The sequence below is a fragment of the Sus scrofa genome, chromosome 15, assembly GCF_054392235.1.
Source record: "Sus scrofa isolate SSC_HxYL_T2T_F1_AM1 chromosome 15, Sscrofa_HxYL_maternal_Yorkshire_Landrace_v2.0, whole genome shotgun sequence".
Classification (NCBI taxonomy): domain Eukaryota; kingdom Metazoa; phylum Chordata; class Mammalia; order Artiodactyla; family Suidae; genus Sus; species Sus scrofa.
The window spans coordinates 66,231,458-66,353,353 of NC_139397.1; the positions used below are offsets into that span (position 1 = coordinate 66,231,458).

A 121,896-nucleotide genomic window follows, 5' to 3' on the forward strand; every position below is an offset into this window, starting at 1 on the left:
TTAGTATTTGGCTACCTTCACCTAATATATTATAAATTGCATCGCTGATGTATAACTGTGTAACTACACAGATACAAAGAAGTCAATGTGAAAAAGTGAAAATAGTTGATGTGCAGAGATGGGGGGGCTATGGATCACATTTTTCTTTTTTTTTTTAATTTCATATTAGTTGTTTTATTCTTGTTGCCATAACAAAAGAACCCAAGAGAAAAAGTAGTAGATTCCCTTGGTAAACCTTTATCAGCCAGTTCCTCTGCTGACTACCTACCACAATCCCTGCCTCCACCAACTTCCAAGATGCTCAGAGGCCCTGTACCGTTAAGCCCTGGGGGCCTGGAGGGTAGCATTTGCTTCTAGCAATGACAGAAGCTTGCACAGAACTGGAGGATGCTCCAAGGCCCCTTCAGGGTAAAGAGCTGCCGCCTTCTGTAGATTTGTGAGTCAGAGCTCCAGAGGACACTGAGGGCGCGGGAAGGGCCAGCAAATTGTGTCTGGCCTTGGGCTCTGATTCAAAGGCTGTGGCTGCCAAGACCCTAACCCCTCCCTTCTGAAAGAAAAGGTACTGACCCCAGATGCTTGCAGCCCTCCCTTTTGACTGGCTCAGATGCTGGCTGAACTAGTGCAAGGACATTCTTGGAGCCGAGTACCCCCATCAACCTCTCCAGACAGGAGCAGGCAGTAAACTATTACAGCTGCTAAGCTCATAACTAGATCAAGGAGAGAAACTAGGAGTGGCAGGTTGATTTCATGCCGTCGCCATCTCCCTGGTCTATCAACCTATAGAACCAATGAGCACTAGTGCCCCAACATACATTAGAAGGCACAGCCTATAAACAGGAGGGACAGAATCTCAATTTCGCTCTGCAGACCAGAGGTCACTCTCCTAGACACAGAACTTTTAACCCTGCAGCAACATGGGCTGAGCCTTTGATTCTTCCAGCATCAGGACTCCTGTTCCCACGGTGGAGGCGCTGCCAGTAGGCGTGCAGGTGGAGTACACACAAGGGTGCCCGGCTAAGCCAGAAAGCGGGGTGATCTCCAGCACCAGGCCCATGGACAGTGGCCTGGGGGGAAGGAGCACCTTTCTCACAAACCCATGATCTGCTTCCAAGCCACATTCCTAAAGGCCATGCCTGCCCTGGGGGACATTTTCCACACAAAGTACCCAAAGCAACAGCAGCGGCCCCACCCACACCATCCAGTGTATGTCTGTGTCCAGTACCCAAATAGCACAGAAATTGGCCTTAAAGTTGGGCATCTGCTGTCCAGGTACAGAAGCCTAGCATTTTCTTTTTCTTTTATTTTTTCTTTTTTTTTTTTTTTTTTGTCGTCGTTGTTTTGCTTTTTAGGGCCGCACCTGCGGAATAAGGAAGTTCCCACGCCAGGAGTTGATTCAGAGCTACAGATCCCAGGCCTACACCACATCCACAGCAATGTAGGATCCGAGCCGCATCTGCAACCTACACCACAGCTCACAGAAATGCCAGATACTTAACCCACGGAGCGAGGCCAGGAATCGAACCCATGTCCTCATGGATAATTGTGGAGTTTGTTACCATTGAGCCACAATGGGAACTCCATCATCTAATGCAATTTTATCTTTTAAAAAGAAAATAAAACTTGACCCAGCAATTCTATTCCTGGGTACGTATCTCAAAAAAAAAAAAAAAAAAAAAAAAACGCTAATTCAAAAAGATACACGTATCCCAATGATCATAGATAGCAGCACTATTTACATTTGCCAAGATGTGAAAGTAACCTAAGTTCTATCAACAGATAATGGGTAAAGAAGATGTATATACATATTCACACACTCCTCAGAGTCAAAAAGGAGGGGGCACCACCTCATAATGAGTGGCGTCGGTTTTCCCACAAGCCCTGTCACTGGAATCCATCTTGGCAAAAAGATCCACATCCTAGTGGGGGGACCTTAGGTTCAATCAGATATGAGAAATAAAACAAAATGAGCCAAAGGAAAATAAAGACCCAGAAGAACTGGGTCTTTGGCACACTCCCCGCCAGCAGGGGCAACCTCGCTGCTCTCTGAGTGTGCAGTTTTGCTTTTAATTGCTTCCCTGTGTGCTCTCCCACATGTGCTGTGCTTACAATAATTAACCTTGTGCCTGTTTTTATAGTTTTTGCCTCCTTGAAACATTCTTGTTTTCAACAAGGGCAAGAATCAGGGCAACTGCTTTTAGCCTCTAGCCCGTGGTCGTCTAGCGGCTAGGACTCTTGGTTTTCACCTTGGCCGCCCAGGTTCAAATCCTGAGCAGGAAATCAAGATCTCGCTTCAAGCCATCACTCACTGCTGTCTCCTCGAGATTGATGGCATTTATAAGTGGAATCTAAAAAATACAACACACTAGTGAATATAAAAAAAAAAAAAAAAAGAAGTAAGGAGTTCCCGTTGCGGCCCAGTGGATTAAGAACCTGACCATCTCCATGAGGATCCAGGTTCAATCCCTGGCCTCACTCATTGGGTTAAGTATCCGGTGTTACCACAAACTTCCGTGTAAGTCACAGATGCAGCTCAGACCTGGTGTTGCTGTGGCTGTGGTGTAGACTGGCAGGTGCAGCTCCAACTCAACCCCGAGCCCAGGAAATTCCATATGCTGCAGGTGAGGCCATAAAAAATAAATAAATAATTTAAAAAAAAAAAACCCAGCAGACTCACAGATATAAAGAACAAACTAGTGGTTACCAGTGGGGAGAGTGAAGGAGGGAGGGGCAACATTGGGGTGGGAGAGTGGAAGTACAAGCTATTGGGTGTAAGATAGGCTCATGGATGTATTGCACAACACAGGGAATTTAAACCAGTATTTTATAGTAAATGGAAATGGAAAGTAACCTTTAAAATTGTATATAAAAAAATAGAAAAGAAGCAACTGAGGCTAGAAATATTAAGTGACTTACCCCAAAATCAGACAAGAGTTTGTGCAAAACTAGGAATAGAGTGCAGCCCTTGCCATCTGTCCCTTCCCAGAACTCACCTTATTCCATTCGTCTGCCAAAGAGAGACCAAGCATCTCCATAGAGAAATTCTCTCGGATGTTGTCAAGAAAGGCAACGCCCAACAGACTGTGATGATGAAGGTATTGTGCTTTCACACATGACTGTTAATGTACAGCCCTCAGGGGCCCATGCTCGAGAACAGAGTAAGAAAAGAGCCATAGGGAGTTCCCGTCGTGGCGCAGTGGTTAACGAATCTGACTAGGAACCATGAGGTTGCGGGTTCGATCCCTGGCCTTGCTCAGTGGGTTAACGATCCGGCGTTGCCGTGAGCTGTGATGTAGGTTGCAGACGCGGCTCGGATCCTGCGTTGCTGTGCCTCTGGCATAGGCTGGTAGCTACAGCTCCGATTAGACCCCTAGCCTGGGAACCTCCATATGCCGCGGGAGCAGCCCAAGAAATGCCAAAAAAAAAAAAAAAAAAAAAGAAAAGAAAAGAGCCATAGGAAATGGACTTCAGAGTCCACTGGCTGGGTTCAACTCCCTCCTCTGCCACTTCCTAGCTTTGTGACCTTGACTTAGTGCTTCAGTTTCCTGATCTGTAGAGTGGGAACAGGAATGGTCTGACCCCAGAGTGTTTAGGTTAAGATTAAATGAGATAAGGAAGAAGTGTTTAACACAGTACTGACACGTAACTTAAAACAGATCCTTCTGGGGAGTTCCCGTTGTGGCTCAGTGGTAACGAACCTCTTGGACTAGTATCCATGAGGACGAGGGTCCACTCCCTGGCCTTGATCAGAGGGTTAAGGACCCAGCATTGCCAATGAGCTGTGGTGTAGGTCACAGACACAGCTCAGATCCCGAGTTGCTGTGGCTGTGGTGTAGGCCACCAGGTGCAACTCTGATTTGACCCATAGCCTAAGAACTTCCATAGGCCTCAGGTTTGGTCCTAAAAAGAAAAACAAAAAAAGAGGTCCTTCTGCCTAATACTAATAACCTCCAAATCCCAATATGTATAACAACATATCTATTTGATTATACACATACCAAGCCCAGGTGGGTTATGCTCATGTGAGAGCCTAAGATTTTGTCTGTTTTCATGACCACTGGCGTCACAGAATACATTCACACATGTTCCAAGAAGCAAATATGCACTGGGCACAGCCAGTAAATATAAAAATTGCTAAGTCAAGTTCATTTAAAAACCACATGGTAATTCCCTAGTAACTCTGGGTTAATTGCATATTAATTACCATCTTGTTATAGCATCAATGAGCCATACATTGACGTGAGAACCTGCAGCAGAGATCAAATACTAAAACAGACTTTCTCTGACTGCTGCAGGAAATAGTGCCTGATCACTCCACATCACCAAGGCTTCTCAGAAAAACCTCCTATGTTACCGCTTTTTTTTAAGAGCTCAGCAATTACCCAAAGTATCCTCCAACAAAAGTTTCTTCTTGTGTACGTATGCAAACAGTAACCAACAATGCCTACCACCTATAATCAACTATTCCCCCCAAATCCACTGGATCAAAGTCTTTTCTAATGACAAGCTCCAGCCTATCAACCTTTACTGGGGTGATGGTTTAAGTGACTCCAAGTGTGTTGCTCCATGTCTTCCTGGACCTTCAGAAGTTGACATGTCCACTTTTCCTGCACTGAGATATGAATCCAAAAAGCAAGTCATGTGAGCCCAGCTGAATTTCTTGGGAGAGGAATTATGTATAACAAGATGGTTGGCAAGGTTATATCACTCCATGAAAGCTGTAATTTCCCTGCAATTGATTTCCTAAAGATAACTCACTGTTTGCGTGCAGTGAAAGCTAATTTAACAAGAAAGATGAGTCTCTTCAGAACACCTTGATTGGCAATTGTGATAAATTCCTATAATTACTATTGACTCAGAGGAGGATTTTCATTTGTTAAGATGTTGCTGAAATGACAGCGTGGTGATGGTTTAAAAAGAAGAAATGGGACTATCACATGCTGTTCCTATCTTCGCCAAAGAAAAGGTTGGGGGATCAACATGGGTGCAGATTTCAGAGAGGCCATGGAGACCCCACTGAATCTGAGAGAGACCTCCACATCCCCCTGAACTGAAAATTCTCATGGTAACCATAGTTCTCAGGCCCAGAATCTGACTCGTTCTCCTAAGAAATAAATGAGATCGGGTCTGGATGAGTATTTTCATTGGGGAAGCAGCAAAATCTTAGTATTAATGTTAAACATTGAGTCATATTAAAATTTCAACATTAGGCAGTTGGTTAAATAAATTAGTGTAAATCTAAATGATATCCTGTTGTGCAGCCATTTTTATGATTTTAGAGAGCATTAAAGACATAGGAAAATGACTAGTGTGTTTTTAAATATGAAAATTGGGATGCAAAATTACATGTTCGATTTGAACTCAGCTATGTGAAAACTATACATGAACAAAAACAGGGAGGAAGTTTGTCCCAGAATGTTAACAGCAGTGGGTGACAGATCTCTAGGTTGTGGGATGAACAAAACAATAAGAAAAGAAAAAAAGAATTTCTACTTTTTAAAAAATCCACAGTTATAATAAGGGGTTATCTCTAGTATCTATTTGAGTGGGCTTACTTAAGAAAGTCAAACTATAGGTACATCTCTTTCTGAAGTAAAACTGTCAAGTTCCTGCTGTGGCCCAATGGGGTGGGTGGTATCTCTGCAGCACCAGGACGAAGGTTCAATCCCCGTACCAGCACAGTGGGTTAAAGGACCCAGCATTGCTGCAGTTGTGTTTCAGATCTTATCCCTAGCCTGGGAACTTCCAAATGCTGAGGGGTGACCAAAAAAAAAAAAAGAAAAGACAGGAAGAAAGAAAAAACTGTCCTTTGCTGTTTGGAAATATCACCCACAACTATCTTGACTGTCATTGTCAGTACCAACAAAACTCTCAGCCGTAAATTTGTTGTTTATTCTTCTACAAAAACATACATTAAAACTAAACAGGAATTACTCTTTGCCTTCTATCATTTCACAAGTTAAGATATAGTTAAGTATAGTTAAGATATACTTCCTATATAGTGTGCCATATAAATGTAATGCATTAAAAGTACTGATCATAATTTTATAATTATGATCACTAATATTCTTAAGTGCTCTTTTGCCATTAACTCATTCAATCTGTCCAATAATTCTAGAAGACACAAAGGGTTATTATCCTCATTCAAGATGAAAAAACTCTGGCTCAGAGAAATGGAGTCATTTGCATGAGGTCACAGAGCATAGTCATTATTTAAATCCAAATCTTGGGAGTTCCCATCGTAGCTCAGCGGTTAACGAACCCAACTGGCATCCATTAGGACGTGGGTTCAATCCCTGGCTTTGCTCAATGGGTTAAGGATCCGGCATTGCTAGTGAGCTGTGGTGTTGGTCGCAGATGTGGTTCAGATCCTGCATTGCTGTGGCTCCGGTGTAGGCCAGTGGCTACAGCTCAGATTGGACCCCTAGCCTGGGAACCTCCATTTGCCGCAGGTGTGGCCCTATAAAGACAAGAAGACAAAAAAAATCCAAATCTTGGAGTTCCCACTGTAATGCAGAGGGTTAATGATTTGGCTTGGCTCTGTGGAGACACTGGTTCAATCCCAGCCCCTGGCCGAGTACAGTGGGTTAAGGATCCAATGTTGTGGCAGCCACAGTGTAGGTCACAGCTCCAGCTCGGATTCAACCCCTGGCCCAGGAATTTCCATATGCCATGGCTACAGCCAAAAAAAGCCAAAATTTTTTTTAAAGAAAGAAAGAAATTCAAATCTTCTGTTTCAAAGTCTAGGATTCCTCCTGCTGTACTATGTTTATGATAAGATTTACAAACTAGGAATACTTAGTAAATTAACACATTGTGCCTCTATTGATACTTTTCATCTCCATTTAAAAACTGTTTACTAAATATCTGTACTACCCAAAGCAATCTATAGACTCAATGCAATCCCTATCAAAATCCAAATGAGAGAGTTCCCAGCATGGCTCAGTGGAAATTAACCTGAATAGTATCCATGAGGATGCCAGTTCAATCCCTGACCTCACTTAGTGGGTCAGGGATCCAGCATTGCCATGAGCTGTGGTGTAGGTTGCAGATACAGCTTGGATCCCACATTGCTGGGGCTGTGGTGTCAGCTGGCAGCTGTAGCTCTGATTCAGCCCCTAGCTTGGAAACTTCCATGTGCCACAGGTGCAGCCCTAAAAAGAAAAAAAACCCAAATGGAAATTTTTCAGAAATAGAACTATCTTAAAATTCATAAAGAATCTCAAGAAACCCTGAATAACCAAAAAAATCCTGGAAAACTAGGTAAAAGTAGAGGCCTCACACTTCCTGATTTCAAAACATATTACAAAGCTACAATAATTAAGACAGTGTGGTACCAGCTTAAAGACAGACAAACAGACCAATGGAATAGGACAGAGAGCCCAGGAATAAACCCTTCCATATATTGCCAATGATTTTTAAGACAGGTTCCAAGACTACACAATAGGAAAAGGACAACCAGGCCCTTCAACAAATGGTGTTCAGGAAACTAAATATCCACATGCAAATGAACAAAGTTGGAGCCTTATCATACACCATATACAAAAATTTTCAAAATGAGTTGAAGACTTAAATGCAATACCTAAAACTACAAAACTAGAAGAACTCTTTGGGGGGAAGCTTGAGACATTGGATTTGGCAACAATATCTTGGATATGACACCAAAAGCACAGTCAACAAAAGCTAAAAGAGACAAATGGTATTACATCAAACTTAAAAACATCTGCACATTGGGAATTTCCATTGGGGCTCAGCAAGTTAAGGACCCAACATAGTATCCATGAGGACACAGGTTTGATCCCTCGCCTCTATCAGTGGGTTAAGGATCTGGTGTTGCCTCAAGCTGCGGCATAGATGGTAGATGCAGTTCGGACCCTGTGTTGCTGTGGCTGTGGCATAGGCTCTGATTTGACCCCTAGCCTGGGAACTTCCATATGCCCATGAGTGTGGCTGTAAAAAGAAAAAAAATTCTGCACATCAAAGGAAACAATCAGCAGAATAAAAAGACAACCTAAGGAATAGAAGAAAATATTTGCAAATTATATATCTAATACAGTTAATATCCAGAAGGTATAAGGAATTTCTACAACTCACAACAACAACCAAAAAACCCAAGTAACCCAATTTTAAAATGGGCAAAGTATTTAAATAGACAGTTCTCCAAAGACGATGTATGAATGGCCATGTAAAAGACATTAAAGATCACTAATGATAAGAGAAACACAAGTCAAAACCAAAATGAGATATCACTTAAAACCCATAAGGGTAATCACTATCAAAAAAAAGAAAACAGAAAATAGGCATTCCTGTCGTGGCTTAGTGGGTTAAGGACTTGACACTGTTTCCATGAGGATAAAGGTGGTATCCCTGGCCTCACTCAGTGGGTTAAGGATCCAGTATTGCTGAAGTTCCTGTCATGGCTCAGTGGTAACAAAACCAACTAGGGGTCATTAGGACACACGTTCAATCCCTGGCCTCATTCAGTGGGTAAAGGATCTGTTATTGCCCTGAGCTGTGGTGTAGGTCACAGAGGCTGCTCAGATCCAGTGTTGCTGTGGCCGTAGTGTAGGCTGGCAGCTGCAGCTCCGATTTGACCCCTAGCCTGGGAACTTCCATATGCCATAGTTGCAGCTATGTTTAAAAAAATTTTTTTAATTAAAAAAAAAACAGAAAATGACAAGTGTTGGTGAAGATGTAGAAAAATTAGAAATCTTGTTGGTAGGAATGTAAAAAGGTGCAGCCATTATGGAAAACTATGGAATGCTCTCAAAAAATTAAAAGTAAAATGATGGCATGATCCATGTATCTCTGTTCTGAATACAAAAAAGAATTCAAGGCAGGAGCTTGGAGATACCTACACACCCATGTTTATCTCAGCATTATTCACAGTGGCCAAGAGGTGCAAGCAACCCAACTGTTGATCACCAGATGAATGGAGAAAGAAAATGGAATATTATGCAGCTTTAAAAAAAAAAAAAAAGAAGAAGATCCTGTCACATGCTTTAACATGGATAAACTTCAAGGACACTGTACTAAACAAGAAAACTATCGGCCAATATCATTGATGAATATAGATGCAAAAATTCTCAACAAAATCTTAGCCAACCGAATCCAACAACATATCAAAAAAATTATACACCGTGACCAGGTTGGGTTCATCCCAGGTTCACAAGGATGGTTCAACATACGCAAATCAATCAGCATCATACACCACATTAACAAAAAAAAGGTCAAAAATCATATGATCATCTCAATAGACGCAGAAAAAGCATTTGACAAAGTTCAACATCCATTCATGATCAAGACCCTCGCCAAAGTGGGTATAGAGGGAACATTCCTGAATATAATCAAAGCCATTTATGATAAACCCACAGCAAATATAATCCTCAATGGGGAAAAACTGAAAGCCTTCTCACTCAAATCTGGAACAAGACAGGGATGCCCACTCTCACCATTGCTCTTCAACATCGTTTTGGAAGTCTTAGCCACAGCAATTAGACAAACAAAAGAAATAAAAGGCATCCATATAGGAAGAGAAGAGATCAAACTGTCACTGTATGCAGATGATATGATACTATACCTAGAAAACCCTAAGGACTCAACCCCAAAACTCCTTGAACTGATTAATAAATTCAGCAAAGTGGCAGGATATAAGATTAACATTCAGAAGTCAGTTGCATTTCTGTATACCAGCAATGAAACATTAGAAAAGGAATACAAAAATACGATACCTTTTAAAATTGTACCTCACAAAATCAAATACCTCAGAATACACCTGACCAAAGAGGTAAAGGACCTATATGCCGAGAACTATAAAACTTTAATCAAAGAAATCAAAGAAGATGTAAAGAAATGGAAAGATATTCCATGTTCCTGGATTGGAAAAATCAATATTGTGAAAATGGCCATCCTACACAAAGCAATCTACAGATTCAATGCAATCCCTATCAAATTACCCATAACATTGTTCACAGAACTAGAACAAACAATCCAAACATTTATATGGAACCACAAAAGACCCAGAATCGCCAAAGCAATCCTGAGAAACAAAAACCAAGCAGGAGGCATAACTCTCCCAGACTTCAAGAAATATTACAAAGCCACAGTCATCAAAACAGTGTGGTACTGGTATCAAAACAGACAGACAGACCAATGGAACAGAATAGAGAATCCAGAAACAAACCCTGACACCTATGGTCAATTAATCTTTGACAAGGGAGGCAGGAACATCAAATGGGAAAAGGAAAGTCTATTCAGCAAGCATTGCTGGGAAACCTGGACAGCTGCATGCAAAGCAATGAAACTAGAACACACCCTCACACCATGCACAAAAATAAACTCCAAATGGCTGAAAGACTTAAATATACGGCAGGACACCATCAAACTCCTAGAAGAAAACATAGGCAAAACACTCTCTGACATCAACATCATGAATATTTTCTCAGGTCAGTCTCCCAAAGCAATAGAAATTAGAGCAAAAATAAACCCATGGGACCTCATCAAACTGAAAAGCTTTTGCACAGCAAAGGAAACCAAAAAGAAAACAAAAAGACAACTTACAGAATGGGAGAAAATAGTTTCAAATGATGCAACTGACAAGGGCTTAATCTCTAGAATATACAAGCAACTTATACAACTCAACAGCAAAAAAACCAATCAATCAATGGAAAAATGGGCAAAAGACCTGAATAGACATTTCTCCAAGGAAGATATACAGATGGCCAACAAACACATGAAAAAATGCTCAACATCGCTGATTATTAGAGAAATGCAAATCAAAACTACCATGAGATACCACCTCACACCAGTCAGAATGGCCATCATTAATAAATCCACAAATAACAAGTGCTGGAGGGGCTGTGGAGAAAAGGGAACCCTCCTGCACTGCTGGTGGGAATGTAAACTGGTACAGCCACTATGGAGAACAGTTTGGAGATACCTTAGAAATCTATACATAGAACTTCCATATGACCCTGCAATCCCACTCTTGGGCATCTATCCAGACAAAGCTCTACTTAAAAGAGACACATGCACCCGCATGTTCATTGCAGCCCTATTCACAATAGCCAGGACATGGAAACAATCCAAATGTCCATCGACAGATGATTGGATTCGGAAGAGGTGGTATATATACACAATGGAATACTACTCAGCCATAAAAAAGGATGACATAATGCCATTTGCAGCAACATGGATGGAACTAGAGAATCTCATACTGAGTGAAATGAGCCAGAAAGACAAAGACAAATACCATGATATCACTTATAACTGGAATCTTATATCCAGCACAAATGAACATCTCCTCAGAAAAGAAAATCATGGACTTGGAGAAGAGACTTGTGGTTGCCTGATGGGAGGGGGAGGGAGTGGGAGGGATCGGGAGCTTGGGCTTATCAGACACAACCTAGAATAGATGTACAAGGAGATCCTGCTGAATAGCATTGAGAACTATGTCTAGATACTCATGTCGCAACAGAAGAAAGGGTGGGGGAAAAAACTGTAACTGCAATGTATACATCTAAGGATGACCTGACCCCCTTGCTGTACAGTGGGAAAATAATAAAAAAAAAAAAAGATATATCTTTATATACAGAGAACACTAAAAAAAAAAAAAAAGAAAAAAAGAAATGAGCTCCTGCTGTATAGCACTGGGAACTATATCTAGTCACATATGATGGAGCATGATAATGTGAGAAAAAGGAATGTTTATGTGTATGTGTGACTGGGTCACTTTGCTGTACAGTAGAAAATTGAATAAAAATCAAAGAAAAATGGTTAAAATGGTAAATACAGTGTGGTATTTTTTACCATACACACAAAAAAAGTTTGCTTGCCATTAACATTCCTTATAAAGGGCTTTGGGCATTTCAGATGATTTTTTTTTTAAGAGTTCATTGTTAGAAACATTAAAAGAATATAAGCAAATGTGCTACTTTGCCTCCTGGTCCAACAAATATGATTTTAATGTGTTAAGAGCCTCCAATGAAAATTTAATTAAGTACAAATTGAATCCACTACATAATAACAAAATAGGATTTTTTGTTTATTTCTCTTGAACAAGTTTCTGTCTAAATTTTTAACTGCAGTAAAAACATAACACAAAATTTACCATCTTGACAATTTTTGAGTATGCAGTTAAGTATATTCACATTGGTGTATGACAGATCTCCAGAACTGTTCTCATCCTGCAAAACTAAAATTCTGTATCTATTAAACAACTCGTTTCTTCCTTTTCCCAGGCCCTGACAACACGACCATTCTACTTCCCAGTTCCATGAATTGAACTCTTCTAAATACCTCATATAAGTGGAATCATGTAATAGTTGCCTAAATGGCAAAATACAATTTTTAAAATATGTGAAATGTTGCTTGGCATCAGCTTTTATGGAATTCACACATTTAGCATTCTGAGGGATTACAAACCAAGAAAACATTCAGAAACCAAAAAATAAACAAGATATCATAGCCTGGAAATTTTCTAGAGGTTGCTTAGCCTCTCTGTGCTTCACTTTCCTTAGCTATAAAACAGAAATAATAATAGTACATTCCCCAGAGCATTGTGATGAGAATTAAATATATTAAAACATGCAAAGCATTTGGAATAGTGTCTGCCACAGAGTAAGCCCTCAATACCTACTAAATACCATTATTTTTACATGTATTCTATCAGTATTGGAATACACCATAATTAAGACACGATGAGTTTATAATCCAAGAATTTAAATGTGCCGCACAAAAGTCAGAAAATTGTAGAAGCTTGCCAGTTATTATTGTTTAATAAGGCATTACTCAAAATACAAAGAGAAGCAAGAAAATAAAATATGTTAAAGAGTAACTTCTCCAGCTGACAACGAAGAGTGTGGCTTTAGCAATACAAAGATTATTTTCAAACTGTAATCTCACCAAGATGTAGCTACTAATATTATTTTGTAAATATAATTAAAAGCAGATCTATTTTCACTGAGGGCAAGAATTTAACAAATTCTTATCTCTGGTTTTTGAAATAGCCACCCGGGAGCTTATAATACAGCTACCTTATTTGCCTGCTCTCGAGACATATTGGAAATGTACAATGATTGTAAAGCAATAAGAGTAGTCTTTCTCTTCTTAATGAAATTCTAAAAAGCTACAGTCTCTTGTAATGCAAACAAGCATTTCTGCCTTGGCAGATTCATCACAGGAACTCAGCCAACCATGGCCGAGCTGAGGTTGTGGCCAGCAATGCTGCCACCTGCTGTATGGAAGTGAAATCACTTTCCTTGGACGGAAAGAATAAAAATATCATCTGAAGCCCTGGCAAACTGGCGCTCCTTGGTGTGGGTAAATAGCTCTATGATCCCAACAGTTCAGCACATTATTGAAGTAAGTTACCCTTCTACCTCCCTAAACTCACCAGGCTGTATTGCTAACCTACCCCTTTACTTACATTGTATTACTAACTTCCCCCTTACACAGCAACTTGGCTTTCTCTTTTCTTTCATTTTGTTTACTCAAGATAGATTACTAATACTTAGCCATAGGAAAGAATGAAATAATGCCATTTGCAGCAATGTGGATGCAACTAGAGTTTATCATACTAAGTCAGAAAGAGAAGGACAAATACTGTATGATATCACTTATATGTGGAATCTAAAATATGGCACAAATGAACCTATCAAAACAGAAATGGACTCATAGACATAGAGAACAAGATTTGTGATTGCCAAGCAAGAGGAGGGAGGAAGTGGAATGGACCAGGAGTTTGGGGTTAGTAGATGCAAACTATTAGATTTAGAATGGATAAGCAGGAGTTCCCCTTGTGGCTTAGTGGGTTAAGGACACATCTTAGAGTCCATGAGGATGCAGGTTCAATCCCTGGACTTACTAAGTGGGTTAAGGATCTGTTATTGCCACAAACTGCAGTGGTAGGTCACAAATACAGCTCGGATCCGGATCCAGTATTGCAGTCGCTGTGGTGTAGGCCAGCAGCTACAGCTCCAATTTGACCCCTAGCCTGGGAACTTCCAAATGCCACAGGTGTAGCCATAAAAAGGAAAAAAAAAAAAAGAGGATAAGCAATGAGGTCCTACTAAATAGCGCAGGGAACTGAATCCAGTCTCTTGGGATAGACCATGATGGAAAATAATATAAGAAAGGGAATGTATATATATGTATGCTGGGATCACTTTGATGTTCAGCAGAAATTGGCACGACATTGTAAATCAACTATACTTTAATAAAAAATTAAAAATTTGTAAAAGAAAAAAAAGATGGTGAAACACTGTACTTAATGCTAAAATACTGTAGTGTCACAACTTACAATGAGCCCCATCATCTTGTGTCTCAAAAATAGCCTGTGCACAAGGAAGCAAGATAATAGCAAAACTTCTCTTCCTCTGAGAACATAAATATGCACCTACCACATATCTGCTCTCAAGTTTTATGTGTATATCCCTAAACATACTTAATGTAAGTCTATTTTTTTAATATATAGGCATAAAACAATATTTAGTTAACTTAGAACTTCAGGCCCTCAATTGCACCTGAAATGTACATACAGTTACAGTACCATTAAGCAAAATAGACAGAAATGGAGCAAGACGTCAGGAAACATATAACATAAGCCAAGTTGATGTTTAGCATTCTCTTCACCTTTTGAAGATGTATTTTCACTTTTTTCCTGCTTTCCATGCCCACAACCTTCTGATGAGCCTTCCCTGTCCAAGTTATTTTTTTGAGATACTCAACAAAGCATATTATAAAATCTGGGACCTCCCAGACTCCAACTTTTCCTGATTTCTCCTCAAGCAACACCCAGCATCACCCCAGCATAACTTCTGGTTCTCCACTCCTGAATGACCTGGTTAATTGTTTCTGGCAAATCACATAAACTGAAAGCCAAGTTACTGTGGCTAATTACTTGATAGATTAACCACCCTCAAATATTTGTATGTTGACAGAGGCCTCTGTCGGCCTATCACTTAATTAAAAGCATGAATAACTGGCAGGATTTTAGGCACCATGAATATTGACAGAGCCAGTAGGGGGGATATGCAGATAGTGAGATGAGGAAAAATTTTCAGCCACAGACTTTAAGTCATAGGATATACAGCAGCTAGCTGCTCTAGCTATGTCTAGGGATTTTTAATCATACACTTACCTCAGAGTTCCCTTTGTGGATCAGTGAGTTACAACCCCAACTAGTATCTATGAGGATTGGGGTTCGATTCCTGGCCTCACTCAGTGGGTTAAGGATCTGGCCTTGCTGAGAGCTGCATTGTAGTCACAGATGTGGCTCAGATCCAGCATTGCTGCGGCTGTGGTGTAGGTCGGCAGTTGTTGTTCCAATTTGACCCCTAGCCTGGGAACCTCCATACGCCGCAGGTGCAGCCTTTTAAAATAATTAATTAATTAATTAATTTTTAAAAACACCTCTTTGTGCTGTATACACATATACATACACACACCCACACTTCTACACTTGCAAAGACTCCCCCAAAGATTGGACATGCCATCCACCTGTAAACACAAACATCCTCAGTATCTGTAGACACCATTCACACAAGAGAAGAGCAGTACCTGACTGTGTTCACATGCACTTTCCACTGCAGACTTAAAAAAATATGCACAACTTAGAAGCTAAGAGAAGTTTTATTTGGGGTAATATGAGGACCATAGCCCAGGAGGCAGCATTTCGGAGAGCTCTGAGAAACCACTCCAAAGAAGTAGGGGGGAAGGTCAGAATATATGAGATTTTGGTGAAGGGGGAGGTACATGAAACCATGCACACATTTATAGAATTCACTGCTGGTCTCATGAAGGTCACTGCTAGTCACAAGAAGCAGACGCAGACGTCACCATGAAGGATTTTAGTGCTTTTCTAGATATGAGGAGATGCAAGAATTGGGCTTATAAAATCTCCTGAAAATATCTAACGATCTGAAGACCTGTTCTGCCAGTTTCCCCAGAGCACAGAGGGCCTCACTCCAGATCTCCACCCTGAGCTCTTTCGGGGGTGTTAAAGGTCAGCAGCTGTTTGACTCACAATTCAATCCATGTAGAGGCAGAAGGCAAGTGCCAATCTCCAGCTCATACCAACATAGCCACCCTCCACCTACTCGGTGGCCCAGGCAACAGAGTGGGCAACCTCTAGAGGAAACATACATCCTTCTTGGCTTGAAAGATCAGGCAAGCACCTTCATCATCTTGGGTGAATACCCTATTATTTTTTTCTATGAAGTTCCATGCTGAAAGCAGGAGATTATCCCTATATGTGAACATGGTCCTTTTAAGAGACTTTGTTGGGAGTTCCCCTGGTGGCACAGCAGGTTAAGAATCAGGTGTTATCACTGCTGTGGTGCGGGTTCCATCCCCGGCCCAGGAACTTCCTACGTCACAGGCATGGCCAAAAAAAAAAAACAAGCTTTTGTTGAAGCAACTCCTATAAAAAAAGAAATCCAAACTTAAACAGGAAAACTATGTAGAAAGACCCTTTACCGGATTTTCCTTACAGCTCCAGCAGAGGCTAATGAAATTGCATCTTATCAAATTCATACTGTGGTAATTTCAGAATTTGCTTTCCTAAACTCAGAGATGGATATTATTGGCATATTACCACAAAATACTTGGCCCTGGCAAGTAACTATTTGCTCACCAAATTGGAATAGATGAGATAGGATTCCTATAAGGTCAGTTATGCCGTTAAAATAAAACTGTGTGCTCTGAGCCTTCACCAAGGCGTCTCTACCAGAAGAAAGCACCACTCTGCATACAGAACTCTTTCCTTTCCGATGACAGCAGCAGGAAACAGCAAAATATAAAATCCAAGATGTGGATTCTGGACCCTAATCTGAAACACGATTTACTCGCTCTCTACATTCTCTTTGGTTTTGCTGCTGAGTTCAATATATATAAGACCAGGAGATTCTATTTCAATATGTATATGACATTTATTATACATCTGCGTTTCATGCGGGAAACACAAAGAAAAAGGAACAAAATGCTTGACTTCAAAACACTCAGCCTTGGTATGGTAACCTATTTCTCCAGACTCCATCTGGCTAGAATGTAAAATTCCAGGATCATACCTCACAGTCATGGTGAACAATGGGCTCATAGCACCCACCAGAGAAATCAGAGCCTGCTGATAACATTTCTCCTTCAGGGGTGCCCCATATTTTAAAATTCAGCCTTGACTAGAAAATGTAACTGAAGCCAAAGGCTACGAAACCTAATTAGCAGGATAATGAGAACCTTTGAAAAGAACTGGAAGATTGTTGAATGGGAGCTTTGAAAAGACAAAGGAGAAACTAGATATTCCATCATCTTAGACTTAAAGGAAAATTTAGTGAACGTTCATATCTACATATAAAATTTAAGGTTAATGTAGACTTATTCTTTGTTTTGTCAGCATAAAGTTGAGTTGCTGAGAATGTTTACTGAGAACAGCAAAGAACTTTCCCGAATATTGAAAGATTTAATAGTCCCAAGGGCTGCCGATTTCCAGTTCTGATACTGTAAATACCTGTTTTAGGAAACTGCATTTGTTAAAATATTTGCTACTACAAATTGTAAGATCACTAAGGGTGTAAACTATTTTTGTCACAAAAAACTTATTTTAACTGTCTACCTTGTGACAATTTACTCAGTTTCTATGACCTCACCTGTCTTGTTAATTCATTTGTGTGTAAATGAAACTACGTGGCTTATAACTCAGAAAAACCATCTTTTTTAAGGGTTTTTCCCCTTTTAAACAAAGCTTTTGTATCCTACACTTTTTTCTCTAAAACTTATTTTTTAATTATTAATATTTTTACATTTCTATTATTTTCTGTTTTCATTGTAGCCTATATCACTGCTTTGGTAATATTCCCTTTAGTCCTCAAACTTATGAAAAGATACCATTTCTCTCAAAAGACAAGTACTTGTTGAGCACTGAGACTATGTCAGCTTTAAAAAAATGCATAACATGAGAGTTGTGAGTTAAGTTTTATCAGGGGCAAAATAAGGACACTAGCCTGGAGGCAGCATTTCAGATAGCTCTGAGAAAGCTTTCTGAGATGGTGAGCGGGGAGCTAGGGTATACCAGGGTTTTGCAATACAGGGCTGTTAATAAAAGAAAACCAGATATCTCAAGTTAAGGAATTTGGTGCTTTTTTCTGTATGGGAAGGGGGAAGATATGGCCTCACTGAAATCATTCCTTTGCTATCCACCTCAGCAATCTGGGGCCAGTATCCTGTGTTTTTATATCCTGAGGGCTCACCGTTAGGAGTGGCTGCAGTCCGATGGCTGCTAGAAGGCAGGTGTTCTTTCTTTCCTTCTTGAGTTCCCTCAGGGCTTACGGGGCGGGGGGGGGGGGGGGGGGGGAGGGGGGGCTCCAATCGCTGATGATTGTGACACCCTTTGTTTACTGATAAGGCAGGCAGTATTTTATTTCTCAAATATATTGACTTAATATTTGTCATGATAAAAATAATTTTTTTAGATTCATGAGCCAAGGGTAAATTTAATCGTACTCTCCAGTTCATGGTACACTGCCATCATTATCTGTAAAAGCTTCCCTTTATAGTTTCTATTTATTTCTATTTCCCATCCCCCACATAGCAAACAAATCCCTGGTCCGGTGATTGTTCTATGAGGACACATGAACTGGGAGCCATCTTCATTCTCTTGCCACAGTGCTTGGTTCAGGCATCTCAAATTAATCCAGTCACAGTAAACTCCAGGATTTATGCAGGAACTACAGGAAAAATTCTCTCTTTCCCTCCCTCTCCCCTCCCCACTCTTGCTCTCACTCTCCCTCACTTAACCTTGGGTAGGTATTATCCTGCAGTTTCCAGAAACTACAGAACTAGTCTGAAGCTTGACAATATATCTGACTATAAAACCAGGAAATAGAGAACTAATTTCTGATGACATTACCTAAAGCCAGCTTTACCCTGAGAGTTTTCAGCTAGATGAGCTAAAAGACTTGGCTTCAGTCACTTTGAAATGGGTTTGTGTTATCTACATGCTAACCTACCACTTAGAGACCTGACTTAAAACCTTGCCAGCTGAGAAACAGTACATTGAGAAGTGGTTCTGAAACTGACAGCACTAACAACCTGAACCTAGCCAGAATGCAGATTGGGACTTGAACCCACATTTTAAATTAGCACTCACCCAATGTCTGGACTTAGAGGTTCAGGTTCTTTACGCCTCCACGCAGAAGGAATCAGCGAGAGACAAAGTTATGGGCAAGAAATAAATTTATTAGGATAGGACACTTGTGAGAGATGCAAACGGGGGAAGCACAGCTCAGCCCCAAAGACCCAGTGGGCTACAGTTTTATCGTGCAAGGTGAGTGGGGGTCGGAAAAGACCACCTCATCCTTTCTGGGAGTAGTAGCTCCTCCGAAGTATCCCGTAAGGTGTGTATTCAAATCAGCAGAAGGGCAGTCCTCAAACTCCTGCCCTTGGTCTGAACCTGAATGCAAGCCTCATCCCATCCCCCACTCAACAACCTGAGGCACTTCTCGCACTTCCACTAGTCAAGCAAGCCTGACTTGTTGTGATGGCTTTTTTGAGCAATTTATTAATTTATGGTGATCTCCCAGAGTCCCCTAGATTTCCCTCTAGACCTGCAATCCTTTATTGGGACCTCTATAACCCCCTGTGCCTACTCTATCCCTCTTAGTTCAGCAGAGAGGGAGGGACTCAGCTCTCCCTTGGGTGAATTCTAACCCACAACATAAGCACACCCCACCTTCACCTCATTACCCTTCAGTCTAGGGCCGGGTGCTCCCAGACTTGGACTTCGGAGTGTGGGACTGCAAGGCGCCTTCAAGGAGATTAAACTCAAACCTCTGGTCAAGACAAGAATGACCAGACCCTTATCATTGCTCCATCAATCTCATTGTAATACCCGCTCCCCCACCTGGAGCAACCTGGCCTTCTCCTCGCTGCCCCCTATTAGAAAAGGTATGTGGGAGGTCCAATCATGGCTCAGTGGTTAACGAATCTGACTAGGAACCATGAAGTTGCAGGTTCGATTCCTGGCCTCGCTCAGTGGGTTAAGGATCCAGCGTTGCCACGAGCTGTGTTGTAGGTCGCAGATGAGGCTCAGATCCCCCATTGCTGTGGCTGTAGCTTAAGCAGGTGGCTACAGCTCTGATTAGACCCCTAGCCTGGAAACCTCCATATGCTGCGGGTGTGGCCCTAGAAAAGAAAAAAAAAAGAGAGACAAAAAAAAAAAGAAAAGGTATGTGGCCCACTCCTCATCCTGCCCCTATAGAGGCCTTATATGCCCCCAACAAACCAGCAAGTATATCATAAGACCCCTATTTCCCCAACCAATTAGCATCTCAGCAGGTGGATCACAAGACCGCTCCTTTCTCCCTGGGCCATAAAAGCAGACATGAGCATGTGCTTGGAGATCAGCTCTCCCTGATCATTAGAAAATCACCCCATTGTGATAGCAGCATCTTTTATCTCAATAAACTCTTCTTTCTCTCCACCTGGCTATGCTAGAAAATTCTTTTCTGACCTGTGTGCACTGAACACATCATGGAAGATCGAACTACAACACCTTGAAGAAAGGGCGAACACTCACGTCAAAATTTTCCTTGAGCTCGGAGTTCCCCAGTGGTTCAGTGGGTTAAGGACCTGGCCTTGTCACTGCTGTGGCTCAGGTAGATGCTGTGGTGTGGATTCTGGCCCTGGCCCAGGAACTTCCACATGCCTCAGATGCAGAAAAAAAAAAAAAAATCCTTGGTTTTTAAACTTTTCTTCCTCTTCTTCATCTCCTCTCCCTTGTTGGAAAATAAAAAGTGAAAGAATCGCTGCCAAGAAGGACATTAAATAAAGTGAAATAGAAAAAAGGCCAAGAGAGGAAGATCAAAGGGAGAAATTTTGTGCACCTAGCAAAGACTCCATTAGGCTCACTACAAAGACGAGCTCAATTTCTTTCTTATTGACATTAACCAGTTTGATGTGAGTCCAACAGAAAAGCCAGGCAAAGCTGCCTGCTCTTCCTGGGGGGGTTCCAGGACCTCTGCAGCTGCTTGCAAATTGCTTAATTCCAAGAAAGATCATCTTTTTTGATTGGTCGTCATTCCTTGCTACGTCCCACCAATCAACTGCTGGCCAAGCAGATGGCTGCCAGCCGGTCCTGACCAGCCAGGTCAACAGCTGCTGCCTCATCCCAGAATTGATCCACCCTCCCATGCCATGAAAATCCTTTTTCCAGGAGCAGCTCTTTAACTAGAAGCCATAGGAGCCCAGTGGATATTTCCTGAATGCATAAATGTTAATGAATAAATTCTGCATAGCACTGTGGTAGGGGCTGGGCATGAAACAAAGAAATGTAACTCAAGGAATAAAATTGAAACAGCTTACACAGTCTAAAAACATAACAAATACAGTCAGTGGCAGGGTTGAGACTCAAATGCCCATTTTATATCCAGAATTCTTTATTCTATCAACATATCTGCCTGGGAAAAGGGGAAAGGGCAAGAAAAGAGGAGAAAGAGATGAAAGAGAGGTTGGAGATTTAGAATTACGCATGGTATTATTTGATGGATTTATTCCACATGAAGAGCATTAAACCAGACCACTGACGTTCTATTTTATCTTACTCCTTCCAACAATACAAAAGGTAGCCATTCCTAATTCTATTTTTACTGAAAAAAAGGATTCCAAAATTCAAAGACGTGAAACAACTTCCCTGAGGTTGTAAGATTTTGAGGGTGTCTTCTGACACTGAGGGTGTCAGAGCCAGAATTAAAACACAGTTCTGGACTTGCAGTTGTGGCTTAGCAGGTTAAGAACCCAACATAGTTGTCTGTTTATGATGCAGGTTTGGTCCCTGGCCCCACTCAGTGGGTTAAAGATCCAGCATAGCTGCAAACTTCCATGTAGGTCTCAGACACCGCTCGGATCCCTCATTGCTCTGGTGTAGGCCAGCAGCTGCAGCTCTGATTTGCCCTCTAGCCTGGGAACTTCCATATGCTGCAGGTATGACCATTAAAAAAAAAAAAAAGTTCCATTCAGTTTCAAGGTCCATATCCCTCCATTGTCAGGTAAGACTCTCTTCCCACTCAAGTGTACCATGGACCTATGTTATATCTGTTTTACGATAAAGCCCCTTTTCTACTCCATTTTTTTTTATTTTAGAAATGTTGATGTAAAGATGATTTAATTATGGAGAAACAGATATGTATTTAGAATTTGCTTTATTCTGAACATGGACTTAGTAATTCAACAAATATTTACTGAGAGCCAGGCACTCTGTTAGGTGCTAAAGATGCAGAGACGATTAAGACACTGTCCATTCCTTCAAAGAATTTGGAGACTGCTGGGGAAAATGGACAGAGAAATAGACAATTACAAACTAGTGTGCACACTGCCCTTTAGTTTAGAAGTCTATACAGGCTGCCGGAGCAGTTTAGAGGAAGGGAAATTAGTCTAAATTAGATGACAGAGAATGTCAGGATTTCTTGCAAGAAGTGGTGTATGAATGGAGAACTTTATCCAGGGTGACAATATGTTCCATTACCAGCCTCTTTTACAGCCTTAGCTGACCTTCCATATTTCCACCTTTCTGCTGCTTGGAATGCCGCATGACGGCAGGATCTCTGGCAGCTGTCTTCAACCATGAGAAACAGAAACCATGTTCTACAACATTGGGGCAGAAAAAGAGATGTAGTCCAGGTACATGATAGCTAAGTAGCCATCACACTAGCCTTGACTGGAATGGTTATGAATTTCTTTTGTGGGAGAACCCAACATCTTTTGAGGGGAGGGTATTATACTGGCAGCATATGGAAGTTCCCTGGCAAGGGATCAAATCCAAGCCACAGCTGCTGTGGAAACACCAGATCCTTAACCCACTGCACCACAGCGGGAACACCCCCTACATCTATTTTAATGCACTGTTATTTTGGGTTTTCTTTTATTCAATCCTAATCCTTTCTCATATAGGGTAGATGTTGATGCTATTCACAACTAGACACTCTAAGAGGGGACTTTGATCCAGTAAAGATGAGAGAAAAGATGACTTCAGTTTAAGACATGTTCTTCTTAAGGTGTCTGCAGGACCAAGTAGAGGATAAACATTCATTAAGTAACAACGATCACAGGGCTATAGATAAAGACTTTGAAGGGGATCAGGATATATTACCCCAATATATGCCACTTTGGCATAGGATTGTTTTGAGCTGAAAGCAATTGAGAATCAACAGATGTAAGAGAAATTCCCTGCTCTCCCTTTATCTGCCGAAAAGCAGGGCATAAATTTTCCCTGTGAAGTTGCCTGTTCTTCCGCACTAGGGAGAAGAGGGCAACTCATATTTTTGAGGTTGGCAGTGGAGATGAGTCTGCATAAACCTCTAAAATAATCCTTTTTGGAGTTCCTGTTGTGGCACAGTGAAAATGAATCCAACTAGAAACCATGAGGTTTCGGGTTTGATCCCTGGCCTCGCTCGGTGGGTTAAGGATCTGGTGTTGCCATGAGCTGTCATGTAGTTTGCAGATGAGGCTCAGATCTGGCGTTGCTGAGGCTGTGGTGTAGGCTGGCATCTGTAGCTCTGATTCCCTAGCCTGGGAACCTCCATATGCCTCTGTGCAGCCCTAAAAAGAAAAAAAAATTCCTATCGTGGCGCAGTGGAAATGAATCTAAGAACCATGAGGTTGCAGTTTCGATCCCTGGCCTCGATCAGTGGACTAAGGATCCGTCATTGCCATGAGCTGTGGTGTAGGTCACAGACGGCATGGATCCCATATTGCTGTGGCTGTTGCGTAGGCTGGTGGCTACAGCTCCAATTAGACCCCTAGCCTGGGAACCTCCATGTGCTGCGTCTGCGGCCCTAAAAACAAAAGACAAAGAGACAAAAAAAAAAAAAGATAAAATAATCCTCTTCCATTAGTTTCTCCCATAGATTTCCCAGCCACTTCCCACTGATTTATCATCCTCCAAAGCCCAAACCCCTTATCCTTTGTCGAAAATTATATGTAAGCCCTAGGTCTTACCACTTCCTTGTGTTTTACTTTTCTGTGAACTTCCAGGCAAAAAAAAAAAAAAAAATTAAAGCTTATGCAATGAAATGTTTATTTATTTATTTATTTATTTGGCCACATCCATAGCATGTGGAAGTTCCTGGGTCAGGGATCTAACCATATCACAGCTGTAACCAGAGCCACAGCAGTGAAAATGACAGGTCCTTAACCCACTGAGCCACCAGGGAACTCCTCTAGGTGGCATTTTTATATCTAGTAATAGCACATAAAAATATGTAACACAACCATTAACATGGTTAAGGATGAACTAAGCCCTAGTGGATCCAGTTAATAATATTTTTCTTGGGCTAATTAATGAATATATATTTGTTTGCTGTAAGACACAAGACAATCAGCATTTTTGTGACCAACATCAAGTTAATTAAACTTGTATTTAGCTAGAGTTCAGATTTAAATCCAGAGCATCTTATGTTTTCTGCTTCCAAGAAAATGATATTTTCACTGTGATAGTAATCAAAGTTTTTTAAAGGAAATATTGGTGTCACTGAAGTTTCACTTTTTAATAAAGGAATCAGTTGGAGATTTTTACATTTCTAATTCCTAACTGTGATAACTTCCCAGGCTAGGGGTCAAATCAGAGCTATAGCTGCTGGCCTACACCACAGCCAGAGAAATGCGGGATCCAAACCATGTCTGCAAACTATACCACAGCTCACGACAACGCCAGATCCCTGACCCACTGAGCAAGAACAGGAATTGAACCCGAATCCTCATGGATACTAGTTGGATTCGTTTCCACTACACCACAGTGGGAACTCCCTGGTCAGGTAATACTAATGGTATCATACAAAGATTTGGTTCAGTTTGGAGGAGTAAATATAGTGTATATGAATATCTATTCCTGCTCATGGTAGATCTTACTAACTGATCTTGGCTCTATTTCTCACTAATCCAGGAAAAACAGTGTATACAAGACTTTGTTCCCGTTATTCTCAGTAGAATAGAGTTCATTTATGAGATGAAGCTTATTGATTATTGAGACCCTCAAGGAACCACAAAGATGAAAAGGAAAATACTTATTGTGGAAATAAGAGGAAAAAGGTCAGCAAAAGTAATATCAATTTGATGGGAAATGTAGAAAGAGAGATGCTTTATGGATATAATTTCAGTTGGTAAACAGAGCTGGTAGTTTCAAACTATCTTGAATTAAATTCCACCGTTAGATATTCATTCTTTTGAAAGTAATTATTCTTATTCAATAGGAAATACCATCAAAAGGCAAAAACATAATACCATACATTAACAATTTTATCATATTTCATCTTTTACTGAGATATAAGTGACATCCAACATTATACTAGTTTCCAGGGTACAACATAATGCTTTGATCTTTGTATATATTGTGAAAAGGGTCACCACAATAAGTCTAGTTGCCATCCACCATCCTCATAGTTAGAGAATTATTTTTTCTCATGTCGAGAACTTTTAAGATCTACTCTCTTAGTAACTTTGAAATATGCACTGCAGTATTATTAACTATAGTTGGCATGCTGTACATTATATCCCCATGACTTATTCATTTTATAACTGGATATTTGTACATTTTTACCCCACTTAACCCATTTTGCCCACCCTCCACCTCTGCAATCACCAATGTGTTCTCTATGACTATGAGCGTGTTCATTTTGTTTTGATTTGTTTTGGTCTAGATTCCACAAATAGGTAAGATCATAGCATATGGTCTTTCTCTGTATGACTTAATTTAGCATAATGCCTTCAAGGTCCATCCATGTTATTGAAAATGTCAAGATTTCCTTCTTTTTAATGGCTGAATGGTATATATGTCACATATTCTTTATTCATTCATCTGTTGGTGAACATTTAGGTTGTTTCTGTATTTGGTTATTGTAAGTAATGCTGTGATGAACATGAGGGCATGTATGTCCTTTTGAGTTAATGTTTTTGTTTTCTCAGAATAAGTATCCAGAAGTGGAATTGCTAGATTATGTGGTAGTTCAATTTTTTACTTCTGAGGACTCTCTACACTGTTTTTCATAGCAGCTGTACTAATTTACATTTTCACCCTAGTTCATAAGGGTTCCCTTTTCTCCACATCCTTACCAATATTTGCTGTCTCTTATCTTTTTGGGAGTTTATTTATTTATTTATTGCTTTGTAGAACTGCACCCTCAGCATATGGAAGTTCCCAGGCTAGGGGTTGAATCAGAGCTATGGCTGCTGGCCTATGCCACAGCCACGGCAACACAGAATCCAAGCCTAATCTGTGACCTACACCACAGCTCATGGCAATGCTGGATCCTTAACCCACTGAATGAGGCCAGGGATAAAACCCACAACCTCATGGTTACTTGTCAGGTTCGTTTCCACTGAGCCACTATAGAAACTCCTCTAATGTTTTTGATAAAGCCATTCTAACAGGTATGAGGTGATATCTCATTGTGGATAGATGATATCTCAATTTTTTATGTTTTTGTTGTCAGCCCTTGATGGTTCCTTATCAGTGGCCTAGCCTCCCGTTAATAAAAATTATGTGAATTTTCTACAGTTACTCTCTCTTTTGTTAGTTTAATTCACCCCAGACCCTGGACCTAAGGGTGTAAAAGTTTTTCCTCCCTGACAACTTTGTCCATCCTTCTGTGGTAGAAGTCATGAAAAAGAGTGAAAGTAATCAGGGAAGGTTCATAAAATGAGAATTAAAAATACAACTCTGGGGAATTCAAATACTTCAGTGACAGCAAAGGAAGTCATTGAAGGAAAAAAAGGAATGACAGAGAGAGGACAGGAAAATGCGAAGAGCAGTGTATGGAATTCACAGGAGGTGAGAGTTGCTCTAAGTAGCATCAAATACTACAGAGGCATCAACTTAGCTAGGCCTGAGGAGCATCCGTAGGATGTAGCAACAAAACAGAATTGAAATCTTAGTCATAAATGTTTCAGTAGAGTGTTGAGGAGAAAGCTGAATATAACGTTCAGAATAGTGAATGGGGAGTTTCTGTTGTGGCAGAGGGTTAAGAACCTGACATAGTGTCCTTGAGGATGAGGGTTCCATCTCTGGTCTTGCCCAGTGGGTTAAGGCATGTAATAAGCTGGTTAGCCTTAGTTCTCCTACATCTGAAACAGGATATAATACTACCTTTACAAGATGATGGGAGAATATGATGAGGCCATATATGTAAAGAGATGTTTGTCAATCTCCTTAATTTCTGGATTCAGTTCCAGGACCTTTCACATTATGATTCGTGTGAGGAGCGCCCCCTGGGAACAACAACCCTGTGCCCTTCCCCTTAAATAATAACTTCAACCTTTATTAAGATTTTCTAGGAGTTCCCGTCGTGGCGCAGTGGTTAACGAATCTGACTAGGAACCATGAGGTTGCAGGTTCGGTCCCTGCCCTTGCTCAGTGGGTTAACGATCTGGTGTTGCCGTGAGCTGCGGTGTAGGTTGTAGATGTGGCTCGGATCCCGAGTTGCTGTGGCTCTGGCGTAGGCTGGTGGCTACGGCTCCGATTAGACCCCTAGCCTGGGAATCTCCATATGCCACGGGAGCATAGCCCAAGAAATAGCAAAAAGACAAAAAAAAAAAAAAAAAAAAAACAAAAAAAAGATTTTCTAAAATTATTTCACCCTTTTACTTAATATATGATACATAAGTGATTTTATGGAGAAAAGTATTTGTATCAATGTCTTGGAAGATTGCATTATAAAATTTATTTTAATATAATCTTAACAATATATACTCACTGATTCAATAAATATAGATTGAGGCCATGGAGTGTGCCAAGTACTGTGTTAATTCATAAAAACACATATTAGGAGTTCTTATTGTGGCTCAGCAGGAACATGACTAGTAGCCATGAGGATGTGGGTTCGATCTCTGGCCTCGCTCGGTGGGTTAAGGATCCAGTGCTGGGAGTTCCCATCGTGTATCAGCAGAAACAAATCTGACTAGTATCCAGTTTGATAACGATCTGTGGTGTCGTGAGCTGTTTCTATAGGTTGCAGTCTGGGCTCGGATCCCGCTTTGCTGTGGCTGTAGTGTAGGCCGACAGCTACAGCTCTGATTCTACCTCTAGCCTGGGAACCTCCGTGTACCTCAGCATCGGCCATAAAAAGACAAAAACAAAAGGATTCAGCATTGCTGCAAGGTGTGGCACAGGTCGCAGGTGCAGTTCATATCTGGCATTGCTGTGACTGTGACTGTGGCCAGCATCTGCAGCTCTGATTTGACCCTTAGCTTGGGAAAAGACATATCTTAACTGATTCTCATTTAGTGATATGCTTAATTTACCTTAAATTTTTTACATAGAAAAAGGGTTTTGTTGTCAAAAATTCTAAATTGACATCATATCACATTAAAGAGTGGATTTACATCAAAGTATATATTCAAATCAATCCTATGTTAAGCCATCAAATCCAGACAGACACTACTTGCACTACTCACACTTCTGAATTCATTTATTTTGCACTAAAATATGAAGGGGTCTAATGTTTGTATGTTTTATTTCCTTTTTTTTTATGGCCGCACCCGAGGCATATGAAATTTCCCTGGCCAGGGAACTGATTGATTGATTCTGAGCTGCAGCTGCCACAACACCAATTCTTTAACCTACTGTGAGGGGCTGGGGATCGGACCCATGTCTCTGCAGAGACCTGAGCTGCTCCAGTCAGATTCTTAACCCACTGCACCACAGCAGGAACTCCTGTATGTTTTAAATCTAGTTTGCAAGATAAAAAAAGGTGATATTTGAAAGTACAGTTGGTACCTCTAACAGCTGGGGGTTAGAGGCACCAACTCTACTCACAGTCGAAAATCGATTTATCTGTGCTTCCTCCATACTCAGGGTTCCTTCATATCCAAGGTTCTGAGTCCTCGGATTAAACAACTAAGGATCTCATGATACTGTGGCATATATATATATGAATTTTTTTTTCTTTTTCTTTTTAGGGCCACACACATGGTATGTGAAGTTTCTCAGGCTACGGGTCAAATCAGAGGTGTAACCACTGACCTATGCCACAGCCACAGCAATGCAGGATGTAAGCAGAGTCTGCAACCTACACCACAGCTTGTGGCAACGCTGGATCCTTAACCCCCTGAGTGAGGCCAGGGATTGAACCCGCATCCTCATGGATCCTAGTCAGGTTCGTTAACCACTGAGCCACAAAGGGAACTCCCTGCAGTATTGTCTATTGAAAAAGAAATCTATGTATAAGTGGATCCACACAGGTCAAACCCATGTTAGTCAAGGGTCAACTGTATTTCTCTGCAAATAACATATTTTGGGTATAAATAACGTTTAATGAAGAGGAAAACTGGTGTGTATCCCACCACTCCACTTTCTCTTTTTTTTTCCCATTTTCTCTTTTTAACCTATATTTTAGACCAGAGACATTGAACATTTGATCAACGGAAGATAAACTGATGATAAAGATCTACTTGAAGGGAATTTGCAGAAATATTCTGGGAGCTCCTAATGTGGTTTAGCAAATTAAGAATGCGACTAGTATCCATGAGGACAAGGGTTTGATCCCTGGCCCAACTCAGTGGGTTAAGGATCCAGGGTTACCGTGAGCTACAGTGTGGGTTGAAGACGTGGCTCAGAACTGGTATTGCTGTGGCTGTGGCATAGGCTGGCAGCCACAGCTCAGATTCAACCCCTACCTGGCCTGGCAACTTCCATGTGCTGCAGGTACATCCCTCAACTAAAGACATACATATATTCATACATATAAAAATCTGTGTTCCTTACACTTCCCTTTCTTCAACCAATGACACATTATAGAAACAGAGCCAACAATGATTGAGAGTAAAATAGCCACGGGCATTCAGTTGAGTCATGACCCACCTGCCAAGGGCAGGGGCACACAAGGCACTCATTGAAAACACACTCAGAAGACAGCATGTTGTTCCCCTTTGGAAGGGCAAAGAATGTTCACATACTATGATGTGTATTTGTTCATAGAAACTGAAATCCAGTACTGCTGCCTTCAGTGAGTTGGTGGCTAGAAAACACCTTTGCAGCCCAAGTATCTGGAGCACTCAGGGTAGTAGAGCTCACTGGTTCTGTCCAGCCCTTCCATAAATATTTTCAGCACATCCTGTCTTTTGTCCCAGGGACCCAAACATCAAAACAGTTGGGTATAGCTTCCAGGTTATACTAGTTGCCTATGCTGCTGTAGCCAAACCACAAACTTTAAAACTCAAAACAACATATTTATTTTCTCTCCACTCTGGAGGCTACAAAACTGAAATCCGTATCTCTGGACCCAAAGCAAGGGCCACACCCCCTCCGCAGACTCTAGGGGACATCTGCTCTGGCCTTGCCCAGTTTCTGGTGGCTCCAGGCTGTCCTCGACTTGTGGCCATGTCACCCCAATCTCTGCCCTCATGGTCACATTGACCACCTGGTCACATTTTACACTTATCCTGTGTGAAACCTCCCTTTGCCTCTCTCTTATGAAGATATATAAGGAGTTCCCTGGTGGCTCAGTGGGTTAAGGACCTGGGGTTGTCACTGCTGTGGTTCGGGTTTGATCCCTGGCCTGGGAGCTTTTGCATACCATGGGTGTGACCAAAAAAAGTACGTAAGGCTGTGTTTAGGGCCCACCCAGATAATCTAGAATAATCTACCTATCTCAAGATCCTCTTTCCATGGAAGGTAACATTCACAGATTTCATGGAATAAGGTGTGGCTATCTCTGGGGGGACCATTTTCAGCCTTCCACAGCAGCCCCCCCACACATAGGCTCTTCTTCATAACAGGCAGAAGGGGTTGCCAGAGGCTCCCCTGGCAGGTGGTATCTGCCTGGCCAGAAATTATGGAGGAACCCAAGAAGGGACATTGTCAATGAGAGCTTGAGATGCTGAAAGGAGCTTTTCTAAATGATCCACCATCAAGAACTCACTGGGATCAACTGTGCTGGAAGAAACACTGAATTAATTTTCTCTCCATGCTATACAAAAAAATGGCATCATTCGTGCCACATAGAGAGGCAATGAAACTAGCAAGAGCCAAGCTTGTGAAAACATTTCCAGTCTGACATTTCGTTAAATTCATAAACATATTATTTATAGTCTGGATTTGCAAATCATTTCAATTACAGCTTAGTGATGATCTGGACTTGGTAACGATTATTATGCTCTGGATGGACCATAGCACACTGTCTCCCAATTAGAAAACCAAACCCTAGGGGTTCCCGTCATGACTCAATGGTTAACGAACTCAACTAGCATCCATGAGGACTCGGGTTCAATCCCTGGCCTCACTCAGTGGGTTAAGGATCCGGCATTGCCATGAGCTGTGGTGTAGGTCACAGAATTGGCTCTGATCCAGCGTTGCTGTGGCTCTGGCGTAAGCCGACGGCTACAGCACTAACTGGCCCCTAACCTGGGAACCTCCATAGGTCGTGGGTGCGGCTCTAAAAAAAAACAAAAAAGAAAAAGAAAAGAAATGAAAACCAAACCCTAGCTGAGATGCAGCTGAAAAGGGACTGGCAGATGTAATCCGAATTCCAAATCCTGGAGTACATCACGAGGGAGAAGGTGCCCTCTGGGCATGACTCCTTCAAGTGGGAGCCGTTTAAACAGCCCATGGACCTTGACACAGGTTTGAGATGTCAGGCTACAGACAGAAAAGGACAGGGAAAACTGGTTCTATATTCCCAGATGCTCGGCTCAATTCAAGCACCTACTCGTGGGAAATGAAAAGAGGTGGAATAGTCCCCTGATGGCTAGGAGTTTATTGAGCTAACACTGGTGCATTGGATCAGAAGACGAAGGAAACAGGTGGCTCAGTGGGTTACAAATAGGACTAGTATCCATGAGGATGCAGGTTCAATCAGTGACTCAGTGGGTTAAGTATCCTACATTGTGTACAGGTCAAAGATGTGGCTAGCATCTGGTGTTGCTGTGGTTGTGGGAAGTTGCAGGTCCACTTTGACCCCTAGCCTGAGAACTTTCATACGCCACAGGTGTGGCCTTAAGAAGCAAAAAAAAAAAAAAAAAAAAAGATGAAGGAAAGAGGCAAAAAAAGAGGCAAATGGGATCACAGGATCACTCAGGTCCATCTTTACCCTCAGAAACCCTGCTACATCCCCATACTGTCTGAGCACAAAGCCATCCCTGAAGCCCTGGATCCATGCTGCCTAAGAGGAGGCATGCAGATCCAAGCCAATCAGGAAGTGGAAAGTGGAAAACACAGAGTCCTGGGCACGTGTGTTACCTGTGGTGCTTTCGGATGCTAGGATGACAACTTTGGAAGCAACTGCATCTACTAGGTTCCCCACAGCCAGCAAGAAGTTGGCAGAATCGGGGAGTATGTGTCCCTCGGATGCAGGGCTGTTCTGGTGGATGTCGCTGTGGCCAGACTCTTGCATCAGGCTGTTCGTTGAACTCTGATGAGGACTGGGACAGCACAAGGGCTTTGCTGCCCAGAAAGTGATCTACTCTGAGGACGTCAGGATCAGCCACAGGTTCTCTGAACTCTGACCCTTCCCCCAACCCACCCCCTGTGGTCACCTCCACTCCTATTTCCTGCATTTCTCCCCACACACGCCCCACCCCCTCCCCAGGCCTCCTGGGGCCTCCCCAGAAGTAGTGGTGGACTTCTGTTGCCTCTGAACCAGATCCAGAACTTCAGAGCAATTCAAACCTTGATCCCAGAGACAAACGACTATTGCAGTTCCATATACTCACGACTCCTTCTTTTCCCCAAATCTAACATCATGAACATAAAATTGAAAAAAAAAAATGAATAAACAGTCACCAGAAAGAAAAACACTGATTCCTGCCACCTTAGGGTACTTCACAGGCAGAAGGACAGCAACAAAGCAAATGTCATCATTGAAGGGAGGGAAAATGAAACCTTGTGTTTTCAGAATCTTTCCACCAGGTGGCGTGGTGATGAGACTCGAAGAAAACAAAAATCCAAGATTTTGCCTAAGCGACTGGTATCTCCTTCCAAGTATAAACAGGAACTTTACTTTCTAGGAATGTGAGACTAAGCCCAGAAAAAATGAATATGAAGTTAGGTCCAAAATTATGGAATTTTTTTTTTCCTGGCTAGACCTCTGCCTTCTATTTTTCTCTCTGGAACTGTCAGTGCTGAATGGAAAGCAAAGCTTCACCTGATCCTTCCTGATTAATAAATGGTTACACTTTTCATTGATAAGGCGCTTCTGTTCTTCATGACCTTAAATGTGGGTGGCAGGAACTACTGTCCACTCTTAAGAGGTAAAAGAGTAGTGCTACTTTTTTATTTACGGCTGAACCTGCAGCATATGGAAGTTCCCAGGCTAGGAGTGGAATCAGCTACAGCTGTCAGCCTACATACACCACAGCAACAGCCACAGCAACACAGGATCTGAGCCCTGTTTTCGACCTACACCACTGTTCATGGCAACACCAGATCCTTAACCCACTGAGTGAGACCAGGGATCAAACCCGAATCCTCATGAATGCTAGTCAGATTCCTTCCACTTCGACACAATGGGAACTCTGAGTACTGCTTTTCATGGGCCCAAAATAGTTATGCTTGAAAGTGAAAGGCTTGCCCAGAAACTTGACATATCTTGCTATGTAAATAGAGTGTTAAGATTGCCTTGCACTGAAAGTGGTTAAAAATTTACAGAACAAGAAGAGATGTTGGCATCACAAGTCGTAAATATCCCTCCTGGTTCTGACTCTTACAACTAGGAAACTTTGGTCAAGTCACAAGGTAGAAAAGCCTCAGTTTCAATATCCACAAAATGATGATACTAATAATTGTTTGGGGAACCAAGTGAGTAAATATATGTGAAATTCCAAGACACGAGATGCCCAACTTCACTAGTCATTCGGGAAACGTAAATCAAAATCACAGTAAGACTTTGATCGGCACCCATTGGAACGGCTATGATTTTTTTAAAAAAAGAAAAAGATAAAGAAAATAAACGTTGGTGAGGATGTAGGGAAATATGAATCTTTGTGCACTGTTGATGGGAATGTGGAATTGTGCAACTGTTGTGGAAAATACTCTGGCAGTTCCTCAAAAAGCTAAACATTGAATTATCGTGTGATTCAGCCATTCCACTCGGAGGCATACATACACTCAAGGGAATTGAAAGCAGGAATTCAAACACTCGTACACTGATGCTCACACCAGCTTTGTTCACAGCAGCCAAAAGTGGAGGCCACCCAAGTGTCCATTGACAGATGAATGGATAAACAAAATGTGTTCTCTCCAAACGATGGAAAAGTATTCAGCCATAAAAAGAAACAGAAGAGTTCCCATTGTGGCTCAGTAGGTTAAAAACCTGATACAGTGTCCGTGAGGATGCAGGCTCGATCCCTGGCCCCACTCAGTGAATAAAGGATCTGCAGTTGTCATGGCTATGACACGGGCCTGCAGCTGCAGCTTCGATTCACCCCTTAGCCTGGGAATTTCCATATGCTGCAGGTGAGGTGGTAAAAAGAAAAAAAACCTCACAGAATCCTTCACTAAAAAGAGCTCCCAACTGCAGAATACCACCCCCTTGAACGCACAAGATAAAATCAAGAACAAACTGCTATTGATAAATTTTCACAAAGTATCTTTTTTTTTTTTTTTTTAATGGCCATGCTCACTGCATCTAGAAGTTCCAGGCCAAAGACTGAATACTTTAACTCACTACACCAGGGAGTAGTGGCTCCTTCAATCTGAGCCACTGCAGTCAGATTCTTAACTCACTGTGCCACAGCGAGTTAAGAAACTCCCCTACTTTTTGAAATCCCAGACTACTACCCACAGCATCTCCTTTTGTGTTTAGCTGAAAATGGTATTTAAGGTGAGAGCCTGGGCCATTTGGGTAAGTTGCTCGGTTTTCCTGGGCCTCTTCTGTGGATCTGTGTTATTCAACTTTTGTGTGGTTTTTTCTCCTGTTTACTTGTCTTGTGTCCATTTAATTCTTAGACCAGCTGGAGGAGCCTAGAGGGTAGAGAGAAATTTCTTCCTCCCCAACAGGGTAAAGGAGAGAGTGTTAGAGCCCTCTGGAGGCTGTTGGGTGATCCAAGTAAGAAATGAGAGGGATCCACCCATTGATTGACAGCAAAGGCAGAGAGAGAGAGGTGATTGGAAAGATTAAAAAAGACACATGCACCCACATGTTCATTGCAGCTCTATTCACAATAGCCAAGACATGGAAAGAACCCAAATGTCCATCGACAGACAATTGGATTAGGAAGATGTGGTATATATACACAATGGAATACTACTCAGCCATAAAAAAGAACGAAATAATGCCATTTGCAACAACATGGATGGAAACAGAGACTCTCATACTGAGAGAAGTAAGTCAGAAAGAGAAAGACAAATACCACATGATATCACTTATATCTGGAATCTAACATACAGCATAAATGAAACTTTCCACAGAAAAGAAAATCATGGACTTGGAGAATAGACTTGTGGTTGCCCCAGGGAGAGGGGGAGGGAGTGGGATGGATTGGGAGCTTGGGGATAACCAATCCAATCTATTGCTTTTGGAATGGATTAAGAATGAGATCCTGCTGTATAGTGCTGAGAACTATGTCTAGTTACTTATGACAGAGCATGATAATGTGAGAAAAAAGTATGTATACATGTATGTGTAACGGGGTCCCCGTGCTGCACAGTGGGGAAAAAAAATTGTGTTGGGGAAATAATTAAAAAAAAGAAAGAAAGAAAGATTAATGATACAGAAGTGACATCACTGGGTGACCTTGGGTCAGGAGGGTGGGTGGGGAAGGAACAAAGGGAGGCTGAAGAGTTTACATTTCAGGATTAGGAACATGGAAAAATGGGAGCTGCTCCTAGTTAGATAGGAAATAGAGCAGAAGGAGCCGGGAGAAGAAAAGAAATTAGTTTGGTTTGGTGTATGTGGGGTTTGAGCACTTGTAAGAGATACACTAATTTGAAAAAGTCCCTCATTAGTTTGGGCTCACTGGGCAGAAGCTAATTTGGGTTAATAGAAAACTAAATTATAGATTTTATGTGAAAATTATGATTGTTTTCAATCTGTTTTGCTTTATTTTTCTATTATGATGACTTTTTAAATTTTGTTTTTATTTTTACTATCTCCTATTTGACCTGCCTTACATTGAATCTTCTTTTGTAAACATACAAGAATTTTAGAATTGTTCAGCTTGAAATGGTTATTTCCAAAATGCTTTAGGTACTAGAAAACTTCCTTTCCTGCATATTTTTTAAAGTTCCTTTTAAAAATATTTTTATTGGAGTTCCCGTCGTGGCGCAGTGGTTAACGAATCCGACTAGGAACCATGAGGTTGCGGGTTCGGTCCCTGCCCTTGCTCAGTGGGTTAACGATCCGGCGTTGCCGTGAGCTGTGGTGTAGGTTGCAGACGCGGCTCGGATCCCGCGTTGCTGTGGCTCTGGCGTAGGCCGGTGGCTACAGCTCCGATTCAACCCCTAGCCTGGGAACCTCCATATGCCGCGGGAGCGGCCCAAGAAATAGCAACAACAACAACAACAACAATAACAACAACAACAAAAGACAAAAAAATATATATATATATATATATTTTTTTATTAAAGTACAGTTGATTTACAACATTGTGCCAATTTCTAGAAATACAAGAAAATGTACAAGAAAATGTCCTGCATATTTTTTTAAAATGCTTCCTTCTAATTGGTTACACAATGGTGGCAGTCACACAGTAAAATACTGTCCAAATGTTTAAAATGGTTTTACTAAAAAATATTTCATAAATGGGGAAATAATCATGACAATAGTCCCAAATCAAGAACAGTTTACAAAATAGTATGTATGAAATGATTCTAATTTTCATAAAAATATCTGCGTAAGGCATTCCTTTGTGGCACAGCAGGTTAAGAATCCAGCATTGTCACTGCAGCTGCTGGGGTCACTGCTGTAGCAAAGATTTTATTCTATCCCTGACCAGGAACTTCCACATCTCATAGGCACAGCCCCCCCCCCCCCAAAATCTATGTATCTCATCACAGGGGAAAAAAGGTGGAAGGCAAAGCAGCAAACATCATTCAGTCTGTCTCTGAGTGTTGGATTTTGGAGTGATTTTTCTATTTTCTTATTGCGCCTTTATGCATTTGCCAAATTCAAAACAATGAATATTTCATACACTAGAGTTTAAAAATTAATATTGTTTCCCAAATGTTTTGTCTTATAAATTTATTCTCTACCTACAGTGGCAAATCTTAAAACTGAAAATAAATTCCCCTAATCAGCAGAAGTTATCTCTGGAGTGTGGGAATAAAAGCAATATATTTTCTTCATAGTTTTTTGCATTTTCCCCCCATAATGGAAAAGCTTATAATTAGAAACAAGTTTTTTGGAGGAAATAGATTTAGTTCCTTCCTCTGTCTCACAAGTTTGCTGTCAGGAAAGAACTTGATGTGGGTTGGTGTGAACTTGACACTTCTTCCCCAGAGATATTTGCATTCCCATTATGTTCCCTAATCAGGAGGAAATTTAGAGTTCCACAAAGTTCAGATGCCATGTGGCTTAGCCAACTGACCACCCCACCAGGTTTTCATAAATAATGCCATTTTGTCGTCAAAGGAGATCCGCTCTTCATGATTTTTCTCCATTTTAAACATTTGGACAGTATTTTACTGTGTGACTGCCATCATTGTGTCCCTCTCCTGCCAGGGACGAATATTTGTACGTGCCCATGGTTTCCTCTTTTTATCATATTTCCTTCCTCTCTTGGCTCGTCCAAGTGCAGTGGTGTTGAGATTCCTTGGCTGGGAAAGCCTGTCAGCAGCAGGAAGCTACTTATAAGAAAAACCAGAGCAGCCCCCAGTGGCTGGAGAGGTGAATTCCTCCTACGCCTCTTTTTCTTTCAACACCAAATCCCTGCTTTTTGCTTAAATCGCTCCCCCCCACCCCAGTTCATTTACCCTCTTCAACAAATCCCAGATTTTCTGAGATAATTCAATGACAAATATCCTGCCTCACAAAGCCCTAATGTACATGCCATGCTTCTGAGTCCTTTTTTCTTTTTCTTTTTTTTTTGGTCTTTTTAGGGCTATACCCAAGGCACATGGAGGTCAAAACAGAGCTGTAGCCGCCAGCCTACACCACAGCCATAGCAATGCCAGAACTGAGTCTCCTCTTCTACCTACACCGCAGCTCACGGCAAGGCCAGATCTTTAACCCATTGAGCCAGGCCAGGGCCCAAACCCATGTCCTCATGGATACTAGTTGGGTTCATTAACCGCCAAGCCACGATGGGAACGCCCCTTCTGAGTCTTGGTTCAAAATATGTGACTCCCCCCCATATAACAGAAAAATAAAACTCTAAAAAAAAGTGACCCTCAAAGTGCCCTTGTGGCCTAGCAAGTTAAGGATGTGGTGTTGACATTGCTGTAGCCAGGGCTTGATCTCCAGCCCGGGAACTTCCCATGCTGGGGGCATGGCCAAAAAAAAAATGTGAACGACCCATGAAAGACCTCCTTAAATGATCCCTTACCCTATTCTTGTTTCTTTGGACCCACTTAAATGAAAGAATACACACACACACACACACACACACACACACATGCACGCACGTACTCAAAACTTAAAGGAATGAATGAACCAAGAAGGTCTCTGTGGGGGAGGGGTTAGTAGATGCTTTACACAAGGTGGAATAATAATAATGGCTATTTGCTGAGTGCTTACTCTACAAACCAGTGCTGAGTAAGTGCTTTCCACACTTTATCTCATTCAGTCCTCACAACCAAACAAGTCTGTGACAGCTAAACAGTGTGGATGAGCAATTTGAGATTTTAAAACTTTAAATAATTTATCCACATCACTGGGGCAGAAAACTTTAAATAATTTATCCACCCCAGGTATCTGAGACCAAAGCCCTTGGTCTTCGTGGTAAATATGCTCCTGGCCCTTGTGGGGTGATGGTGGAAGAGTCTGGGAAAGGCTTCCTGAGCCCCATCTTTCAACTTAAAACTAACCCCCCTCAATTTGCATCACACACGGGGTGTGTGTGATGGAGGGGTGTGGTGGGTGTGTGTGTGTGTGTGTGTGGTGTGTATGGTTGTGTGTGTGCTATGGTATGTGTGTGGTTGTGTGATGTGTGTGCAGTGTGTGTGTGATGTGTGGGTGGTGTGGTATGTGTGTGATGTGGTGTGTGTACTGTGGGGGGATGTATGTGCGTGATGTGGTGTGTGTGTTGTGTGTGTGTGTGTGTGTGTGTGTGTGTGGTGTGGTGTGATGTGGTCCATTGTCTTCTTTAGCATAATTTTGCTATCCCAGGTGACTCCTGTCCAAAAAGATAAAAGTTGCAAGTAACTTTATAGTTCATCAGAGGATCCTACCCAAAGACCCAGCAACTCAAGAAAGCATCAATATATATAGTTTAAATTCCAAGACTCTTTAAATGCCTCATCTCAAAATCTTTACCTTGGAGCATGAGCTACCTGTTCCTCCTGCTTGACACTTGCAGTAAACACTATACTTTCCTTCATTTTAAAAAAAAAAATTGGAGTTCCCGTCGTGGCGCAGTGGTTAACGAATCCAACTAGGAACCATGAGGTTGCGGGTTTGATCCCTGCCCTTGCTCAGTGGGTTAACGATCCGGCGTTGCCATGAGCTGTGGTGTAGGTCGCAGACGCGGCTCTGATCCTGTGTTGCTGTGGCTCTGGCGTAGGCTGGCAGCTACAGCTCCAATTCGACCCCTAGCCTGGGAACCTCCATATGCCGCAGGAGCGGCCCAAGAAATGGCAAAAAAGACCAAAAAATAAATAAATAAATAAAAATAAAGGCATTAGTTAAAAAAAAAAAATTCACGTTGATGTTTCCACAAATCCTAAACTCATGTATCAGAATAATCCAGTCGAGGAGTTCCCATCAACCATGAACCCCAACTAGTATCCATGAGGACATAGGTTCCATCCCTGGCCCTCCTCAGCAGGTTAAAGATCCAGCATTGCCATGAGCTGTGGCGTGGGTCGGAGACACAGCTCAGATCTGGTGTTGCTGTGGCTGTGGCCAGCACTGTAGCCCCGATTTGACCCCTACCCTGGGAACTTCCATATCCTGGGTGGGGGCATAAAAGGCAAAAAAAAAAAAAAGATAATCCAATCAAATCCCTCTGTTAAAAAACCCACTTTAAACCACACCAAAATCTCAATCAATTAGGTCTTGCCGTTCCTTCTAGAAAATGCTATCTGTTGAGAAAGAATTCTCCCTTACTCTCATAAGCAATAAACTCAGTTTTGTGTTACCAAGAGGTTATTCAGCTACTATTTTGGAAGCCAGCATTCTACAAGGACAAAGAGAAAAACCATAAGCCAACAAGAAAAAAGGCAGATTACGATAAAGTGATGGCAAGAACACTGAAAAAAAAAGACTTCTCATCAGCAAAAGTAAATGCTGGAAGACAATGAAGTAATATTTTTGATGGGCTGAGAAACATAATTGGGAATCTAAATTTCTAAAGTTGGACAAAATATCTTTTACAAGTCGAAGCAAATTAGAAATTTTTGACATTTGAGCACTCAGAAACTTACTACTAATATAGTAACTTACAAAAAGAACTACTAAATAAGAAAAAATGAACCTAGAAGGGATGAACAGAATAAAGAAGCAAGAGTAGGCAAAAGAATTGTTCAAATATGCTGGTAAATCTAGATAAATATTGCATGTGAAAAAAAAACTAGAATATCAATCATTTTTTTTGTGTGTTTTCAAAAGCCAGCTGGCATTCTCAGTTAAAGATAGCATATTAAAAACAGGCTTTTAATTCTGCTTCTCCCTGAAGCCCTGCAAATATGACAGTTGAAAGATTTAAAAAAATAAATAAATAAACCCCACCAGAATGAAAAAACACAGGAATTATTTCAATAGCAACAAAGTATTGGATGCTGAAGAGCAGAAGGCAAGCCAGCTGAGGAATATTGGTGATCAATCTGATTTACACACCAGAGCAACGAAAAGGCCAAGGAACTGGCAGCTCTGGGTATCACTGAAAGTGTGAAGATGAATTAAAAACATAGACTGGGTAGGAAGTCTGTTTAAATTAAACTTCTGTCAGTGCAATTAGGCAACTGCTCCTTCCCTGAAGAAGCAAAGCTTATTCTCTGAAGAAGTAAAAAGGAAGGTCTCTTGATTGGGGGGTATCCAACATATTTGACTTTGGGGGTATCATACTAAGAACAGAGGATGTCCAGGAAACAGGGCTTCCAGAGGCAAAAGGAACTACCCGCATGAGAGTAAAAGAAGATCAAGGAGTTCCTACGGTGGGGCAATGGGGTAAGAATCTGACTGCAGTGGTTCAGGTCACTGCAGAGGTGCAGGTCTGATCCCTGGCCCAGTGTAGTGGGTTAAAGAAAGGATCCAATGTTGCCACAACTGCAGTTGTGGCTTGGATTCAATCCCCGGCCGGCGAATTTCAATATGCCATGAGTGTGTCCATAAATTTTTTTTTTAAATTTTTTGTTTAAAATAGGAGATTGATCCCAAGGTACTTTCCCTGCACTGGTGTGGAGAACAGCCTCTTCAGGTGGGGGTAAGCCAGAAGGCTCCTGAAAAGACTTGTGGGAAAAAAAGATACTGAGAAAATAACTGACATGTTTACTGACCTGAAACTGAGGCCACTGGGCAAAAGTGAGGGGCTTAATTCAGCCTTCACTGAGATATTCATTGAAAAGTAAGAAAACAAATTAAAAAATACTCTTTGGGAATGGACCAGGAGTTTGAGTTTAGGAGATGTATAGCACAGGGAACTATGTCCAATCTCCTGGGATAAACCATGATGGAAGATAATATAAGAAAAGGAATGTGTGTGTATATATTTGTGTGTGTGTGTGAGTCACTTTGCTATATAGCAGAAACTGGCACAGCATTGTAAATCAGCTATATTTTTAAAAATAAAAATATATAAATTATTAACTGAAGGGAAACAATGTCATACAAAAAAGTAATCATGTAAACGACTTGGGTCAACGTGACTAACAATGATATAGTTGTAATATCTTAAATACTGAATGCTTATATAAAAAAATTATGAGTTCCTGTTGTAACACAGTGAAAACAAATCTGACTAAGGTCCTTGAGGATCGATCCCTGGCCTCGATCAGCGGATTAAGTATCCGGCATTGCTGTGAGCTGTGGTGTAGGTCACAGACACGGCTCGGATCCCGTGTTGCTGTGGCTGTGGTGTAGACTGGCAACTGCATCTTGGATTCAACCCCTAGCATGGGAACTTTCATATGCTGCAGGTGCAGCCCTAAAAACCAAAAATAAATAAATAAATAAAAATTTTTTAAAATATGATATAGCTGTACATATAAGAAAAATACATAGAGAGGGAATGTTTATTTATGTTATAGAATAAAAGAGAAATAAACCCTCAAGGAGTTGGTGGTGGTGGCTCAGCAGAAAACGAATCTGACTAGCATCCATGAGGATGCAGGTTCGATCCCTGGCCTTGCTCAGTGAGTTAAGAATCCAGTGTTGCCTTGAGCTGTGGTGTAGCCAGCGGCTACAGCTCCAATTCAACCCCTACCCTGGGAACCTCCTTATGGCCCAGGGGATGCCCTAAAATGACAAAAAAAAAGAAAGAAAATAGAAATAAACCCTCAATACTCATAGTAAGAAATTAATAGATAATGCCTAAAGCTGAAAAATCAAGAAATAGCAATATAAACATATTGAGAGACAGAAAAACACTGGTATCTGAAATTGCTCAATATGTTTGCTCGGGATATGGATGGAAGACAATAAGCAGAGAGTTGCTATTTTTTTATAAGTATTGCAGAATGTACTAATTCTTTAAATTATGTGCATTGTGATGATCACTAAAACAAAGACTTTTTAAAGCTAGGTTCAAAGTAGTGGATAATAACAATAAAGAAGATGGGAGAGAAAGTATTTCTCAGAGAAATTAAAATAAAAATCCTTGTCTTATTCAGGGAGAGGGTAAAAGCACCAATTAAATGTAGAATTTATCTTTCAAATCAAAGGAGCTCAGTAACATAAATAAAGAACACTAGATAAATCCAACCAAAGAAAAGAAAGGGAAAAAAAAGAAAGAGAAAGCAGGAAGACAGAAAACACAAAATAAGACAGTGGAAATCATTTTTAAAATACTAGTAAACACCATAAATATAAAAAGAGTCACTGATTAAAATAGATTAATTTTTTAACCTCTCTATAGCTTATGAGTTACACTTAAAGTGGGAGAATTATATATAAATATATATTTATTCTAACAAAAATAGTTTTTTTAAGTCTTAGAGAAACTGCCAATTGACTAAAAAAAATTTTTAATAACAGTAAATTTTGTAAAACCCTGTGAACTTGTGTATCTAATAACACAGGCTGGTATTACGCCCTCCCTCCAAAAACTGACAGAATTAGAAGAAATTAACAAGCCCACAAACATATGGGGGGTTTTAATCCCTCCCACAAAAGCTCGAAAAACAAGATCAAAAATTAAGAATTTAGAATACTTAAAACCTTATATAGAAGGGAAATAAATATAGAAATTTGTATAACAAAACAGAGATTCAATATGCTCTCCAAGCATTTGTAGGACATTCATAAGGAAGTTTCAACCAATTTCAGAAAACTGACTTTTTTTTTTTTTTTCTTTTTCTTTTTGGCCATGCTTATGGCATGTGCAAGATCCTGGGCCAGGAATAGAACCTACGCCCCAAAGTGACAACATCAGATTCTTAACCCACTGTTCCACAAGGGAACTCCGAACTGACATTTTATATTTTTTTATCTTGTGGTTTAATTTTTTAATATTTATTTTGTATTACAGTTGATTTATAATGTTCTGCCAACTCCTGCTGTACAACAAAGTGACCCAGCTTTACATACATACAGATTCTTTTTCTCACATTACCCTCCATTGACATTTTAAATTAATTCATTCCGATTGTAGAAAATGTGGGAGATGTGGACAGTGTAAAGCACAAGATAAAATTTACCTGTAATTTCACTATTTGGCATATTTCTTTCCACTCTTTTTCAAAAATGTGTATTTATACATGCTTTTCTTTTTTCTTTTTCTTTTTTTTTTAATAATGATATTTACTATATATTACTTTTATATCCTATTTTGTTTGGAAGTAATGATCCTTGTTTATTTCCACTCTACAACCACTGGCCTGTCCAGAGTCTATTTTCATTACAGAATCAGGCTAATGGAAAGACTATCTGCTTCTGGTGATAAATGTGTGGTTCTAGGAAGAAATGAACATTGATAGTGGTAGGAAAGATCAGATAAATCAGGGAGAAAATGGCTCTGCAACGCTTTGGTGCAGAGGCAGAGAAGGAAGGTTTTAGAGTTGACCAGATTCTCACTCAACGGAAAGAACACACTAGCCCTCCTTCCCAATTCAGAGAGGGCAGGAGTCTGAGGGGAAAACCTGCCTATCTACCCCGGGCTGACGCCTGGGAGGAAAGAGTCACAAATCACAGGCAAAGACCCCGGGAAAACGAGACGCTAAATTAGGGGTGAAGGAAGAAACCAAAAGACCGAGTCCGGGCAGATGGAGATCTGGAAGAACAGGTCAGCATCCACACGGGACACCCTCACAGGAAAGAAGTGGAATCTTTCTCTGCCCCGCCCCCACCACCACACTACCATTGCTAAATAAAGTCACACCTGTCTGTCCTTTGCGGCCTGAACCTGTAGAAGAAAGCGCTGTTCAAACCTGCAGTCGAGGTCCGAGTGGACCAGCCCTGGATACAAGGGCGTGGCCATGTTAAGGGCGTGGCTGGGAGGAAGCCAGGTCCCTTCTGTCTGCATTTCTCTACCTAGGGGAAAAGGTTACAAAGCGCTGATGACACTCCAAGGGACTAAAGGCCACTTCTGCTAACTGCAGCACCCGCAGATCATGCCACCGAGGAGATACGTCCCCTGAGGGACGAGGTGGCGGCAGGGCGCTTGAGAATACGTTGCTCTTGATGCTGGCAAGAAAATCATGGAGTACTGCTACATGCCTGCAACACAGTAGGGCTTGATACATTTTATCCATTACTATGATTTTTCTTTTTTTAGGTTTACTACAGTGGTTTGAGGCCCACGCTTGTGGTTTTTAAACAGATCTAGGTTTAAATCCATGCCCAAAGTTCACTTATTAGCTACTTGGCTGCCTGCAGAATGGATTTACCACCATAAACCTATTTCCTCAACTGGAAAATGGAATTAATAACACCTACTTTGTGGGATTAAATTATCTAATATATGTAAAGCATTTAGCACAGCACCAGAGTCCACAATTAAAATTACCATTTAATTACCATTTAACATGGAGTTCCCAGGTGGCTCAGTGGGTTAAGGATCCAATGATGTCACTCCTGTGGCTCTGGTTACTGTTGTGATGTGGGTTCAACCCCTGGTCTGGGAACTTCTTCATGAGGGAATGCAGCCAAAAAAATTATCATTTAATGTATCTTTCTCATGTGTTTCTTTTTCCCCTCTCTACTCTTACTGAACTTCTCCCTCTCTCTCTCTCTCTCTCTATGTAATTATTTTTAGGGGAGGGGCATTTCTTTTCAAACCACTTGGAAATCTATTCCTGTTTCTCAGTAGCTTTAGTTTCCTATCTCTGGAAAGAAAGTTTTTATAGAGGAAGTGATATTTTGAAATATCACTTGAAATATAAAACTTTGGAATCAGTCCTGGGCTTGGACCCCTGCTCTGCCACTTACAAGCCATGGGTGAGTTAAGTAATACGGTCAAGTGTTAAGGCTCCTCATGTAGTCAATGAGGATAATAATAACTACCTAAAAGGGGGGTGGGATTCAATGAATTGATAAATATGAGGGAAGTGACAATAATAAATAATCCATACATGCTTCTTCTCTTTCCTTCCATCTATCACCTGTCCCACTTCCTCCATTACCTTCTCCTTGCTAACTCTTTCCTCCATTCTCCCTCTTCTTCTCCATCCTTAGTTTAGCCTGACCATCACATGGAAACATAAGCCTCCTAGTTACTAAGAAAAATATGAAGCCACTCAAGTTGTAGGTTGACTCCTGGAAATGGTTTTCATGAGGATGTTGATCCATGGACAATTTCTATGATTACCCATAAACATTTGTCCCTATTGTCCAAAGCATATTTTCCCAGCTTTTTGAGAAAGGTTCAATGCAGGGTTGAAACAGAAGTCTTGCTAAAAATTGAGATGAAGTTCGTTGTCTACAACATCTTCTCAATCTACCAACTCTAAAGACTCCATCCCTTCAAATGAGATTGGTATATGACAGATGCTCTTTGACAATTTCATTTGTGATCATTTCTTACCTGAGTTTTCCTGAACCAACAAATTACAATTTTCAAATTTCCCAGGTCAGTTCTTTGTTTTAAAGGATGAGGTTTTCATTTTGGCATGTCAACGGTCATACCAAGAAGGCACAAGGAAAATGGAGAGGAGTGGTGGAAAGGGTGGGTGGGTGGGGGACAGGATTGATCTTGGTGGCAGCCTGTGTTAGAACCTCCCCTATTGCACAGAACTGACCTGAGGATTGTGTCACTTTGGCCAGGATTTTCTTGGACTCGGGTTTCAAAGCCTCCTCTACCATCCCTCCTGGAATGTAGTCAGTCCTGCTTTCAGCTATGGAAGATACCATCTTCTCATCCTAAGTCAGGGTCAGCCTGACTTTACTTCCTGCCTTCCTCCTGTCAGGCAACCCTCCTGGATTCCAAATCTTCCTGGTTCTCAAAGCATCACCTGATAACATTCATTATTGCCCCATCCCACAATGAGCTAGGCACTGGGGACCACAATAGGTCCTTGCCTTCAAAGCGTTTGCAATAGTGGAGCTGACAAGGTGCTTACAGTAGAAAAGCAAGGGAAGATAAATATCACCCAAAATCAGCACATGAATTTTTTCAGGAGTCGGGAAAAGGGAAGTTCACTGAGTTAAGCTGGTGGAAATGACTCCTTGATGGAAATCTATTGAGAGTTACCTAGTAACTAGCAGTTACGGATCCAGCATTGTCACTGCTGTGGCACAGTTTTCATCCCTGGCCCGGGAATGTCCTCAAACCGTTGGCACAGCCAAAGAAAAAAGAAGGAAATCTATTGTGCTTTCTCATTGTGGGGGGAGCGTCTCTTCAGAAAGCCCTTAAAGACTTGAATGTCCCAGCCAGGGAACCAGGATGTGAAACTCGGTTCTGGCAATGCCTCGAGAATGCCCTGGGCAAATTACTTAGCTAGCTTCTCTATGCCTTAGGTTTCCTCCCTAAAATGGGTACAGTAACAATTTTACCTCTCTCCTAGACCAGTGGTGAGGCTATAAAGATATGTGAAACACGTGGTTTATAGTAAATACTAATCAGGGTTTTGAACTATAGATAGCTATTTGAGCCATGGTCTTCTGGAGAATGAGAACATACGTGTGGCACCATCCTCGTGTCTATGAAATTAATTAATGCTGCCTGGGGAGGAGCGAGTGTGCTTAAGACACCTTCTGGGACGACTTATATAATGTTAGCTTTAGGCAAAGCGCCTGTAATTGGCGCAGCCCCGAAAATACACATACACACGAGCATGCCTGCGAGGCGGGGCCGCGGGGGGTGCGGGCTGCGTGGCCCACGCCCCGTGTCCACTCCGGCCACCGGGCGTGGGACTGTGTCCCTGTGTGTCGCTGACACACCCGCACACTAATAAGAGCCCCTGCTTCGACGTGCGTGTCATGGCTTAAAAATAGATGCTAATCCGTCAACCGGCCTGGCAGTGGCAGCCGCCGCGGCGGCAGCGGCGGTGGGAAGTCATGGCCATGGGGCTGCCTGCACCTGCGATCTGCCTAGGGGACTGAGACCCGCGCCGCCTTCCGAGGTAGCGGGACCCGCAGTGAGTGGGAGAGGCGCGGGGATCGGGGCTGTGGGGGCGAGGGGCCGGAAAGGGGCCTGGGAGCGAGCCGGCTGAGCCCTCCCGGGCTCCCTCCCTCCGCCCTCCGCGGGCCAGGCTGTCTGGGGTGGCGAGGGCTTGGCGACAGCCATGAACCTGTTACAACCACCACAGCAGACGGAGGGAGGGGGGCCGCGGACCAGGGTCCTCCAAAAGCCGGTGGATGGGGTTGGAGAATGCTCAGGGGTGTATCGGGGACAGAATGGGGAGCAACAGAGTCCCTCGGAGCTTCTGCTGTGCCTTGTCTGCTTCCCGCTTCGGTTCCTTTTTACCATTCAGCATCACACAAGCAGCAGAACCTGTTTCCAGAAAAGGCTGTTTTGGAATCAAGTGGTGGGGTCTTTCGCCCTTGAGAGAAAAGGTAGATATGATGATGGTGGTGATGGTGATTATGGTGGTGGTGATGAATGGTGGTGGTGGGGGTGATGGTGATGGTAACCGTGATGGTGGTGGTGGTGGTGGTGGCAATTGCTATAGTGCCATATTCTGAGCTCCCTCTGGACCAGCCATTGAAAAAAAAAAAATTCTCTTTCCCTAAACATCCCCGACACAGCCTAAGATCCAGTCACCCCTCACCCATCCTGATCCCAAGACCCCTGCTTCTTATGACCTAAGAGAGCTGGGTCCCTTCTGGCCCTGGGGAGTGGGGAGAGCTGGGCCCTGGCTAGGGTGCTAGTGGGGAAGCTGGGAGTGGACAGGACCAAGATGGCCTCTCCCTGTTGCCTTTCCCTTGAGTCCCTGGGGCAGAAGATAGGAAAGGGAGTGGGAGGGGGATTCTTCAGGCCTTTTCAGGTGGCAGGATCACTGTGTAAGAGGAGGTGGAGGGAAGGGGAAGAGGGGAGGGGAGAGGGGAGGGGGACGAGAGAGGGGAGAAAAGGGGGGTTGGAAAGGGCTCCTGCCAACATTGCCTCTGCCTGGAGTTCCCAGGGCAAGTCTCAAAGGCTGGCCCTTCCCAGCTCTGCAGCTCAACGTGTGGTCTGACTTTCCAGCCCAGCTGTGCACAGAGTCTGAGACACATCTGCTAGGCCCCATCACTGCCAACCCTATGTTCTATGTAGGGTCACTTTACTCCACCAGCAACACAGATGCTAATTAATGCCAGATCTGAGGCCCTGGGCAGGGATCCCTTATCCTTTCCTTTCTTCCCTCCTCTAGCCCCGACCCTCCACCTCTCCCCACCCACCCATCTCTCTCTCTCCCTCTCTCTCTCTCACACACACACACACACACACACACACACACTACTCCAGCACTACCTGGACCAATATTTTCATATTAGGGATGAGTTTTAATCAATGACATCTTTATGCTGATCAAAGGTGGGTGTTCTGCCCCTTGTGCACAAAGATTGGCACTTCCTTCCACTGGTCCTTGCCTTCAGCAAGTATTTTTCAAAAACTTACACCTCCTCTTTATTGCTATTCCTCACTGCCCCCATTCTTCAGCATACACTTCCCCCAGCAGGCTTATCTCTGAGGCAGAGGGAGGACAGGAATGGGTTAAAGCAGCCCCTCTCTCTGGCACTGGGGAGACCAGCAGTCTTGGCTGTGTCACAGCCTCAGCTGCTGCTGTCTTCCTGCTCAATCTCTCTGGACGCGTCCAAGGCCACCCCCAACCCCCCACCCCAGCTCCCCAGCCTCTCTGCCTTTTGCCCCAGGCCGATAAGACCCAGATTCAGGGCCAGAAGAGGTCCAGCAGTGGGCCCAGCCACCCAAATACCAAATGTTTGTGTATGTGTTTACCTCTGTGTGTTGGGGTGGGGGAGGGGCGGAGCAGACACCCAGCAGCTGGGCAGCTCCCTCTCCCTGTAAACAAGAACATGTGACTCTCCCACCTCCTTGAGAGGCCAAGCCAAAGAGCAGGGAGAAGGGAGCTGCTGCAGCTCCAAGAAGGGGATTCTACAGAACCCCCCACCCCACCCCTCCCCCAGCCAGACTTAACCTTGGATCCCTGTGGATCTCCTCCCCAGGGCCCAGCACAGTTGGCAGGGAAGGAAGCAGCTGCTGTGGACTCACGCAGGTGTCACTCACATCCCTGCCTCTTCCAGCAGCAGCTACCTGGAGACTGACCCCCCATCACTGCGGCCACCCTTGTTCCTGCCGCCACTAAGATGTGCCCCGGTAACTGGCTCTGGGCCTCAGTGACATTTATGGCCCGCTTCTCCCGGAGCGGTTCAAGGTCTCCTGTTCGCACTCGAGGGGCCCTGGAGGAGATGCCAGCTGTTCAGCATTCCTTCCTCAACGTCTTCGAGTTGGAGAGGCTTCTGTATACGGGCAAGACAGCCTGTAACCATGCTGATGAGGTCTGGCCAGGCCTCTACCTCGGAGACCAGTATGTACCTGGCAGACTGGGGCCATGGCTGAGTGTGTGTGTGTTTGTGTCTGCAAACAAGAAGAAAGGAGAGAGGCCCTGAGCTATGCTCTTGGTTCCACATTGAGAATGGAGAAGGGGAGTGCATGGGTAGAGTGGAGGCTAGCGGGTTTGGGGAAGTTTGGGATTATTGATAGACCCAACTCTGGACAGACTTACTCTGTGCAAGTAATAATGGCATTCATTTAGCAAAGGATATTACTGAGTGCCAGAGCTAGGGACTGGACAGAAGAGATGATTTCTCTGAACTTTCATCTATCATTCCTTGAGAAGAGGCCATCTCTGGGGCCAGGAACAGTGGGTAGTGAGGCAAAGGGTTGATTGACCAAGCCAAGCCACAGGCTATGCAGAGCTTCTGCCAGATGAGGGCGATAGAGAGAAGGGCGTGTAAGGAGGAGTGTAGTCCCTACAGATCTCTCCCAAGGATCATAGGCTACTAGGAGTTTTTCACATGCATTTTCTCTCTTAATCTTCACGACAGCCTGGTGAGGTGGGTACCACTATCCCCAGGTTAGAGAGGAGGAATCGGAAGCTCAGAGAAGTTGGGACTGGCCCAAGGTCACATGGGTCGTAAGTAGCAAAGCTAGGACTTGGAGGTTCAAGTTCAGTGCTCTTTTTGCTTGAGGAGTTGGCACTGGACAGGGCATTCGCCCTGAGATGTGACCCTGTGGGCTGAGAGGCAGCCACCACTGAGCTGAGGGGTGGTGTGGGCCACAGGAACACCTGAAGATGACATCTGACAACAAGGGAAACCATGAGCGTGAAGTAACTGGCAAAATGCATGAGGATTCAGAGTGTCTGAGAGTCTAAAATAACGGGGGAGTGAGATGGGGGAGCAAGTGTCAGAATCTTATAATCTAGGTATTCCCTGGTCACCTAGCAGTTAAGTATCCAGTGCTGTCAGTGACATGGGTTCAGTCCCTGGCCAGGGAACTTCCACATGCCTCAGGGCACAGCAAAAAAAAAAAAAAAAAAAAAAAAAAAAAAAGAAAGAATCATATAATCTGAAGGTTAGCAGGATGTTAAGTGTGAGCTGGTACAGAAACTCATCCACAATGTCCAGACCCCTCTGCCACCTCCTCTCTCTATTTGAACGCCTGGTAGGGAAAAAAACCCCTCTTTCCCAAGACGCCCCAGTCTTTCCTCAGCTAGATGCCACCTTCCTTACATGAAGTACAGAATGACTCAATCCTTCCCACAGATCAAGTAAAATCCTGCTGCCTCAGAGGATTCTTTCAGTATTTTCTTATGGCTGTTGTTTGCTCACCCCTTAGTCAGCGCTCCTCCAGGCAAAAGCTCCACAGGAACACCCCCCCCACCCCCCCATCTCCACTCCCCACCCTCCACCTCTCTCCAGGACAAGACTCCCAGTCATTGCCCACCTTGGTTCCTCCCTTCAGGGTCCTTAGGGAGTGACACAGGCCTGGAGCCAACGACGTTGGCCAGGCAGTGGTCTGCGTACAGACAAGGGGGCCTGGGCCCCCGCCAGCCTTCCCACCCTCCCCCTAACCTCTGTCCCTCAATACAGGGAAATAGCCAACAACCACCGGGAGCTCCGTCGCCTGGGCATCACCCACGTCCTCAACGCCTCTCATAGCAGGTGGCGAGGGACCCCCGAGGCCTACCAGGGGCTAGGCATCCGCTACCTGGGGGTCGAGGCCCACGACTCTCCAGCCTTCGATATGAGTGTCCACTTCCAGGCGGCCGCTGACTTCATCCACCGGGCGCTGAGCCAGCCAGGAGGTAGGGGGATCAAGGCGGGAAGGACGGAGGGACAGAGTTAGAGAAAAGCCCAGGTTGGGGTGTAGAGAAAGACACTTGAATGACCTGACAAAAGGCTCAGGAAGGGAGTTGCCCTGTGACTCAGCGGGTTAAGGATCCAGAGTTGTCACCTCTGCAGTACCAGCTGGATCCCTGGGGAGCTTCTGCTTGTTTTTTTGGGTGCAGCCAAAAAAAAAAAAAAAAAAAAAAAGGCTCAGGAAAAGAAAATTATTCTCTCAGCCATCTTTTCAAGGCAATACATAAAAAGCCAAGGAAGAACTCCCATTGTGGCTCAGTGGGTTAAGAACCCCAAAAAAGTGTTGGTGAGGATGTGGGTTTGATCCCTGGCCTCCATCAGTGGGTTAAGGATCCAGCATTGCGGTGAGCTGTGGTGTAAGTCACAGACACGACTTGGATCTGGTGTTGCTGCGGCCGTGGTGTAGGCTGGTAGCCGATTTGACCCCTTGCCTGGGAACTTCTATATGCCATAGATGAGGCCCTAAGATGCCAAAAAAAGAAAAGAAAAGAAAAAAAGGAAATAATTCCAAATGTTAAGAGTGGTAAGTTATACCACGGAGATATATTTTTTAATTTGGGGCTTCTTTACAAATTTCTATACTTTCCAATTCTACCTTGAGCATGTTTTGCTTTAGTAATCAGAAAATATATATTTGAATAAAATATATTAATCATCCCCCCACCAAAAAAAAAAAAAAAAAAATGACTAGGAGATTGAGGAAGGATGGGGCTAGGCAGAAAGGGTTTCCCCTGGCCGCACTAAGCACACACCAAGCAAAGCCTTACTGGGGCAAGAGTGGCTCCGTCTGAGCCCTCTATAGGCTCGTTGCTGCTGAGCTGCTGCCGGTTCTCCATCTCATTCCGTCTAGGCTGCTCCCCATCCCCACCCCCACCCCCCTACTGCCCCCACATACCCCACCCCCTAACCCCCACTTCCCCCCACCCCCACAACCCTCACCTCCTGTTCGGGATCTGGATTCCTCCTCCCCTGGTCTGTGCCCCGCTCCTATTTCCATGACCTGCCTTCCTCCTCCCCTGTCCGAGGAGCCCTCTCCCTCGGCTCCTCCAGCCCCTCACCGAGCCTCGCGTGTGTTCACAGGGAGGATCCTGGTGCACTGCGCCGTGGGAGTGAGCCGGTCGGCCACCCTGGTGCTGGCCTACCTCATGCTGTACCACCGCCTCACCCTCGTGGAAGCCATCAAGAAAGTCAAGGACCACCGAGGCATCATCCCCAATCGGGGCTTCTTGAGACAGCTCCTGGCCCTGGACCGCAGGCTGCGGCAGGGACTGGAGGCTTGAGGTGGGGAGGGGAGGTCAGGCCAGGCCTGCAGGTCCCAGGATCCCAGCTGGAGCGAAGAGGCCCCGTTAACCCGTTCTCCGCTGAGAGGGCCCCGAAAGTTCCCCCAGGCCACAGTTTGCTATTTGTCAAGAGGGGCTGGGCTGGGGAGGAGGGGTTGAGATTGGGCCTCTTGACCGCCGCCAGGAGGGAGCTGACCAGGAAAGGAAGTAGCTGGGTTGGAGGTAGAAGTCGGTCCTGGGACCCCGACTGGATTCCGGCCAGGGTGCCCCCGGAGAGTCACAACCCCCGCCCCTCTTTGTGCTCCACTGTTCCCCTCCCTCGCGTATCAAAACTAAAGGACCATCTCAGTCCTGTGCCAGTGCGGGGAGTCAGGGATGCAGCACGCACCACTGTATGGTCTAGAGTTGTGTGGAGTTGGTAGTGGAGGGACAGACGGTGAAGAGATGGTGTGAAAAGCTAAGGGAGAAACCCACAGACTTGTTACTCCAAACACAGGGAGAAGAGGTGTGGGAGGCTTGGCGCTGTGCCCGTGGGTGCTGGTCGTGGCCCAAAACGGCAGAGGTGCATGACTGGGTGTGTAGATAATCACTCGCTTACTAGATCCAGATGTCTCCAAGAAAAATAAAGATGGTGAATACAAAGCGAGCCTCCTGAATCACTAACAGCTTGTACGAGGTCTACACCTGTTTTCTGAGAACAGTTCCTGACTCCCCCTAAGGGTCATCAGCTCCCAACTGCCTTTAAGCTTCACCGGTTCTTAGGGGAGGTTTCTTCCAAGTCCAGTTTCACACTCCCCACCGCCTGAGAAATCTTGAGCTTGTTATTTCCAGCTATGCCCACACAGGGGCAGCAGAGGACCCAAAAATTCAAATTTGCACACACTTGGTGTTGGGACTCTGGACACACCCTATATCTACCAACCTTTAATTAGGTCTCTCTTCACAAATTCAGGTGTGTAAAAAATATACCTTTATTTTCAAAAAGTCAACCTGATTTGATTTTTTCTTTGTCTTTTTGCTATTTCTTGCGCCGCTCCCGCGCTATACGGAGGTTCCCAGACTAGGGGTTGAATCGGAGCTGCAGCCAGCTGCCTACGCCAGAGCCACAGCACGCGGGATCGAAGCAGCGTCTACAACCTACACCACAGCTCATGGCAACGCCGGATCTTTAACCCACTGAGCAAGGCCAAGGATTGAACCCACAATCTCGTGGTTCCTAGTCGGATTCGTTAACCACTGAGCCACGACCGGAACTCCCAAAAAGTCAACCTGATTTCTATATCAAGTCCCCATTCTAGTGGGAGAACAGAATATTAATCTTAAATTAGTCCCAGCTCTAAATCCTACCTACACACTTGTGTTTGGGTTTTGCCTGGTGCCAAGAAATTGGAAGGGAAGTGATGTGATTGCTTCCTCTTCTCCTCTTTCCAGGTTTGCCTCTGAGGAGTGTAACATAATCTCTTTAGCAAATTTAGTCAAAAAATAGACTCAACCACCAGAGAGAATAGTATGGTTTTCCTGCTATCCCAACTGTCAAACTGCTGGGCACCACATCCTTCTTAAAAAAAAAAAAAAAAAGAGTGGGAATTACCTTGTGGGTCATTGGGTTAAGGACCTGACTAGTATCCATGAGGATGTGGATTCGATCCCTGGCCTCACTCAGTGGGTTAAGGATCAGGTGTCACGGCAAACTGTGGTGTAGGTCAAAGATGCAGCTCAGATCTGGCATTGCTGGGACTGTGGTATAGGCCAGCAGCTGCAGCATCAATTTGACCCCTAACCTAGGAAACCATATGCCGCAGGTGCGGCCCTAAAAAAAAAATAAATAAAATTTTAAAAAAATTTTAGGGAGTTCCCGTCGTGGCGCAGTGGTTAACGAATCCGACTAGGAACCATGAGGTTGCGGGTTCGGTCCCTGCCCTTGCTCAGTGGGTTAACAATCCGGCGTTGCCGTGAGCTGTGGTGTAGGTTGCAGACGCGGCTCGGATCCCGCGTTGCTGTGGCTCTGGCGTAGGCCGGTGGCTACAGCTCCGATTCAACCCCTAGCCTGGGAACCTCCATATGCCACGGGAGCGGCCCAAGAAATAGCAAAAAAGACCAAAAAAATAAATAAATAAAATAAAAAATAAAAAATTTTTAAAAGGCTTTGTTCCCAGAAAGGAATAGCTGCCTGAGCGGGAGAAGGAGATAGGATGTAAAAGGAAGTGGAAAATACGGGGGGCGGGGCGGGGTGGGGGGTGGAGGATCTCTGAAAGACTTCCCGCTGTGACACAAAAGGATCAGCAGTATCTCTGAAGCACCAGAAAGCAAGTTCAATCTCTGGCCCTGCACAGTGGGTTAAGGATCCAGCATTGCCACAGCTGTGACTTAGGTAGCAACTTCTGCTTGGATCTGACCCCTTGCTCAGGGACTCCATATGCCACAGAGCAGCCAAAAAAAAAAAAAAAAAATCGCTTAATATATCTAAAGTGTATATTTTATTCTAATGTACAGAAACTCAGAATCCCAAAGATGCAAGTTGCCTTCATAGATGATCCATTTCCACTCTCCAATAAGGCATAAATTAATCACCTTTTCAATAAATCACTTGATGATAGTTATAAAGAATTTATTGGTTTGGCCATCTTTGATGGTAGGAATCACTGCATAACAACTACAGACATTATCAGCTCTCAGTATTAGAAAGTGCTACTATTACACTTGCATCATGTAATCAAGTTACTGTGGCAGTGAGATGAGGCCAAAAGATCTGACAGCCTAGAGTCCCTGGCCCCGGCACAGAGCCAAGAGGGTGTTTGTGACAGGCAGTCATTTTACCCACCACTGCGACCCTCTCCCCAGTCGCAGGCAGTGGTCTGTCTACTTCTGCAGGGCTGATGTGGGCATTTAATTAGATATGAGGTGGAAAGTCCCTTGCACACCCAGTACTGAACATGTCTTTTCTATTGCTCCATCTCTCACATGGCAGCCCTTCCTGTGGTTTGGAGCTAGCTCTCCCGAGTCCCCTCACTTTCAGCCTAATGGCTCTTATTTTTTTCCAAAAGTCTGAATCTGAATGTGTCATGTTTCACATTTCCTCCCCAGCCTCGCCAATATTGGCATCTCTTTCTTTTTCTTTTTTTTTTTTTTTTTTTTTTTTGTGGCTATGGTTGTGGCATGTGGAAGTTCCTGGGCCAGCGATCGAACACACACCATAGCAGCGACCCAAGATGGGGCAGAGACAACACCAGATCCTTAACCTGCTGCACACCAGGGAACTCCCATTAGCATTTCTTTCTAATTATGAACTGGTCTCCATGCTTCAGGCTAGATCTGTGGGCTGGGGGGCCAGCAAGATCTTTTGGCTGGAGTCCCACATTTTCACTACCACTGAGGAACAATTTCATCTAAGGGATGGAGTGAGGGCTTCCTTAGGGATGTTGATTCTAATTAAACTGATTAGAGGTTCCTATGGTTCAGCAGGTTAAGGATCCAGCATTGCCACTGCTGTGGCTCTGGTTACAGCTGTGGTGCAGTTTCCCTGGCCCTGGAACTTCCACCTGTTGTGGACATAGCCAAAAACTAAACAAAACAAAACAAAAAAACTTGTACTGATTCCCAATCAATCCTGGCAACAGGACTTATGCATAACTAAAAAGAACCTAGGAATAATTCAAACTCTTGGAAGGACTAACTAAAACTAAGGTCTGACCAGTGTAGACTACAATAGAGTCGTCACCGCCTTTGTTCTAGTAAGTATATGCTACTAATATAACCTACAGGCACAGACCTGTTTTTATAATTTTATTTGTATATGTGTCTCAGCTAAATCCCCGCACTTCTTGCTCTCAGCTAAATCCCCGCACTTCTTGCAAATTGAATAACTTGAGAATTTAACTCTAACTTTTAGAGAAGTATAGCTACCAAAGTATATTTGACCAAAGAACAGATTTCCAGATTATTCTCATGGAGCAGATTATATATTTATCTTTATTTTTTAATTTATTTTTTTATTTCCTCAATACATTATTATTTTTTTTCTACTGTACTGCATGGTGACCCAGTTACACATACATGTATACAACTTTTTTCTCACATTATCATTCTCCATCGTAAGTGACTAGACATATTTCCCAGTGCTACACAGCAGGATCTCATTGCTAATCCATTCCAAAGGCAATAGTCTGCATCTATTAACCCCAAGTTCCCAATCCATCCCACTCCCCTTGGCAACTAGAAATCTATTCTCCAAGTCCATGATTTTCTTTTCTGTGGAAAGGTTCGTTTGTGCTGTACACTAGATTCCAGGTATAAGTGATATCATATGGTATTTCTCTTTCTCTTTCTGACTTACTTCACTCAGTATGAGAGTCTCTAGTTCCATCCATGTTATTATTTTTTTTTAACAAAGCCACATTATAGTTCTGCCCAGGCACTCTTCTGTCTTTACAGATATTAAGTTATTTAATCCCCATTGAAAACCCTGTGAAGTGGCGTCATTGCTGTTGCTTAGAAACAGGGAAATTGAGGTTGTCATTTTCCCAAGGACACACGAATAGTGAGTTGAAGAGCTCAGATTCAGACCTGGCAGCTCTCCTCCAGAATCCGTGTGTGGACATCATGCTGCCATGCATCCCTCCTCCTCCACCTTTTAAGGGTGTGTGTATGTGTCTTGAGGAACCAGCTGGGTCAAGGGAGATAAGTAAGGGGCACAGCCTAGTGATCACACAAGTAGAATGGGTTCTCCTATCCCCCAAAGGGGCTGAGGATGACACCTGTCACAGGTGGATGTCACTCACACCTGCCAAAATCAGCATTGAAAGTTCAACTTCCTGCATCCGGTTCTCAGGCAATTGACCAATTGGACCCAAGCAAAGGACTTGAAAATAAACAGGAGTAAATATGCTCTTGTGAGATGCAGCCTGTGCTTCCAGCTGGCTGAGCTTTGGGGCCCTGGGGAGCTGCAGCTCATATCGGTCTGGTCATCCTGCCCCACCTGCCCTGCCCACACTGCCCTGGCCGCCTGACATTGACTCAGACATTCAGGGCAGGCCCTGGGGCCTTGGCCGACTCTGGGGAGAAAGAGGAATGTTTGCCCTGTCCTTCACCCTGGAACCAATCCCAGCTGAGAAGTTCCATAGGGAGCCGCAGCAAAGAGAAAGTTGCTGCTTCTGGGCCCTGAGGTAGCAGATGGAGCTGGAAGGCAAATAGGCAGCCAAGTACAGCCCGCTGGAGAGGACTCAGCAGGGCTGCCCCCCAAAGCCCCCACTAGAGACCCATCCCTTAGAAAAGGGACCCTGCTATACTGCTGGTGGGGATATAAACCAGTGCATCCAACTGGAAAACAGTACAGAGGTTTCCCCAAAAACTAAAAATACAAGGAACTAAAACTAAAACTAAAAACTGCTATATGAGGAGTTTCCGCTGTGGCACAATAGGATTGGTGGCATCTCTGGAGCACTGGGACACAGGTGTGACTCCCTGTCCAGCACAGCAGGTTAAAGGATCCAGTGTTGCTGCAGCTGCGGTGTAGGTCACAACTGTGGCTTGGATCTGATCCCTGGCCCCAAGAACTCTATACGCCGGAGGGTAGCCAAAAAAAAAAAAAAAGACCTACCATATGACCCAGTAATTCCACTTCTTGGGTACTTATCCAAAAAAGCCCACAAAAGCACTAATTCAAAAATGCATATGCCAGCATTACTTACGATAGCCAAGAAATGGAAGTAACTTAAGTGTTCATCAAGAGATGAATGGATAAAGAAGAAGCAGTATGTGCATGCAGTGGAATACTTCTCAGCCATAAAAAGGATGAACTTCTGCCACTGCAACAACATGGATGAACCTGGAGGGTATTCTGCTAAGTTAAATAAGTTAGACAGAGAAAGACAAATACTGTATGATATCACATGTGTGGAATATAAAAAAGGGGACAAGTTAGTGAACATAACAAAGCAGAAGTTTACTGGTGGTTCAGAAGTTTAAGGATCCGGCGTTGTCACTGCTGTGTGTCAGGACTGATCCCTAGCCCAGAAACTTCCACAGGCCAAGGGGGTGGCCAAAACAAACAAACAAACAAATAAAACAGAAACAGACTCACAGATACAGAGAACAAACTAGTGGTTATCACTGGGGTGAGGGAAGGGAGGAGAGGCAAGATAGGGATAGAGGATTAAGAGAATAAACTATTAAGTATACAATAAATAAGCACAAGGATGTATGGTACAGCACTGAGAATACAGCCAATATTTTATTATAACTATAAATGGAACATAACCCTTAAAATTTGTGAATCACTGTTATACACCTGAAACATATATCATACATCAACTATAACTCAATTTTAAAAAAGAAAATAGAGGTTAAAAAAAAGAAAGAAAGAAAAAAGCAGATCTCTTAAGGAATAGGAAGCCTGGAGTTCCCATTAGTAATGATGGTAACAAATCGACTAGTAGCCATGAGTACCTGGGTTCCATCCCTGGCCTTGCTCAGGATCCAGTGTTGCCAGGAGCTGTAGTGTAGATCAGAGATGCAGCTCAGATCCTGAGTTGCTGTGGCTGTGGTGTACGCCGACAGCTGCAGCTCAGATTCAACCCCAGGGAACTGCCATATACCACAGGTACAGCCCTAAAAAAACAAAAAAAAGAAAAAGAAAAAGAAAGGAAAAGGAAGCCTGGACAAAGGAAGAATGGGTCAGGTTATGAAGAAAGATAAACCCTGTTTATCATAGGTTTCTGTCCTCAAAATTTTTTTTGAGGAAGGAAGGGGAGCAAAAAATGGAAAAGTACAGGGAGGAGTCCAGTTCATGTCCTAACCCCTGGAACCTGTGACTGTTACCTTAAGTGGTAAAGGGGGTTCTGCAATGGGATGAAAACGGCAACCTTGCTGTGGGTAGATTTCACTGGCTTATCCAGTGGACCCAATCAAAGGAGTCCTTAGAACTAGGGAACCTTTGCAAACTGCGGTGAGAGATCTGATGTAAGGATTGGACCTGGTAGCTGGCTTTGAGGACAAGGATGGAGGTGGTGACACTAGGAATATGGGCATTTCTAGAAGCCAAACAAGGCAAGAACGAGGATTCTTTCCCCCAGACTCTAGAAGGCAGCCTGGCTGACAGGGCTTGATTCCAGCCCAGAGACACCCACGGCAGACTTCCGGTCTACAAAATGATAACATAATAATTGTGCATTGGTTTAAGCCATGAAGCGGTGATTTGCTACAACAGCAACAGGAAACTGATCAAAGTCCCTTGGCACGCCATACTTTTCCATGAATACTGATTAAAAGTACAGGGACTAATCTCACACCTGGTTTAAAAAAATTGAGAAGTAGCGGCACACACCACCCCGGGGAGGCTTATTTGGCAAGGGGACTACATCACAGAGCAAAACTCACCAGCAGAGGGCGTTTTGTTTTCTATGCAATGTTGCAGTACTGGGAAATGTTACACAACTTTTGCATTTCCAGTTTCTCTTAAAATGTTAAAAGGGGGAGTTCCCGTTGTGGCTCCAGCGGGTTAAGAACACGACATAGTGTCGGTGAGGATGCGGGCTCGATCCCTGGCCTCGCTCAGTGGGTTAAGGATCCTGCGATGCGGAGGCTGTGTCACAGGTCGCAGATGTCGCTCGGATCTGGCATTGCTGTGCTTGTGACATAGGCCGGCAAATGCAGCTCCGATTGAACCCCTAGCCTGGGAACTTCCCTATGCCACGGGTGCAGCCCTAAGAAAAAAAGAGAAAAAAATGTTGAAAGGGCCACGTTTCAACATCTGCACATGGCACTATCTAAGTAGGGTCCGTTCCACTGAGACCAGGGCCTGCTGCCTGGTAGTCATCACTACCCATCACTGTTTTCTGACCCTGGACCTGCTCACTCCTTGAGATCATTTGCCTCCATCCCTGGAGTAAATCAACCCTCCTCCACTGAGCCCTAATGTACCATCCAGAAATGTAAGATATTCCTCATCCTAAGAAGCTGGTGGGCCTCCAGCCCTTATCGTCTCCCAATTCCCCTCCCCTGCCTTCAGCCATCCCTTTTTTTTTTTTTTTTTAATTTTAAAAATTTGTTTTATTTTATTTTATTGTCTTTTTAGGGCTGCATCCAAAGCATATGGAAGCTCCAGCCCAGGGTGGAATCGGAGCTGCAGCTGCCAGCCTACACCACAACCACAGCAACAGCCAGATCAGAGCTGCATTTATGACCTATACTGTAGCTCAAGGCAATGACGGATCTTTAACCCACTGAGCAAGGCCAAGAATTGAACCCACATCCTCCTGGATCCTAGTCAAGTTTGTTTTCCTCTGAGCCATAAGGAGAACTCTTTAAATATTTATTTATTTATTTTTGGCCTCCAAGGCCAGGGATTGAACCCATGCCACAGCAGCAACGCAAGCCTCTGCAAGGACAATGCCAGGTCCTTAACCCACTCTGCCACAATGGAACTCCTCCCAGCCATTCTTAGGACCTTATTTGTGGGCAGTGGTTAAGGGTGTGCAGAATGGCCTGGGATTGTTCCTTAGGGCCTCTGCCCAATTCCCCTTCAGCATCTGAAGCCAACCTGGGAGAAGTTAGCTGGCACCGCAGGCCCTCAGAAAGGACCCTCAGGAGCGGGGGAGGGGATGGGTTATTGGCACAGGAGCTGTTCGATGGGGGATGGTCGGTGCACTAAAAGAAAGGAACTCCCTTGCCCCTAAGCAACTTTCCCTGAGGTAAACTGTGTTCTTGAGAATCTGAGAATAACGGGGGGGGGGGGGGGGGCGAAGAAAATCAGAGGCAGGGGCTTTCACCCTTTTGTCCCTGAGGTCACTCACAGACTGGGTCAGGGTTGAGCAAGTTCACATTCCCGGTCTAGAACCCTGACAAACCCTGAGCTCCTAATCCAGCAGAAGCCAATGGCAGCCCCTGAAGAGGACAAGAGAGTTAGTAAAAGAATTAGCCTGGGGAGGGAGACCATCTGCTTGGAGAATTTCCACATACCCATCTCCGAGTGGCGCAGAAAGCTACCTAGAGTGTACTGGCAGCTCGGAACAGTCCTTCCTAGCTCCATCGCCGGCACCTAGAACCCTGGGCCGGGGACCCTCACTTGCATAAGGACGAAGGAAAGAGATGTCACCAGATCAGAAAAGGGGTAAGAAAGAAAGTGTGGTGAGGCTGGATCCGCACGGCAAAGGCTCACTCCATCTTCCTCCGCCAACACAGCTGCCCAACAAGGCGGGGCTGCGATCCAGCCCAGAGCAGGGGACACAGATGAGTGATCGCAGTCTCAAAAATATCAGAGCTGGAAGGAAGCCAGGAGAACTTCTCACCCGGCGATTTTCTGATCGTGCTTCCCAGGGCACTAGTCCTTGAAATCGCTTTTCATGGGGCCGCTGACGGGGGCGCGGGGCGGGGGGGGGGGAGTCACAGAGAAAGAAAAACCCACATGATTCAAACAGACCAGATCTGTTTTTATTTCTCTTATCCATGAAGCGTCTGGGTTTTTTGGTTCGTTCCTGTGGGCATATGAGAGTTCCCCAGCCAGGGATTGAATCCAAGCCCCAGCTGCGACCTAGGATTCTTTAAACCAACTGCCTGGGGACAGGGATCGAACCCTCACCTCTGCAGGGATCCAAGCCACTGTAGTCGGTTCTTAACCCACTGCACCACAGCGGGAACTCCCAGTGTCTGTTTTTTTGTGGGGGTTGTTTTTACGTTTTTATGTTTCTTTGGCCGTCCTCCAGGGCATATGGAGTTCCCCTGGCCAGGGATCAGATCCAAGGCACCGCAGGGTCCTTAACTCACTGTGCGGCGCCAGGGATCAAACCCATGTCCCAGTGTTCCTGAGCACTGCTGATCCCGTTGCGCCACAGTGGGAACTCCACAATGTCTGTTTTTAAATATTACTTAATAAACAACATTCAGCTACCAAAAAAAAAAAAAGTTTTGAAAACCACCAAACTTATCCAATCCTTCACTTTATTAATGAGAAAATGGAGGCAGGCTGGAAGAGGTGTTATTACAAGTCACAGAGCAGGTGCTGACTCTGGGACTGGGGTACAGGGAGGTTGCTGGGCATGCACCCACCAGATTCCCCTTCATCAATTCCTCCTGTTACTACAGACCCTGTGACTAAGCTCTCAGCAGTGGAATGGGAACAAAAGTAAAACTTGAATTACTACAAGGAAAATGCTGTCTTTCCACTATTTCATACCCTCCCTTGGGGTTGGAATATAAGCTATGTAACTGGTAAGTCAGCTTCTTCCATCTGAACAAGGAACACCTCTCTGGACGGGGCCAAACAGCCAGAGAAAGGAACCCGGGGCTCTGGATGGCTTCATGAACGGGAACCACCTCCTTCCTTTGAAATATTCCTGAGACAGAAATAAACTAGACTGTCGGAGCCTCTGTACTTTTGTGTCTCTTTGTTCCAGTGGCTGTAATATTTACCTTTGGCTAAGTAATAAATTATCCCCAAACGCAGTGACCTAGAGCGGCAAACATGGGTTGTCTCATACATAGTTCCTGTGAGTCAGGAATTCAGAAACAGCTTCACTGCATGATTTTGCCTCAGGGTCTCTTAAGAGGCTGCAGCCAAGGTGTTGGCAGAACCTGCAGTCATTGAAGGCCTGACTAAAGCAAAAATATCTACTTCAAGACCCACTCAGATGGCTGTTACCAGAACCCTCCGTGCCCCACCGTGTGGCTTTTGCATACGTCAGTGCCTTTGTGACACAGTTCCTGGCTTCCCCAGATCAAGTGACCAGAGAGAGAGAGACAGAGACAGAGAAAGAGAAGAGGAAACCCTAATGCATTTTTATGACCCAGTCTCCAAAATCAACCGCTGTCACCTCCACTTCATTCTGCTTGTTAGAAGGGCCCCCAAGTCCAACCCAATCTCAAGATGATTGAAAGGAGACTCCCATTGTGAAAGGAGGAGTATTTTCAAATGTGTAGGAGGTCCCCCTGTGGTGCAACAGGGTCGGCAGCATCTTGGGAGCGCTGGGACACAGGTTTGCTCCCTGACCGTCGCAGTGGATTAAGGATCCAGTTGCAGCTTAGATTGCAGCTATGGCTCAGATCTGATCCCTGGCCCCAGAAACCTCCATATGCTATAGGGTGGCCAAAGAAAATAAAAAATAAAATAGAGGATAGATAGATAGATAGATAGATAGATAGATAGATAAAAATGTGTGGACAGGAGTTCCTATTACAGCTCAGTGGGTTAAGAACCTGGCGTAGTATCCATGAGGTACATATTTGATCCATGATCCATCATTGCCACAAGTTGCAGCATTAAGTCGCAGATGTGGCCAGGACCTGGTGTTGCCCGAAGCTGCAGCTCTGATGGGACCTCTAGCCCAGGAACTTCCATATGCTACAGATGTGGCTGTAAAAAGATAATTAAATAAAATGAGTGTGGGCATATTTTCAAACTCACCATAGTAGCTTAGCCTGCATCCTAATTAATACAATAGATGTACTGGTTTCTGGTCTGATGCAGCTTCTGAGCCATGATGTTTCACGATACAGTTCCATGATAATAATAACAAACATGTATTGGGGGCTTTTTATGGGCCATGTACATGCTAAGCCTTTTCCAAACATTTTGTTTCTCATATGACCCTTTGTGGTAGAGTTATGACTAACTCTAATTTTCTAGGGTAGAAAATGAAGTTTATCATGGTTAATACCATGCCAGATTCCAGAGCCTTCACTACTTAAGTGTTAGGGAAAGAGCATATTTTATGGAGAGCAAGTTTGGTTGGAATTCTGTCACTAACACTTAAGAGTTACACGATTTGGGTGTTCCCATTGTGTCTCAGGGGGTTAAGAACCCAATATAGAGTCTGTGAGGATAAAGGTTAGATCCCTGACCTCCTTCAGGGGGTTAAGGATCTGGGGTTGCCATGAGCTGTGGTGTAGGTTGCAGATACAGTTTGGATCTGGCGTTGCTGCAGTTGTGGTGTAGGCTGGCTCCTGCAGCTCTACTTCAACCCCTAGCCTGGGAACTTCCATATGCCACAGGTGCAGCCCTAAAAAGAAGAAGAAGAAGAAAAAAAGACTTAACATAGAGAACCACAGACAGGAGTTTCTATTGTGGCTCAACAGAATGAACCCAACCAGGATCCAGGAGAATGTGGGTTTGATCCCTGACCTCAATCAGTGGGTTAAGGATCTGGTGTTGCCATGAGCTGTGTTGTAGGTCATAGATGTGGCTCAGATCTGGCGTTGCTGTGGCTGTGGAGTAGGTTGGCAGCTGTAGCTCCTGTTCGACCCTTAGCCTGGTAACTTTTAGGGTGTGGCCATAAAAAGCCAGAAAAGAAAAGTTGGGGGGAGTGTGCCAATTTGTCTAATTTTGAAGTATGACATGTTGATTTGGGATTAATTATTACTTTTTACAACCAACCATGGTTAGCATTTCAGGGCTCGATTGGAGGCCCATGGAAGAAATCGTCTCTTAGAAAAACAGTGGAATTAATGTCTCTGGTCTCATGCTCCTCCATAGAATTGGCTTTCTCTCCAAAACACGTTTCTCTAGTGCTCATTCCAATAAGGAAGGTTTTGGGTGTAAAAGAGGAGGCTGAGTTGGTCCTTGGAAATGAAGAGACTCCCTGACTCCTTAGAAACTTCTCTGGAGGTTTAGTATTACCTTCCTCACCTGCTGTGGATGATTTAGAAACATAACTCTACTTCAGACTGCTTCAAGTGGCTTTGGATGTATAATCTCTCAACTTTTTTACTGTTTCAGTTTCTTCCTCATGAAATAAACTGACTTGTCTTTCTGATTCACAAGAAGAATCATTGGTGGAGGTTGAGGGGAGGATGAGTTATCTAAACTATATTGACATGATGAGAGAAATCAATTTCCTTTTTGGCTGCACCTGCAGCATGTGGAAATTCCCTGGAACAGGGATAGTACCCACGCCACAGTAGTAACCAGAGACACAGCAGCAACAACACTGGATCCTTAACCCACTGAGCCTGCAGGGAAATGCTTTTTTTTAAGAAATCTTTTTTTTTTTTTTTTCCACACCCATGGCATGTGGAGGTTCCCCATCCAGAGATAGAACAAAGACCACAACAGTGACATCGGATTCTTAACTGCACTACAGTTACTCCAGAAATACTCCAGAAATCAATGTTTTTTTTCCTATTTATGGCCACACCTGCAGCATACGGAAGTTCCCAGGCTAGGGGTTGAATCAAAGCTGCAGCTGCTGGCCTACACCACAGCCATAGCAACACCAGACTCGAGCCACGTCTGCGACCTACACCACAGCTTTTGGCAACACAAGATCCTTAACCCACTGAGCGGCAGGGATCAAGCCCGAATCCCCATGGAAACTAGTCAGTTCTTAATCTGCTGAACTATCGTGAGAACTCTTCAGTTTGTTTTTGATAGGACCTTTCAATCTAGGAAAATGCTGGACTGCACCAACCTTGTCAAGGATGCTCAAGATCAAATGCCTTCCTTCAACATACATCTCCCCATCTAAGCCATCATCTGAGGCACTGCCCTATGGCCACCAATGGCCATGAGAGATGAGGGTAGGAGACTGGGAAGAGAGGAGTCAGTTTTTTGGTTTTTTGGTTGTGTTTCTTTCTTTTTTTTTTTTTTTTTTTTTGCTTTTTAGGGCCGCACCCATGGCATATGGAGGTTCCCAGGTTAGGGGTCTAATCAGGGCTACAGCTGCCAGCCACAGCCACAGCAATGCCAGATCTGAGCTGTGTCTGCAACCTACACCACAGGTCACGGCAACACCAGATCCTTAACCCACTGAGAGAGGCCAGGGATCGAACCAGCAACCTCATGGTTCCTAGTCAGATTCGTTTCCCCTGTGCTAAGACAGGAACTCCATGAGTCAGGTTTTCTAAGTCAGAGTCCTTGAGTACCTCAGGAGAACTTCCTTAGTGAATGCTTAAGATGCCAGGCTTAAAACAGGAATTGTTATAGAAGATTCGGGCAACTGTACTCATGGTCCTTATTCACTGCCCTGATGGACCAGCTGTGTCTCCTTGAGGACTTCCACTGTTCCCACCTTTCAGGTGTCTTCCCACCTGGGTTCCTTAGCCTAAGGCAGGAAGAGGTATTCCTCACTTCCCATCCATTTTTCCTGCAGAGATCTCCCTCTTTCACAGGGGTGCCCTAGAGGCACAGAAATTCCTTAATGCTGTCACCTTTCCTCTGAGTTAAGATACAGAACTGTTAGGTAAGTCACAACTACACTTAAGTCCTCCACACTGTGCTAGAACATGGCTGAAATTGTAAGGCAATTTACATACTCACATGCACACACATTTCAAAAATATTTATTGAACCAGACTACACAATGATTCATGCCCTTGAAAAATCTCTTCAGAGGAGGGCTTATGAAGAGATCAAATTCAAGAACTCACATAATTATTTTTATAATCCTGTAACTACTACATTTTATATGAAAGGTGTTGAAAGAGAGGGGAAAGGCAGGCAACAAGGGGCCACAGAAGAGGTGAATTCTTAGCTGAAATCTTATAAAATGTCAAGCACAGAAAGGAAAAGTGCATTCCAAACATAAAACTTACCAAGGACAAAATCACAGTCAAGAAAGAATATATTTAAGAAATAACGGTGGAAACTTCATGGCTGATGAATAGTATATGGGGAGGGTGCATTTGGCATTAGCTTTACAAACAAAGGCCAGATTGAAACAATTTTGAGTGCCACACTCTAGAATTTGACTGGAGTGCCTGTAAACGACCAGGAGTCAATAGATTTTGCTAAGCAAGAGAAAGAAATGATGAGATGTAAGTTTTAGAAAGAGAACTCTGGGGCCAGCAGAAAGGATGGATTTGAGAGTAAGATCAGAGTATTATTTCTCTCAGAATAACTGCAGGAGGATTGGGAGGGACAAAGCATATTAAATGAACACTTCTGGAGACCTAGTAACTATTGAATCAGGATCTCCAGTCTTGAGACCTGGGAGTCTGCATATGTAACATCTCTCACAAAGCAGTGATTCTTATGGGCTCTAAAATCTAAGATGTAGAGCCAGAGAGACCAGTTAGGAAGGTTTCGTAATTGTCCAATCTGGAGATAAAATTAGTTGAATCTGTACATGATGTCCTTCCATAGTAGCTCCTAAAGAAAACAATTATTTTCAGACAAGTATGTAATTAAATGCTGAACTGTTTGTTGTAGACTGCTAAATAATCTCAGCCAAATCTTTTGAGACCTTAGCCATCACGCCTTTTTTTTTTTTAATGTCTGCGTCCACAGCCTGTGGAAGTTCCTGGGCCAGGGACTGAATCTGAGCCTCAGCTGCGAACTACACCAGGTCCTTTTACCCACTGCAACAGGTCAGGGATTGAACCCACTTGAGCAGTTGCCTCACAGAGGGAAATTCTCAACCATCATGTTTTTAAATGAAAAAGTGCTCATCTGCATAGTCTTATTTGAGTGTTCTCAGAGTAAGGAAAGAGTATTTAATCACCTTCAATTAAGATATTAAGTTTAATAGGAAGACTAGATTGAATCATTCTTATTTGTTTTCTTGCTTGCTTACTCTTTATCTCCTCCTACAATGTAAATAAATGCCAGAAGAGCAGACTTGAGGATGTTGATGGGTCTGCAGCTAAAGAGTGCTTGGCACAAAGTAGGCTCGTGGTTAATAGGTTCTGAATAAATGAAAGACAGATAAAGTAAGGGGAAAAGAGGCAGAAGAAGAGAGAAAGGGAAGGAGAGTGAGAGAGACGGAGGGAAAGAAAGAAAGAAGGGGGGAGGAAGGAAGGGGCAGGGTGGGTGGGAAGGAAGAATACAGTAAGACAGAAAGGGAAAGAAAGGCAGAAAGAAAAGGAAAGAAAGAAACAGAAAGAAATGATGCAAAGTAAGGTAAAAGAAATTATCACATTGGACAGGGAACTAAGAGATTCAGTCTTTCATCCAACTGCTATTTAATCAACACGGGTGCCATGTTAGCTGATGAAAATGCTGCCCTTGTGTTATTGCCAATGTCAATGTCTGGGTTCGATTCTGCTATTCGGGAACTTAGAACGCTGATAAGTCTACTTTAAGATTAAGCTTCAGGCCTTAGTTCCTTGAGGGGGCTCCCCCCCAAATAAAAAGACAAAGCACTTTACAGATTTTATTTTTGTAATTCATCTGCTTACCTTCCTAGCTTCAGGTCCTTCTTCTGTTTTTTCTTTTGTTGTTGGTGGTGGTGGTGGATTTTTTGCTCTTGAGACCTTTATTTTTATTTTTATTTTTTTCTTTTTAGGGCTGCACTTGTGACATATGGAAGTTCCCAGGCTAGGGGTTGAATCGGAGCTGCAGTTGCCAGCCTGAGCTACAGCTATAGCAATGCCAGATTTGAGCTTCATCTGCAACCTACACTGCAGTTTGTGGCAACTTGGGATACTTAATCCACTGAGCAAGGCCAGGGATTGAACCCACATCCACATGGATGGATACTAGTCCAGGTCTTAACTTGCTGAATCACAACTGGAACTCCAAGACCTTTATTTTTAATTGCTCCAAACTGGAAATAACAGTTTTCCAAAAACAGGCAAACAAAGGAGTTGTGATATAGTCATACTAGGGAATTACATTCAGCAATTGTTCTAAAATTTTAATTAATAGATTAACTTTAATGAAAAATAGTTGATTTACAATGTTGCATTAATTTCAGGCATACAGCAAAGTAATTCAGTTATATATGTGTGTGTGTGTGTATATATATACATATATATATTCTTTTTCAGATTCTTTTCTATTATAGGTTATTAAAAGATATTTAATTTAGTTTCCTGTGCAATACAGTAGGTCTTTGTTGTTTATTTTATATATAGTAGTTTGTATCTGCTAATCCCAAATTTCTAATTTATCCCTCCCTCCACCTCCTTTCCCCTTTGGTAACCATAACTGTTTTCTATGTCTGTTTCTGGTTTTTTGTTTTTTGGTTTTTTTTTTTTTTTTTTTTTTTTTGTCTTTTTGCTATTTCTTGGGCCGCTCCCGCGGCATATGGAGGTCCCCAGGCTAGGGGTCCAATCGGAGCTGTAGCCACTGGCCTACGCCAGAGCCATAGCAACGTGGGATCCGAGACGCCTCTGCAACCTACACCACAGCTCACCGCAACGCCAGATCCTTAACCCACTGAGCAAGGGCAGGGACCGAACCCGCAACCTCATGGTTCCTAGTCGGATTCGTTAACCACTGCGCCACGACGGGAACTCCTGTTTCTGTTTTTTTAATAAGTTCATTTGTATCATTTTTTAGATTCCACATATAAGAGCTATCATATTTGTCTTTGTCTGACTTCCTCACTGAGTATGAGAGTCTCTAGGTCCATCCCCCTTGCTGCAAATTTTTCTCTTGAAGTGAGCCAAGGAACCTGCTAGCCACCCTCTAGGACCAAGTCCTTGCCCTCTGGACAGAAATGTAACCACTTCTCTGAGCTGACTTCTCAAAGAGCTATAGAAATGCTAAACAGTAAAAGATCAGGACGCAGAAAACCGTATGGCACTAATTGTTGGATTTCCTCCACGTCCCTTACGGAGGTGACTGGCTCCGGTTGCCGCGCCCAACCCGACTCGCCAGGCGCTTCTCTTTCTCGACTCAAGTATCCCGGGGACTGGGATGGTGAACGCGAAATCGTCCAAGGAGCAAAGATGCTCGCCCACGGCGGAGGCGTGCTGCCCGGTAAATAATACCCGGGGCCCGTAGGAAGGCTCCCATTGGCTGGAGGGCGGGTGACGGGCGGGGGGCGGAGCTTCCCGGGGAGAGGGGGGAGGGGGAGTATAAGGGAGGGGGTGTGCGCGTTCCTTGTCAGTTTTGGAGTTCCTGGCATCTCACCTCCGCTCCCCGGCATCTGGGTCGCGCTTCCCGCCAAGGCTTTTTCCTCCTCTGCCAGCCGAGAGCCTCTGCCCACCCCGCACCCCGACCCGGCCCATTGGTGCCCAGCAGTTTTCCCAGCCCCGTGGTCCTTCCTGCCTTTCCTCGCCGTGGTTTGCTCGGGGAGACTTTCTGTTTGTTTTCTCCTCTCTCCTCTTTGTTGCTCTAAAACCTATCTCGCCGAAGCCCCCGGCTCCTGAGCGAGCTCGACTTTTCAGAGGAAGGCGGCTGCCGCGCACCGCACCGGCCCTTCCTGCGGCCCCGCAAGCCGGCGCGCCCACCCTGCCTGCCCGACCCGCCGCCTGCGTTCGTTCGCCCGAGGAAGCCAGCCCAGAGTTCATTGATGCACCCATTTCAGTGGTGTAACGGTGAGTCCCAGGCGGGGAGGGCGAGGGGCGCGGGGCTGGTCGGAGACGCGGAGGGGGGGGGCAGGTTTGAGATCCGAGGGATCCTTCTTCCTCTCTAGCCAAGTTTCTCCTGAAATGGGACTGAAGAGGAGGGGTCCTGGCGCCCAATTCTTCTCTGCACAGCGCGGGATTTGGGGGCGGGGGGGAAATCTAGGTTTAACTCCTGGGCCAAGAAGGATCTCTGGGCGGGCGGCAGGCGGGGGGCGTGGGAGCCGAGGGGTTCCCGGCCTTTGTGTGGCGGCTTCGCTCTCCTACCCCCTTCCCTTGCCTTTGTGCGCTCAAACTCTATTCTTTGTTGTGGTTGTCCGAGGAGAATTAAATCCGCGCCTGGGCTCGGGTCTCCTAGAGGGAGCTCAAGTTCCCGGCCTGAAACTTTGCAGGCTATTTTAAATATGTATACAGTGCAGCGTGCTGGACCCTGCGCGGAGGCGGCTTCCGCTGCGTCTTTGTTGGCCTGGCATCGGCTGCTAGGGGGCTTTGTGGCTGTGGAAGACGCCGGATTAATGAGCATGGCTTTATTGGACTGATAAAGCTTGATAAAGCCTTACAGATGTCTCGGCGCCCAGCTACTTTTGAGCAAGCCTGGGGTGCTGTGTTCACTGGCCCCAAGGCCAAACCGCGGTGCTAGCTCCTGTGCCTCGGTGGTGGCCGCACCTCCAGACCCAGTCCCCCATCCCATCCAGACCTGGGTGACGCTAAATTCATCTTTCCTGAGGCTTTTAGCTGTTCAGGTGATACCGATTGGGCTTGGGTCTGATTCCCCGCCCAGGCTATCTTAAAGGAGGGCCCTAGAGAGCGGGTCAGTTCAAAACTTTGGCTGCTAATACGCTGTAGTGGCCATAGTATCTTGACTTCGTTGTTCTGAAGCTTGGTGAGTTTCTGGAGAAGCGGGGCGGGAGGTGGGGGACAAAAGCAGCTGGCCTTATCTCTTGAGTTTGGTAGGCTGGATAGTTAGTTGGGGGTGGGGGGCAGGAATCCATTCTTGAGAGCAGACTCCTGCCAGATCTTGGATTAATTATTTCAAGAGGCTCTTGTTTTAAGGCACGGTTTGGATAGCATGTGTATGAGTGGCCCCCCATCCCCCTCTTCCTCTTGCTGGTTGGATCTAATTTCCTGAAAATGAACCAAGCTGTGTGTGTGTGATAGGCGGCATTGCTGGAACGGGGGCGGGGCGGGGGGGTGGTAAGGAAAGACGGTGCATCCCAGCATCTGGGAAAGATTCCCCTTGGCTGGGAAGGAGAAGCATTTCCCAGATCCACTGGTCTTTCTTGGCCAGCCCTTCTCTTGACGTCATTCCAGCTCCCAGCCTGCGAGCTCTGAGATGAGACATTCTGATGTCAGGGCTTTCATAGGTCGCCTGAAACAATGGAAGAGACTCAGGGAGTAGAGCCCAGGCGGCTGTCAGTTACACTAGCCTTTCTTCTGGGCAGTTCTCTTTCAGAAGAGGTTTTGAGACCAGCAGAGGACTCTGCTGCTTTATCTTTTCACTTCTTAAAGTGATGGAGAGATAACTGTTCTTTGACTCCAAGGACTGTTCTTTGACTCCAAGGAGAAAGCAATCCCTCCCCCAACTCCTTTGTGAAAAATATCTGGAGCCCATCTTTCCTGGGGTTCGTGTTCTGTCCTTAAAAGTTGAGAGGAAAAAACTACTCCACTGTCAGCTTTTAGCCAGTGTATGGTTTGCTTGTTTTTTCCATTTCTTTTTCATCAGAATGCAAACAAATGGACCATCTCCTCTTGGCTTTCAAGCTCTTCTCACCCACACCTCTTTATCACATAGAGTCCCAACCTCACTGACTCAATCCCAGAGCCCCAGGGAAAGCTTCTCTTAGCAAGATAAGATGGTCGAGATAAACTGATAAACTGCTGAGGCCAGAGTGCTTCCAGAGTGCATACGTAAACCCTCTGCCTTAGCTGTGGCCACTGCTGTGCAGGTTCCCAGAACAGGGAACAAAATGAGGTCCTTTGGGGCCTTAAATATGCCAGATCCAGCTCATGAAAGGGTGCATGGAGAGCCAAGGCAGATTGGGGATTAGACCCTCTTAGAGCATCAATTCTTGCTGGGACAGGAGTTGAGGAGTGATGTATATGGTGGGGAAGAAGGCTCTTGGGCATTGAGGACAGAGTTCCCTGGAAGAGAAGCCCAAAGGCCCTTTTCCAGAGTTTTCCAAAGGCGTTTTGTTTGTTTGTTTTCAGACAGAAAGCTGGCCCTCCTCAGCCAGTCCACCATGAGGTCTTTATAGAAAATTGATCTCCTTTGGCCCACAGAGATCAGATGTTTCAGTGGAGGGTGAAGGCGTGGTGAGAACTTTCTAACCCATGCTAGAGGCTAGAAGCAAGAGCTTACCAGAAGTTTAGTAGCTAATTCTTTTTTTTTTTTTTTTTTTTTTTTTTTTTCAGCTTAACCTCAAAGTCTTTTAGGACAAGAACTACTTTACTTTTACTTTTTGTTTCCCCCCAGTGTCTAGGTCAGTGTATAAACCAAGTCATTAGCAATACTTGTTGGTTGACGGGTCATCAGTTAGCTAAGGGCAGTTTGTGGGCAATTTTCCCAAACTTAAGTCTCCTTACTTTGAAGTGGGAGCTTCTGCCAAAGATTACCAGTTTGTCTTGAAATCAGGAGTTATTTATCTGTTAACCAGTTATTGAAAACAAGCCAAACACAAGGGTAGGCGCTGGAGAATGTATAAAAGTCCACATCACTGTCTTCAGACCTAGGAGCATTCAGGCTTGTTAGAACTGTCTCTGATCTCAACATTGTATGTAGTCACACCTCTAAGATGATTCCTCACTTTGTACAGTGGAAACCTTTGTGTCTCTCTTTTTCCCAAAATGATAAAATCATCTGGTCTTTCTTCTTTTGCTTTTTTATTTTATTGTATTTATTTATTTATTTATTTATTTATTTATTTATTTATTTTGTCTTTTTGCCCTTTCTAGGGCCCCTCCCTCGGCATATGGAGGTTCCCAGGCTAGGGGTCTAATCGGCCACCGGCCTATGCCAGAGCCACAGCAATGCAGGATCTGAGCCATGTCTGCAACCTACACCACAGCTCACGGAAACACCAGATCCTTAACCCACTGAGCGAGGCCAGAGACTGAACCCACAACCTCATGGTACCTAGTCGGATTCTTTAACCACTGCACCACAATGGGAACTCCTCTTCTTTTGCTTTTTTAATCTTCAGTGTCTGTCATGGTACTTATCAATATAATCAATGTTCAATGCCTGTTTGAGTTAAATGAAGTTGACGTGCAGAACAGTTGGGCAACAAAAGACAGTTACTGAGTGTGCCAGAGCCAGAATATGTGATACAGGCTGTGAGTACTATAGAATTCAGAGGAGAAGGGGAGGGTCACCAGAATGTCACAAAGACCAGGCTTGAGGGACTTTGGGAAGGGAGAGGAGTTTCAGGCAGAGAAAGCTTCATGAACAAAGGTAGAGACACAGGTGAGGACAAGGCTGAGCAAGAAATAGAGAGACTGACCCACATGGGGTGATATTGGAAGCTGCTGAGTGGAGGAAGTGGAGAACGGACCGTGTGGGTTTAGGAAGACTCAAAGCCAGTTGTGAGTTTTTGGAAATACATCGAGTGGGAGGAAATGTCAGACATGTGGGCTAAATTAGAGGAGGGACGAGACATCAATTAGGTGTCTGGAATAGGGACTTGGAGCAGAAGTGGGCTCCAAATCTGTTTGGAATAGAGACTTGGCAATAGAGCTGACACAACATCCAAAAGAGGTTTGGGGGGGAGGCTCGTTATATTGGTCACTAGATTGTGCCAGGAGATGAAGAGGTCTGAGATATATGATGTCAAAGATGACTTCCAATCTTAAGCCACTCTGCTGCCGAGTTGGGGTAGCATCATTAATTACCACGTAGAATTTCCAGGGTGTATGAATGGGGGTCTGGTGTCTAACCATGAGATCAGGAAAGTCCTTAAAACCCAGACTGAAGCCCTGAGTCCAGAGGTCTTTGAGTCCAGTTCAGCTGTTTGACTATGGACACGTTATTTAATGATCGAGTCTCCCCCCTTACCCACCACTCCACGCATTAGGAGTAAAGTAGCACTTCGAGGTGGCATTATCACAAAGGGTAGCTTAGTATAAGAATGTGCTTGGGAAGTAGCCAGTGTACCATAAGGTCTAGCCTTCTTTCCCCAATACTTCCTGAAATTCACGAGTGGGGTTTTTGTTGTTGTTGCTTTTTGTTTGTTTGGCTGTGCCCATGGCATGTGCAAGTTCCAGGGTCAAGGATCAAACCCACACCACAGGAGCGACCCAAGCCTCTGCAGTGACAATGCTGAATCCTTAACCCACTGAGCCGCAAGAGAACTGAAATCCAAGAGTTTGATGCTTACCTTTGAGATCACTGACATTTTTGCCTGCAAGCAAAAATACTCAACTGGCTAGTGGTTAAATCCTATCTAACTTTTCCCCTATACACGTTACAGAAAACTTAGTAACTCTCAGAATCAGTAGTCCCCAAATTCGTGGCTCCAGAATTGGACATCTAGCAACTCAACAGAGTTTCTTCCGCTTTCCCTGTCCTCTCTGCCACCAGCTTCATATGGATCTCCTCTCTTTCCAGTTGTAACTTGGCTGCCACCATTCCAGGTTTGGGCGGGGGGGGGGGTGATAAAAAAAGAAAAACCTTTTCTTTCCCAGCAGACCTTCTTCTCTTTGTTTCTTGGCCCAGAGCCTTATATACCTACCTCAACATCAACCCCTGACAAGGGCAACGTAATTACCACCTTCAGACCAATCCCCTTTTATTCCAGTCATGTGAGAAAGGGAAGCAGCTAGTGGCTTGCCAGTGTTAGAACTGATTTAATGTAAGTCCCTGGAATGGAAATGGATGCCAAAGGGACCTTCTTAAATGTGGATTCTGATTCATCTCAGTGGGGATGAACCCGAGATTCTGCATTTCTAACAAAGCTCCCAGGGACGGCACTGTCCTTAGGGGACTGCACAGCAAGGTTTTGAGTAGAAAGGGGAAGGGTGGCCAGTAAAAGTTAGCTGCAGCTTCCCACCCCTGCCTGCTTGCCACTTTCTGGAATGCTGGCCCAGCCTCAGAGTGAACAATTTCTATTCTGGTCCTGGAGCAGCCTTGGCTTCTGGAGCAGGTGGCTTAATAATGACAAATGACCTTTGCAACTGCACTTCACAATTTACAAAGCATGTTTGTTACACCATGGTTTTCAGTCTTCTCTGCATATTGCTTGTTTTCCTGTGAGAAAGTGAAGCTCAGAGAGGTAATTTCATAAAGGTCACGTAAGTAAGGAGAGGTGGGGTTGGAGCCCAAACGTACATTTCCTCACCTAAGTCTCTTCATTTTGCTACTATACTATTTGGGTTTCCATCTGATAGAAGTGAGTTTTCCATTTTCTGCCTATTGCCTGAATCCTTGATCCCCTAGATGGGGATGCTGGTTTAAGTACTGCATGCAGGATACCATTTCAAAGATAGGTTAAATAATTTACCCAAGATCATATGGCTTGTAAGTGTTAGAACTAGGTTATAAAAGTAAGCCCCTGGGATGGAAATTGGTGCAGCTACTACGGAACAGTATTATAGAACAGTATGGAAGTTCCTTAAAAACTTAAAATAGAGTTACCATATGATCCATCAGTCACATTCCTGGGCATATAATCTGGAGAAAACTCTTAATTTGAAAAGATACATGCAACCCCGTGTTTATTGCAGCACTGTTCACAACAGCCAAAACATGGAAACAAACTAAATGTCCATTGACAGATGAATGGATAAAGAAAATGTGGTACATATACAACAGAATACTACTCAGCCATAAAAAAGAATGAAGTAATGCCACCTGCAACAACATGGACGGACCTAAAGATTATCTACTAAGTGAAGTGAGTCAGAAAGAGAAAGACAAATACCATATGTTATCACTTATATGTGGAATCTCAAATATGATACAGATGGACTTACTTACAAAACAGAAACAGACTCACAGACATAGGAAACAAACTTAATGGTTACCAAAGTAGAAAGGAGGTAGGGGAGGGATAAATTAGGAGTTTGGGATTAGCAGATACAAACTACTATATATAAAATGGGTATGCAACAAGGTCCTACTGTAGAGCACAGGGAACTGTATTCAAAAGCCTGTGGTAAACCATGATGGAAAAGAATGTGAAAAAGAATACATATGCATATGTATAACTGAGTCACTTTGCTGAACACCTAAAACTAATACAACATTGTAAATCAACAAGACATCAATTTTTTAAAAAAAGTTAGCCCCTGAATCAGAGGTTTGCCATTTCTTCCTCTGTGCTTGCTGCTTGCTAACACAGGGTACTGGGTACTGACCGCCCAGGGGTAAATTTTCCACTACCCTAATACTTGTCCTCCCTCATTCTCTGCAGGGTGTTTCTGTGGCCTGGGACTGGTAAGCACCAACAAGTCCTGCTCCATGCCACCCATCAGTTTCCAAGACCTCCCTCTGAACATCTACATGGTCATCTTCGGCACAGGCATCTTTGTCTTCATGCTCAGCCTCATCTTCTGCTGCTATTTTATCAGGTGGGCATCTCACTGGCTGACCCAGGGTGGAGGATGGAGGATCCAGGAGGAGGAGGCCATGGGTAGGGTGAGCCAAGCAAAGCTCTTAGTAGCAGAGTCACCAGCCTCCAGCTTTGAGGACAGGACTTAGCCTGCCCTTCACTGGGCCCCTGAGGCCTGGTGTTTCTATTTACATCAGCCTATCAAGTTGTTGGAGAGCATATAAGGTCAGCTTGGGTTGGGCTGCATCCCGCCCACTGGCCAGTTATTCTCAGATTGCTTAGAATGACTGTCCAACCAAGTAACGTCATTGGTTCCTAACTGCCTCTCTCCACCCATTCACACCTACTGCATGGCCAGGAACAGGTGGGCATCGTGACACCAAAGGCATGTTCCTCTGCCCTCTGGGGAAATCCTGTTGTCATCCCTCCAGATTCTAATATTAGCAAGCTGGTAGCTGCTGAGCTGCTTGTTTGTCCTGCCCTGTAAGCTCTTATTTTCAAGAGAGAAAAAAATGAAAACTGGCACTTCTGTTCTTACTGGGTAGGGATCTGGGGAAGGACATGAGCTCGGCAGCACTAGCCAAGCTCCAGGAGCAGTTTCTCCACTTCCTGAGGAAAGACATAAGCACTGGTGACTGGTTTCTATCAAAAATGTGGGGCATGCCTGGTATTTGGAGTGGAAAATACAGTAGTGTTTCCGACTAGGGTGCCCTATTGATATTAACAATCCCTCATTGTATGGGATTGTCCTGAACATCAGGGAACACTGAGCACCCCTGACTGGTAGAATGTGCTAATGATGCTTAAAGCCATTGTGGTAACCAACCTACACACACAAGCACATTACCCAAGGTCGGGGTAGATGTCAGCTGAGAGTCTAGGCTAGTGTCTGATCAAATCATCTAAGAAGTTTATTAAAGTGAAGGATAAAGGGGATTTCCCTTTGTGGCTCAGTAGGTTAAGAACCCAACTGGTATCCATGAAGAGGCGGTTTCAATTCCTGGCCTGGCTCAGTGGGTTAAGGATCCAGCCTTGCTGTGAGCTGCAATACAGGTTGAGGATGCGGCTTGGATCTGGCGTCACTGTGGCTGGTAGCATAGGCTGGTGGCTGCAGCTCAGATTTAATCCCTAGCCTGGGGACCTCCAGATGCCGTGGGTGTGGCCCTAAAAAGAAAAAAAAAAAAAAAAAAAAAAGATGGAGGAAAAAGGCATTCAGGTTCCCCACAGACACCTGAATGACTTTTTCCTCCAGGTGGGTTGAGTGATTCACCTGGCCGGAGGCTAGAGGGAAGGCAGACCCTTGTCCGGATTCCTAGGGCAGCGGGAGCTCCCTCTTCAGAAGGGGAAGTGCCCTCAGGCCCCGCTGTCCTGTGTCGTCCCCACACCCCCCTACCCGTCCACTATCTTGGGCCTCTTCTTTCTCAGAACTTTAAAAAGTCCCTAGGACTGGAATTTTCCACTTACAAGTCTTCTCAGAGAAGATCGTGGTTTATGTTCCCTCTTGTACAACTGGGTCTAAAATTTGCATCTCATCATTAAAGGAGGGTGAGGGTAGATTTCCGGTTATCTTGCCATCTCCGCCCCTTTCCCCAAGCCTAAGTTTTCTTCCTCAAACTCTTTTGTCTTCCTGACCACCTGCCACTCCTCTCTCCTCCATTTCAAACCACTTATGCAATTCCCCAGAGCCCAAAGACGGAGGCATACAAAGATTGATGTGTGATGCTGGTGGGAGGAGGGGACAGTAAAACCAACTAGTCCCTGCACACACACAGAGGCACGTCCACACCAGGCCACAAAGGTGGTCAAGAGAAGAAAATCTAGAAAATCACTCTGAGCCAGTGAGTGGGTGACCAGGCTTCATTTCCTAATTCTGCCACTAATAGGCATGATCTTAGCTGCTCTTTGCCAAGTACTTTCTGTGTGCCAGGCATCATAGTCAGCATTTTGTAAAACGTTTAGCTTACTCAGTCCTCAGAATTTCCATCCAGTTTTGGTATCAGCCTGCTTTACAAATGAGGAAATTCACTTTTATCTTTTTTAAATTTATTCAATTTTTTATTTATTTTCTTTTTTTGCTGCACCCAAGACATATGAAAGTTCCTAGGCCAGGGATCAAATCCCATTGGGAGCTCCTAAATCAGGAAACACATGCTCAGACAGTTAAGGATCTGCTGAAGGTCCCCCATCCAGAAAGATGGAGAGATGGGTTAGTCTGGTGACAGTAAGCTAGTCTTTTTTATTTTTGGGGGGGCCACACCTGTGGCATATGTAAGTTCCCAGGTTAGGGGTTGAATCTGAGCTGTACCTGCCAGCCTACAACCACAGCCACAACAATGCTGAATCTGAGCTGCCTCTGCAGCTTACACCACAGCTCACAGCAACACGGGATCCTTAACCCCCTGAGCAAGGCCAGGGATGGAACCTGCATCCTCATGGATACTAGTCGAGTTCTTAACCCACTGAGCCACAACAGGAACTCCTTAGCTAGCCTTTCTGATTCCACATGTTGGCCTTCTCTGATTCTTATTCCTTGAATAGGAACAGCTGTAGCATCTGTGCGCCACCGACCGCCTTCCCCCCCACCCCCCGCCAACCCCCTTACACATAGATTTCACGATCCAGTGGAAGGACAGGCTGGGAGCTGGGTATGGCTGGTTTCTTTTGTCTTTGGCTGGAGTAAAAGAACAGAGCTGTAACCACATGATGCCAAAAGCTTCTCCCACTGGGGGGCCTCTCCGCACCACCTGTCCCTGGGGCAGCAATCTGCCCTGCATCACCCTGCCCTCTGTTCTGCAGCCTGCCCGAAGCCAGTTTGACCCAGGCATTTCATGGTTCCCCAGGCTTGATGGTATGTGGCAGCCTGGGAGTGTCTATATATAGAAAGACACACAGGCGCAGAAGCCACTTCCTCTCCCTGCTTCTCGGTTTCCTCCTCAGCCAAAACAGGCCCCTGACCCCCCTCCTGACCTGGTGAGCTCATTGGCCAAGGCCAGCCTCTTCTTTCCAGCTCCCCCTCACTCACTCACTCCCCCCCCACCCCAGGAGCTGACCTCTGCCCTACACAGGATGGAGGGGCTGGTGAAGTACAAATAGGCAGGAAAGAAACGATTATTTTCAGGACCTGGCTACATTGTTTGTTGCAAAAGGGAAAAGCCAGGGAGAGCCCACTGGCAGCAGCTAGAAATGGTCTCATTGAAACCAGGGTATTTTTAGTCAATTTGCTCACTCAACAGCTGAGAAGGCCACCTGTCCAGAGTTGTTGGCATGGCCTCCCCCGCTGGGGTAGCCCAGGAGCTCCGCTTTTTGCTTTGTTTCCCTTGTAACTCTTACGGCCCCATTTCATCACAATCTCTACCTTCCTATATGGAAATCTATATGCAGAACAAATATAGGAGTGCGGCTCTGAAACCCTTCTCTGTGCCAATAGATAGTCCTGAGCTCTAAAAGTTGGGCTTCTGGAGGATCTGTGGATAAGACCACTAAACAGAACAAGGCAGACAAAAGGGCTAAGGGTGGGAAAGGAGGACTCCCAGGCAGCCTACGCTACTGCAGGCAGAAGGGCACGGCACATACCATGTGTGCAGCCGTGTTGCAGGCGAGGCTCAAAAGCTGCAACATCCCCTCATCTGAGTCAAGAAGCCAGCTCCTCACCACTTCCTTATTTACTCTGTACATAGCTGCTGATAGCCACAGCGTCTCCCTCCGAAGGTGGCTGTGAGCACCCTGGCAATGTGGTCACATTCTCCCTTCCTCCCTTGCTCTCTTCCCTCCTTCCTTCCACAGATTTACTCTATGTCAGGCTGGTCGCACTTGCTCATTTTCAGCTTTGAGTGCCTCCTTCTCTGCCCCTCTCATGTGACGCAGATGCATGTGTACATGTGAAAGTGCAAAGTTACGGGTGGGATGGTGGGAGCCCTGGTTAGGCCCTTAGTCCAACTCTCCAGTGACCAGAAACCCTCCAGTGGGGAAGGAGGCAGGGGGACACCTGGGCTGCAGCTCCCAAGGGGCTCTAAGCACGTAGGGCCTCGCCAGGTCCCCTGACCTCCTGTTAGGAACCGTGCAGGTGGCTGCAGCCCAATCTTTTTTGTTCCCTGGCCATACTGTGGCCTGGCCTCCCCACCTTCTGCCCTCCCTCCACTCTGGGAGCTGTTCCAGCATGTCTGCATTGCCCACAGAGCATCTTCCCTCACTCCCTTCAATAGAGGCTTGTGATTGGAGATCCACTTCCTCTAACCCAGGGCATCAATCTTTTTCTGCAAAAGACCAGATAGCACAGGCTTGGTGGGTCATATGATCTCTGTCTGAACTAGCTACCTCTACCGTGCTGAAGCAGCCTTAGATGATACGCAAACTACCGGCATAGCATTTTTCTGTGCTCCAATAAAATGTTATGGGCATTTGAAAAATGAGTTTCAGAGTTCCCACTGTGGCACGGCAGTTCGAGGATCCAGTGTTGCCTCTGCAATGGCTCAGGTTCAATCTCTGGCCAGGTGCCATGGGTTAAGGATCCAGCATTGCTACAGCTGTGGCATAGGTCACAGCCGTGGCTCGGGTTCCATCCCTGGCCTGGGAACATTCATATATTGTGGGTGCAGCGGGAAAAAAAAAAAAAGGAAGTTGTCGCATGTAATTTTCACATGGCATGAAATATTCTTTCCATTTCTGCTTTCGACAATTTAAGAATAAATACCACTCCTAGCTTCTCGGCCCTATAAGCCAAGTGGTCAGCTGAAATTGGCTCTCGGGAGGCCATGGTTTGCTGCACCTATTCTAACCTTGTGGGTTTCTGCTGTTTCCTTCCAATAACACAGATCTTTGGTAGAAATGATCTGTGGCAGAGAAAGCCTTGTCTGGCTCCAAGTAGAGAAGGCCATAGAGCCCCCCACACAATTCAGGAGGGTTCTCTCACTGAAAATAAAACAACAACAACAACCACAACAAAAAGTTGTGATCAGTGCGTAAATTGTGGTTCCAGCCATTTGCAGAGTAAACCACTCAGAGACTGGCAGCCTTGTTGATGAAAGGGTGTTTCCCAAAACCACATCTAGTTCTGGGACTGTGACACGTTCCCCCTCATTGGTGAAGCAGGCCACATTGTGTGTTAAAGAGCTCGGGCTTTGTAATCAGATCAGTTTTGATTAGAATCCAGATGCTGCTGCCAAGCAGCCCTGAGGTTTGGGCCAGTTACTCAACTTCTTTGGACTCCTTGTTCCTCATCTGCAGAAAAGGGAGGTCTCTCCCTCCCAAATCCGTTTGGGATCAATGAGAACACCTGTGTCCGTTGCAGGGATCGACATGCAGCAAATCCTTGATAAGGACTATGCCACTGCTGCCACTAGTAACAGCGTGTTCTGGCTATTGTGTTTTGGCTATTGAGAGTTTGGCTGTATGCAGGCCACCAGCCTGAAACAAAAAGAAGGAAAGAAAGAAGGGATTGCCTGTGTTGGCCTGGCACTGTGAGGGGAGAAGTGTGTGCTTTGGTTCCAGAATACTTGGGTCTTCCTGGTGGAAAATTCCCCAGGCTCGACAGACTTTATCCTGCTACCCTGGCTTAGTGGAAATAGCCCTTTGAAGAATACCTAACTTCTAGGAGTTCCTCTTGTGGCTCAGCAGGTTAAGAATCTGACTAGTATCCAAGGGGATGCAGGTTTGATCTGTGGCTTCGCTCAGTAGGTTAAGGATCCGGCTTTGCCACAACCTGAGGTATAGGTCACACATGTGGCTCAGATCCCATGTTGCTCTGGCTGTGGTGTAGGCTGGCAGCTGCAGCTACAATTCGACCCCTAGCCTGGGAACTTTCATATGCTGCAGGTGCGGCCCTAAAAAAAAGAAAACCAAACCAAAAAAAAAGACTATCTAACTTCTAGAATGGATAAGCAATGAGGTTCTACTGTACAGCACAGAAAACTATATCCAGTCTTTTGTGATAGAACATGATGCAAGTTAATATGAGAGGAAGAATGTGTGTGTGTGTGTGTGTGTGTGTGTACACACATATATATACATATACACATATATATATGACTGGGTCATTTTGCTGTACAGCAGAAATTGACACAACATTGTAAATCAACTATATTTAAAAAAATTTTTTTTAAGAAGAATATCTAAATTCTGGACACCTGGGAAGCCTGAAGGCAGTGACCTACCAGGAAGCAGCAGGGAGTGTGAATGAACTTTTAGGGTGCTTTGCCAGAGACCCCCTCACCCTCCCACCATCTGTGGCAGCTGGCAGTGATTTCTGAGGCAGTTGACCCTGAGAAAGAATTTGAGTCTCTAATTCACCCTGGCGACCTGCATAAGGCCCCAACTGTACCCTGTGTGTCAATGGGACAAGACACCTCCATGGGAAGCACACCTCCCCACCCCCAGAAGGATGCCTCAAGCAGCTGCACCCCGCCCCCACTTTGAATGGCTGTTTGTGAAAACACATAATGACCTCTTCTCTCCCCTCTTTCTTGCTCCCGCAGCAAACTCCGGAACCAGGCACAGAGCGAACGGTACGGATATAAAGAGGTAAGTAGAGGCTAGATCTTCCCTTGCAAAGCCTTCCCCCTCTACTAGCCCTGCTTGACAGGCAGGGGGAGAGAGCAAGCAGAAGCTGGCCTCGCCTGGCCTCTTCCGGCCTCCTCTCTGGTCCCTTCCAAGGTGAATACTCTTTCTGTCCTCAGGTCTGGCTGGGCCCAAAGCCCTCCTCCTTTGGGGAGGGTGTGGGGTCCCTCCTGTGCGGGGTTGGGGACTCCTTCCTCGGCTGATGCTACCTGGCCCACCCTGTGTTTGGTTTCTTCTGACACCAGGCCTCCTCTTTTATTCCCAGGTGGTGCTTAAAGGTGATGCCAAGAAGTTACAGTTATACGGGGTGAGTGTCCTGGGGCAGCACATGGGGATCCCAGTGGGTAAGGCAAAGGGCACCCTCCCTGGGTTTCTGCCTGAGCTTTTCAGGAACCTTTTTAGTCCCAGCCTTCTTATCTCCTTGGGCAAAAGAAAGAAAAGGAAGAAGGGAAAGGAAGGGTAGGGAAGGGAAGAAAAGGAAAGAAGGAGGGAAAGGGAGAGAGGGAGAGAGAGAAAGAGAAGGAAGGAAAGGAAGGAAGGACGAAAGAAAGATAAAGAAGGAAAGAAAGGAAAAAAAGAAAGAAATAGAAACCCATCCCAGGAATTAATCAATATGCTGAGTCCATTATGTCTGGGACCAGGGCTGGCAGAAAACAAAGGGATCACAAGAGGGTTTGGGTAAGTGGTGATCCATGGCCCCAGGAAGCCCGATAAGCATAATCTTAAAAGGATAGAGGGTCACACTTTTCTGCCAGATTGCAGTAGCTTTGCCCCAGTTACCTCTGTATATACTCTGTCCTCTGGATCTCCTGTGTCCAGCCCTGTGGTTCATCCCCCTCCCCTCCCCCATGACACCAGCTCCTTGCCTCTCTCAACTCTGACTCTTTTATTTATTTATTTATTTTTGCTTTTTTAGGGCCAAACCCGTGGCACATGGAGGTTCCAAGGCTAGGGGTCAAATCAGAGCTATAGCTGCCGGCCTACACCACAGCCATAGCAACACGGGATCCTAGCCGCATCTGCAACGTACACCACAGCTCATGGCAATGCTGGATCCTTAACCCACTGAGCGAGGCCAGGGATCAAACCCGCAACTTCATCGTTCCTAGTTGGATTCATTTCTGCTCTGCCACAACACGAACTCCAGCTCTGACTCTTTTAGGAGCAGACCGTTTCCTCTTTCTTTGCCGCTTATGCTTTTAGGGACATCTAACTCACTTCTGAGAGGCTTCCTTCCATAACCACAGACACTCCTGCAGAGAGTGAGGGTGTGGTTGTCTGGGTGTGGGGAGGTTCACAGCTCTCAGGACACACAAGAGCGCCTGGACATGGCTTCATTTCATCCCTCTTTCTGGTGCCTGCTGTTATGAGATCCACAAGTTCCGATGTTTCCTAAGCTCTCCTCTGAAAGAGCAACAGAGCTAAGGTCAAAGGGATTGCTGTATTGGAATATGAGGCTGGATTTGAAGAATGCAAACCTACACCAGACCCCCATCCTTACCCCTAGTTATTGATAAGCACACCCCCACCCACCCCAGCCAAGCTCCTGGGCTAGAAAGGATGAAAACCTCTTCTTCTAGAAGAGCGCTGCCCTTCAGAAATCTCTGAGGACAAAGATTCTCTACCCGCACCACCCAGTGTGGGGGCCGTGGCCACCCCGTGGGCATTGAGCACCTGAATGTGATTAGTGTGACAGAAAAACTAAATGTTTCATTTCCTCTTATGTTGGTCAGTTTAAATCTAAAACGGTCCCTGGTGGCTAATGGCTGCCATCCGGTCAGGTTAGTCCTCTCTTGGGTGGGGATGAGGTGATGGATTTTCAGGGTCAGGGACTGAGGTCCTTTCCCCCTCTCCTCTCACACGCCCCCTTCTCCTTCCACAGCAGACCTGTGCAGTCTGTCTGGAAGACTTCAAGGGGAAGGACGAGCTAGGTGTGCTTCCCTGCCAACACGCCTTTCACCGCAAGTATGTGTCTGCAGTGGGAATGTGTGTCTAGGGGGTGCCTTTTGTTTTTTTGTTTGTTTGGCTGCCCCATGTCATATGGAGTTCCTGGGCCAGGGATCAGATCTGACCCACAGTTGGGACCTAAGCCACAACTGTGGCAATGTCAGATCCTTAACCCACTGCACCAGGCCAGGGATCAAACCTGTGTCCCAGTGCTCCCAAGACACAGGGAACATCTTCTAGGGCCTCTAGGGCCTCCCCTCCCATCTGTCCCTTGGGGGTGATCCCCTACATCCTGTCTGGACACCAGGCAGGCCCGAGGGCTTAGACTGGGGCAAGGATAGAGAAGTTCTTGTTCTGAAAAGCAGCGGGGCTCTATGAAAAGACAGCTGGAGCGGGTTGGTATCTTCTTTTGCCTACAGGTGTCTGGTGAAGTGGCTGGAAGTACGCTGTGTCTGCCCCATGTGTAACAAGCCCATTGCTGGTCCCTCAGAGGCCACTCAGAGCATCGGGATTCTACTGGATGAACTGGTGTGAGTGCCGCCTCCATACGGAGGCGTGGAGAAGACTGGAGAAGACTCCGCCTCCAGCCTCGCAGCGGGGGGACCAGATCCTTCCACGCAGCTGTGGTGAACAAGACTGTTGGGTGGCAATGGTCATGCTGACCTGGAGGGGAGGGGGCGCAGGGCTGGCCTTCTACCATCAGGAGGAGACTAGACTTGCCCCCTTCATTGAGTCCTGAAGCCTTCTTCCCAGCTACTCCACACTGACGGCATGGCCCATCCGGAAGCCTGTATCCTGGCACTGGACTGTGCCTGCCTTGTCCCACCTCTAGGGAAAGAAATCTACTCCTGTAGGGCCAAGAACTTTCAGCACCCCACCTTGAGGGTTCCCCTGAGGTGGACATGTTGCCCTGACCTAGAAGAAGGGATGAGCTGGGCTCTGCCCCACCCGTTATTTCCCTGCCCCCTCCCCAGTCCTTCCAGAGGAAGGTTAGAAGGGGAGGGAGGAGAGATGGTAGAACCAAGTGCCTCCAGTGAAAGCCAGGGAGCAAGGCACTGGAGGAAATCAAATCAGGAAGAGCAGGAACTAAAAGAAGCAAAGTCGCTGTTTACATGGGACCTGTGGAAGCGAAGGCTGGCCACCTGGCCTGCTGACTGCAGGGGGGTGGAGGGCAGCCCCTCCCCCGCTGGCATTGAGGTGCTATCTGTTCACTGATCTCAGAGCTTCCTGTTCCAGGTTGGGTGCTCCATCCCCCCCACCCCCCACCCCCACCCCAGCAGAGGAAGGGCTTGTTCTCCACCCAAGTGGATTCCCAGGGGTTTTGTCTAAAGGAGGAAAAAGGGGCCTGGGGATGGGGGGTGTCTGAAGAGTAAGGTCGCAATAGACCCCCCCTTCCCCCTTGTAAATAGTATTTTTATACTTAATCCTCACCATCTCAGGCTTTATACGTGGAATTCCCCCCAGTGGAAGAGGTGGGGGTTTTCTTTTCCTCCCCCAAGCGGGTGAGGGTGGGGAAAAGGTATGTATTTAAAGAAAATTAAATTTAATAACAAGTTTCTTTTAACCTTTTGCCAGTAGCTGTGGCCTGTTCTCTCTACTCACTTCTCCATGCTCAAGGCAGACACATGTGCATGAAGGTGCCTAATCCTTGATAAGAAGTATCAGTATTAGATTATTACCTGCTCCACATGGGTTAGGTTAGGGCTGACATCAGTGTGCCAGGCTCATTCATATGATTTCTAGAATATTTGTAAAGAAAGTTGATTATGCCGCCACAGCATTCCAGCTAGTAGGACTCGTCAGTCATACAACTCTTGTAATTCAAGCCATTGAACTCCTAACACAATTCAAGGTCCAGGTAGCTGCCATAGAGGCTTGATTTCTTTGACCGATGTCTGTTTTTCTTCTCCACTGGCTGACAAGTCACACCCTGTATAGCACATCTAGAAATATCATATCGTTAACTGGTCATGCTCCTATGGCTGCACTCAGATTTGACACCTTCGCCCTGCTACTTTGTCAATATCTTCAAGGGGTGGTGAGTCCATCATGCATTTGCAAAATGGATTGAGAGGGTTGGGAACAAATTTCATAGCTCTCATAAGCACGGAGCAGCTGGGCTGTGATTGCCCCCTGCTCTGTGGAATAGGGCAGGACCAATGGTCATCCCAGTCAATGAACTTTGGGTACTGTGCCCAGGAGGAGCATCCATTGAGCATCTGTAGTGGATGATGCCCGTGCACTCAGAGGAACCAGGCCAACAGGAGAGGTGTGGTGCCCCCCAACCCTGCAGTTACACCACAGAAGCTGTTGGTACAGTTGGTGCTCATGGCTGGGCAGACCCGGGTGCAGCTGGGCACCTGACACTCAAAGGAGCAGCTGCTTTTAGCTCCTGGGCTGTTGCCTTGTGGAGGAGAGAAACCCCAGGTGACTGTCAAGTGATGTGCTTGCCACTATCCAAGAGCATGGACTTTTCTTTTTTTAATTCTGCAATGGATGACTTTTAAAGAAATCCTATGTGTATCCACCATTGACAAAGCCAGGGATCAGATACGAGCCATAGTTTCGACCTACGCTACAGCTGTGGCTCCTTTAACCCATTGTGCCAGATGAAGGATTGAATCTGTGTCCTGGCTCTGGAGAGATGCCGCTGATCCCACTTTGCCACAGCTCAAACTCCTCACTTGGGCCTTTTATGCCTCCCCAGTTGTGCCATGTTTTCCCCATTAGCCTAACCCCACCTCTGCCTTCCATTCTACCACCCTCTCCGTCCCTGTGGGCATTAGAATAACCTCTTGAATACCCCTGACTGTATCACTCACAGGGTACTCTTTTGTTAAAGCCAGGCACACAGATTCAGAGGGACAGAGGTGGCCAAATGAGAGACAAGCAGGACAAACTGATGACCAGTCATGCAAGCTGGTACAACAAAGCCATTCATGGGAAAAGAGTCAAGCTGTTTCCCATGCCCCATGCCAGCAACAGCGTTGGATTCCTAGTGATCCTATTTTAAAAAGCATACGCATGTAGTTCCCTTCCTGATAAACTGGCAGCCTCCACAGATGCGGAGGACATCACCAATGTCACCTTTGTGCTTTGGCATGGCCTTTGATCCTGCCTCCATGTGACAGTCTGAGCTCCAACCTAGGGCCTTTCCTCTACAAAAGGGAAACTAACAGCACCAACACCAGGGGGCCCGGGAAGTTATTTTTGATGGCTTTGGAGTATTCCTCACAGTCTTTCACCTGTCACAGGCTTTTTTCCTTTCTTTTCTTTTCTTTTTTTTCTTTTCTTTTCTCTTTTCTTTTCTCTTCTTTCCTCTTTTCTTTTCTTTTCTTTTCTTTCTCTTTTTGGGGGAATGCCCGCAGCAAGTGGAAGGTCCTGAGCCAGAGATCAGTGCAGTGACAACGCCGGATCCTTAACCTGATGCTCCACCAGGGAACTCCCTCAGCACATTTTTCTTTACTTTCCTTTTTTTTGGCCATGCCCGAAGCATGGGAAAGGTCCTAAGCTAGGGATCAACCCAAGATACTACAATGATAATGCCAGATCCTTAACCTGCTGCTCCACTGTGGGGAACTCACTAAGCACATTTTTCTTATCCATCCTCTCTCTTCTCTAATTCTTTTTTTTCTCCCTCTTCCTTTCTTTGCCACTCTTTTCCTTCATCCTAGCCTATTCTCTGAGAGAACTCCAAAGCCACTGCAGAACCTCCCGCTGGGCCATCATTGTCATGAATGATTGAAAAGATAGGTCAGTTACAAAGGGGTTACACCCAAGTGATTGCGTAAGCCACCCAGGGACCAGCTCTGAATTTCACTGTATTTAATATATGTGTGCGTTAAGTCTCAAGAAGGTGGCTGATATCCTCAAAGACAGGAATGGGATCCATGGTGATGCTGATGCATTAAGGATACGATGCAATGTGAGAGAGGACAAAAAATCCAACCCCCAAAGAAGGAAAAACCAGGTTTGTTTCAGGAAGGGAAATGGATCTGGAGGCACGATGGATAGCAACTCAGTGACATATATATATAAATTGTACATCTAATGTTTTAAAAACAAGTGAACTGAGTATAACCAGAAATCTGCCTCAGATATGAAGAAGATAAGTCCCTTCTGATCACTCATGCATACATTTTGAGTTGAGGCTTGTTTGAAAAATAACTCAGGTATGAAATCACTTTATATTTAAGGAGTTCCCCTTGTGGTGCAGTGGAAACAAGTCTGACTGGTATCCATGAGGATGCAAGTTCAATCCCTGGCTTTGCTCAGTGAGTGTTTCGGGGATCTGGCGTTGCCGTGAGCTGTGGTGTGGGTTGCAGATGTGGCTCGGATCTGGTATTGCTGTGGCTGTGGCATAGGCTCTGACTCAACCCCTAGCTTGGGAACTTCCATATGCCTCAGGTGCAGCCCTAAAAAAACAAACAAACACACAAAAGTAAAATGTGATCCTGGTGGTAAAGCATCCTTTGGTGCTTTGGGTAATATTTAACCTTGCTAAATTATGTGCCAGATGTCAAGGCAAAAAGAGAGAAAAGCATCAAGAGTGTAAGACATCCTTGCCCTCCTGAACATATTAACATTTCTTCCACAATTACCCATGGAATATTCTCATTTTGGACTTTTTCCACACCCTAAATTTAGCAAGCTAGAATTATCTTTTAAGCACCACTTTAAGCAAACTTTTTGAAAGGGAGACTGCCGAGGAGGGGGAAATCTGCATTTCTTTGTGGTTAGGATGTAATGTCTTCAATTTAATTATGATGCAAAGAAGCAGACTCCTGCTTTATTATATGCTGAGGACAGAGCCAAGAGAGTACCCCAGCAAATTCATTACAGGTTTATAAGATTAAAAACTCATACATTCATATTGAGAAACAGGCAGTGCATTATAGGTTTGCTTTGTGTGTTCTGGCGATTGGGCACACTGAATGGAATAATTGCCTTAAGTGTGCCAGGCGGATTTCATTATTGAAAGGAATTCTGTTTGAGTTTTTAATGACTTAAAAAAGTCTTTAAAATAAGATCTAAGGGCTTTTTCACTTTTTAACTTATATACTTTGAAACACTGAAATCTTCATGTAAAATCAGTTTTTCTTAAAGTGAGCCATGGCTATAGAATAAAATAAATTAGAAAGAATTTCTTTAAAGTCTAGTTTGCAAAAAAAAATGCACGAAGCAAGCACAGATCAAGAAAGAGTCGTTTTGAATGCACGGTTTTTGTTCATCATTATTAGTTTTCAAAGGGGTGAAGGTTCTGTATTTGAGAAACAAAAAGTTCACTGGCAAGAGTCAGCAATGAACTGAGGCTATGTTTTAGGAAACAAGGGGTCTCTCCCTTCTGCTCCTCATTATGAGGTTAATTCATATAGAGGAATAAACAAAGCCAGCACTGGAATCCAAAGAATGGGTTTTAAACCCAGCTCTGCCTCTAATTAGCTGGGAGGCCCTGGCCTTGTTCCTTAGTCTCTCTAAGCCTTGCTTTTCTCCTCTGTGAAATGGAGATCATAGTAACTGCCTCCAAGTGTGGTTAAGAAGCATACATAAAAGAATGCAGAATAAAGGCTCAAAGTCATTTTCAAATATAAGCTATTTTAGTTTCTAAAGTCAAGATCCCCAATAAGGGGACTAAATGATAGGTCCAGAAGAAACAAGAAAGCTTGCGTATTTCCTCCAGTCATCCCAATTAATGCATCACTCTTTGGTGAGCATGCACTTTATCACAGGTGCTGCATTCATGTTGCATAAAAAAGGATTTGCTTTATTTCACTGGGCCTAGCTGATAGCCATTGAACATGCCATTTGTGGAGAAGTCTGATATGGAATTTTTTTTTTCTCCTTTTTTTCCCTAACTGCCACACCTACGGCATGTGGAAGTTCCCAGGCTAGGGGATCGAACTGGAGGTGCCGGCCTACACCACAGCCACAGCAATGCTGGATCTGAGCTGCATCTTCAACCTATGCTGCAGCTTGTAGCAGTGCTGGATCCCTAACCCACTGAGCAAGGCCAGGGATTGAACCTGCGTCCTCACAAACCGTATGTCGGGTTCTTAACCCACTGAGCCATAAAGTAATAACTATACTTAAAGTCAACTATTGAAAAGTACATATTTCAATTTTTTCCTATTTATTCAACAGCCAGCACAGAGTAATTGAGTGCCTCCTATGTGCCAGCCACTGTGTCCTGTGCCAAAGTACAAAATCCAAGAGGGTCTCTACTCCTAAGTCATTTGTGGTATAATAAGAAAAATAGAGACTAAACAAACTTCTACACATGCCAGCCATAGAAAAGTGTGCAGTGCCTTCCTAAGTTAAACCGAGAGCAGGGTATGGAGGTGACTACAGGAGAGGCCTTTAAGCAAGACCAGTAGAGGCACTGAGGCTGAGCTCAGAAGATTGACAAGAGTTGGGGAAAGGCTGGACAGAAGAGCATATGTGAGAACTTCGAGGCAAAATTGAGCTTGGATAGTTGGAGAACAAATCCCATGTGGTTAGAGCTTCGTGAGAGGCAGGAAAATAGTACAAAGCAAGGTTGAAGGGACACGGGGGTCAGATCATGTATGGCTGTGGTGAGGAACTTCAATTTATGATAATGGGGATTTAAGAAGAGAAGTCAAAAAAAAAAAAAAGGGGGTCCCCGTCGTGGCGCAGTGGTTAACGTATCTGACTAGGAACCATGAGGTTGAGGGTTCGATCCCTGCCCTTGCTCAGTGGGTCAAGGTTCCGGCGTTGCCTTGCCGTGAGCTGTGGTGTAGGTCGCAGACACGGCTAGGATCCTGAGTTGCTATGGCTCTGGCGTAGGCTGGCAGCTGCAGCTCCGATTTGACCCCTAGCCCGGGAACCTCCATATGCCGCAGTTGTGGCCCAAGAAATGGCAAAAAGACAAAAAAAAAAAAAAAAAAAAAAAAAGAAGAGAAGTCACCTTATTTGAGTTAGTTGTTCAATGGAGATGAGATGAAGGACAAGAATGGAAGCAAGAGGCCATTTGGAAGGATATTAGATTATTTCAGGGGAGGTAGACTTGGCCTGAGATGGTGATAGTATCGGCAAAGGAAAGTTGAGGAATTCAAGACATGTATTAGTTACATTTTATATATATTTTATAGCGCTCTATAATCTTTCAAAAAATTTCAGATAAGAGTCATTTGGTGCTTGTTTTATAAACTTTATGAACATGTAAACCTTCAACATAATTAGTATATCCTTTTTTTTTTTTTCTTCTTTTGTGGCCACCCTGTGGCACACATGTGGATTTCCCGGGACAGGGATTGGATCGGAGCCATAGTTGCAACCTAAGCCACAGCTGTGGCAAGGCCGGATCCTTAACCCACTGTGCCAGGCGGGCTGGGGATTGAACTTGCATCCCAGCATTCTCCCAGCTCTCCCAAAACACAGCCAATCCATTGCACCACAGTGGGAGCTCCTAATTAGTATATTCTTTAGTTCATGAGTTATAGTCACAATCAATGCTGAAAATTGTATAGCCTCTGGGTTCCATCCCTGGCCTGGGAACTTCCACATGCCACAGACACAGCCAAAAAAAAAAAAAAAAAAAAAATATATGTATATATATGGTCTCGTATCATATGCAAAAGGACATGGTCTTTGCCTCACTCTCCACAGGTATTCAAGGCTTGTAAATACTGTACTATCATTTTTCTATTTGGCCTATACTCAAAAAGGTAGCTTTGCTGCAAGCAGTAATTATTTTACAGTGTATTTCAGAGTCCTATGATTAACCATGTTTAGACCATAGAAACCTTGAAAGATGTAGCTGCAATACAGTCAAGCTGTAATCACATCAGTTTTCACTCCTAGTTAAATGAAAGAGATCAAACACTTCTTTTTTACTTTCTCTCACTTTGGCTTTTCCTTATGAAGAGTTTTTCACCCTAAATCATCAATCATTAGCTGAAAGGTGTTGCTAAATGTTTAGCCACAAAACCTCTGGAATTTACTGCATTCTTCCAGTTCTCCTTAAAAGAAAGATTTAAGAATTTAATCTCTCTATACATAACCACGTTCATACATAATTTTACGTAAATATAATCACATATATATGCTTTGTAAAAATACATAGTCATCTTTTCTTTCCATTTACTTTCAGTTTGGTTTTGCTAAGCTCCTCCACCTTCCTATCTTCTTTCAGCACCCAAGGGCATTTGTGCTAGAACCTAGGATGTTTCCTCCCACATATTCTCCTTATTCAAGTATTGCTTTTTTTCTTTTTTTTTTTTCCAGGGCTGCACCTGAGGCATAGGGAATGTCCCAGGCTAGGGGTCGAATTGAACTACAGCTGACAGCCACAGCTACAGCAATGCGGGATCTGAGCTGCATCTGTGACCTACACCACAGCTCACCGCAACATCAAACCCTTGACCCACTGAACAAGGTCAGGGATCAAACATACATCCTCATGAATACTAGTTGGGTTCTTAAACTAATGAGCCACAACGGAACTCCCTTATTCAAGTATTCTTACACCTACACCTACATATGTATCTACATAGACAGGCAGGTTTATTTGTTTGTTTTTGGCTGAGGTATGCTGTAGATTGATGTGGGATCTCAGTTCCCAGACCAGGGATTGAACCTAGGCCCTAGGGGTGCAAGCACTGAATCCTAACCTCTAGACCAACAAGGAATTAATTCCCTGGCATTCATTTTTTTTGGGGGGGGAGAGCATTCCTGAACCACAATAGATACTTAACCCTCTGCACCACAAGAGAATTTCTGGCATTTATTTTTAAAGCACAGTCTTATATGAGTTCCCTCCATGGTACAGTAGGCTAAGAATCTGACTTCAGCAGCTTGGGTACTTGCAGTGGTGCAGGTTCAATCCCCAGCCTGGAGCAGCGGATTAAAGGATCCAGCATTGCCACAGCTGTGGCGTAGGTTACAGCTGTGGCTTAGATTCAGTCCCTGGCCTGAGAACTTCCATATGCCATGGGTGTGCCCATAAAATAAACAGTAGAAGAAAAAGAAAAGCATTGTCCTATAACTGGGAGATCATAGCATCTTTTGCATCTTACATTTACCATTGAACCACACCTTGTGGAAATCCCTTCTGGGCCTCTGGTTCTTTCATTAAATGGCTGGATGATTCCCCAGTGGGGATGTGCTGTTGATGAGCCTATGATTTTTTTTTTTTTTTTGATTTTTACCTTATGAAGAGTCACACAAGGAACCTGCTTGTTCATTCTCGTGGTCTTGAACCCATATCCTTACATATAGTTATTTGTAGCAGATAAAGGGTACATGTCTCAAGAGTACAGCTGCCACTGAATTCACTTAATCCTTTAAGGGATGTTGCCAGATTCTTTTCAAAAGCTGGACGAGGAAAAAGTGCCAAAGAGAGGAGGGCACCCTTGGATAAAATACCTACTCCATGAATTTAAGTTGTATGGATTAAATGAGGGGATAAGTGCAGAGTAAAAACCAATCTAGGGAGTGCCCATTGTGGCTCAGTGGAAATGAACCTGACTAGTACCCATAAGGACATGGGTTCGATCCCTGGCCTTGCTTAGTGGGTTAACGATCTGGTGTTGCTGTGGCTGTGGTGTAATCTGGCAGCTGTACACCCTAGCCTGGGAATTTCCATATGGGTGCAGCCCTAAAATAAAGCAAAAAAAAAGACCAATCCAGTTGACATTATTATTAGTTTTTTTCTAAAGACTATGGGCTTCCCAGGTCACTTCCCAGGCCTCTGTTGGCTGGACAGGGGGTGCATTCATGAAGTACACAATGAGAGTGACAGTCTAGGATTGTGTATCTGGAGGCTCTACAAAGGAAGGGGAGAGCTGGGGAGAGCAAAGACTCAGGAGTCAAATGCACCCAGCTTTAATCGAAGCTTTACCACTTTCTGCTGTGAGATCATGGGCAAGTTACTCAACATCCCAGAGCTTCAGTTTCCTCATCTGCAGGATGGAGATAATGACACCAATCTCCTGTGAGAAGGAAACAATGGACCTAAGGTCCTGAGCAGAGTGTCTGGTGGCCCTTAAAGGTGCCATTTTCTCAAAAGTTTTCATTATAGCTTTGCCTCATACCTACCTATCACTGGGTCCCCCAGCAGATAAAAACCTATTGAAGGAAGGATCTCCATTGAATTCAGCACTGCATCTTTGTATACCCCATCTCTCACTTGGTTTTCTCTCTTACCAACTACCATAAGGTCTTTGTTGCTCAATCAAACCAGCACTGATTAAAAAATAAGAACAGGAACAATAAAATTTTATTGTGGAAAATATCAGACATACATTCCAACATAAAGAGTAATATATATAAGAACAGTCACAGGAGTTCCCATTGTGGTTCAGCAGGTTAAGAAGACAATGTGGTCTCCATCAGGATTCAGGTTTGATCCCTTGCCTTGCTCAGTGGGTTAAGGATCTGGAGTTGCCACAGGCTGCATTGTACTTGCAGGTGCAGTTCAGATCTGGTGATGTTGTGGCTGTGGCATAGACCAGCAGCTGCAGCTCTGATTCAACCCCCAGCCTGTGAACCTCCATAGGCTGCAGGTGTGGCCATAAAAACAAAACAAAACAAGAACAGCCATGACCCAGATTCAACATTATCAACAGGTTGATAATCTTTTTTCACTCATTTATTGATCACTCCTTCCCATCACCCCTCTCTACGGAGTATTCAAAAGTGAATTCCAGATATCATATGATATCAATTGTTAATACTCGTGGGAATTTCTAGTACAAAGTAGGATCTGGTGACCTCTGAGAGGTTTCCAAGACCCTATTCAGAAGATCTGCCAGGTCAAAACTATTCTTATAATAATATTAACATATTGTTTGTCTTTTTTATTCTCATTCTTTCCTGAGTATACGGTGGGGTTTTCCCACACAGACTGAATGCAGCAGCAGATCTGAGGACCCAGCTGTCTCCTACTAAACCAGATCTGACAGTGGCAAATTTTTTCGAATCTATTTACAAAAATGTAAAATAATGCCACTCATCTCTCTTTTTGTTTTTTCTTAGAAAATGTAATTATTTTAAAAAAAATAAGTTTTTAGTTAGCATGCAATTGATTTACTCTTGCTAGATTTAAAAAAATTCAATGGATATTTTAAAAATTTGTCACTTTTGGAGTTTTCCTGTGGCAGAGCTGAAGGATCTGGCCTTGTCACTGGGGCAGCTTGGGTCACTGCTGTGGCCTGGGTTTGATCCCTGGCCTGGGAACTTCTGCATGCCGTGAGTGTGGCCAAAAAATGAAAAATAAACTTGTCAGTTTTAATTTCTAACATAGAAAAATATATCTATTGAAATATCTAACAAAAAGAAAAGCTCTTTGAAATTCTCAATACTTTTTAAATTAGTTTTTTTAACTGAGATTTAATTCACATTCCACAAGATTCAACACTTTAAAGTATATAATTCAGGGAGTTTCCGCTGTGGTTCAGCCGGAACAAACCCGACTGGTATTCGTGAGGATGCAGGTTCAATCCCTGACCCGAACAGTGGGTTAAAGATCCAGCATTACCATGAGCTGCATCATAGCTCACAGATATGGACTGGATTTGGCTGCTGTGGAAAAAAAAAAAAAAAAGTCCTGAGAACTGACAAGAAATAAAAACACTTTCAATTCTTCCTTTCTTTCATGCTTGTTATTTATTGAAGAAACCAGGTAATTTGTGGAATTTTCATATTCTTAGCTTAGCTGACCATATTGTCTTGGTGTCTTTTCTTTTTTTTTTCTTTTTCTCTTTTTTTCTTTTTTTTTTTTTGTCTTTTATCTTTTTAGGGCCACACCCGCAGCATATGAAGATTCCCAGGCTAGGCATCTAATCGGAGCTGTTGCCGATGGCCTGTGCCACAGCCACAGCAATGCCAGGTCCGAGCCTCGTCTGCCACCTACACCACAGCTCACCAGATCCTTAACCCACTGAGCGAGGCCAGGGATCGAACCAGCAACCTCATCGTTCCTAGCTGGATTCATTTCCACTGTGCCAGGACGGGAACTCCTGTCTTGGTGTCTTAAACTGTTTCTGTTCTTCATATTTCTTGCCATTTAGTAGTTAGATCTAAAAGTTTGATTAAATTTAGGGCCAATTTTTGTGTAAGATTATTTCATAGATAGTGTGTATTTCCTGTTGCATTGCATCAAGAGGCACATGGTATCTGTTGTCTCACTTTTATTGATGTTAAGATAAATCAGTGGGTTCAGGTTTTGTTAGCTTGATTCAGCTATTATAAGTTTCCCTTCCACTTCATAATTCTAATAGCCATAGATGACTGTTGGCTGACCCCAGCGTTTCATTAGGACTTGTGAACAGTATCTTTCTAAAGCTACTAGTTCTGTGGCATTTATTGCCCTTACAAACTATTCAGGTACCCTGAAACATAGAGCAGAATAAATGCTTGATTTTTTTCCTTTACCAAACTTCAAAATAAAGAGTTGGTTCCTCAGGTGATCCAAGTGTAAATGAGAGGGATTTTTTTTTTCTTTTTTAGTATCACTTTGAATTCATGGGTTTATATATATTTGATATGTTTCAATTCATGAGTCTTTTTTTTTTTTTCTCAGTCTTTTTAGAGCCGCCACCTGTAGCATATGGAAGTTCCTAGGCTTGGGGTCGAATTGGAGTTGCAGCTGCTGGCAAAATAGGATCTGAGCCACGTCTGCCACCTGCACCACAGCTCATGGCAATGCCAGATCCCCAGTCCACTGAGTGAGGCCAGGGATTGAACCTGTATCTTAACAGATACCAGTCAGGTTTATTACCACTGAGCTGCGACAGGAACTCCAACTAGTCATTATTTTTTAAGCCCAAATTTTTCCTTCTTTGGCCAAGGGTGCCTCTTCATCATTGGGGTTTTTCTTGACATAACCTCAGTAGTATTTGATAGCTACTTTACTTTCTGTTACAATTAAATGCCATGGGCTCATCTTACTCAATCCTTACCTCAGTTCTAAAATTAGTCACTTCCAGAGTTCCAATCTTAGCTCAGCAGAAACGAATCTGAGAAGTATCCATGAGGACACAGGTTCGATCCCTGGCCTTGCTCAGTAGGTTAAGGATCTGGCGTTGCCGTGAGCTGTGGTGTAGGTCACAGACACAGCCCAGATCCAGGGTTGCTGTGGCTCTGGTGTAGGCTGGAAGTTGCAGCTCCAATTCAGCCTCTAGCCTGGGAATCTCCATGTGCCAAGGGTGTCGCACTAAAGACAGAAAGAAAAAAGATGCTTTAAAAATAAATAAAATTAGTCACTTCCTAAAGGAATTCTGGTTCCTCAGTGGCAATGGCATTTAGATTATGAATTTGAACACTAGGGCTGTTCATAGTCTGGATTATCCTTGATTCTTGGCCTTTTCAGTAGACACTGCTAGGATATATTTTGTAGAAAGAGAAAAATTGTGAATTCATCCTACCATTGCCAATTCAAATTTTGGATGATAGAATTTACACCTGGAGTTTCCTGATGGCTCAATGGTTAAGGATCCAGACTTGTCACTGCTGTGAATTGGCTCACTGCTGTGGTGCCAGTTCAATCCCTGGCCTGGGAATTTGTACATGCCTCAGGTACCACCAAAAAAAAAAAAAAAAAGAAGAATCTACATATAACTTCATTGATTGATTGTGTGTGTGTGTGTGTGTGTGTTTAGGGCCTTACCCTCAGCAAATGGAGTTTCCCAGGCTAGAGGTCAAATCAGAGCTGCAGCCTCTGGCCTATACCACAGTCACAGCAACTCCAGATCTGAGCAGTGTCTTCAACCTACATCACAGCTCACCACAATACCAGATCCTTAACTCACTGAGTGAGGCCAGGGATCCAACCCGAGTCCTCATGGATACTAGTCAGATTCATCTCCACTGAGCCACAATGGGAACTCCCAACTTCGTTGATTTGATACTTGTATCTCTTTATCTTTCACTGAAGACCTTGGTTTCTATTTATATGTTGTTTACACCAGTGGCATACAGAAGTTCTCTGGCCATGGATCAAATCTGAGCTGCAGCTGCAACCTACACCCTAACCCACTGCACTACAGTGGGAAGTCTTTAAAATAATTATGTAAAATACTTAGATGATACTAAAGTCAAAACTATAACACAGAGTATATGAAAAGAAGTCTAGCTTCCATACCCATTTTTTCCTTCTTCTTTTCTTATACATAACACTTTTTATTAGTTTGTAATTTATACTTCCATTGCTGCTTATTTAAAATGCAAGGAAATGGAGTTCCCTTATGGCACAATAGATTAAGGACCTAGCATTGTCACTGCAGCAGCTTGTGTCACTGCTGTGGCACAGGTTCAAATCCCTTGCCCAGGAACTTCCAGACACCACAGGCACAGAAGAAAAAAAATAAATAAAATGTAAGTAAATGCACCCATCCTTCTTAGGAGGGAGGCAAGCTTTTTTCGCTTAATATATCCTAGGGTTCCATGGCCTCTACAGAGATGGTCTTCATTCCTTTGTGTAGATGCACAGAACTGCATTGTGTGGCTCTACCGTGGTTTATTCAGCCAGTTCTCTGTGGATGGACATGTGGGTTCAACAACCATTTATCGCATGACTAAACTGTGCCAGGCACTGGGGATAAAGGCATGGTCTCTGGTCTCAGGAAACTCAGAGTGTAAAGGGGGTGAACCCTTCCAATACAAGTACTTTCCTCATAAGGGAGTGACATCTTGCATGGGCTTAGCAGGGGAGACACGTGGAACAGGGCAGTCAGTCCCACAAGGGAGGAACACAGTAACTGTCTGGGATTGGCATCTTGCTCCCATAGTTGTGCAATATATGAGAGATATATGGGAGATCTTGGGTGTAATATATGGGAGATCTCCATAGGCGAGATGCCCCTTGGGGAGAGTTTTTAGTCGCTGTTTGAAATTGCTTAGAAAATCATGAGTGCCACCAATTGGTCAGAGAAAGGAAGGAAGGCCAAGTGAAAGAGGTAGAGAGGAAAGGTCCTAACCATAAAACTCCCCGGAAAAGAGGAAATGTTAAGTTAATACAGAAGCTGTGGGTTAATAATAAAATTAACACCTGTACAGAATTTACCAGTGACCAGAAATTGTTCTAAGCAATTTACGTATATTTAACTTCTTTATTTCTCATAACAATTCTAAGAAGGAAGGACTCTTATTACCCACATTTTATTTTACTTCTGATAAAAATTAAGGGACAGAGAGTTTAAGTAACTTTTGCCTTAAGTCATAGAACGAGCGAGGGCGGTGGCGGGGTGTAGGTTGGAATGAGAAACGAAGCAAAGGTAGGATACGCAGAGTAGTTGCAAGCGGTGCGCTATCCAAGGCGAGACCAAGCCCTGCAGCCTCCCTTCACTTTAAGCACCACCCCCTCACACCTCTCTTCCTACACACACACACCCACCCCCATATCACATACACCTAGATGGGAAAACCCTGTTAGGTCCTTCTCTGGACGCCCGGGGGCTCGGAAGCCAGAGGAATCCCAAAGTCCAGAGGCAACCTGATAGATGCACGGCGAAAACTAAGCAGCCCTACGGGGCAGCGTAAGTTTGAGCAGCGGCTCAGGGTCTCCCGCCCAGGGTCCTTGTTTGAGAAGCGGCGGATACAGCTTCCCCCCACCCCAAGCCCCCCACGCCTTGTCCGCCACTCATCTCTCTGTGCCCCCGGCTCACTCCTTGGCACAAAGTGTGCTTCCCCGGGCTCCTACGACAGGATGGAAGCTGTATGAGGTCATCGGCAAACTCCCAGGGATGGTCAGGCGCCGTGACTCGCCCCTGGGGAACCCAAGGTCAAATGTCCAAGATTCACCGTCAGGGAACCCGCAGGGACAGGGACTAAGCGATGCGTTGCGGGCGTGGCAGGTAAAGGGCTAGGAAAGGGGTTAGTCTTCCAGAACCGTGGTTCCTCTAGTTCTTTTTCCCTTGGAACCGGCAAGGAGCAGCTTCGAGCTCGCGATCCCACTTAAGGAACAGCCGGGACACAGCTTCAGACGTCCGTGTCTGCATCCACCTGTGGCCGGGAACCATACCACGACGCTCAGACCACTAAAATTTTTACCGAATCCCCTTCAGTGATCAGTCGCCAACTCTTTGCTCAACAGCGGACTCTTTCTCAAGACAGGAATTCCAGGCATGAAAACATCAGTTCCAAAAACAGCCCAACGGGGGTTAAAAATTGACGTCAGAACCGCGAAAGCACAGCAAAATAACTACAAACAATGAAGATCAATTAAATGTCAAAACCAGCTCTGCATTGCAATAAAAAAAGAAATAAAAAAGTAAAGATCCTCCAAGTTCACGTCAGACGGGTAATGTGCCGATGTCGTAACAAGGTTTGAGGGAGGCACATATCACGCAGGCGCGTGAACACCCAATCATCATGCTTATGAACTACAAAAGGATCTATGACAACGCTCTGGTAAGGAGCCCCGAATATGGCCCACTGACTTTACAGAAAGGGTGACAGACATGGTGCATATTTTTCCTACCTGATATATAAAACCCTGTATATTTTATAACTATCACTATTATTCTGTGATTTATCTTTTTTCCACCTTAATAGGTGAAATCGGAAATAAAATAGCGAGCAGATTATCATCTATGCAAATATTCTGTTCGTAGCCCCACCCCGTTTGAACCTGATCGCTATTGCTTTACCGTAATAGGTCGTGAACTGACGGAGCGTTGCTGCGGTAACGACGGGAGCTACCTTTGTGCTTTGCGGCAATGACGTTAACTAGATCCGGATCCCGATAGGCGCAGAGGCGCCGGAAGGGTTACAGGTAATGGCGGCACTGTTAGTGTCATGTTTTAGGGGTTTATTTCTTAAACTCTAGGATTTTTTTGGTTTTGTCTTTTCTCTTCTTTTTTTTTTTTTTGAGTCTTCAGAAAGGCAAGAGTAATAGCTCCCCTCCACTGTTGAGAATCTGAGATTTTCCCTCTGCATCTTTTTACATGCTTTACTCCTCTGACGGTTAGACTTCCCCTGTTTTCCGAGACATCTCGCGGTTTTATTTGATTTTAGTTCTGTTCTTTGAGGGAATCTCAGCCCCTAGGTGATCTTTCCTTTCCTCTTTAGCGGATCCTCGCCCGCTTACATCCTCGTCCTTCGTCTGAGGAATGGAGCCTAGCAGCTCTCAGGAATCCGCAGCTGGGCAAGGCTCTTTGCCTGCAGAGTGGCCTTCCTCCGCCCTCGGACAGGCTTTCTCCCAGATCTTGCACCAGTTCAACAGCCAGGAATCCCGACGGGGTAAGGCCAGAAATACAGTCCTTCAGGACCTCAGTGCTCTATTAGAAGCCAAAGAATGTGATAAGTTATTTGAGGGGAGTGACAACTCGCTCCGTGGAATGCCCGAGATTCTAGGGCAGGTGGCAAAAGCCCTGGAGAAGCATGCGGCCCCACCCAGGGAGCCGGAAGGGAGAGGTGATCGTCACTCCGAAGTGGCGGAGAAAGCGGCTGCAGTTGGGTTGTTGTTTCTTAAGCTGTTGAGGAAAGTTGAGGCCGCCAGGAATTCGTTGGTTTGCCCGGCATGGAAGACAGGCCTCCGTCACATGGCAGGATCCATCTATATTTTTGCCGTCACACACAGCTCGGAGCAACCATGGACCAGCGCAAGATCTCTGGTCATCGCTGGGCAAGTGCTCGCCTTACTGCTTCAGGTTACTGAGTGTGGTTCTGTGGCTGGATTCCTCCACGGAGAAAATGAAGATGACAAAGGGAGATTTACTGCGATAATGGGGCTTCTGAAACCCGAGTTGAATAAGTGAGTACTCATGTCACAAGGGCCGCGGACCTGATCTTCAACCTAATGTTTTAGATTAGCTCAAAGGAACCTCGTTTCTTCATGAGTAAGATAAAGGTGTTGTAATAACAGATCTCTTAAGGCCCAGAGAGATTATGATTTGCTATAAATGACAGAACTAGATATTGGCAAATTGAACATTAGAACCTAAATATTCAAACTCTATTTCCTTTTCTTTTTTTAATTTTATTAGGGCCGCACCCACAGCATATGGAAGTTCCCAGGCTAGGGGTCAAATTGGAGTTGTAGCTGCCGGTCTACTCTACAAATGTAAGCGCATCTTGAGCCGCATCTATGACCCACACCACAGCTTATGGCAGTTCTGGATCCTTAAACCCCTGAGCCAAGCCAGGGATGGAACCCAGGTCCTCAAGGATACTAGTCAGGTTGGTTACTGCTGAGCCAAGGCCGGAACTCCCCAGACTCTATTTTCTTTTTTCTTTTTTGTCTTTTTAGGGCCGCACCCCTGGCATATGGAGGTTCCCAGGCTAGGGGTCTAACTGGAGCTGTTGCTGCCAGCCTACACCACAGCCACAGCAACGCAAGATCCAAGCCATGTCTGCAACCTACACCACAGCTAATGGGCAACGCGGGATCCTTAACCTACTGAGCAAGGCCAGGGATCGAACGCGCAACCTCATGGTTCCTAGTTGGATTCATTTCCGATGCGCCACCACAGGTCCTCCCCAGACTCTATTTTCTAGTGCTCTTTCCAATCTTCCTGATAACTGTCCTGGAAACTGGAAGTTCTGTCCCATTTATTGAGACTTAATTTTCTTAAGTTAGATGAGTTTGGGGATTCAGAGAGGATTTAAACTTACCGTTTGAATTTAAATGTATGGATCTTGAAACTCATAGCTACTTATTCGATATGAAAGCAGTGTTTGGGATGAAAAAAAAAGTCCTTTAGATTGCTCTTAGCTAAAGTACTTTCTGTGAGTTTCCACCTGCTACTTTGTATGTTAGTGTTTGTAACACTGGAATGATGAGGAAAAAGTGAGTACATAACCATCATTTTACCAGGAACTTGGAGTTAAAAGGCTTAGTTTTGAGGCATTCTGGTGCTTCTTTTAATACCTTCTGAAAAGGACTAGTTTCATTATTTGTAACACAAAGATATCATTACCTATTACATTGTATTTGAAGATTGGTTGAGTAATGTGTGTAAACTCATTTTTTTAAGCTGTAAGTTACTGTTCAAATATTGATTCATTGGCTGCCTTATAGTAATAAAAATAAGGTTATTGAAGACATTTCCTTTACTCCTCTGTCTCTCCTCAACACTTTTTCACAGCAACCACCGGCCCCATCACCACATATTCTTGGGTTTTTTTTTGGTCTTTTGTCTTTTTAGGGCTGCATCTGCCACATATGGAGGTTCCCAGGCTAGGGGTTGAATCGGAGCTGTAGCTGCCTGCCAGAGCCACAACAACTCCAAATCTGGGCCACATCTGCACCTTACCCCACAGCTGATGGCAACGCTGGATCCTTAACCCACTGACCAAGTCCAGGGATCGAATCTGCATCCTTATGGATACTAGTCAGATTTGTTTTCGCTGAGCCACCATGGGAACCCCTGACCACAGATTCTTTACATAGCTGTGGTTAAAATTGGCTACTTCTCATTGGATACAGTTTAGACTTGGAACCCTGAGTGATTGTATTTAGTATAAGTTCTGTAAGTTGTTTTGATCTAAATCATAAAATATGTGTTATAACATCAAGAGGTATCTTCTGTGGGATGTATTTTCTTTCAAGTACAAGAAAATACATTCGGCTTGATCTGGACCCTGTGCCACTTAATGGGGTTTCACATTTTCTTTTAGGGAATCCTGGAAAAATAACCCTGCCACCAAATACGTTTTCTCATGGACTCTGCAAAAGGTCACTCGACCCTGGCTGAGCCACCATCTGGAAAGGATACTTCCCCCATCATTGCTCATCTCAGATGACTATCAAACTGAGAACAAAATCCTAGGTGTCCACTGCCTCCATCACATTGTGCTCAACGTGGTGAGTAACCTCTGCTTTGTCACCTATGTCAGTGGCACAGGCTGAGTCATCATGGCCGTTTCTCATTCATGATATCACTATTTTATCACTGCCTGTGTTTGTATCTTTTATTAACTGGCTTTCTAGTAATGCTGTAATTTGACTCAGTTCACTAATTTCTATTTTTCTCTCCATGTTTTCCTCTGCCAACCTAGAAGGTTTTTATCTCATGGGTAATGTGAAAAACATTGTCAAACTGAATAACCAGACTTTGAGTAATTAACGGTTGACAGGAGCAAAAAATTTAGCAACCTAAAGGGATTATACCCAAATGTTAAAGCTGTTAGTCAAGGAAACTTCTTTTAAACTATGTATTAGAGAGCTTTTAAAATATACATAGAAGGATAAAGTGTGGAATGATGAATCCTTTGTACCATGTTCAGTCTCAGAAATTATCAACATTTTGCCAACCTTGGGAAACTTGAAATTGGATAATTTGTCTGATTGCAGCCAGCTGCTGATTTGCTCCAGTATAACAGGGCCCAGGTCCTATACCATGCCCTTTTCAACCACCTGTACACACCGGAGCACCACCTCATTCAGGTAATTTTAAGATTTGTTCATAACTCTGAGCTCTCATATTTAAGTAGAACGTGGCATTATATAAATAATAACTGAGCAGGTTTGGTGGTATTGGGGTGGTTTGAAGAGGATTTCAGAGAGTTCCCATCGTGGCTCAGTGGAAACAAATCTGACTAGTGTCTATGATGGTACAAGCCTAGTTCAGTGGGTTAAGGATCCGACGTTGTCATGATCTGTAGTGTAGGTCTCAGACTTGGCTCCAATCTGGCATTGCTGTGGTTGTAGTGTAGGCCCGCAGATACAGCTCCAGTTCAACCCCTAGCCTGGGAACCTCCATATACCATGGGTGCAGCCCTAAAAAGACAAAAAAATAAAAATAAAAAAAGGATTCAGGAAGGAGGTGATACTTGCTTATGAGGGATGAATAAGAGTTTCTTGGGGATGGGGTCAGAGAGAACATTCTAAAAACAGAAGAAACTAGTTAGGTTAGGGCTCCTGAGATGGTGGTTTAAAAAAACAAAAACCGAAAAAACCCCCAAAGATCCTAAGAGAGCTAAAAGGGATTGCCTAGACACTGACATTTTGATAGGGTGATCAAATTGGATACAAATAGGATCATCTTAGATTCTTTTTGGGAGTATTTTTATTGTAAATACTTGTAAATATCACTTAGACTTGGGAATTTAGTCATAGTAGACACAGAGACTCCTAAATTTGGGGTTAAAGTCCTACCTTTGCTGTTCTTTCCCATTTTATAGATTAGCGAAGAGAACAGCTCTGTGGAGAAGGTATTAATTTGAGACTCAGGTGGAGATAAAGAATGTTAAAAAAAAATTTTGAAAATATAAATACACTTAGGAGTTCCCATCGTGGCTCAGTGGTTAACGAACCCGACTAGCATCCATGAGGACTTGGGTTCTATCCCTGGCCTCCTCAGTGGGTTAAGGATCCGGCATTGCTGAGCTATGATGTAGGTCACAGATGCAGCTTGGATTGTGTGTGGCTGTGGCTGTGGCGTAGGCCCGGGGCTACAGCTCCGATTCAACCCCTGGCCTGGGAACCTCCATATGCTGCGGGTGCGGCCCTAAAGAGACAAAAGGACAAAAAAAAAAGAAAAAGAAAAAAGAAAGAAAGAAAATATAAATACACTTAGTGTGTTATTACTAGAATCTCTTAATCTGTGACCTGGACCCCAGTGATGGTAGAGTAGTGGAAGTTGCTAGAAAAATCATTGAGTGTTGTGAATACAAACTGGTGAACTACAGTTTCTTTCTGTTACTTCCTCCCAGGCAGTGCTCCTGTGTCTGCTGGATTTATTCCCTATCCTGGAGAAAACCCTGCACTGGAAAGGAGATGCAGCTCGACCCACCACACACTGTGATGAAGTCCTGCAGCTGATCCTGACCCACATGGAGCCCGAGCACCGCCTTCTCTTACGCAGGACTTATGCCAGAAACCTTCCGGCTTTTGTGAAGAGGTGAGTCCCTGGGGGCTGGGGCTGGCCATACGCCACTTTAGCTCTTTGGTGACATATTCTCTTTTTGTTTTTAGGTTGGGGATCCTAACTGTCCGGCACTTGAAGAGGCTGGAGCGGGTCATCATTAGTTATCTGGAGGTTTATGATGGACCTGAAGAGGAGGCTAGATTGAAAATATTGGAAACCCTAAAACTTCTCCTTCAGTATACTTGGCCCAGGTAAACCAGCCAGCAGACAGGTGTGCTGAGAGGGGCAAAACCAGCTGATACTCTCTTCAGAACTTGCCCAGGTGTACCTTCAGCACAAAGTATTAAGGACATGCCATATATTTGAATAGCTCCTGTTTTTACATACCAACTGGATTTCATGTGCAGGTGGCACTGAAAAGATCACATATACTCAGTGCCTTCAGGTGTACATCTCTCTGGGTTTATAATGCATGCTAGAATTTTGAAGGCTGGAGTTCCTGTCATTGCTCAGTGGTTATTGAACCTGACTAGCACCCATGAGGACTCTAGTTCTATCCTTGGCCTCGTCAGTGGATTAAAGATCCAGTGTTGCCGTGAGCTGTGGAGTAGGTCACAGATGCGACTTGGATCCCGAGTTGCTATGGCTCTGGTGTAGGCTAGCAGCTATAGCTCCAAGACCCCTAGCCTGGGAACTTCCATATGCTGCAAATGTGGCCCTAAGACAAAAAGACCAAAAAAAAAAAAAAGAATTTTAAAGGCCATATAGAAGTGCTACAGTAGACATGCTTTGTTCATGGTAATGTTTCTTAAATCTGAGAACGGAGCATGCATAGCACATCATGGGACACCTGTGGTGATCACGAGGGTACTAATTTAAGGTGATCGCTTAGCCTTTCAACGCTGGATTGAGGTGGGTGTCCCAAACAGAAAGCTGGACCTCAAACATGCAAAAGTCTGCAAAAGGCTCTCCTGCATGAAATAAGGTTTGATTTGGCCAGAATCCAGCGCCTCAGCAACACGTGTGCCTCTGCTGTGAACCATATTCTTTCATGTCCTTATAATGTACCCAGTCTCTCCCACAGTCACATTTGTAATGAGATTGCCTTTACTTCCTTACTTACTCCTCTACTAAAGTAGAGGATGGAAGACCACTCTCCCAGTATACTGACAACTCCAAAATTTACTCAGAACCTGGTGTTAAGTACACGGTATTTGAAAAATGACTGGAAATGGATGGATAAGCGAAACAGAATCAAACTAATATTGTTCAAGTAGAAGAGATCAGCAAGCAAATACAGGGAGGTTAGAAAATGAATGTCAAGCATGGAGGGGTGGGGCCTGAGGAGTGGGAACAGCAGACTATGCTGAATGATGACAGGTGGAGGGCTGAGAGGCACACAAGTTACAGGCAACTTCTCTTTTTAAGATCAAGATAAGGGGAGTTCCCGTCGTGGCGCAGTGGTTAACAAATCCGACTAGGAACCATGAGGTTGCGGGTTTGGTCCCTGCCCTTGCTCAGTGGGTTAACGATCCGGCGTTGCCGTGAGCTGTGGTGTAGGTTGCAGACGTGGCTCGGATCCCGCGTTGCTGTGGCTCTGGCGTAGGCCGGTGGCTACAGCTCCGATTCAACCCCTAGCCTGGGAACCTCCATATGCCACGGGAGCGGCCCAAGAAAATAGCAACAACAACAACAACAACAAAAAAAGACAAAAGACAAAAAAAAAAAAAAAAAAAAAAAACACCAAGATAAGGGATGCAGACTTTCCTTCTCCCATTCACATTTCTCTCCAGAAATATGGTTTATTATGTATATTTCCACACAAGTTAAATTATTTGTCAACTTCCAATAAGGCTTTTTAGTTATTTTTTTATTGTAAAAAAATACATAGAATTTGCCATTTTAAAGTGTGTGATTTAGTGGCATTAAGTGCATTTACAATTTTGTGTAATCATCACCACAATCCACTTTCAGAATTTCTTCATTAAGATAAAAACTTTTAGAAAAGTGAAGTACATAGACAGCTCAGCTGGTGGTAATCTAGGAACTAGAATTAAAGTGACAGAAAATTCAACTGACACTTAGGTCTCAGAAGCCAAGCTTAGTTGCCTCACTATTTTTAACCTCCAAGCCTAAGACCACATCAAAACTAAGGAACTATGGGCCATCTCTTGTTCTCCTGGCAAGATTCTAGCCCCTGGTGGGGGGGGTCCCAGTTTTCCCTTTTTAGAAGGGGCTGTTTCCTTATAGTAGAACCACACTCCTGGAGGGAAACCAGGTATTCCTGGGCAGACCAGAGCATCTGTGTGTATGGGTAGTGTGCTGTAGAAAAAAACAGGGGGCTTGAAGTTCAGAAATCTAGAGTCTGGTCTCTAGTTCTGCTTTTAGCTCTGGGGACTTTGTCACTAAACTTTGACTTCAGTTCCTTCATTTATGAAGTAAGGGTTTTATACTATATGGCCTTTGAGGTCTGTTTTCAATATCCTGATTCAAAGCATGGACATTTTTTTTTTCTTGGTTCCAGAGTTTCCTGTAGACTTGTGGTCTTATTGAAGGCTCTCCTGAAACTGATATGTGATGTAGCAGGGGATTCAAGCCTCACACCTGGGCCTATTAAAAGCACCTTGTTAGAAGAGGCCACAGACTGCCTGATTCTCCTGGACCACTGCTCTCAAGGACAGGTGAAGGTAAGCGACAGTCTGTGACTTGGTCTCAACTAGGCCTTATCACCCTCAGGAAAATCCTGTGATTCTAATTTACTATTTACGTGCTTGACCAAGTCTATAAATGAACATGGAGTGTTCACATCTCTGCCTTTGAGCCTTCTGGCCTTCAGCAGTTTGATTAATACCTTATTCTGCCTTTAAAGCTATTCAGAACTCTTTAGACCAAAAGGCAAGAGGTGTTTCTGGAGCTAGGACAGAGTAGATGTTTCTGGAGCTAGGACAGAGAATGGGCAAAAGGATCATGATCAAGAGTTTGTAAAATTTAAATTCTGTTTTAGTGGACTGAATTAAAAAAAAAAAAAAAGAAAAAAAATGTTGAAACAATGAACTGTAAGCCACCAAGAAATAATCATTTATGTAGAATAGTTCAGATACCAGAAATGTTTCCAGTTTTTGGGGGGACAACTGTGTTTTCCATATTCTTATTTATCCACCTGGGAATTTTTTCTTTTTTTCTTTTTGCTACTTAGGGCAGCACTCGAGGCATAAGGAGGTTCCCAGGCTAGGAGTCCAATCGGAGCTGTAGGCATTGGTCTACACCACAGCCACAGCAATGTGGGATCCAAGCCACGTCTGCAACGTACACCACAGCTCATGGCAACAGCAGATCCTCAACTCACTGAGCGAGGCCCAGGATCAAACCTGCATCCTCATGGATCCTAGTTGGGTTCATTAACTGCTAAGCCATGAAGGGAACTCCCACTTTTAACTTCTCAGAGGCATAGGTGTATAGTAACTGTGTGTCTACTTATATATTTTTAATTAGCTATTCTCTTATTTCTTACCCTATTTAGAAATCTTCAATTGAAAGTTTTAAGGCAGCATGAAAAGAAATTCATATCCTATAAATACTTAAGGATAGTATGGTTTATTACTAGTTTATTCAAATTATTTCATCTCAGGTTTTTAATCTTGCAGTTTTCAAGCCCTAGATCTAATCTGATTCATCTTGGCCAGCATTAAGCAGTTTCTTCATGAGCCAGCAGGACATTTAGAAACGTGCCAACAGTTTCTAAAGTTACATTTGTTCTGCAGATTGTGCCCTGGCAGCATCCATTCTTTCCTGGTATCAAGAAAAAACAGCCAAGGTAAAAGAAAAAGAAATAACACCCCTCCCCCACAAAAAAATCAAAGCCTGTTTGGTTTCATGTTTCAGGGTCTCCTGGCTAAAATCTCCCAAAGCTGTGAAGACAGTAAGGTGATGAACTGCATCCGGAAAGTGCAGCAGGTTTCTGAAAGCACTCCCTATGACGCAACTTAAGACTTACATCACTTTGCTAAAGACAAAAGGATTTTCTTTCTATTCCACTTGTTTTAAATGCAGTTATCTAAGGAAAAAGGTATATTTACAGTAAATATTGTAATTTAGATCTTCTTTATCCTTTTTTCTTTTTATTCCCATAGAAGTAGGGAAAGGAGAATTGAAGTCTGGATATTTCTCAATAAAGCAGGGTGTGTGTGTGTGTGTCTGTGCGTATGCTCCCATGCAGAGGGGAGGACACCAAGAAAACGGGTGGGTGGCATTTAAAATTTTAAAATATTTATACCCACAGACTCATCTGTTAAGCTTCTTGGGCTCAAACTGTTACTTCAGCACATGTGCCAATGCTATAAAAATACTCTGTTCACAACTTAAACTCTTCTCCATCCCCTCCTAGATTTTTTGCCCCAGAGAAGTAGCATAAATATAAAAAACATGAATATTGTGCTAAAAAGATAAAGAGCAAAAACTGGAGGTGTATGTGTGTTTAAGATTAAAAAAAGGGAAGAAGTTCAAAATGTGCAGTCCTATTTATAAATGTCTGCAGGGAAATCACGTGGTTTTGGCCTTAGCCATAGGCTCTGTCTCCTGCTCATATTCTATTTCCACATATGCTCGTTTCCTCCTCAAAGGTCCTTTCAGAGGTGTTTTGCCTTTGTATTTGGCATCAAGGGCCTTTTCCTCTTCCTCAGTGGAGGATTTATCATCCTGCTCTTCATCACTGCTGGCATCCAGTTTATCCATATCCTAATGTGGGGAGGCAAAAATTAGGAGAGAAGACACTAGCTTCATTCCCAAACTCGAGTCATCATCCTCTCAATTTAGAATTAAAACTAGAGGACTCATCTGCTGTGTGTGACCAGAACCTCCCTCCCCCTCCCAAAGGACAGCTTTTCACCCATGAACCTCACCTCAAAGTCACTTATGTCACTCTCATCCACTTCATCATCTTCCACAAACTCTCTTTTCCCCACATCCTAAAATAAAATGTAACTATTAGGTTCAAGATACATGATGAAAATTCAGCTTAGACATCTCATTGTATTCTTTTTTCTTCTTTTCTTTTTAGGGCTGCACCTGTAGCATATGAAGATTCCCAGGATAGGGGTCAAAATGGAGCTGTAGCTGCCAGCCTACACCACAGACGTAGGCAGGATCCCAGCTGTGACTGTGACCTACACCACAGCTCATGGCAATGTCGGATCCTTAACCCACTGAGCAAGGCCAGGGGTCAAATCTGCGAACTCATGGATTCTAGTCAGATTCATTAACCACTGAACCATGACAGGAACTCCATCTCATTGTATTCTTTGATAAGCACATCAATAACAAACAGGAGAGTTCACTTATTAGGCACCAAAACTGACCTATTTCCAAGTTGAATACTTCTGAACTTAAAACATTTTAGGGATATCAATTCTGCCTGATTTGGAACAAACAATTCTGTGTACATTCAACTAAAACTATTAATTTTCAAATATCAAAAAAAAGTTTACTAATAGGAAAATAACACCTTTGTAACCCATGTGAATCTACTTGTTAAATCTGCCCTTTTCTCAAAAATACCATCATTTAAGTACTTCTGTATTACTAGCAAGCTTAAATCCTCTGTAAGTTTCAGTAGGCCCCTTAATGTTATAGTCCATCAGTTGATAAGGACTCCTCATTGGTAACCTTGCCGGAAAAATTTTAGAACTCTAGTAATTAAGGTTAAATTGTCAATATATAATGTTTGTTAGCTAACCCTGGAAAAGCAGCCACTACTGAACCAAATTAATCAAAAATAATAGGAAAAAAATGACCAAATAACTACTTTTAGTTAGGGAACTGAAAATGCTATTCTGTCTCAATTACATAAAAATAGATCTAATCCTACAAACTACTGCTTGACAAATCAAAAGACACAAAGCTCACTTCTTCATCTTCTTCGTCTTTTTCCTCAGCATCTGAAGAGTCACTCCCTGCCTCCTGCTGCTCCAGGGCCTTATCAAAGGCATGGATGGGGAAGTTGTAGATATCGCCATACTGAAGAACATAAACATAGGTCAGCTGTTACATTTGGATCTTATGCTTCAAGTCCCCTGTCCAACAAGCATATTATTTTCCTCGGTTTTTAAATGAGAACATTTAGCTTGATAAGTATATTACTATATTATTTTCAAGCCTAGAGCCAGTGGTATCTTAAAAAAATTCCATTTTTGCTATCTAATCAGTGGTTAATGCCAAATAGGTAACTTCTATGAAGGGTGCATACTAGATCACTTAAAATTTAGTACTCTTTAAAACCCATGGATTGGAACAAATGTAATTCTGCTGACAAAGGGGAGATAACAAGGAAAAAGTAAATTTTATTCATGTTGTCTCTGTAAATGACATTAATTTTTCAAAAAAGAATAAAAATTCATTTTTTACAACCTTAAAAGACTAGGATGAATGAATAGGCATGAGGATTAAAACCATATGGCTATTAGAAAGATCTGGAATTGTTGTTTCAGAGTAAGAGTTGGGAATAATGGCAAAAAAGAAAAGGTCTCTATACTACAGTGTCAAGGATAACTATAATATTTTATGTACTTGCATCATTGAACTAAAGTGGAAGCCAGGGCCCATATGATACTTATTTATTCCAGGAATAAAATCAAGGTGAGGCTCTTTCTAGCATCTCCAAAAATAAAACATTTCCCACACTACCTAGCATATCACCATCTACAAAATAAAATTTCCACCCCAAAGTTCCTAGCTTTCTCACCGTATCTTGTTTGAGTCTCTCCAGCAATTCCTTTTCGATAGCATTGTCCAGCTGAGCAGCTATCAATGCCTTTTCCTATGATAAAAAAAGAGCAAACCCATTTACTTCATTAGTACTCATTTTTTAGCCTGTAGCCGTGGAAGAAACCAAGGGTTTATGTGTGTGAAATATGTAACCACCTTTTCCTCTAGCTTTAACAGGAACTTCTGCCTGTCCAACCAGATATGTGTATTTCCCCTGTCAAACCTTGGAAGGCCTTCAATTAAAAAAATTCCTATGGGATTTTTACTTATGAGATTTCTAAATTAAATTCTAACAAAAGCCTTTGACAGATCTACAAAGCAAACAGATTTACATATATTTAAATATCTCGAAAAATTAGCAATCCTGAAGCAAACTCCATAAAAGCTTTGAAAAGGGAACAGAGGCCTTTATTCATTTACATTTTCTAAAGCCATGCCAGCTTCCACATGATAGAAAAGTAAATTTAAAAAAATTTCTTCCTTCAGTGATCTCTGTAGGAAATGATACAATCTGTACACAACTGAAACATAAAAATGTAGCCTCACTCTACTGTTCTTGTCAAAGACTGCATTAATTTGATAGTAAAAATCACAAAGGATGTTACACACTGAAGCTGTAGAATGAACAGTGCACACAACCAACCACAGCTGTATCCCAGGGAGACAGAGGGAACAGGGAGCAGATAAAAGATTACTGTGATGTTCAGCGTTTTCCTCCAAAGTAGGTGCTTACACCTCAGGGTTGTGGTACAGAACTCTACGTGATTAATGGAAACAAAAGCATCAAGACTATTAGAGCTACTTCTCGATAGGATACGATAAATGATAAATGTCTGTTGGTGGAAGTGAGGTAAGCAACGCAAACACCTAGAATGACTGAAAATGTGAACTTCTCAGGAAAAGCTAATTCCTGGGTATTAAGAACAAAAGAATATTCAGCCTGCGTGAGCTCCCAGTGAGGTGGGTGGGCTGACTGCTCTCTGTGACAAAGGTTGGAGTTTCTGGACTAGCTTTTCAAGGGATAGCACAACATTACCATCACTATTCACTACTTCAGTAACAAAGCTGACCAGTTTACTTCAAAGAAACAAATAATTCCAATTAATTCTTTACCAGCAATTTCAGAGCCTCCCAAGCTCAATTTAGAGGACTAATACAACCTGAATCAACATGAGGTTACTGAGAAAAAATTTTAAATTCCATCTAGTGTGAATTCATCTAGTGAAATATTGTAGTATTTCACTGCATGACTACTAGTGTGTTTGATGATAATGCACAAAACCTGCTGAGAGTAACATGTAAAATATAAGATTAGCAACATACTAAAATTCTGAAATCTGAAACATCTAACCTCAAGAATTTCAGAAAATTTGTAGATCTCTAAGGTATTTTACTTGTTCTCCATTACCAATATCCCCAAAGCACCCACATTTTAACCTGTGCTGCAAGTCAGTCTTCAAGTATGAACTCTCAGGTATCTTATGCAACTTGTACCATGCCTATTATCTAGGACCCAAACAGTTCATAGACAGTGGGAACAGACTCATTCTCAGGAGCCCTACCTGCACAGCCCTACCCTCAATGAGAGAAGAGAAGCTACAATTATCAGAACAATTAGTTACCTCTCTTCTTTTTTCCCTCCGTTCCACCTTCTTACTCAAAGGAACAAGTTTCCTCCTATGGGAAATAAAACACAAGATCAGTACATGTTCCTTTAAAAAAAAGGAGTTCCCTCTATGGTGCATGCAGTTGGTTAAGAATTCAACTACAACTGGGAGTTTGGGGTTAGTAGATGCAAACTATTGCACTTAGAATGGATAAGCAATGAGGTCCTGCTGTACAGCAAAGGGAACTGTATCTAATCTCTTGTGATAGAACATGATGAAAGATAATGAGAAGAAGAATGTACACATATATATAACTGGGTCACTCTGCTATATAGCAGAAATTGACACAACATTGTAAGTCAGTTGTAACAGAAAAAAAAAAGAATCTGGCTGCAGCAGCACGGGTCACTGCGGAGGTGTGAGTTGGATCCTTGGCCTGGGAACTTTCATATGCTGTAGATGCAGCCATAAAAAAAAGAAGAAGAAAGGGAGTGGAATTGATTTTGTAGGGCTCAGCTCAATATAGCAAGATGTACTTAAAATTTTCTAGATAACACTGTAATAAGTCAGGCATGTTTACGTATATTTGACAGACACATTACATATATGTGGCTGTTTCTGTTTCTTTAAGCATTCTGAGACTCTGTAGGTACTCACCATGCTGAAGATTAATGTTTCAGTGAACTAAGAAAAATGAATTTTCTACAGAAGCCTGACATCTTTAGCTTTCTCTACAGGTCAAATGAAAAAGTATTAGGGCCTATCACTCCTTAAAGAAGGCATTCAATTAGTTCCATGGATTTCATATCACTTTTTTTTTTTTTTTTTTTTTTTAAAGGGCTGAATCTGCGGCAAATGGAAGTTCCTGAGCCAGGGGTCAAGTCAGAGCTGCAGCCTATGCCACAGCCACAGCAATACCAGCTCCAAGCTGCATCTGTGACCTGTTGCCAACGCCATATCCTTAACCCACTGAGCGAGGCCAGGGATTGAACTTGCATCCTCACAGAGGCACTGGTTCCTTAACCTGCTGAACTACAACAGAAACTACTCATATCATTTTAAAAAATCAATTTTAAAAATTAGTTTTCAGTGAACCGAGAGTAAGGTTCATAGAGTCCAGTCTTTTCGCATTTTTTTAAAGATCATTTTCAGTTCCCTAATTTTAGGATTCCATCAGGGTTATAAGGATAATTTTTTGAAGCTGTTTTTCACAGGAAGGGGATAGTCAAATTGTACTATACTGTTTTCAAAATCCTGCAAAATTAAAAGATACAACTTTAATCTGTGGTAAAGCTGCTGCTTCTTAGCACATCATAAAAATTTACCCAAAGCTGAGTTTAATAGAAAGCATTACTAGAGGTTTCATAATCTCTCAGCTTCATAATATGAGGCATGGAAAGATAGATTAAATGAATGATCAGTACTTACTGTCGCTTTAATGTAAGTTTTCGAATTCGAATTAGGTACTGGGTGATCTTGGTGAATCTTTGCTTACATTTGTGTCTAATGAAACGAGGCCAGTAAATTAGATTTTCATCTATTTGTTCCAGTGCTTTCTCATAGTTTTTATGAAGACGGACCTGTCAAACAGAAAGGAACCTTGAAGGGCAAGAGTAAATGTTTAGGTCTTTACTTTTAACAACACTTTAAGGTAGACATGGTCAAAGAAGCAAGAAAAGCATGTGGCTTTTTTGCTCTTAATCAATGGTTATCATAATTTTCTCTCCTAAGGCTTACCCGTTCCCAGAGACGCCTAGGGAAAGCTGCTCGTTCTATAACCTTCATATACAGATAGCACTGTCCTGCAGGATAAAGTAGATACTTTTTATTATTTACAGAGAAACTAAAGAATATCCCTTTTGCAATTGTTGAGAACTTCTTATAGAAGTTAAAACTGACCTTTCTCTTCTTTGATAGTGGCATACTGACTATTTGCCAGGGGACAGGATGACCGATTACACAGTCCAGTCAAGCTGTATTCATTTCTACAAAAACTCTGAGTCTTGGTTCTAGAATGGGAGGAAATGAGCAAAAATTAGAAGATGGGTTACCAAGAGGGCAACTGAAGGAATCTTTGTCCAGGGTGAAAATCTAGACTCACCTGATTTTGAAGGAACAAAATTGCTTGTTTCCTAGTGTATCCCAGATAACCTGCAAAACAGTGGAAGCCCATTGCGATTGCTCTGACCCAATAGATAACATATTAATCCAAGACAACAATGCCCTAGGGCAGCACCCTTCTTACTGAGGAAAGGGGTCTTCGAGGAATGAGAGGACCAAGAAATGCTTTGTAAAATAGTGTGATTTATTTGTTTTCTTTTAAACTCAAATAACAGATTACTGTAGGAAAAGTAAATACAAATTAGCAACAACCAGAACCTCATACCCAGACAAAATTTCATTAGAATTTTATAAATACCTGTACATTATACCAACTAGCATACCTACATGTATATTTTGAACAATATGAGATATATATAGTACTAATTTTCCTTTTTTACTTAATTTGTTCATCATTCATCATTGTAAAACACTGCATAGTACTAGATTTTTGGATATACATACCATGACTTTATCACATTGAGGACAAGGAAAATCATCTATTGCTATCATCCACTAACTCGTGCTCTATATTCATTCAGCATTTACTGTACACTTAGTTTTTGTAAGACACTGACATTTCAAAGTCCTGACACACAGGAGGCACTCAAGCACATACTTAGCGTTTTACAGAGAAAGATACATAAACAAAACAATACAAAGCACTATTCTAAATGCCCCAATAGGGGTGTATTTGAACCTGAGAGCCTTTGAATGAGCTGTCTTGAGGAACTGGGAAAGGCTCTAAAGTAGTTAAAGGGAAAAATACAAAGTAATGTTTAAGAATGGAACAACATTTTTGGAGATTTTACAGGATCTATGTTTGGTGGGGGATGGTAGGAAACAGGTAAGAGAAAATGAAATTGTAAAAGTAGGAGTTCATTCTAGCTTGTGTCTCTAAATATCATCTCTAAATTGATGACTCTCAAACTGTCATCTCCTAGTCAGATTTCTCCCCTGAGCACCAGATTTGTAGTTATACATCCAGCTTCCCACTTAACATCTGTACTTGAGTGTTTAAAAGACAACACATTAACAGGTCTAAATGGAGCTCTCAATTCCACACCTCTCAAAAGAATACTGTGTTCCTTCCCTAGTTTTCCCACCTCCATAAATAAAGCCAACACTGAATGGTTTGTTTAAATCCAAAAATCCCTTGATTTCTCCCTTTTCTTCTTCATTTAATCCATAACCGAGTTCACACTGATAAATCAAATCTCGTATTCATTAACTTCTTTTCGTGACCATTATTACCTTAGTTGGAGCTATTTTCATCACACTCTAATCTCCTTACTTCCTCTCCTTCAAAAGCCTGTCACACAACTAGAGAAATTTTCACAAATGTAAATCAGATGTTATTTCTCATAAAACTCCCAAAAACACTTCCTCCAAGACTCCACATGGTCTTGTCTTGCAGGGATATCCGACTTCACTACCTATTTTTCTTCCCCTGATTCCTATAACACGGTCACACTGATGTCCTTTAACACATTCCTTCTCTCTCTTACATCCAGATCTTTGTACTTTACAGTTTCTACCGCCTGCACTGATTGCTTTCCCCTCAGCCCCCAGTGGCGGTTCATTTTCATCTTTTAGACTCAATTCGTATTACCTATTCCGAGAAACCTTCCCTGATCAGCCCTATCTGAAGAGGTCTCTCCTCCTTACTCGCTACTGCATAACCCCGATGTTTCTTTCATATAGTATTACATAGTTCAATTGTATTTAATTTGTTCACGTGTTTACTGTCTCCCCCACCAGAGTGTTCCAGGAAAGCAAGAGGCCTTTCGCCTGGCTTAATAACAACTAAGTCTCAAGTAATTACTACAGTGCCTGGCACACAGTAAGCCCCTGAATATATCTCTTACAAGTAACTAAACGAATAAATCTAGGATGCTTCCAAAATTATGACGCGGACAGAGAGTGGAGCAAATGTAAAGAAAAGCATAACACAGGAAAATTGAGTCGAAAAGTAACGTGCACGTGGATGAAAAGGATCCTTAAATCTGGTGTCTAAACTTCATTTCACCGCCTCCCACGCTACCACCCACCTCCCAACCCCGCCGCCCCCCAAGTTCCGAGGGACCATACGCAAAGTCCTTCTTTGCTAGGAACCAAGGACCAAGGACCCTGGGAGCTGAGGTGGAGGTGTTCTGGCCTTAATCCCGCCGGGCGTGGCCGATTGGCCCGGGTATACACGTGAGAGCCCCACGCTCGGAAATCAGGGTTCTGGAAGCCTCGCTTCGGGAGCGACACGAGACTAATGGGCCACCTGAGTAGGCGGCTTCTGAGTCTCCTAAAGCAGGCAAGACATCCTGCGTAAACCCAGGTGGCAGAGCAACAGGAGGAGACTTACATCATCTGACTGCATGGTGTTAGTGGTTCAGCGAGCAGCCAGCCAGGTCAGGACAGCAGCCATGCTGCTTCCGGAGAATCACTTCCGGGAAGTCCAGTCTCGCTTATCGCGAGATTTCAGATTTCTCGGCGTTGCACAGCGCCCCTTGGCGGTCTAACTTTGGCACCCGCCTCCACGCCACCACCTGGACTGTCACAGAGCGCTTGCACCGCCGTGGTCTTGACCCCGGCTTGGCTTAGGATGGTATACTGGCCAAGGGCCCCTGCGACCCCGCGCAGGAGTTGGCGGGATTCCAAAGCGCGGAGGCTGAAGGCGCTGGGGGCGGCCCTGTCTAACGCGCAGTTTGAGACGATTCTTGAGTATTGGCGCCGGCCCCCCTGGCCGGGCCTCCCCTCGGCCAGGCAGTGGGCTCCAGACTGCAGGCCGGGTCTCAACGCCCGGCTGTCAGGGCTGCAGTGTTGTCCTTTGCCGGGTGTGTGGACTTCATATGAGGTCTGCTTCGACCCAACATCCACGGTTCAGTACATACTCCTCCCTCACTTACCCCCGCTGACACTTGTTTGTTGCTGTATTGGGTCCTAGCTTTTGAAATTCATGGAACAGGTAATATTCCAAAGCAACGCATCCCACTCCCCAACCCCTCCCCGCCCCCGGCTTTTTATTTTGACTGGGGAAAAAGAAAGTATTAGCTCTTACCTTTTTTCGAAAGTAAAGCCATTTTAAGTTTAAAAGACTCAAT

At 43.9% G+C, this 121,896-nt stretch overlaps 4 protein-coding genes, 1 long non-coding RNA gene and 1 other non-coding gene across 26 annotated transcripts; 4 read left to right on the forward strand and 2 right to left on the reverse strand.

Moving 5' to 3' along the window:
* Nucleotides 1-47,472: 47,472 nt before the first annotated feature.
* DUSP26 (dual specificity phosphatase 26) lies at nucleotides 47,473-53,944 on the forward strand. Of its 12 annotated transcripts, none has more exons than XM_013984090.3 (5): nucleotides 47,473-47,797; nucleotides 48,134-48,215; nucleotides 49,824-50,185; nucleotides 51,753-51,967; nucleotides 53,103-53,944. In XM_013984090.3, the coding sequence occupies exons 3-5, from the start codon at nucleotides 49,965-49,967 to the stop codon at nucleotides 53,300-53,302; spliced, it is 636 nt and encodes a 211-aa protein (XP_013839544.1). In that variant the 5' UTR covers nucleotides 47,473-47,797; nucleotides 48,134-48,215; nucleotides 49,824-49,964; the 3' UTR covers nucleotides 53,303-53,944. The 12 variants fall into 12 exon arrangements, with proteins under 12 accessions (XP_013839544.1, XP_003133423.1, XP_084856222.1 ...); XM_003133375.5 differs by having other exon boundaries at nucleotides 49,902-50,185; XM_085000096.1 differs by having other exon boundaries at nucleotides 47,473-47,782; nucleotides 48,056-48,215; nucleotides 49,905-50,185.
* A 17,118-nt stretch (nucleotides 53,945-71,062) lies between these two features.
* On the forward strand, nucleotides 71,063-88,134 carry RNF122 (ring finger protein 122). 3 transcript variants are annotated; one of them, XM_013984095.3, is made up of 6 exons: nucleotides 71,063-71,494; nucleotides 77,929-78,085; nucleotides 84,537-84,582; nucleotides 84,884-84,925; nucleotides 86,501-86,583; nucleotides 86,985-88,134. In XM_013984095.3, exons 1-6 carry the CDS (start codon nucleotides 71,470-71,472, stop codon nucleotides 87,097-87,099), a joined length of 468 nt encoding a protein of 155 aa, XP_013839549.1. In that variant the 5' UTR covers nucleotides 71,063-71,469; the 3' UTR covers nucleotides 87,100-88,134. The 3 variants fall into 3 exon arrangements, with proteins under 3 accessions (XP_013839549.1, XP_013839550.1, XP_084856294.1); XM_013984096.3 differs by having other exon boundaries at nucleotides 86,504-86,583; XM_085000168.1 differs by lacking the exon at nucleotides 71,063-71,494 and adding an exon at nucleotides 75,209-77,409.
* LOC146395881 (uncharacterized) lies at nucleotides 72,272-77,324 on the forward strand. The gene is made up of 2 exons (XR_014829938.1): nucleotides 72,272-72,404; nucleotides 77,240-77,324. It is a non-coding gene; the product is annotated as an uncharacterized LOC146395881 (long non-coding RNA).
* A 14,679-nt stretch (nucleotides 88,135-102,813) lies between the features above and the next one.
* On the reverse strand, nucleotides 102,814-102,917 carry LOC146395882 (small nucleolar RNA U13). Its single transcript, XR_014830642.1, has one exon. It is a non-coding gene; the product is annotated as a small nucleolar RNA U13 (small nucleolar RNA).
* Nucleotides 102,918-103,249: 332 nt separating this feature from the next.
* TTI2 (TELO2 interacting protein 2) lies at nucleotides 103,250-114,744 on the forward strand. Of its 8 annotated transcripts, XR_014829935.1 has the most exons (10): nucleotides 103,250-103,297; nucleotides 103,594-103,764; nucleotides 104,105-104,278; nucleotides 106,144-106,330; nucleotides 106,820-106,912; nucleotides 108,181-108,368; nucleotides 108,443-108,586; nucleotides 110,860-111,022; nucleotides 112,218-112,401; nucleotides 114,266-114,744. XR_014829935.1 is itself a non-coding variant. In XM_085000167.1 (9 exons), exons 3-9 carry the CDS (start codon nucleotides 104,250-104,252, stop codon nucleotides 112,320-112,322), a joined length of 909 nt encoding a protein of 302 aa, XP_084856293.1. In that variant the 5' UTR covers nucleotides 103,250-103,297; nucleotides 103,594-103,764; nucleotides 104,105-104,249; the 3' UTR covers nucleotides 112,323-114,744. The 8 variants fall into 8 exon arrangements, 4 of the variants coding, with proteins under 4 accessions (XP_084856293.1, XP_084856292.1, XP_020937452.2 ...); XR_014829934.1 differs by having other exon boundaries at nucleotides 103,250-103,764; XR_002341173.2 differs by having other exon boundaries at nucleotides 103,594-104,278.
* Nucleotides 111,518-121,220, reverse strand: MAK16 (MAK16 homolog). The gene is given in 10 exon segments (NM_001243808.1): nucleotides 111,518-113,069; nucleotides 113,234-113,299; nucleotides 114,237-114,347; nucleotides 115,072-115,146; nucleotides 116,717-116,771; nucleotides 118,130-118,281; nucleotides 118,439-118,503; nucleotides 118,601-118,710; nucleotides 118,803-118,852; nucleotides 121,158-121,220. Coding segments are annotated over 10 exon segments (894 nt in total). The 5' UTR covers nucleotides 121,173-121,220; the 3' UTR covers nucleotides 111,518-112,874.
* Nucleotides 121,221-121,896: the final 676 nt, after the last annotated feature.

Coding starts and splice junctions, on each gene's coding strand:
- RNF122 (XM_013984095.3), top strand. CDS start 71,470: ATGCACCCATTTCAGTGGTGTAACG. Junction 71,495..77,928: donor CCCATTTCAGTGGTGTAACG/GTGAGTCCCAGG, acceptor CATTCTCTGCAG/GGTGTTTCTGTGGCCTGGGA. Junction 86,584..86,984: donor CAACACGCCTTTCACCGCAA/GTATGTGTCTGC, acceptor TTTTGCCTACAG/GTGTCTGGTGAAGTGGCTGG.
- TTI2 (XM_021081792.2), top strand. CDS start 103,635: ATGGAGCCTAGCAGCTCTCAGGAATCCGCAGCTGGGCAAGGCTCTTTG. Junction 104,279..106,143: donor CTGAAACCCGAGTTGAATAA/GTGAGTACTCAT, acceptor ATTTTCTTTTAG/GGAATCCTGGAAAAATAACC. Junction 111,023..112,217: donor GCTCTCAAGGACAGGTGAAG/GTAAGCGACAGT, acceptor TTCATGTTTCAG/GGTCTCCTGGCTAAAATCTC.
- DUSP26 (XM_013984090.3), top strand. CDS start 49,965: ATGTGCCCCGGTAACTGGCTCTGGGCCTCAGTGACATTTATGGCCCGC. Junction 50,186..51,752: donor GGCCTCTACCTCGGAGACCA/GTATGTACCTGG, acceptor CCCTCAATACAG/GGAAATAGCCAACAACCACC. Junction 51,968..53,102: donor GGCGCTGAGCCAGCCAGGAG/GTAGGGGGATCA, acceptor GTGTGTTCACAG/GGAGGATCCTGGTGCACTGC.